This window comes from Rhinopithecus bieti, unplaced genomic scaffold (genome assembly GCF_001698545.2).
Source record: "Rhinopithecus bieti isolate Rb0 unplaced genomic scaffold, ASM169854v2 scaffold_18126, whole genome shotgun sequence".
NCBI classification, from domain to species: Eukaryota; Metazoa; Chordata; class Mammalia; order Primates; family Cercopithecidae; genus Rhinopithecus; species Rhinopithecus bieti.
This window is the reverse complement of record NW_016809277.1, coordinates 246620-390798: the sequence shown is the minus strand read 5'-3', so window position 1 is coordinate 390798 and position 144179 is coordinate 246620. Positions and strand designations below refer to the sequence as shown.

At 37.6% G+C, this 144179-nt stretch overlaps 1 protein-coding gene and 1 long non-coding RNA gene across 2 annotated transcripts in view; both read left to right on the top strand.

Annotated features, from left to right (window-relative positions):
* The window catches only part of TMEM232 (transmembrane protein 232), a 260718-nt gene extending 256699 nt beyond the window's left edge, over window positions 1-4019 (top strand). The window contains 1 exon segment of the mRNA XM_017889055.1: window positions 3388-4019. Within this exon segment, the coding sequence (XP_017744544.1) occupies window positions 3388-3591 (204 nt within the window). The 3' untranslated portion in view covers window positions 3592-4019.
* A 29743-nt stretch (window positions 4020-33762) lies between these two features.
* LOC108540063 (uncharacterized) lies at window positions 33763-90288 on the top strand. The gene is made up of 5 exons (XR_001888574.1): window positions 33763-33972; window positions 36400-36637; window positions 37031-37129; window positions 89595-89781; window positions 90129-90288. It is a non-coding gene; the product is annotated as an uncharacterized LOC108540063 (long non-coding RNA).
* Window positions 90289-144179: the final 53891 nt, after the last annotated feature.

Sequence of the window (144179 nt, the reverse complement as noted above, 5' to 3'; positions counted from 1 at the left end):
GAGGTATTGTTTAGAAAGAACTTGTTATCCTGATACAAAGCTGTTTTAATAGTTATTCTAGTTCTAAATTAATGACCAACTTTTAATCACACTTGAATGAAGGCTGATTTCACTAGTCAAAATTTTCCAAGACTACATTGTAAGTAGTTTTCTCAACTGACATTGATCTCATGGAATTGTACAGCATACTTGAAACTGATATCGCAGAACATTGATGTTTTCATCCAACAGTTAGATGGAAATTCATTACAAATTAATTAATGAGTCACCATACAAAGAATTATTTCATTGAAACAGAAGAGCAATAAGCTAACAATCCTTGTTATTACTATTATTCAAAAAAATATTATGGCATCTTACTTGAATTGGCATTGTTATAATCAATTTATACCAAACCCAAACAAACCCTATTTCAGAGATTTGAATCCAGAAGGTCTTGGTCTCCTTAGACTGATTGGCTGTTGATCTTAACAGATGCCAGAGGGACTCTTGAGAGAGCTGGTTTTACATCTGTTCTGTTGAGTTTAATGAGAATGAATTTGTATGATTCCTGGAAAGGTCCAGGAGTAAACTGTGAAAACATTCGTACAGAAGGAGTTATTTTAGAATGGAACCTTCAACTTCACCTGAAGTTCGGAACCCTATGAGTAACAGTTAACAGGGTGGAGTTTTTGTGATCTTATATTCCTTTCCTGAAAACTGAAAAAAATAGATAGATAATCTATACCTCAGTTTCACACAGGTGACTTGGTGATACTCCAAGAGACAGGGGACTTTACAGGGGTGTCCAAAACCCAAATGACTACCAGTCAAGAAAGGGAACATAAATTTAGTGAAGCCCGGCTAAGGAATACCTATCATATCTAGAGAAATTTCCCACCACTTGGTGCATTCTAAAATGTATGTCATGTATTTGTAAATCCTCCAGTCCTTTCAAGAAGCTTTTAAATGGGATAGCTTTTCAAAAAAAAAGCGTAATAACGCAAATGTTGACAATAATTTTTATAGCATATTTTCAAATTAAGTTTGATCCATGGACCAAAGTTGTGACCTATATTATGTGAATTCAGGTATCATTCTTGTGTTAAAATAAACAATAACAGATGGCAGAAAAATGTTGCGTGTGGTTGGCTGTTTAGATTTCCCCTGTAAGCTAATTCAAACTTACATTTCTCTTTCTAAACCTTTTTATCTTACCGTTGTGGTCTTACATGTGAGTATGAAAATCCTAGAAAATATCGTCCCAATATCCCATTTCCAAATACCTTCCTCCATCTTTGATTTCTTCACTTGTGAAAAAAAAAAAAAAAAAAAAAAAGTCTCTAAAAAACCAGCCAGTCCCTTTTCTCCAAATCTTATCCCTTCAAAAATCTTGTTCCATCAACTATTCACTATCTCCTCTTAAGTCCCTCTTCATCACTCACTCCTAAACCCATCGAGGTTTCAATTTTCTCCCATCCTTCCGTCCAAACTTCTCTCTCATCAAAGCCATCAGTGACATGAGCCTTACCAAACTCTGAACGTCCTTCTAATTTGTAATCATTTTATTGGTTTGTAGCAAGATATAACAATTAAACTGTAAGTTTTAGTAAGGGGACTCTGAAGATCTAACTGTTACTTACAAGAATTTCAACAAATCCTGCTCTTTTCAGCACCATCTTTGTAAAAGAAACCTGGTATCTCCAATTTCTGAGTCATGGTCCTTAAGGCCGCCTCACTGCAGAATTAGGTTTATGTTTTCTCTGCTCTGCTTAGCATATTTCTACCTGTTCACCTTCTTTCTTACTTCACAATTATCTTAATACTTCCAACATGCTATTATCTTTTCTTCTTGTGGATTCATGCCTTTTTTAAAGTAACCCTTTTTATGTCATAGTGGTGATTTGGAAGGGAGCTAAACAAATCTTTAGATATATGGAGAAAGAAAGAAGAGAGAGATGATTAATTAGAATACTGACACCTTTATTCTTAAATTATTTTTAAAATTCTTAATATTTGGCAACAGGCATTTTTCTCACGGTGTTTCTCCTATTTCGCTGATTCTGTCTGCAATATTAGCAAAGACTGTGGGGTGTAGCTCTGGAATCACACTCTAGTTACGCTTTCTGCCAGTCATGGAACATTAGGCAAGTTACTGAACCCGTTTTCATTTTCATTTACTCGTTTATAAAATTGACACAATTTATGTAAAGAGTGATATCATTTAGAAGCCAATTAGGAAAGAAAACAAACCTGTCAGTCATTTTATCAGAGAGAATTTAATGTAAGAAATTATGTTCAAAGGAATAAATGGAAAGGGAGCATAGCAATAACAGAAACAGTAGCTGCAGGAAACTGCTACCACATTTGGAGCCACAGAATCAGAGAGAAGAGGTTTGCGTTGTTAAAATCTAAGGGATGTAGAAGGCACTTCATACAGCCAGACTCGGATCCCTGATGGGGAGACATTGCCCAGTTATTGCTGGTACTTTTGAGGGGGCACAATACAGTTGGTTCTGGGAGTGCAGAAAAAACTGAAAACTGAAACAACTTGTATCTTGCTGAAACCACACTGTCAGGAAGAGAAAGAAAACTGGAAGAATCAGGTGTTTTCTTCCCTCTCATCCTGAAACTCTTTCTCTTGTGTGCTTCCTGTTCTTCAGCATCACAAAGCAGAGAAAACAAGGGTGGGTTTGGAGATGAAAGACATTAGTTAAATAAATGAACATTGTATGGCTTAGAACATTATCAGACCATTCAATAAAAGTTAACTCTCCTTTCTTTTCTNATACTTGTCACTCATTCTTATGGCTCATGCCTTCAGATATACTACTATTTACATGACATCATGGGTTATAAAGTAAAAAACTAAGTGAAAGCAAAAGAAAAAGAAAATATTATCATGGCCAATTAAAATAAATTCTTTAGAGATTTTTTACTGGTCTTCTGCATAGTATGCATTTACCTGACCATTAATTTCATTTTTAACTTCATAGAGAGTAGTATTAGAGTTTTGCCTTTCTGTTTAATTTGTATTTTCTGTATCTTTTCTTTCTCTTTTGCTTTCACCTGGTTCTTCATTTTATAACTCATGCTGTCATATAAATACCAATATTGATGAAGAAAGTAAAACCATTTGGAATACAGAAATATAAAACCTATAATGTCTTCTTTTTAATGATTTTTTTATCTTTAAATATATTGAGGAAATTGTTTTGTGGGATTTACATGCATTCTAATAGGTGATACATATGTTTTGCCAGTGTGGTAGACATAAAATTTTTGAGGAATGTCATGGAAAAAACTAAAGTATAATTGGATATAAGAATCTGCATTTTGAGCAGCTTAATTGATACGCATTTTTTTAATGGAAAATCATATGTGAATGACATTTTCTCTCTGTAACAGTGGCAGGAAGAGCTAAAGATCCGTGAAAAAGAAGATGCAATATGCAAGGCTCAAGAACTTAAAGATAAAAAGTTAGCAGAGAAAAAACACTTTCAAGAAGTTATGAAGAAAAGAGAAGAGAAACTACATAAGCAAACTAAGCCCTATGAGCTTCCGTACAGGAAGGAAGTAATTAGAAAAGAAAATGCCACCTCCCAAAATTGAGGTCTACATGGCAGAAATACATAGCATGAAAAATACCAAGATGACTACATAGTAAGAGAACTTCTTGTCATTAAATTGAGGTATTGTTTAGAAAGAACTTGTTATCCTGATACAAGCTGTTTAATAGTTATTTCTTAGTTCTAAATTAATGACCAACTTTTAATCACACTTGAATGAAGTGATTTCACTAGTCAAAAATTTCCAAGACTACATGTAGTAGTTTTCTCAACTGACATTTATCTCATGATTGTACAGCATACTTGATAACTGATTCGCAGAACATTGATGTTCATCAAACAGTTAGATGGAAATTCATTACAAATTAATTAATGAGTCACCATACAAGAATTATTTCTTGAAAACAGAATGAGCATAAGCTAACAATCCTGTAATTACTATTATTCAAATAAAAATATTATGGCATCTTACTTGATTGGCATTTTATAATCAATTTATACCAAACCAAACAAACCCTATTTCAGAGATTTGAATCCAGAAGGTCTGGTCATCTTAGACTGATTGGCTTGATCTTTAACAGATGCCAGAGGGGACTCTTGAGAGATGCTGGTTTTACTCTGTTCTGTGAGTTTATGAGAATGAATTTGTATGATCCTGGAAGGTCCAGGAGTAACTGTTGAAAACATTCGTACAGATAGGAGTTATTTTAGAAATGGAACTTCACTTCACCTGAAGTTCGGAACCTATGAGTAACAGTAACAGGGTGGAGTTTTTGTGATGTCTTATATTCCTTTCCTGAAAACTGAAAAATATAGATAATAATCATACCTCAGTTTCACACAGGTGACTTGGTGATACTCAAGAGACAGGGACTTTATCAGGGGTGTCAAACCCAAATGACTACCAGGTCAGAAAGGAAACATAAATTAGTGAAGCCGGCTAAGGAATACCTATCCTATCTAGAGAAATTTCCCACCACTTTGGTTGCATTCTAAAATGTATGTCAGTATTGTAAAATCCTCCAGTCTTTCAAGAAGCTTTTAAATGGGATTACTTTTCAAAAAAAAAAGCTAAGTAACCAAATGTTGACAATAATTTTTAATAGCATATTTTCAAATTAAGTTTGATCCATGGACCAAAGTTTGTGACCTATATTATGTGAATTCAGGTATCATTCTTTGTTTAAAATAACAATAACAGATGGCAGAAAAATGTTGCGTGTAGGTTGCTGTTTTGATTTCCTGTATAGCTAATTCAAACTTACATTTCTCTTTCTAAACCTTTTATCTTACCGTTGTGGTCTTACATGGAGATTATGAAAATTCCTAGAAATATCTCCCAATATGCCTTTCCAAATACCTTCCTCCATCTTTGATTTGCTTCACTTGTGAAAAAAAAAAAAAAAAAAAAATCTCCTAGGAAGACCAGCCAGTCCCTTTTCTCCAATCTTATCCGCTTCAAAACATCTTGTTCCATCCACATTCACTTCTCCTCTTAAGTCCCTCTCTCATCACTCACTCCTAAACCACGAGGGTTTCATTTTTTCTCCCCATCCTTCCTTCCCAAACCTTCTCTCTCATCAAAGCCATCAGTGGACATGAGCCTTACCAAACTCTGAACGTCCTTCTAATTCTTGTAATCATTTTATTGGTTTGTAGCAAGATAGCTAACAATTAAACTGTAAGCTTTTAGTAAGGGGACCTCTGAAGATCATTACTGTTACTTACCAAGAATTTCCAACAAATCCTGCTCTTTTCAGCACCATCTTTGTAAAAGAAACCTGGTATCGTCCAATTTCTGAGTCATGGTCCTTAAGGCCGCCTCACTGCAGAAATTAGGTTTATGTTTTTCTCTGCTCTGCTTAGGCATATTTCTACCTGTATCAGCGCTTCTTTCCTTACTTCACAATTATCTTAATACTTCCAACATGCTGATCTATCTTTCCTTCCTTGTGGTTCATGCCTTTTTTAAAGTAACGCCTTTTTATGTCATAGTGGTGGATTTGGAAGGGAGCCTAAACAAATCTTAGATATAGTGGAGAAAGACAAGAAGAGAGGAGATGATTAGATTAGGAATACTGACCACCATTGTATTCTTACAATTATTTTTAAAATTCTTAATATTTTGGGCAAGCAGGCCCATTTTTCTCACGGTGTTTTCTCCTATTTCGCTGATTATGTCTGCAATATTAGGCAAAAGACCTGTGGGTGTGTAGCTCTGAACTCCCAGCACTCTAGTTACGCTTTCTGCCCAGTCATCCGGAACGAGAGGCCAAGTTAGCTGAACGCCGTTTTCATTTCCATTTACTCGTTTATAAAATTGACAGCAATTTTGTGTAAAGAGTGATATCATTTAGAAGCCAAGTTAGGCAAAGAAAAGCAAACCTGCTCCAGTCCATTTTATCAGAGAGAATTTAATGCGTAAGGAAATTATGTTCAAAGGAATAAAGTCCCTGCCGCGCGATGAAAGCAAGCCCGGGCGTCCATGTGGAAAGGGAGCATAGCAATTAAACAGCAAACAGTAAGCCCTGCAGGAAACTGCTACCACCATTTGGGAGGCCCCCCAGCAATCCAGAGAGAAGAGGTTTCGCGTTGTTAAAATCTAAGGGATGTAGAAGGCACCTTCATACAGCCAGACTCGGATCCCTGATGGGTGGAGACATTGACGGCACGTTATTGCTGGTACTTTTGAGGGGGCAGCAATACAGCTTGGTTCTGGAGTGGGCAGAAAAAAACTGAAAATGAACAAGCTTGTATCTTGCTGAACCACACTGTCAGGGAAGAGAAAGAAAACTGGAAGAATCAGGATGTTTTCTTCGCCTCTCATCCTTGAAACTCTTTCTCGCTTGTGAGCTTGCCTGTTCTTCAGCATCACAAGCACGAGACCAAAAAAACAGGGGGTTTGGAGATGAAAGACTTAGTTTAAATAAATGAACATTGTATGGCTCTAGACACCCCATTTATCAGGACGCAATGTCAATAAATTTAACTCTCCCTTGTCTTTTCTTTAACGGCCACCTTTGGCCCTTGTTTCTTGCTTGTCTGTCAAATTTTCCCAAGGACAAAAAAAAAAAAAACAAAAAAAAAGTTTAAAATGAAAGTATCAGCCATTTAACGTTCTCATATATAATGCCTTATGGCTTAAAAATAAATTTTACTATACTTTATTTTCATAACTAATTATTACTTCTTCCAAAAAGTTCATTTAACACAAATTCAATTGGAATTATTTGTAATTTATGTTTAGTATTCACTTTGCTTCAAAACTCACAAAGGATTCTATGAGTCATAGACTGGGTTGGGTACCAGATAAATTATTTCAACTACTCTCTTGTTCAGCTTATGATTTCTCAACCTTAGTTTTTTTCCCATTCTTCCCACTTAGAGTTGATAGGAGAAAAACAGAGAAAGAGAAAGATTCTACATGTCTGTCTACCTTGCATGGCTCTTAGTCATCTTTAAATGCCTCTACTGTTAAAAAGTATTAACATATCTCAGGTATAAATTTCTATCTAAAACTTGTTTCCATCCTGTTTTATCATTTATGCTTATGTTTATTTTGAAATAATAAACTCAAGACTTCCTACATTTATTTGTTATGGGTTTCACAGGTTTTGTTATGGGTTTCATAGGTTTATCATGGGTTTCATAAGTTTCCAAAGGTTTCTCTTAGCAACCACAAAAGCAATTTTTCTTTCTCACCTGCTGCCTCATTGAGAATACTCATAAAACTTTTAAATGTTTAAGTTTCACTAGAGTATTAGAATACTGTAGTAAATTCTGAGTAACACAAACATGAACATAAGCATTTCTCCTGATAGAATTTTTTTTTTTTTTTTTAAAAAGGAAAGCAAATGATTGACAGTGGTTTGTGTGGCACACCAAAGAGACATTTAAGGAAGATAATATCTACAGCAAATAGCTTGACTCAGGCATTGATGAGTGGGTGTTTGGAGAAAGGGAGCACACCGAGGTAACAGATAAAAATAACTCACACCAACAGTTTTAGACACTCTATAATGATGTTTAACAATTATAATTTAAGTAATTGATTCTTTTGTTTCTACCAGTAAAAACCTTCTCTGTAACTGTCTACTAGTTAGTTACTTTCTGAGTGTCTTTTTCATATTGCTTCTAGTTGAGAACAGCAGTTCTATAGTTTCACTGAACTTTGTTTCCAAATTCCAAAGTTAGCTGATTGGGAATTACTTTGGGGTTGCTTTCAAACGTTGTCCAACTGCTCACATACTAAGTTTTCACTTTGTGTCTGCCAGTGACTCTCAATTAAAATCACCATAGGTCTCCTCCAGCTTCTTCACTCCTCTTCACATCTCAGTTTCCTGAAGTAAAATGAATAAGAACACCCCTATTTGTCTTATCTGTGATGAATTGATGACACTCGTCACCTCCTCTGTGGGCTAAATATTTAATACAAAGGAAGGTAGAGTCTTGAAAATCTGTTGTGCCAATGCCTCTGTAGAAAAGACGTGTAGTAACAAATTCAGTCCACACAGTACTTCTCAACCTCAGGTTGGCCACTGGAGACTAGGTATTTGTAAGGCTCCTTGTACTGATTCTAGTTATTTTATTTGACTTGCAGAATGCATTTGGGAACTAAGAGCAAAATGCATTTTAAATTATCATCTTCTATAATATAAATTTATATATTTGTCTAGTTTTACAAATTCTGTTGATGAGTTGGTTACTTTTCTGCTACATGCATTTTTCATGGTGACATAGATTTCAAGGATAATTTGGCTTTAATGTTACTCATGCTCACTTTTTCCTGCAATCATTTTAGCTAAGGGACCTATTTACATAATACCTAGTGCCTTGTTATTTTTTTCCTGTTTCACTGAAAAGCCAAAATAAACAAAAATAAAATATCTTTCCAAACATTTTTTAGTTAGAAGATCCCTGTGATATCCAGCTTTCCAATAACATTTAACAAGCTGACTCTATTTTGGAAAGGAGGTGAATCATCTTTCATAAATTAATGAATAAGGTAAAGGTCAAACATCTCAGAATCACCAGTGCAGATTTTTAATACATAGCCAGACTATTGGCAATCCAGTAATGGTTTCAATATTGCTTCAAAACATGAAGAAATAGAAAATCTGAACAAACCAATCTGTTAATCTCTAGCTCCAGTTTTTTGGTTGGCTTCCCAATCAAAAGCTTCCCAATAAAAAAACAATGACGAGAGGATGCATACAGTAGAATTTCTTCCATAGCATACATTCTCCATCATGATAACTATGTCATGAGACTTATGGCCTCATGGGAAGGCATGTCTTAAGGAAGAAAAGACTCAACCTATTCCAAACAGAGACATTATGGAGGGTAAAAAAAAGTTGGGGCCTGGTGGCTCATGCCTGTAATCCCAGCACTTTGGGAGGCCGAGGTGGGCGGATCACAGGTCAGGAAATCGAGACCATTTGGCTAACATGGTGAAACCCCGTCTCTACTAAAAATACAAAAAAAGTTAGCCAGGTGTGGTGGCAGGTGCCTGTAGTCCCAGCTACTCAGGAGGCTAAGGCGGGAGAATGGCTTGAATCCTGGAGGCTGAGCTTGCAGTAAGTCGAGATCACACCACTGCATTCCAGCCTGGGTGACAGAGCAAGACTCCATCTCAAAAAAAAAAAAAAAAAAAAAGGTGGAGAGATAGATTTAAGGGTGCTTGATGTCCTCACCCTGTACCTCAGGAGAAGAGGTGTGGTCTAGAAACATGTAAATAGATAAGGAGCCTGAATCTGACAGGTTAGTAGCATTAGCTCCTGCAGTACTGAGGAACTAAGTCACTAGGAGAGATAGAGGGATATTGTATGCAAACATTTTCAATGACACATGCAATTGTCAGGATGAGAAGAGAATCGAAGAAGCAAATGATAGGAGACAGGTCTCTGGTATTAGCACATTAAGACCAAATAGACCGAAATTAGATCTACTTCAGTGCACACTATTGAAGAAAGCATACCAGTTTATCCACTCTACAGTTGAGGGCAGGGAGGAGTAAGTGAACATTGGGAAGATTTAAGGACCCAGGCTCCCATCTACTTCCTTACACAGACCAGACAGACCTCTCCCTATAAATCCAAATGCCATATTGGAACAGAGAATGGAAGGGAGAGGAATATAAAAACCAAAACAGCTATCCTAAAGAAAGCAAGTTAATATTTAAAAGATCTCTTGATTTTCTAGCTTTGAATCATTTTAAAACTGAGTTACTGAGTTTCATCTTGGCCTGGCTCCAAGAAAACCAGCAGAGGGAGTCTCATGATGAAGAACTAAATGGTTTTCTAAACCCCCAGAAATTAATTTTCTTTTTATATTTAAAATGTGGTATAAAATTAAATTTGCCTCTTTGCAACATATATATGAACTGGCATTTCACCATATAGATATAGAATTAGAGATACATGTTTTCAACATGTATGCATCAATCTAATATACACAATCACTCATTCAGAAAATATTTGTTCATTGTCTGCTGAGCTCCAAATACTCTTTTAGTCACTGGGGATATATCAATGAATCAATGAACAGGACAGAAAATATAATATTGTACATATTAAAAGTAATGCACTTGTGTGTGTGTAAAACAAGCAAAAAATAACAATATGATATAATCTCAGGTAGAGGAAAGTGAAGAACAAAAATAACAGCAGGAATGACCTTTCTAAGGAATTTTGACAAAGACCAGAATGAAGCAAAGAGTGAGTCATCTGACTTTCAGAGGAAAGAACATTCCCCAAACTCTCAGTAGCAAGTGAAAAATTGATAGGGTAATGAATGATTCATGCTTTTTTCTAAATATTTCTGCTTCTCCCTCCTTTGAGATTCATAGGAGTGTTTTCTAGTTTCTGGCCCCATTGTGTTGTGGTGGGCCATATGCTTATTTCTGGTCAATGATTATGAATGGAAGCTATGTGTGTCACTTCTGGGCTGAAGTATTTACTTGTTGGCTTGGCAATTTACAGTATCTTTTTTCCCTTTAGAATAATAATTCCCTTTAGAACAATAATTTCTGTTCCAAATAGTGAGTCCCTCTTACCCTTGGCTCCCTTAATAAAAATGATGGAACTGAGATGGAAAAACTTTTCTGTTTTAAGTGTTTGAGATTTGAGGAGTTATATATTACTACACATAACCCAACATATCCTGATGGAATGGGAGTGAGTTTAGAATGTTCAAAGAAAGCAAAGAATCCTGCAGAGCTGAAGAAGAGGCCCCAGAGGGATGGAGAGGAGAGGAAATTAGAAAGGTAAGTTTGGTCCAGATTATGCAACAATGGAAGTCACGGTGTGTCAGGGTTCTCTAGAGGTACAGGACTAATAGGATAGAAGTATATATGAAAGGTAGTTTATTAAGGAGTATTGACTCACACGATCACAAGGTGAAGTCCAGCAATAGGCCATCTGCAAGCTAAGGAGCCAGGAAGACAGTCCAATTCTATCAAAACCTCAAAAGCAGGGAAGCCAAATGCAGCCTTCATTCTGTGGCTGAAGGCCTGAGAGCCCCTGGAAAACCACTGGTGTAAGTCCAGGAGTCCAAAAGGTAAAGAACTTGGAGTCCAATGTTCAAGGGCAGCAAGCATCCAGCACGGGAGAAAGATGGAGGCCAGAAGACTCAGCCAGTCTAGTCCTTCCATGTTCCTCTGCCTGCTCTTTTCCTAGCTGCACTGGCAGCTGATTAGATTATGCCCACCCAGACTGAGGGTGGGTCTGCCTTTCCCAGTCCACTGACTCAAATGTTAATCTCCTTTGGCAACATCCTCACATACACACCTAGGAACAATACATTACATCCTTCAATCCAATCAAGTTGACACTCAATATTAAACATCACACATGGATTTCAGGTTAGATTTTTTACTAAGAGTAATTGAAATTATTGCAAGGGGATAATGAAACAAGCAACTTTAGCCTAATGTATAATGCTTTGAAGCTTATGTTTTAAAACTTTTAAAAAAATAATATTTAATATACTGAAAGTTTAGTATGCTTTTCTAAGAACTTAACACATAAAACTGTGATTTTAGGAGATGAAAATATTTAAACTTAATCCAACAACTTGGATAAATTACAATATCAAATAAGAATGGGTCTTAGTATCTTTCCGTTTGAAATATTAGAAATTTATCAAACAAAAACCCCTTAAAACCAAGTCAGGGGTCTTAAAATTTTCTTGGGGAAAGATGGGTTATAAATTAAAATACACATAATTTTATGTTACAGAAAGCTTCTCTTCTTGTCATTGTTATTCTGATAAAAAAAAAAAAAGAGTTTGGCTACTTCTTTGCAACTATTGAGTTAATACAGTTGTCTTGATTTTTTTTTAAGTCACGTATTCGGCATATCAATGGTCATGATTGCTTCAACCCAAGCGAGAAAGGTGGAAATTGAAATAGAGGCATGATGGAGCTCTCAGAATGCCCATGTGCAGGTGTTTCAATGATTTTCATTTACTTTACAGTTGGCATATCAATGGCAAGAAAATTAGGTTTGATTGGATTTGGCAATAGCTTTCCTTTCTGATATTTTCAAGGGATAGGATTGTTCAGGGTTGAATTCCCAATTATCTCCTGCTGTCAGAGGCTGGATAAAACAAAGCCTTCAGCATCAAATGTAATTAGCTCTATTGACTTATGTTTTTAATGTTAAAATTATATTCCTTTTTGCGGAGGATGAACAAATACCACCCTTTCTCACTATACATTAATATCCTTGAAAACTGAGTGGATTTGTTTGGCAACTTATTTCTGTGTGTCTGAGATCAAATCTCTGAAGAGCTCTGAGATCAAAGCACTAAGATGGGACACAGGATGTAACATGAATGTTATTTTGAAAATATGAAACTAATAGATATTGTGCATTTTATTTTTTCCTTCATAAATCATGCTTTTTCATCATAATTTAAATATTACAGTACTCAAATAAAAGAGAGTACACCTATATTCTAGCAGCATTATTCACAATATCCAAATGGTGGAAGCAACCCAAGTGTCCCTCAATGGACGAACGGACAAACAAATGTGATATATACATACAATGGAATATTACTCAGCCTTAAGAAAAAGACATTCTGATACATGCTACAATATGGAATAAACTTAAGGGCACTATTCTAAGTGAAATAGGACTATTATGAAAAGACAAATACTGTATGATTCCACTTATATATCTGTACTAGTCAAATTTATAGAAACAAAAAGGAGAATGGTGGTTTCAGGGGTCAGGGGAGGTACAAATGGAGAACTGTTATTTAATGTCATTTTAGTTTTATATGATGACATTTCTAGAGATTGCTCAATAATGTAAATACACTTGACACTACTGAATTATATCCTTAAAATGGTTAAAATGCTAAATTTATGTTATGTGTATTCTACCACAATTAAAAATAACACATAAGATATATTTTGAAAAGGAAAAGCAGTAACAAATATCCTATCAAAAAGGAGAAAGAAAGGAGATAATCTTTATTGGTAGAAAACTGAAAAAATTACACATCACAAGACATCACACCATTGAACCCCTGGCAAAAAGTGGAAAACAGAAAATAAAATATTAGTATGAAAGAGAGTTTCAATACCTGTATCCTTGTTTCCTTTCTGGGAACATATACTGACATAAACATCCAGGAGGGGTATGGGAAGAGCTGGGAGCATCAGGGAGACCAGAGACAAGCTGTCCCTACAGCAAACTAGAGGAACATGGGCCTCTGGGATAGTTCTACGTCCTTTTTATTCGGCATGGTGCAGGGATATTGTTGCAGCATTTTCAAAGGAAGTAGCTGATTGCATGAGTCCAGGATATTTCTCATCCCTTGTTCAGTATGAGAGAGCCAGGGATGAAGAAGGTCCCACATGCTGAGAGCATTTCAGAAAGGATTCTTAACATAATGTTCTGAGAAACAAATAGTACCTACACACATCATCTTAGAGAAGCAGAACAGCATCATCATAAAAACCGAACATAGGCTCCAAAGTCAGAAGGCCTGGGATTTGATTTCTGTCTTCTCCACATTCAAGCAGTGCAAACTCAAACAAGTTGACCCTCCTCTCTGTACCTCAATTTCACTTCTTGAAATGTGGTAATAATACTATCACCTCACTTTTTTGTTTAAGGATTAAATGAGTTTATACTCATGAAAATCCTATCTCAATACCTGACACACAGTTCTCAATACACATCAGTCATTATTCTTTGCTTTTATTGTTATTGAAAAGGAATATGAGAACTATTAAATATAGATTTCTCAACATTGCCTAAAAAAACTAAGTTGTACAACTTCAGACAGAAAGCCTATAGCTTGTATATACTGATATCCAGTTGAGTGTGGCTTAGGAAAAAAATATTGTATTGATTCTTAGGAGTGAAAAAAGATAAAGGTAAGTGTTTTTGTGTACATTGAGTGTAGCATAAGTAAATTTTGATCCCAGTATAGAGGAGATACTCCTTCAGTATCCTCAGGCTGCATGTCTGAATCTGATATTTGTGGGAAGTGAGAGAAGGATGCAACTAGAGGCCAAAATACCATATGCATGAATATTTAAAACATACATTAAGCTAATAATAAACTGTTAATTAAAATATGTTTCAGCCGTTTTCTTTGAAAACTATACCATCACAATGAATTGGAAGGCCAGACTCAAATTTAGAATTAACACGGAGTTCCATGCTGGAACTTGGTGAGACAGGAAATCTGACCTACCTCCTTTTTCCCACCAGTCTCTGTCCTTCATGAGGCGTAATGCACAAGCATTTTATCAATCTACTCAACCCACGATGAAGCTCTATCTATATTCCTATAAATAGACACTCCCTGCCAACTCCTCAGGCCAACAGATACAGACATCAGCTACGTGGGACTTAAAGCATGGTGGTTGGGGAAGGGGATCCGGCTTTAGTTAGGCATGTTCCCTTAGTACAGTAAACTCTTCGTCTTATAGGGAAGGCCTTGGCCAGAAGACCAGAGCAGGATTTGCTAGCGTTTGGGGCTCAGAGAAAGAGCTCCTCTTGCCTGCTCTATGAGTGACAATGTGCACACAAAAAAAACTCAAAATCTTTCAATTATAGCTAAAGGGCAAAATCATCCAAAGTTAGAGACCATCCCAACCCTGAAAAAAAAAAAAAAAGAATATGTAGCAAGAGCTAAAGATACTAAACAGATGGAAAAACAGGAATGACATAGAAAGTCTTCTCTAAGGGCTTTCTTGAAATCAGGCATTTTGAAAAGAACAAACCTCTTTCAGAAAGAGAAAACTAGCTGTGGCAACAGCAACTCAGACTGTGAATGTACTGACCAGGGATATATCATTCTCCAATGATTCCAAGAATCACATTCATTATATATTTAGCATCTTAAAATTGAGATGTTTCCCACAATTGACAGGGTTTTACAATTACTGTCAGCCAAGTGACAGTTGTGACATGAGTGTCAGGGCCTGTATGTGCATGAACTTGATCATAGCTATTCACAACCAACCTTAATTAACATGAGTTGTGTGCATTGTTGGCTCCATATAAGTTGTGTTGAATTGCTATTTAAAATGTCTCCAAAAAGATTATACTATGAGTTGGCATTGAAAAAAGAGTTTGTGTGCAGAAAGACATAGAAACCAGCAGCAAGACATAAATTGGATATTAATGAAATAAATTTTCATTTTTGGAAGAATACCTGTAACTTCATATTTGTTTGCAAAGTAACAACAAAGTAAATTCTGGAACTTAAAATAAAGATACCCATAAACAGATGAAGCTGTGTAACATGTAGTTACTGAGTTTATTGGTTAGCTACAATAATGTTGCATAACACCATCTCAAAACTCCATGATTTAAAACAACTAATCACCCTGCATGTGTCTCCAGGTAAGCTGGAGTTCAACTGGTCTAGGTAGGAGTTACCTAGATGGCTTGGCTTCTCGTGTCTCTGCTATACATGGCTCTCATTCTCCACCTGTGATGAGTGGACCAGGTGGGCATGTTCTTTTGGTGATGTCTGATAGCAAAAATGTACAAAAAGAATAAGAGAAATACTGTTGTTCATAATAAACTCTAATGACTCCTTGTATTTCAGTGTTCTCAGTTGTCTCCTTTTTTATTCCTGATGTTACTTATCTGGGTCTTCTCTCTCTTTTTTTTTTTCCTAAGTCTAACCAAAAGTTTGTGAATTTTGTTTATCTTTTGATAAACAAAGTTTTGTTTTATCTTTTTATTTTGTTTTGTTTTGTTTTTTGAGACAGAGTCTCACTCTGTCTCCCAGGCTGGAGTGCAGTAGCACGACCTTGGTTCACTGCAACCTTCGTCTCCTGGATTCAAGCAATTTTCCTGTCTCAGCCTCCCTAGTAGCTGGGATTAAAGGCATGCACCACCACACCCAGCCAATTTTTATGTTTTTAGTAAAGACTGGTTTCACCAGATTGGCCAGGCTGATCTCGAATTCCTGACCTCAAGTGATCCACCCACCTTGGCCTGCCAAAGTGCTGGGATTACAGGCGTGAGGCACCACCACCGACCTTGTATTGTTTTTAAAGTCTCAGTTTCATTTATTTCTGCTCTGATCTTTATTATTAATTTCCTTCTACTAATTGGTTTGTTCTTGCTTCTCTACTTCCTTGAGGTATATCATTAGGTTGTTAATTTTGAAATCTTTCTACTTTTTTGATATAGGTGTCTATTTCTATAAACTTCCTTTTTAGTACTGCTTTTGTTATATCCCATAGATTTTGGTGTGTTGTATTTCCATTTACACTTGTTTAAAAAAAATCAAATTTCCCTCTCAATTATTTCATTGGCCCATTGGCCATTCAGAAGCATGTTGTTTAATTTCCAAGGTTGTGTATTTTCCAAGGTCCCTCTTGATTTTTGATGGCTAATTTTATTCCATTGTGGTCAGAGATAATACTTGTTTTATATATATAATATATATATAATTTTTTTTTTTTTTTTTTTTTTTAAATGTGTGCAGGCTTGTTTTGTGGCTTCAGATGTGATCTCTTCTGGAAAATGTTCCATGTGGTGATGAAAAGAAAGTGTATTCTGCAGCAGTTGGATGAAATGTTCTGTAAATGTCAATTAGGCTTATTAGATCTAATGTGTAGTTTAACTCTGCTGTTTCTTTGTTCTTATCTGTCTGGAGGATCTGCCTGTTACTAAGAATGGGCTGTTAAAGTCCTATATTATTACTGTATTGCAGTCTATCTCCCCTTTTAGGTCTATTAATGTTGGCTTTATATATTTGGGATCTTTGGTGTTGAGTGCATAAATATTTATATAATTATGATATTTTCTTGCTAAATTGACCACTTTATCAATATATAGTGAATTTGTCTCTTTATAATCATAGATTTGTAATCTGTTTATATGTGTGATATGAATCTAGTTACTCCTACTCTTTTTTGGTTTCCATTTGCAGGGAATATCTTTTTCTGATCCTTCACTTTTAGTCTACATATGTGGTTTTCTTGAGGCAACAAGTAGTTGGGTCTTGTTTCTTTATCCATTCAGCCATTCTTTGCCTTTTCATTGGAGAACTGAGACATTTACATTCAGTGTTATTATTGATAATTAAGGAGTTATATAAGATATATACTTATTGCTTATACCAATAAGTGTTATATTGATAAGTAATAAGTAACTACTATCATTTTGTTGCTTGTTTTCTGATGGTTTTGAGACTTTTCTCTTCCTCCCTTTCTTATTAGTCTTCCTTTATAGTTACGTTATTATCTCTGATAGTATGTTTTAAATTGTTACTGCTATTGTTAGTGAATCTATTTCAGATTTTTGCACTGTGGTTGCCATGAGGCTTACAAAAAACATTTTAAAGACATAACAAGTTATTTTAAAGAGATGGTAACTTATCTTAGAACACAAAAGAATAGAAATAAACAAAGGCAAAAAATTTACACTTTAACCCCATTTCCACTACATTTTGATTTTCACTTTTCTCAATTTACATTCTTAAAATTACCTATCTCTTAACAGGGTGCTGTAACTATTATTGTTTTTTATATATTTTGTCTTTTGTGCTTAATGCCAGAGTTATGGGTGGATTATACACCATAAATATAGTAACAGGGTATTCCGGGTTTGTTCATGTACTTAATTTTACCAGTGGGTTTATACCTTGAAAAGTATTCTCTTTAGCATTTCTTGCAAGATGAGTCTGGTGGTGCTGAATTCTCTCAGCTTTTGTTTGTCTATGAAGGACTTTATCCATCATATTTCAATAACAGTTTTGCTGGTTACGATGTTCTGGGAGGTTGCAGTTTTTTTTTCTTTGAGCACTACCATATGAATCAGCAATTGGATATTTATTGAAAGGAAGAGAAATCCATATATTAAAGGTATATCTGGACTCTGGTGTTTATTGCAGCACTATTCACAATAGCAAAGATACAGAATCAACCTAAATGTCCATTAACAGATGAATAGATACAGAAAATATTATATATATACACATATATATGTGTGTGTGTGTATATATGTGTGTGTGTGTATGTGTGTGTACCTCAGTCATAGGGAGATGAAAGTTGAATTATGAAAGAAAAATTCAAATATTTCCCATAATTGGCATATCATTTTATAGCTACCTCAGATATGTATGAGAGTTCTATTCAGTCCATATCTTTACCAGTATTTAGATTAATCAGCCATTCGGCTGTCTACTGGTTTGCAATGTTCTAATGAGAAGTCAGTCATAATTCCTATATCAGTTTCTTTGTATATAATGTTTCTGTTTTCCCCCTGTCTGTTTTAAGATTTTCTCTTTCTTTTGGTTTCCAGCAATTGACTATAACATGCCTATGTGTGTTTTTCTTGTTTCTACTTGTAGTTTGTTAAGCTTTTGGATCAATGTATTGATAGTTTTTTGTATAATTTGTAAAAAATAAATTTTGGTTGTTATGTTTAAAATATGTTTTATTTTTTCTTTCTCTTTTTTCCTCATTGAACTCCAAATACAAGCATGCCAAACTTCTTGATAATTCCAAGAAGTTGCAGATGATCTGTTTACTTTTTCCTACCTTTTTTTTTTTAACTGTGTCCTTCAGTTTGATGTTTTGTATTGATGCATCTTTGAGTTCACTGGATCTTTCTTTTACAATTTACTTGAAGACCCAGATTTTTGTTTTCAAATATTATAATTTTAACTTTTAGAATTTTAATCGATTTTTTTAAATTTTGCAACTTCTACTTCTCTCCCACAATAGTTTATCTCTGTATCCATTTTTTCCTGTAAATTAATATATTTTTCATAGTTATGTTTAGTTCTCATCCTCCCTAATCTAATACCTGGAAATTTCTAGCTCAATTTATATTGACTTTTTTTCTTGGTGATGGGACATGTTTACCTGCTTCATCACATATCTTCTAATGTTTTATTGTATTATGAGTATGGCATATAAAATAATATAAAAATTTAATTCATTTTGGTTCTTTGACAGTGAATGCAAGCCACTGCCCCTGTTTGAAAGTTAAGGGAAGGTACTGGCGTGCAGAATCTTTATAATCAAATTGAGCCTGTGCTGCGTCACAGCATTGACTTTAGCTGTGATCAGCCTGCTTCATTTTTTCAGTATCACTAGTCTCTTTTTTATCTTGCTTTATATTCCAAATGAGAGAAAGTTGAAATGCAATTTAAAATATTTTTAGCTCACCTTTGGATTGAATTTTGTCAGGGCTTCAAAATAGAAGCAACACAAGAATATGTTATTTCTTTCTGCTTATCAGCTTCTCTTTCATGGCTGAATTCTTGATAATATTCAGATAGAGAAACTTATTTGACTGAAAAATTTGCTTTTTGCTTGGAATCTTCTGGATTCAAATGTCTCCTGCCATCGCTGTGTCATCTAAAGTTTATCTGTTTTCTTTTTAACCCTGCTGAGTCTCTTCATCAACATCAGGCCTACACCTCCACCCACTCATATCCAGATCAGGAGCTGTTCCCCAGGTAGAGAAGTTGCCGTGGTACTCTAACTAGGAAGCACTTGTTTTTCTCTGGAATTCAGTTCATCAAGGCTTTATTATATCTACAGTTCTTTATTAGCCCCTTAGAAAGTAAGGTTTATTTATCCATTTTGTCAATTTTGTTGTTTTACCACGATTTGAAAAGACTTTTGCCTCTTGTTCATATAAACTGGAAGTGGAAGCCAGATAAATATTCATCATTAAATTTCTGTTCATGTTTTATATTCTTTTCCATGAAAGTTCCCCCAGTTTGGCTAATCTTTAGGGCTCACATATCTAGATCTGCCCTGAATAAACTAAAACGCTTTATTCAGAGCACAGTTTTTAAAACCAAGGAGACAGCAAGATAGACATAAGATAAATATTACATGGGATCTGCATAAAATGTTTTTTTTCTCCATTATCTTTTACTTTTTCCTTGCCCGCTTCCATTCCTTTCTTTTTACACAGGAAAGAGAAACAGAGATGAGGATAAAAGGTCCTAACAACACAGTAGGCTCAGAAAGCAAGGACGAAACTATGTTAGAGGCAAGAAATTTGGATGGACATTAGAGAAAGAAAAATCAATTTTGAAGTACATTTATATTTGACATTATAAGTTAAGCCTCTAGAAAATTTAAATGTCAAAATTAAATTTATACATTAAATTTGCCATATTTCATTTTGAAATATAAAATAGCGAGATGGGAAGAGGGTGCAGGCATCCTATAGGAAGTTTGATATTGAAGAGGAGTGAAGAGAGAAAGGTAAGATTGTAGCAAAGGGGCAAGTTAAGACGGAACTTCATTGAAAAGTCCTAACCCGCACCTACATCACCATATTGATCTTATAACTAATTCTTCTTTGCCTCTCTTATCTCATAGCATGAAGAATTTGCTTAAAGTTATAACCAATGCTGCTCAGCACATTTCTTCATTTCTACACCTTCACTCCTCACATGGCTCCCCACCCCATCCCACACACAACTGAAAATCAATTTACAGGTGTCTTCAGCTCTCCCTGGCGGGTCCAAGTTACATACTGAATATTTTTGGCTTACTGATTTTCAAAGGCTTTTAGATGATATTAACAAATAGGGGTTCATAATGTATATGAAATTCAACTTGATTTTGACTTAATCAGCCCTAATCCCTATGTGTTTCTATTGTGATTCTTCCTTCCAGCATAAGAATTCCCCTGCTTCTAACAAATCTTTGCAGCAGGTCTGCAGCATCACAAGCTTTAGATATCTTCTGATACAATTTTAAAATCTTCTGAGCTATGAATGGTCCCTGGCAACTCTCTGACAAACAATCATTTTAGTTCTGACAATCTATGGATAGCTGAAGCTGCACAGATCAAAAGAAGAATATGGGACATCCTTAGATATCCCAGCAAACTCTAAAGGGGAAATGAATGTTCTATCCTGAGGCACCACAATGGATTAGAAGGTCTTATCTAGCTGAGAGTGATGGTAAATAGAGCCATTCACATTGGGGATATCGCTCAAATATATTTTAACACTTTGATCTATTTCTCTGCCCTATAGTAGTTTACATAGGCTTCCCAATTCTGCTCACAGTCTAAGTGTTTTGTTACTGAAAATTTTCTCTGGAATTGAAATACTAAGACTGAGACTTACCTATTCATATTAGAGCCTTGAAACATTTTGTAGGGAATGTAGTTGACTGCAAATGGCCCTATATCCATGAAAGGCAATCTGTAGAGAAAGTGTCAAAGGCACAAAGTGAGTTGTCTTTTTTTTTTTCATTTCTTCTTTTATTTCTTGTTGTCTTATTTTTGTCTTTGTTTCCTGAAAAACATTGTAGAAATTAAAGACATTAGATTATAGTGAACAGTGTCTGTAGTAGTCATTGGCTGTCTCTTTGGCAACCTTCTCCTTTTCCTTCTGGTCATAGGGATCTGGATTTTCTTTTAGAGAATTACCTCTCCACCACTTTTTGTAGTCTTTATGAAGCTGTCAACCAGGGTACACTGACCTCCCCTAGGGACAAGTGTCATTCACTGTAGGCTCTCTGGACATCTAGACTTAGAGTCTTGAGTCAATGGATGAAAGAATAAGAAAACAGAAACCTTTTTGAGATGTTGCTTGTCATCAGCAGCATGTTGTTAGAACTGTCACTCAACTTCTGCAATCCAATTTCCCTAAGTTATACTTGTTCCCATCCTGCTGAGACTGGTTCTCCCAAGTCCTGTCACTGATTGTGATGCCATCCCCTAGTCTTCTAATAAATTCTCTGTTGGTTAAATTACCCAGGGTCTGTTTGTATTGTTTGCAATCAAAGAAATTCAACTCATAGAAATGCTCCAAGTTAGTCAGATGGTAGATGATTTTTATGAGTAGTTATCCATGCCATAATATACTGTGTTTCTAATAATGTACAAATTTATTTTACATTTTGATAGAAGTCCTGAAAGAGCCATTTCTATAAGTCAATACTTTGTGAGACTGCAGCAAGATGTAAAAGATTTATTCAGGAAACAATCTTAAGCAACAACAGCAATCTTCTTTACAGAAAAAAATGATGGATCAGTAAGGCAGTGCAATTCTAGTGTCCCTAAATTCAGATGGGTTTAGAACTGGGATTGCAAACTGAAATATCTGTAGGAAATGAGCAATGATGCAAACGGATGAGTCATCTGGGATACTTCTCACTTTCATTAAGAATTATAATCCAGCTGATTTTTCTTCTTCAACCTCTTTGGTTTCTCCTTTCGGTTTCCACCTCTGATAGAGACATGTGTCAAAGACATATTGCTCCACTAAGGAAAACACCTGTGCCAGTGCAATGACAGGTAATAACTGAAACTCACCAGTGTTCTCAAAGAAACAATAGAAATCATGAAGATTCAGAGCTGAAGAACATATGCCCTTTAAATGAGGCAACGCTCCTTAGCTCTGGACAATCACCACTTGTCAGAAAGGCAGGCTCAGTATTGCCTATATCTTCTGATGTTTTATAAAGTAGTCAGAAATATTAATGTTTTTACTAAATGTATAATAATCTATTTATTGTATATTGGCAGTTAATTCAATTAAAAATATATTGGGTGAGCCCAGGAAAACAAATGTACATTCTGCTCTTGACCTACATGAGAAGCTGGGCTATGATATTTTATATGGATTTGTGGCATGACAAACACTTATTAAGCACACCACTTCAGCAAAGGAAAATTTACCTTAAAAATCAAACTCTTAAGCCAGAACAAGCTACCACAGTCATGAAATAAATTCCCAGGGGTGGCCTAATGGGATCCTGCAGGACCCAGCAAGTGATGGAGGATAAGTTAGAGAAGGAAAACCCTTGCGTTGCCAGTAGCTCAGGAGGGCGTGTCGATACACTTTGCTTGGCAAGAGAGGCACGTTGTACCCGGCTTGATATGTTGTTACAGTCACCCTGTTATATGTAGAAATTGATTAAAGAAAAGCCATTATTGATACTTGAAACTTATGCAACTTACTCATTTCAGATCTTAAGTGCTCCAAAATAATAATAAAAGAAAGAATGTTGTGTCTGTGTCAAGTTGCCTTTAGGCTATTGTGTTTCACTATATGCATTACCTTAAAAAAAATGAACCACTCTTTGCCACTAAGCATCTTCAAACTTAGAAGAGAATAAGATTGACATTACTGTTCAGATCCATTAATCAAACTACAGTGGCTTTGGACAGGTAGTTTCCAAAATACATCAGCCTCATTTACACCCAAGAGCAACAAAAGACACTGGGTATTTTTTCTGCTGTGATGCAAGGTACAGAGGTACTAGGGCAGAAAGTAGTTTTGATACACATTGCTTTTAGTAAAAGGATTGGAAGTGGAAGGGGAAATGACAAAATACAAAAGTGAAATGACAAAATACATATCTATATTCTAATGATTATAGAGAAGAAAAAAACAATTTTACCTAGGAGCTAGATTAAAATCAATGAAAGAACAAAAGGATACAGCAAGAAATCAACTGGTATGATTACCAGGGATTTCCCTCCTCCTCAAAATAATACCACTTAGTTTTTAGTGTGTCTAAGAAAGTACAAGCTGCTTATTTTTGAAAATCATTGTTCCAATAAATGCCACTATACCGTTTTTATATTTTGTTAATTCTAAGTGATCATTTTCTTGTACCCCAGGCATTCTACATATCTGCATTAACAATGAACATAATTAATTTGGGTTCTGGAAATAAAGGAATTTATAAACTTGACTTTCCCTGCCCACTGAGACACTGAAGCAGTGTAATACACATATTACATCTGATGTATGTCTTATGTGTTTTTAATCTGGATTGATCTTATTTCCCCAAGTTTCTATTATTGGGGTGAAATATGGCATCTCTATGAGAGTAAGTCTGGTTTTTTAATCATATAGAAAAATCACATCTGTTATTTATTTGGGCATATAATTGTAATGTGGCAGGCATTATCTTCACTATGTCATTTAAATTGTATTTCTCACATCAAAGTATCAGTGAAATGACATGTCACTTCTCCTTTTACATTTGAGAAAACTGTGATATGAAGAATTTAAATAATTGGCTCAATATCACATGTTTTATAGGTGAAACAGTCAGAATTTTAAGTCTGCTGGATTCTAAATTGTGCATTTTTCACTTACCTATACCGACCTAAGGCAGAATGAGTAGGACCTGACCTATGAGAAGGGAATTATTCTAAATATAGTAGTTACTGTTTAAACATTTATGGTAGTACAAGGCTAAGGAAAGCAGGCCATAGGCCATGTCATGAGATTTCCACTGTAAAAGCACGTACATGCCAGGAACTTAAGAGCAAGGAGTGCTTTCTCTGTGTGCTTCCATCTCCACCCTGCAATGGGCCCGTCATAGTGGTCTCTTAACAGAAGCAGGCTGGTGAAGATGTCCTATCAAACATCAGCACCATGAAATATGAAGACTTTGGGGAGATTATGATAATAATTCAGTAGTGGTTTTAAAATAGGGGTGGCAATCTGGTAAGGAAGGGCAACTAGGGAACTTGTCTTGGATCTAAACTTGCATAAAGGAACTTGCGTTTACTGTGTGTTGATGTGGAGTCATTTCAAAGCTGATGGAAATCAAGAAGAGCTAAAAAAGTGAGAAGAACCTATCTTCCCACGTCAGTAACCTGAAAAAAGAGCACTGGCTGGGGAGAATCCCAGGACAAGGGTAAGGCGTGACAGCCATGTGATGATTTGGAGATGGTTCTCAGAGGTGTAGTAAGGAGTACAGACTGATTTTAGAAGAAGGATAAAGCAGTTATTGTGAGAAGAAGGACTTTAAAAAAAGAAATCAATCAATAAAAATATCTCAGATATTTGATGCCCTCATTGTCTCCCAAAGGGATTAAGCATATTTTCTCTGGGTTAAAAGTTTTTGTTAAAAAAAAAAGAGCTATTTCACCACAGATTTCAAAAAACTTTGAAGCAGAATTAACAAACAGGAGGAGAGCTCCAAAGGCTCATGCACATTTGCATGCCACCACTGCTCACTGTTACAAGAATCCAGCTCAACTCTTTACACCTTAGGAAGTATCTTTATTCCTCCTGACAGCAGGATTAATGACTATGCTCAGAAGAAAAACCAACTGTCGAAAAAAGTTTACTTCTTGTAGTTGTCCTCCCTTTCTTTGTGCTGTGTAAGCTTTTTTTTTCTAGTTTAGATGGTGTGTCATTCAGGGTTCTTCATGGCAGACCACAGAATCTGCTATTTTGAGCAAAAAGGGATTAATTAAGAGTACATAAGTGGCTCACAGAATATTTGAAGGGCTGAAAAAACAGATTCTAGCTTGAGCCTCCAGAAATATCCCCAAATGTCCACAATGGGTAATGGGCCCCGAAGATGCTGCTACTCCTGCCACACTGGAAACCACTGTAACAACTGCCAACACTAGAACCATGTTGCCCCCTATTTTATTTATTTATTTTTGTTTAGCAAAGCAGATAGCTTATATTCTTCCTATATTATCAAACAACACCATTGGTAATGGCAGCTATTGTTCGCTGGAGAAATGCTATGGAATGAAAAGAAATGTTTGTATTAAGAAATCTGAGGAGAAATTAAAAAGTAATTTTAATATCTTGATTTAATGCAGCCATGTGGCTAGACAGATGTTACCCCTTCAGCATCTGGACATGTTCTGAGACTATTGCATCTTCTTACAACCTTTACAATCTCATTAAGACTATAGCACATAATCAAACTAAACCAAGGTAGCTAGCATGTGGTATCAGAGCTGATGGTTTAAGGGGTGGTCTATGCAGATCTGTGCATGGCAAGAAGTGATAGAGACTATGGTTCTATGGCACCAACCATAGCCTCTGCTCCTATCCTCAAACCTGGAGCACTTGTGGGCATCTACAGAACGCAGGCAATACTTCAATAGACCTCCTGGAGTCTTTGACTCAAGATTAGGAGCCATTGTCCTTTATTCAGTCTACCCAGATGAAACTAACAACCATTTAATACCTTGATTTTTCTCTTGTAGAGGTTTGTTATATACATTAGTAACAGTTCTGACTTCAAATTTTTCCCATCAGTATAAGATTGTGGACCTATTTTTCCTTTTCCACAGATTTGGAAATTATTGTGTAATGCAGAATTTTCTAGGATATACACAGGTAAGAACTATCATGTCCTTGCAATACTGGGTAGATAAAAAGGGAGAGACAATGATACTGGCTAAAGGTAACAGGGTAACTTGAAAATGGCATTAATAAGATGCTTGGAGATAGTTTGTGAATTTTATTTACTGGGTTCTCCATATCCCCTTTTCTGGAAATAATTAAGAGTTGACAGTTCATGGAATTCTACAACCTCTCCTATGGCGAATTGTATTCACCTGGAGTGACAAGTTATTGAGAGAAGAATAGACTATCAATAATGGTTTTATATTTTTAGAACAATAATTTCCTCTTACTCCAGACAGAAGCAACATGCTGTGCAAAATTATACATCATGTAACAGCAGCTGAGAAGTCAACATATATCACTATCAATGCTGCCTCTGTAAGAGCCAAAAAATTACCATATCTAACAATAATTTTTACTTTAACAGAAAGAACAGAGGACACAGAAAGAAACCAACTTATTCTTATAAATGGTTGGTTTAACACATAGTGAACAAATTGATGTGTAAATTGGCTTTGATGAATGATTGTGTTAAATGTGGTTATTTATTATGAGTTCCATTACATAAATTGGTTGCAAAATTATAACAAATGTTCTTTATTAATCTTACCTTCTCCATGGCTAGAGAACGACTCCAGGCAATTATCTTTCATAGACTTCAGCACCATTAGCGCTAATATACTGAGGAGTGCATACAAGTTCTAATAATATACAAAGAATAGAAACATGCTTTTTCTTTGCTCCCTGCATAGGGAGATGATATTTCTTATACAACTTCCTTCATTCTCTATTTAATCCCTCAAGTTATTAGTTTGGGGTATTTTTGCAGTAACAGCTACCATAGGTATAAGAAATATCTTATACATGTTTTTCATGGTATGACATTTAAATTTTAAACAGATGGCATAGATCTAGTCTTGAGGAACTAACAGTTTAATCAAGATGATTCAGGTGCTTTAAGGCCGTATTTGGCTACTTCACAGGAGGTTTAAGCATTTGCTCTAAGGTCCAGTGACAGATTATGCAACTGTCTAAATGTTTTCCTCTTTAGCATGGGATACAAATAACGGGAAGGTAGTGTCTTTCTGAGAAAGGAAAGGAAATATTTCTTCCAAGAATACCCTCATGACCTGACTTTCAGCCAGAATCGGAGATAAAGAGTTGTCTGAGTAGATAACCTATAGCCTCTTCCTAGTTATGAGGGGCCACTTTTTCCAGTTATGAGTTTTCAGCTCTGCTTCTCATCTTCCTCCTCCTATGGACATGATTTTGTCTTTCTAGTTCTCCTTACATCCCTAGCAAGGCAAAACCAAAAGGAAAGAAAATAATTCATTCTGTTAACTATGTAACTCTGGCTAAAGACTCAAGGTGGGATTAAATAATGTAGGTAAGGAAGTGTTTATAAATCATCACTATATAAAAGAATGTAACAAAACAGCACTGCAAATTTGTAGCCTGGGGAAGTCAGTCAGATGATATGGCTGCATTTTTTATTATTGAATATTTATCAAATATCACTGATTTGTGAGTTCCTAAGTTAGGAGCTGGGTGCTGAAGGTACATAAAGGAGGGAGCAAGCCTACTGCACAAGCAATGCTAACCAGAAGCTTGATGCCCCCAAACATACCTCATCTCTATGCCATGTCTTCATCACTGTATAAATGTGTATACAGTTTACAGTTAGTATTTAGTACAGCAACTAAAGAGAATATTCAATGTGACAGTAAATTAAACAAGTTATAACTTTTTTTCTCCCAGGTGAATATGTATATAGGTAATCCAGCATGATATGGTTTGGTTTTGTGTCCCCATCCAAACCTCTCGAATTGTAATCCCCACACGTCGAGGGAGGAACCTGATGGGAGGTGATTGGGCCATTAGGGTGGTTTGCCCCATGCTGTTCTCAAAATAGTGAGGGAGTTCTCAGATGATCCGATGGTTTAAAAGTAGCAGTTTCCCCTGCATTCTCTCTCTCTTCTGCCACCATATAAGATGTGCCCTTGCTTCCCCTTTGCCTTCTGCCACGATTGTAAGTTTCCTGAGGCCTCCACAGCCATGCAGAACTGGGAGTCAGTTAAACCTTTTTTCTTTATAAATTACCCAGTCTCAGGTATTATTTATAGCACTATGAAAATGGACTAATACACAGTGCTTGTATGAGGCTCCTTCTATCTTATATTATCAAGTGTGGCCTCTTTTCCCAAATTTACTTCGTAGTGTAAGATAGTTGCATCAGTTCCAGATCTCTCACCTACATTTGAGTCAGCAGGACAATGAAAAGGGAAGAGAAAAATGTGCGCCCTCCCTTTAAAGACATTTGCGGAAGTTGCACAGACAACTCCCATGTACATATAATTGGCCAGATCTAGTCATAACAGAGGCCAGAAAATGGATTCTTGATTTCAACTTGTCACATGCCCAGCTAAATATTATATATTCTGGGATTTTCAGTTTCTGCTCAGGATGTAGAATGCTATAAAGAGTATCACTCCCATACTTTCAGTAACAACTACAACAGCAGCATCAGCAAAAACACAAAACAATCTGAAAATTTGTTTTCTTGGACCCAGCAGAGAACTGATGAGTACCAACTAACATGAAATCTAAGGAAAGTGAGGCACATCAAATAAGAGTTGAGACATGAGCCCTTGTTTAACTGGGATAGACACTGTTTATCACAGGTAAGAAGAATCAAGCTTCATTTTTAAATTAATTGCTAAAGGTCAACTGTGGGCTGAAAAGAGAATATAGAAACCCTGAAAGGCACAAAGACAGAAAAATTCACTCATCAGAGACTTTTCTGTTCACACAGAAGATCAGTAAAATCCTGAAAATGTGTCCCTTATGATGCAGGCCTGGGGCAGTGGGGCCACTGAGGAGAAAGCACAGATTACTCTCCCCTGTCTCTTCTATGAAACAAAGGCCTTAAACTTCTAGAAAGAGGGCAACAAAATCTGATGCTCTTAGTGCATTAATGAAAATGCAATGGGAGGGGAACAACAGCAACAATACGACTCTATGCCCCTGAGGGAGGAATAGAAAAACTTGTTGGTCTCAGACCTACAGTTGGGAGTGAGACAAGATCACTTAGAAACACCTAACCCACAAGACTCAGAAAAACAATGCCAATGGAACACTGAGACTTAAGCAAAACAACAGAGAATACCCCAAACTCCCCCGACCCACTTCTTCCCTCACCAGTCTGAAAGCTTTGAGTAACAGTGGCCTACTGCTTGAAGGGAAACAAGAGCATGCAGAGAGACCCTATTGGAGTCATAGTGGGCCTTTTGGGAAGGCGGAAAATTGAGGGTGGAACAGACACTTCCTCTTTCAGAAAAAGCTCTCTAGCAAACCAGCACATATGATGAGTAGAGGGTAACACTGGATGATTTAGAAATTATACAAACACATGGAAATTAAACAATATGCTCCCGAATGACCAGTGGGTCAATGAAGACATAAAATAGGAAATGAAAAAATTTTCTTGAAACAAACAGTTGTGATCCAACAGACCCAAACCTATGGGTTACAGTCAAGGCAGTACTAACAGTAAAGTTTATAACTATAAGTGCCTACATAAACTGTTGATGGAAATATAAATTAGTACAACCACTATGGAGAACAGCTTGGAAGTTCCTCAAAAAACTAAAAATAGAATTACCATATGAGGATCTAGCAATTCTATTGGTAGGTATATAACCAAAGGAAAGGAAATCAGTATATCGATGAGAAATCTGCACTCTCATGTTTACTGCAGCACTATTCACAATAGCCAAAATTTAGAAGAAACCTAAGTGGTCAACAACAGATGATTTGATAAAGGAAACTTGGTGCATATACACAGTGGAGTAGCATATAGACATAAAAAAGAATGGGATCTTGATATTTGCAACTGCACAGATGGAATTGGAGATTATTATATTAAGTGAAATAAGCTAGGCACAGAAAGACAAAACTTCACATGTTCTCATTTATTTGTGGAGGCTACAAGTTAAAAGAATTGAACTTACGGAGATAGAGAATAGAATGATGATTACAAAAGGCTGGGCAGGTTTTGGGTGGGGAGGGAGGTGGCAATAAAGATGGTTAATGAGCGCAAAAATAAATTTAAATATAATTAATAGATCTAGTATTTCATAGCACCACATGGTGGACAACAGTCAGCAATAATTTCTTTCCTTTTTTTTTTTTTTTTTTTTTTTTTTTGGAGGGATGGGGAGTTTCACTCTTATCACCCCCCCGGCCCTGGGAGTGCCAATGGCGTGATTTCAGCTCACTGCAACCTCTGCCTCCCAGGCTTAAGTGCATCTTCTGTCTCAGCCATCCCCAAGTAGGGGCGCCGGATTACAGCGCTGCCTACCCTTCCATGGCCCTGGCTAATTTTTGTATTTCTTAGCTTAGAGATGGGGTTTCACCATGTTGGCGAGGCTGGTCTGAAACTCCTGACCTCAGGTGATCTGCCTGCCTCAGCCTCTCAAAATGCTAGGATTATAGTCGTCAGCCACTGCACCCAGCCTATTTTACATTTTAAAATAACCTAAGAGTATAATTGGATTGTTTGTAAGACAAAGAAAGAATAAATGGTTGAGGTTATGGATTTAAAACTTGGATTGGATAAAAGGCAAGTTTCAATTATACGCTATCTATAGTTAGTCAACTTTAATTATAAAACATAGGCTAAAATAAAAAAGATGGAAAAGGATATACTATGCAGATACTAAGCAAAAGAAAGCTAAAGTAGTTATATTAATATCAGCAGAGAAAGGAATATTATGCAGGATAGAGAGGTATATTACATGATGATGAAGAGGTCAATTCTTCAAGGATAATTTAATGTTTATGCACCTAACAGCAAAATTACAAAATACATAAAATCTGATAAAACTAAAGTTAAAAGAAAAATCTAAAATTATTGTTGGATACATCAACACTTTTCTCTCAGCATTCGATAGAACAAGTAGACAGAAAATCTGTAAAGATGCGGAATACTTGAACAATACTATCAGCTAACTTCACCTAATTGACATTTCTAGAACATTCTACTCAATTACAGCAGAATACACAAGTATGCATGCCTATTCTCCCAAAATATTATATTCTGTACTGTAAAACAAACATCAATACATTTAAAATAATTAAAATTATTCAAAGTGTTCTGACACTGTAACATAATTAAATTAGTAGTCAATGAGAGAGAACTATATAGAAAATCACCAAATTCATGAAAATTAAGTGACTTACTGTCAAATATTAGGTATTGCATTATTATTGTCAGAAAGAAAATGAGATATTGTGGGACAACAAGCAGTCTCTCCTAGATATAGACATATAAATAGAGTGTTACGCTGACCAAGGGACTCCATGTTAGGTCATTGAAATGTTTAAATTGTTCTTACTGACTGACTGTTCATGTTTCTTGAAATTCATATTTTGAATCCTTAACCCACAAGATGGTGGTATTTGGAGGTAGAAGCTTTGGGAGATAGGTTTATATGAGGTCATGAAGTAGTGCCCTCATGATGTCATTAATATCCTTACAAGAAGATTAAGCGAGTCCAGAGGTCATTCTCTCTCCATCATGTGAGGACACAGTGAAAATGCAGCTGTCTGCAGCTAGTAAGAGGGCCCTACACAGGAATGTAATTGTCAGGCACCTTGATCTTGGACTTCTCAGTCTCCATAACTGTGAGAAATAAATCTCCATTGTTTAAACCAGCCAGTCTAGGATATTTTGTTAAAACAGCCTGAATTGACTAAGAAATCAGTGCATATTACCAAATTGAAGGGAGTCACCAGCTCAATTTTTTTCCTTCTACCAAATCATTTTTATCCATTTACCAAGATGCTGGATTTCTTAGCCTTGCCTTGCTCCTTTTGCTCATTGGCTCCTTTTACCATGGTTTTGACTCCTGGGTCTATTTATTCGCTCCTCTCCTTCCTCCCATACCCCCTTGTGCTCTTTTGGCAGGCAGGGGACTGGGAGAGCAATTAAGGCACCAAATTGACAAAATTGTTAGCAACCCCAACTAAGTTAATAATGCCACCTGGAAAGAATAGCCTCTGCTACCTTTCAGTATCAGAAATAATAAAACTTCTGCAATAGCAACACCATTAGAATAGTCTAGAATAGTAGAAATAACTGGTAGAACATACAAATAAATGTGAGCTGTTCTCTATTTCTCTAGTTAGGTAACAATGCATATGCCATATGATGCATATGTAGGAGACATAATGTAAGGACCAAGCTCAGTTTATCAGTAAGCCTACAGACTCTGCATGTTTCTTATCCATTCACTAAGTGCCTTGCTATTTGATTTATTAGTCTACCCCTGTCCAAACAGCTGTATAGTCCAGCTCAGTAATTTTCATTCTCTTGTTACAACTGGAGTACTATTTGTTCACTTTTATCTTGACTTGATCTCTAAATGTCTTGATGGTCAAGACATGTTCTTCCTCTGAATGAAACAATCTAATTTAATTATACTGAATCAATAGATTCTATTTTTATTAAGAAAATACAATATGAACAATATTCTTAAATATGCTTTAGTACATAATTATAACTTTCCATCCCAAAACCTTTAACTAACTTCATTCTTGTTACTTAACCTATGATCTAAGCTTACTTCAGTATGCTATATTTCCTGTCCAATTAATATTGCCTATTTTTTATATTATTTGAGTAATATCATTTTCTGTTACATGATAAATTCTATAAGGATGTGGAAAATTGCTTGTTTTTGCTCATCTTCTCCTCAGTTCTTGACACATTAGCTCAATAAATATTTATTGCATGAGGGAATAAATGAATTAATGAATGCAGGATATAGAAAAGTCCCACCGAGGTTTCTCTCTCTCTCTCTCTCTCTCTCTCTCTCTCTCTCTCTCTCTCTCACACACACACACACACACACACACACACACACAACACACACACACACACACACACACACATATTCAAATGGGAGCTTCAGACTGCTTTGCTAATAGACATGTACCAGCATTTCTCTAGCAGTGTTAGACACAGTTATCTCATCTTATTCATCAGATATGCCATGCTTATTAGCCTCAGGACATACTTACAAGCGATGCAGCAAACAGGCCATCCCTGCCATGATAGTTTATTGCAAAAGAGAGGGAATAAAATAAAGCAAGCAGCTAGTGCTACACATATACAAACTAATAAACAAACAAAAGGTCTAAACCACTGTGACATCATTGTGACAGCAGTGTCTTGAAGAAACCCCACTGGTTCTAACTCCTGTCAGAGGCAATGAATGCCTAGAGTGTGTGTATTATAATGGAACTGGGAGGAAATGGTGCCACTTCTTTGAAACTTGTTAACATGCAAATGACAGATGAATCTTCCCAAAGGTGAGCACTGTCAGCACACATTCTCTGCTTTAATCAGCAACATGGCTTTTTGTGCTATCATGCTATAATCAACACACTTCCATTTTTACTAAAATATCAAATGATCAAAACCATGTATTTTAAAAGGAATTCAGAGTTGTGAGGCCAACAGAGTAGGTGAATTTTTTCATGATATACAAAGCAGGTTCTGATTTCCAATGTATTCTTATTTTGGCTTTTCTATGACTTACAGGTAAGGCACTTACAAGAGAATATTTCAATTACTCTCTTGGCCACTCCTCATCACCCATCATACGATCGTATCTACTTCATCATTTTCCTTAGTGCCCATAAAAAGACATGCTGAAGGTGTAAAGGGAATGTAAGAGAGAGCAATAGCCTCTGATGTGTTGGACTCAGCTCAGATTTTCCCATGCAAAAGATCTGATTTTCAGCTGGACTGCAACACCATGCCAAGGTTGGTCCATCTCCAGAGAGTGGTGATAAAGGCTCACTTTATATAGTGTAAGAAATGGCAGATTGTGACTTGTCCTCCAAATCTTTTCACTGGCAGGGAGTAGAGAAAATAGTTTTGGCCAAGTATCTGACCATTCTCTTCTGTGAGGTGCGACTCCTGCAGTGAGATTGTATCAGTTATACCTTATAATTCCCATTCTTCTCTTCTGATGTTTGACAGAGAAATAACAGTCATGGAATGTGGGAGAGGGCAGTAGCTAGGAAAGTGAGGGAAAGATGGTGGTTTAGACATAAAAAGCTCAATTGGTTATGGGTGTAGTGAGAGAGGATATAGCCACATTTTATTGCCTGGTATACCCCAAAGTCAGGAGATAAAATTCTGCAGAAGTCAGTCCTTCTCTCTCACAGGATGATCTGTTCTCTGACAGATACACATGTGTGCCAGAATTGTCAGTGTTTTGGGGGAAGATAGTCGTGTCATCACAGAGGACTCCTATTCTGCACATGATCTAGGCAGACCTGACTTCTTGCTCTTCATGTTTGTTGACATTTTATTAAGAATTTCACTGCAGCAAAGAAATAAATGAATCTGAGTTCTGAGCAGTGACAGCCAATGGCCCATTTATTTCTAGTGTCTGTGTTTTCCCAAGCTCCACTGGAAACATGATAATCTTCATACCTGTCTGGCATCTAGAAAAGAGCTTAATTCTTGCTCAATTTACAGTATGTTCAGTCCTTTGAAAGGCTTATTCTAATTCAAGGTCATGAAATACTTTTGTGTGCAATTGATGGTGAATTTTTATGTCAGCCGAGATTTATGTCAGAATCCAATGCAATTGTTAAAACAAACAACTTTACTTTGATTTCGACACCAATTTTGCACCCAGGGTTCTCAAGTGTCTTGAATCTGTTTCAAAAGACAATTTTCTCAAATTCTTTATCCTCTTGTCATGAATGTATGAGTTCTTTGCTCAGTCACACACTAATTTGGTTTTTGCCAGTGTTAGGAAAAGTATACAACCCCAATCTATCTGTTCATATCTCAGCCTCCTAAGTTTCTTAAAAGTTTTGTTTAATGTTTCCAATGGTAAATATTCTCTCTGCTTAGAGACAACTTCTTTCTTTTCTTTCCTCTTTTTGGTTTTGTTTGTTTGTTTGCTTGAGATGGAGTCTCACTCTGTTATCCAGGCTGAAGTGCAGTGGTGTGATCTCGGCTCACTGCAGCCTCTGCCTCCCAGGTTCAAGAGATTTTCCTGCCTCAGCCTCCCAAGTAGCAGTGATAACAGGCATACACCAACATGACCGGCTAATTTTGTATTTTTAGTAGAGACGGGGTTTCACCATGTTGGCCAGGCTGGTCTTGAACTCCTAACTTCAGGTGATCCACCTGCCTCGGCTTCCCAAAGTGCTGGGATTACAGGCATGAGCCACTGCACTCGGCCTCAAGACAATTTCTTCTCCACTATTTTTCTCTCCTCCAACACAGTTAATCTTGCACCACCCTCTAACTAACTCACATGAAAGTACCCAGGCTAAATGACTGTCATCCTTAAAATACCTTGCTCATCTTTCCTGCATCAGTAGTTTTCTGCCTCTGCCTGCCCGCACCCAGATTCTCCATGTACTGCTTTACCTATCACTGCTTAAGAGTCTTGGGTTCTATTTATTTTTATTTTCCTTGAACAATACTGCTATTTATATGGCCTTCAACCCTTTTGTACGAGATCCTCCTTCTATAGGATTAGGGCCAGGCAGGGAAATAAAGAAGCTTCCTGGATTGGAAGATGTGATTGAAAGTTGTAGCAACTCTTGCCCATATGCATAGTGCATGAAGCAAGTGATATAGGAGTTAAAAATAAATTACTTAGGCAGATAGTGAGGGTACAAAAGTCCTTGGTAAGGTTTTCCTTTTAATAAAAAGCAACCCCAAAATCATTTTCTTTTCTAACAAAAAGCAGCCTGTAAAATTGAGCTTCAGACACAGACAAGCAAGCTGGAAGCTTGCACAGGCGAATGCCAGCAGTTGTGCCAATAGGAATATACTACCTGGGACTAGATAAGTTCAAAATGGTGGCTCAGTCTTTTCTTTTTTGCCAGCCAGGAGTACAGTAAGGAGCAGACAAGACGGTGCTGGCAAAGTGGAAAGCCCACTTGTATAACAAGATTAGGGTGGGGCGACCAGCCTTCCCAGCACATTCTATAAATGTCACAACTGGTCGGACCAACCTGTGGGACCTATGTAAATCAGACACAGCCTCCAGAAGCCTGGCTATAAAATCTGCTGCAGTCTGCCACATTTCCCTTCTCAGACTCCTCTCTCTTACACATGCACAAGAGCTGCTCTCCTCTCTCCTTTCTTCTACCTATTACACTTTCTGCTCCTTAACTAACCCGCATGTGTTCATGTCTTCAATCCTCTTGGCACTAGATGCTGAGCTCTGGGTATTACCCCAGACAGTGATGCCACTTCACAAGGACACAGATGTTAAAGCCCTTCTCAGAGAATGTTCCAAGAGTAAAGCCGGTGATGGACAGCCAAACATTAATCAGCAAAAAGGAGTTTGACCTATAGAGCCAAGGAGAAGTTGGACAAAGAACATGAAAAGGACAAGATGCAAATCCAATCCAATGAATGGGAGCTCAATGAGAATCTTCAAAGGACCACAGTATGCTGTACAATTTTTTATAAATATCAAAAGGGTATTTTCATTGATTGATTTTATGGATTTTATAAATATGTTTCATTGGTTAATGGGAGCTATCCATAAAACGAATAATGATCATATTTAATCTATTCTTTCCACTTCAATTGAATGTTAGATAAATAAAATCACCATTGATTGGTGAGTTTAAGCAGGATCTGTAAACATTTTCAAAAGAAAAGAAAAGAGAGTCATAGTTTATTTTTTTCAGAAGCCTACAATGAAGCCTATGGACATATGGGAATCAGAAAACATAACTAAATAAAATTTTCTCTATGATATCTAATCTCTCCTTTACAATTCTCTCTCTCTGAACTTCCCTTTGAATGTGATTGTGATTGGATTTGCTGTTTACAGCTTCTGTGTTCTACAGACCTGAAGATCTGGGAGCAAAACGGAAAGTACCAGACAACTGAGAGGACAGAGAAAGTGCTATAATAAAGTACAAAGTGAGAGGTAACTACTGAAAATTTGGAGAATAGCTGAAATTTTGCACCCAGTGGTTCTTTGCCAAACTTTTCTTACAGGCTTCTTTGGTCACCCTAAAAGTCAGGGTAGGGCAGGCTTATTGCTTCTCATGGTATAGGTGGGCCAAATTCAGGCCTCTGCATAGAGCAGGGACCTTTTCACACAATTTTGAAGGTCTGTCTAATGAGTCATCAAATGCTTTGCTGAATTCCAAACCACTCTCATTTGGGGTTAGGGAAAACACTAGCCCTTTTTCAGAAGAGCAGAACCAAATTGGTTTGTCCTCTGGCAGCTATTAAGATCTGTGAAGTGACCTACCAGGCAACACTGGAAGGGACTCCCTCTCACCTGCTCTCTCCCAGGGAGGTGCTGGGATCACAGAAGACTTCTGGCTGAGTGCACACTTGATCCCCAGCCCTGAACAGGGACTGTGCCAGATGTCATTTCCTTCTATACAGGGACCTATTCATTTAAGCAGCAGCCACGAAATCTAGTTTTTTAAAATACTATTTTCATATCCAATATTGAATATCTACTTTAATTAAAATGGATATTTATTTAAATTATTTAAGGAAGGTAGCTCTTTGATCATGAGTGCTCATTTATGAAGACTGAAGACAGCAGAACTCGGCCTCCTCAAGTCCTAATTAAAAATGACAGCCTGAATTAGCATGTAACTACTTGCTATGTTTGTCACATCACTAGTAAAAGTAGTTTTGATGTTCTTATTTTTTCTTACTTGAGATCTCTCCCTCACAAGCAAAGCCTTAGTCCATTTGGGCTGCTGTAACAAAATACCATAAACTGGGAGGCTTATAAAAAAGAGAAATTTATTTCTCAGTAGTGAAACTAGGAACTCTAAGATTGAGTTGCCAGCAGATTGAATGTCTGGCACTAGCCTACCTCCTAGTTCACAAAATCATAGGAATCAGTAAACAAGCTCCCCTACGTCTGTTTTATAATGGCACTAATACCATACCTGAGGGCTCTGCCCTCATGACCTAATCACACTTCTGATGGTCTCACCAGTTGACAAAAAGAATCAAACGCTCTAAAATATTTGAAGAGATTTTACCCTGAGCCAAATATGAGTGACCAAATGGCCTGTGACACAGCCCTCAAGAGATCCTGAGAACATGTGCCCAAAGTGGTCAGGGCACAGCCTAGTATTATACATTTTAGGGAGATATGACCTATCAATTAAATGCTTGTAAGATTTACATTGATTTGATGTGAAAGGGCAAGAGAATTCAAAGCAGGGGGCTTCCAGGTAATAGGCAGATATAAAAATCTTCTGATTGGCAATTGGTTGAAAGACTTATTATCAATAGAAAGGAATTATGGGTTATGATATGGGTTGTAGAGACCTAGGTTTTATCACGCAGATGAAACCTCCAAGTAGCCGGCTTCAGAGACAATAGATTATAAATGTTCCCTATCAGACTTAAGATCTGTGTTGATGTTAATGCTGGTTGGCTTTTCCTAAATTCCAAAAGGGAGGAGGGTGAAATGAGGCATGTCTGCCCCACCCCCTTCCATTATGGCCTGAAGAGGTTTTCTAGGTTAACTTTGAAATGCCCTTGACTGAGAGGAGTCGTCCATTCAGATGGTTGGGGGGCGTGCCTTAGAATTTTAGTTTTAGTTTACACACCCTTTAATACTATCATATTGGGGATTAGGTTTTAACATATGAATTTTGGGGGGACAGAAACATTCAGGTCATAATACTTCCCCTTCCTCAAAAATGGTGGTAGACTGTGTTGCAGTATGGTGGATTCCTGAGGTTTATGAATAGAGATAATTATCTGGAAACAATGAAGGAACCCTCCAGAGTTTCCCAAGCATTATTAGCTTTCTCATCCTAATGTTTGCTCAAGGACTGATTATTTGATATTTGATGTCACTCCCTGATTTCTAAAATAGGTGAATTGCTCTTGGTAACTAGGCATCATTGAAATTTGTAACTTCATTTCAAATGAACCAGTGTCTGCGGAGTTTAAAAAGGGTACAAATAGATGAGACTGGTTCATGTTGTTAAGACTTTTAATTCCCCCCCTTACAATCGTATCAAAGAAATGAGGTATCCCATGGCAGGATGTAACCTCGCTAGGGCTGTGATTTGACAAAAAGATAAGAATTATAAGAAGAAGGATCTCTCTATAAGCACCTGAAATAGTGTCCCATGGGAAGCTAAAGTTCCTGATATAATAGTCATGTACAAAAGACTCAGGGGACAAAAACGTGTCTTTGTTTATTTGTTTGTTTTTGTGTAGCCCTTGATTTTTTGCCTCCAGGTATCAACAATTTTTTTTTTCCTATCAGTTGATTCAGCTACCCAGTCTTATTTCTTCTCTTCTTCCAGTAATGGGCTTTACTCTCTGGCCACAGAGATAGGACCATGAACCATGTTAAAGTAGCATGGACAAAACAGTTAAGACAGGATATGTTATCAGAGTAGGCAAGTGGGGTTATTCCCTGGGACTGTTGTAAATTGTAGTTGCCAAGAAACTCCTAATTTCTCTCTAATTGGGTAGCTAAAAAGAAGTGAGCCAAAAGTAGCAGAAATTCATGTTCCTTCTGCTTAGAGGAGCTGAAGATTTTAAAAAGCCACAATGCCCAAAATATAATTATATCTGAGGCCTTAGTTCCTCATAGGCCAGCTTTCCCATGCTCTTTTTATACTTCTATTAGATAAGACAATACAATTATCTTTTCTTTAAGCAAATGTAGTTTTCTTTTTTTCAGTTGCAACCCAAGAATCCTGACTAAACAATGACCTTAAATATAAAGGCATCTCACTGTCTTGCTGCATTGCATTTGAAATAGGCTTTATTTTCTCTAGCAATTAGTTCAGAATGGTATATTGCTACAGTGTAACATCTTGGCATTATTTTCTTTCTTCGCATTCTTTCTGGCTGCTTCCAGAAATGATGTTTGAGCTTGTTTAGGGAGGGCCTGGGTTTTAAGCATCCAGTGAGAAAGAAAACCTCTTCATTCATGGACAGACACTGTCAATGCCTTTCCCATATCCCTCTCACCCTACTGTTTGGGTGTGCTTCAACCTTCTTCTAACTGACAATATCTGCGTCCCTGTGCCCAAAAATTTCCTCAAGAAGTGCAGAGAACCACTTTTCTCATGTTCACAGTGGGCTGGAAATGTAAGAGAATTAATATCCTCAGGAGGAAGCCTCTATCAGTGGTGATCACCAGTTGTATAAAGTACCCCCATTTTCCTCATCTCTTTTTTTTTTTTTTTTTTTTTTTTTTTTTTTTTTTTTGGCAGAGGGTGATGGAGTCTTACTCTGTCTCCCAGGCTGGAGTGCAGTGGCACGATCTCAGCTCACTGCAACCTCCGCCTCCCAGGTTCAAGCGATTCTCTTGCCTCAGCCTCCTGAGTAGCCGGGACTACAGGTGCGTGCCACCACGCCTGGCTAATTTTTGTATTTTTAGTAGAGATGAGGTTTCACCATGTTAGCCAGGCTTGTCTTGAACTCCTGACCTCAGGTGATCCACCTGTCTTGGCCTCCAAAAGTGCTGGGATTACAGGTGTGAACCACCACGCCTGGCCTCCTCATCTCTTAAGTAGTATAACTTGGAAAAACAGTTTTGGCTTTTCTCAGTGTTTCCCCATAATATTGATCTCCAGTTGCCCACTCTGGTAGATGAATTACTAATACACTTTTATTGTTTGCTTTTCCTTCCATGTGTCCTTTCCCTGCTTTCAACCAATGTTTCTTTTCTACACCTCCTAAGTAAGCAACTTGGACTTAGGCCCTGGTCTTAGAGTCTGTTTTGGGGAGAATCCAACTGAAGGTAAAACTTTAGAAACTAGTAATAAAGTATTTTTTGTACAGAGAATGTGGTTTGAAATTCCCAGGAGAGGGATCTTGTATTAGTTGATTTTCACACTGTTTTAAAGGCATACCCAAGACTGGGTAATTTATAAAGAAAAGGGGTTTAACTGACTTGCAGTTCTGCATGGCTTGGGCAGTCTCAGGAAATTTACAGTAATGACAGAAGAGGAAAAGGCACATCTTACATGGTGGCAGGTGAGAGAGAGTGAAAAGCCCAGGGGAAGCTTCCATTTGTAAAACCATCAGATCTCCTGAGAACTCCCTCACTATCACAAGAATAGCATGAGGGAAACCACCCACATGATACAATCACCTCCCACCAAGTCTCCCCATCAACATCTGGGATTACAATTCAAGATGAGATTTGAGTGGGGACACAAAGCATAACCATATCAGATTTGAAACTTGTTACTCTGAAGTCAACAAAGTTTCAGAAGGTAAATGATAAGAAACAGTTATGTAAGAAAAATAAGCCCTTACTTTGACAGTCAAATGATTCTTGACAAGAGTGTTAAGACAATTCAGTGGAGAAAAATAGTCAACAAATGATGCTGAGTCAACTAGATATCTCCACGCCCCACAAAAAAGAAATAAAAAAAGAAAATTGGACTTCTTCATTGTATTAACTAAAAATAACTGAAAATGAATCATAGACCCAAATGTAAGAGCTAAAATTGTAAAACTCTTATAGGAAAACATAAATATACATTTTTTTTAACATTGGATTAGACAATAATTTATTAGATATAATACCAAAAGTGCAAACTACAAAAAAAAAAAAAAAGTAGACAAATGGACTTCATCAAGAAAAAAGAAACAATCAACTTTTGTACTTCCTAGGACACAATCAAAAAAGTGAAAATACAACCTGGACAATGTGATACTTTGGTATAAATCTTTGGTATAAATCTGATAATATATGTATGAGACCTACATGAGAAAAACTACAAAACTCTGTTAAAAGAATCCAAGAAGAACTGAATAATTGAAGAGATATGCCATGTTCATGAATGTCAATATTGTCAAGATGTCAGTTCTTCCCAACCTGATCTACAGATTTAATATAATTCCAACCCAAATTTCAGAAAGTTATTTTGTGGATATTAACAAATGTATTCTAAAGTTTATATGAAGAAGCTAAACAATATTGAAGGGAAAAAAGGAACAAAGTTGGAGGACTTACACTACCGTATTTTAAGATTTACTATAAAGCTACAGTATTCAAAACAATATGCTATTGGTGAAAAAATAGACAAATCAATGGAACAAAATAGAGGGCCCAAAAATAGACCCAAGTAAATATAGTCAGCTGATATTTGACGAAGGAACAGAGACAATACTGTGAAAAAAAAATAGTAATTTCAACAAATGGTTATCCACATGCAAAAAAAAAAAAATTCTAGACACAAAGCTTCACAAAAACTAACTGCAAATGGACCACAGACTGAAATATAAAATGGAAAACTAAAAAATTCCTAGAAGATAACATAGGAGAAAATCTAGATGGCCTTGGGTTTGACAGTGACATTTTTAGATGCAACACTAAAGGCACAATCTATGACAGAAGGAAGTGATAAACCGAAGTTCGTTAAAATTTAAAACTTCAGTTCTGTGACACTATCAAGAGAATGAAGACAAACCACAGACTGGGAGAAAATATTTACAAAAGACATATTTGAAAAGGGCTATTATTCAATATATAAAAGAACTCATTAAACTCAATAGTAAAAAAAAAAAAAAAAAAAAACAATTCAAAAATGGGCCAATTACCTTAAGGGAAATCCCACCAAAGAAGATATACAGATGGCAAATAAACATGAAAAAATGTTCCATATCACATGTCATCAGAGAAATGTTAATTAAAACAACAATAATATACTACTACACGCCTATTAGAATGGCCAAAATCCAGAACACTGACACCAAGGGAAGGATGTGGAGCATTTGAACTCTTATTCATTGCTTGAGAGAATGCAAAATGGTATAGCTACTTGGGAAGACAGTTTGACAGTTTGTTACAAAACTAAACATGCTCTTTCCATACAATCCATGAATTGTACCACTTTGTGTTTACTCAGATGATTTGAAAACATCTCCACACAAAAACCTGCACATAGATGTTTATTCATAACCACCAAAACTTGGAAAAAACAAGGTATCGTTCAACAGGCAGATGGATAAATAAACTGGTACATCCCGACAATGAAATATTATTAGCACTAAAAAGAAATGAGCTATCAGCCAGAAAAGACATAAAGAAAACTTAGCATATTACTTGCTAAGTGAAAGAAACCCATTGGAAAAGGCAAAAGTATGGGACCAGTAAACAAAGCAATGTTTCCTGGAGTTAGTGTGAAAGGAAGGATGAATAGGCAGAGAGCAGAGGATTCTTAGGGCAGTAAAATTAGTCTACAAGATACTAATGGCGGATACATGTCATTATACATTTGGCCAAATCTGTAGAATATACAACACCAAGAGTGAACTCCAGTGTAAACTATGGGCTTTGGGTGATTATAATATATTAATGGAGGTTCATCCATTATAAAAGATGTACTACTTTGGTGAAGGATGTTGATAACAGGAGAGGCTATGCAAGGGTGGAAGCGATAGTATACATATGGGAATTATCTGTATCTTCTGCTCAATTTTACTGTGAATCTAAAACTGTTCAAAAAATTATCTTTCTTTGAGAAACAAAAAGATAACCTACACAATGGGAGAAAATATTTACAAATTGTATAGCTGAGGGACTTGTATTCAGAGTATACAAAGAAGTTTTAAAACTTAGAAAGGACAAATAACCAATTTTAAATCTTGCACAGTAGTTGAATAATTATTTCTCTAAAGAAGGCATACAAATGGCCAATAAACACATAAAAAGACTAGCATCACTAGTCTTTAGGGCTATGCAAATCAAAACCATGAGATAACTCTTCATACCCACTAGGATAGCCATAACCAAAACAATGGGCAATAACAAACACTGGTGAGGATGTGGAGAAATTGGAACCCTCATACATTGTTAATGGAAATCTAAAATGGTGTAGCTGTTTTAGAAAATTGTTTGACATTTCCTTATATGATTGGCTGTGTAAATACATATAGTTACCATATGACCAGCAATCACCTCTAGGTATACACTCAAGAGAACTGTAAACATATGTCCATGCAAAATCTTGTATACAAATGTTAACAGCACCATACAGCATGACAGCCAGAAGTGGAAACAATCAAAATGTGTGTTAATTAATGAATGTCTAAACGAAACGTGGCATATAAATTATCATTTGATCTTATAAAAGGAATTAAATACTGAAACATGTTGATATGGAAATATACTACAGGAAAGAAGCTAGATACAAAAGGTTCATATAACATGATTCTGTTTATAATTAAATGTCCAGAATTGTGTCAGAAGGTAGATCGGTGGATTCCAGGGTCTGTAGAGAAAGGCAAATGGGGAAAGACTGCTAATGAATTCAGAGTTTCTTTGAGAGGTAATGAAAATTTTAAATACTGGTGATGGTTGCAAAACTCTGTAAATATACTAATAACTACTGAATTGAAGATTTTAAAATGGTAAATTTTATGGTATGTGAATTCTATCTCAATAAAGCTGTTATTCAAAACAATGTTGGCAAATGGGTATAAACTTATAGTTAGACAGGAGAAATGAGTTCTCATGTTTGACAGCCAACTAAGTGACTATTGTTAGCAACAGCGTATTGTATATTTCAAAGTAGCTAGAAGAGAGGACTTGAAATGTTGTCAACACATAGAAATAATAAATACTTGAGGTGATGGACACCCCCAAATACTCTGACTTGATCATTATACATTCTATGAATCACATGTACCCCGTGTTATATAAAATATTATGTATCAATACAATAAAATAAAAAAAAAACAGACGTACTATAGGTTTTACAAATCCCAAAAGCGAAAGTCAGGAGGGAAGAATGTTCTAAAATTTATTTGCTTATTTCTTATTTATTTTTAAAATTCCAAGTCACTGGATAAAAAAAAATTTGTTCAGATAGAGCTCTGAGAATTCTAAAACAAATGGTTTAGATAAATAATTGACTGCTGATGCAATTTTTTTCCTGCAGATAGGCTACATGAATGAATTAAATTTCTTGGAGAAATGGCAAGGTAATTCTGAGAGAAAAAAGGATCTTAGCTCTGAAATCAGTCTGTATACCTAGAATCTGGTCTAGCTAAACCTCAATTCAAATTCCTTCACTGCCATTCAGTGGTTATAAGCAAGTCAGTTGGCTTCTATAAAATGCAATTCCCTAATTTATTCAGTGATAATAATTATATCCATTTGCAGATTTGTTTTGCCACAAATGCTGAATGAACACTACTATGTGCAGGACATAGTTGTGACAATAGGGCCACACTAGTGAGGTAGAAGACAAACTCTCTCCCCTTACAGAGCTTACATTCCGGGAAGGAAGGAAGGCAATAAGTAAACAAACTAGACAATTTCAGTCTATGAAAAGTGAAACAAGGGAAAATAACAGGAATAGGTGGTCATGAGTGATGGTGAGGTGAGAGATGATTTTAGACCAGGTGGTCCAGAAATGCCCTTTGAAAAGATGCTGTGTGAGCAAAGGACAAAAAGGCAGGGGACCAGCTATGCATAAATATTCAGAAAAATTTCTATGCTAAGAGAACTGGAAGTACCGAGGCCATGAGGGGAAGGAGGGAAAGAGATGGAAAAAGAGGGCTAGAGGCATTTTCAAGAAAGATCAGCCTGGCCAGAGTATCGTGAGGGAAACTTTTTGGATAAAATTGAAGGTAGGCACAAGCCACATGGGCCCAGGACTAAGATCCATGATGAGGAGAAATGGGATCATATATGGAGAAACTTCAGTCTCTCTGTTTAGAAAATGGTACATATGGTTAGCATGGCACAATAAAGCCACTGTCCAATAGCTTGATTTCCCTTAAGGGAGGCAGCAGGGAGTGCCATATGGCTGTGACATCCTTCTGCACATTGACAATCAGGGATGATCTAATTGCTCTAGCTAGTAGGCCAGTGACCCATTTTCTTCCTCTCCACTCTCTGTGTATTCCTCTAAGAATGTGGACTCCATCAAAGGAGGACAGGTCTCTTAGGGGAGAAACATGTAGAAAATGCTCTGGCTTTCCTGCTAGCAGCTCCATTAGTGGATATACCCCATGACACATTGTGCAAAATGAGTGCTTTCTCTTTTTCAATTAAAAGTGATCAGCATGACTAATACTAAAGGGGCCTGCTGCTTTAAATCTACTGAGGATTAGCATTTGGGCCATGGGAGACTCTGAAACACAACCACAGAGGCTCTCACAGAGTTGCTCTAGATACTACAGGAAAAGCCCAGCCTAAAGAAATAGGATGCAGGGAGCCCTCCTAAGTAGCCAATCCACTTCTGTATCTTTGCATGTTTTTACTTCTGGCTGTGATGGTGGGCTTCTTTCACCTGGAAAACAAGTTATCCCCAAGACCCCTATAAATCCAAAAAGGAAGCTTCTTCCTTTTATGCTTACTATAATGGCTCAGACCTTAGGAGAGGGGACAGTAAAATATGTTTATATGTATCAGATTAAAATCTCCCTTTTATTTTCTTACGTCCAACCTATTAGAAGAAGTTTGCCTTTCCAGCTACTAGCCACACCTCTCCAAGGGAAGATTAACTCACTCATTTCTTGCTTTTGCTGAGGTCATGAGTTGGGAGGGACAGCTATTATGCTACTTTGTCATCTCTTTTAATTGAACTTTCCATGGACTGCAAGAAAACAGAAACAAATTCACATATTATTGTGTGTATTTGGGGAAAATGGTGGTTAGGAATTGGGAGGAGGTAAAGAGGAAGAGGGTATATTAGTTTGATCCATAACGGTGCAAAGAAATGCATGGCACTAGGCTTGGGAAATCCTAATTCCATTAAAAGATGAATCTGGGACTACAGCCAATATAGACACCTTATGAAATTGTGTCTTAATCATATGAATTAATACCCCCAAAAGGTATACATGGCAATAGTTTCTAAAAAAGTACACTTTTCTTATAATCTTTGGTTTTGTGCAGTAACTATGTTTCATCATAGCTTACCATCATTACTGTAACAGACTGAATTTCTAATATGACTTAAAAATGCAATTTCAGTCATCATATTTTATTCTATGGTATTAACTGTATATAGAAAAGTTGCTGGTGTAGGAGAATTTTTTAATTATGCAAAGATGGAAGTATTCAATGAAAGGGCTATTTTTAAGTTATACCCTTAGGTAAATGAAGATAGATATAGTCTACACGAATGTTTTCCAAGCCAGTTTCAGCCTCCTGTTCTATAGAATCAACCATAAGACACAAGTTCAAACTTTGCCGTCACAAATGATTAATGGGTCCAGTTCTCTCCAAACTGAATGTGGTCCATGGCATGGCCCGTGAGCACACAATAGTAAGTCAGCTTCTAGGCTCTATTCAAATTATTAGAAACATCTCAGCTGATCTTCTGCCATATCCTCAAAGTGACCTTTCTTGTGACTCACATTTGAAACAGCTTATGAAAACCATTCCATATGTCAAACTTCATTTCATTCAATTTTCTCCTAGTTGAAAATTGACACTAAAGATGTTTTGTCTTTCAGAGCACTTTCCTTTGGGAGCCAAAGGCCTGATGATGTATAATCCTTCCTGAAGGTTTTATGGCAGAGCTTCACAAAGCAAACATTTTTTCTCCTTATTTTATATCACCCTGACAAACAGAAATGTTGAGCCACTTAATTACAGAGCCTGCCTGACACATCCAGAGAGTCAAATATTCTGGCGGCATCTAGCTGAAGGGGAAAAATGCACTGAATTCCCAGAGTTACTTGTCAAAAAAATGACACCAAGGAAAATAGCAAATAATCTGGTGGGCCTGACAGTGGATGCTACGGTGTTCTAGAGCAGTCCCTGAGGCTCTGTGTCAGCAGCATTAGCCCTGCAGCCTTGCATCCCAGGACGGTGATACTTTGTTTAAGCTTCAGGCTGAGCAGCCAGAAAATGATCGGCATAGGTCAGAGGAACAAAAGTCAAGCCACAGGCCCACATGTCATGAGCTGCTCTGTGCTTCACAGAAACTTCTAGATCTAAAACTTGCACTCTTAACTCCCAAACTTATTCACAAAAAGAATCTGTGCAGATGCGCAGATGCAACTGAGTATTCCTCCCTTAAAATTCTAAGGGGCGACAGACAATCCCCATGACCATGCACGAGCACACTAAGATATTATATCCTGTCATATTTCTAAGCTCCAACACATAATCAAAATGTGTCAGATTGCCTTTATGTAATGCCATTTTCTCCCTTCAGAATTGTTAATTCATGTGATAATTTCTAGTTAATTTCACAGTAAACAACTAAACAAAGGTATGCACGTCACTCTCTTGAACAGTTTTTGTCTGTATGCTTTAATGTTTTCTCTCTTTTTACTTCTTCTGTCAATCATATAGTAAAAAGGGGGTAGGGAAGTACATCCAATATGATTCAGGCACTACTCTAAGCCCTGGGACTGAACAGTGGAATTAATAGACGAGGTCACTGTCTTAAAGGAAATTACATTCAGGTTGAAGGTTACTATCTTTTTACATATTTATTTTCTGTGTAAAATAAATAAATATGATAAAAAATAAATGTGTAAAAGCATAAATAAAATTATTTGGGGGTTGTAAATGCTCTAAATAAAATAGTTTACAGAATGATATAGAGTGGTTTTAGTGGTGAAACTCTCTGAAAGTGACCAGGGAACTTAAATTTGAAGTAATGATTTTTGAGACATAAAAGATGAAAGTGATGAAAGGAGGCAGCTACAAAATATTTGGGTAAAGAGTGTTGCTGGCAAAAAGGAATAGAGTATACAAATGCCCTAAGACAGAAATGAGGGTAGATACACCTTATGAAATCAAGGTCAGTGTGACCAGAAAGTAATGACTGATTTGTATAATGAATAGAGGAGACAATGGGGTAGGTTTTCCCAGGTCAGATCATAAAGGCATTGTAGGCATATATTTTGAAAAGGAATAATTCAAATTGTCTTTATTTAAAACAACATAATCCTCCTGCATGTAGGCTATTCTAAAGAATTCACACACACACACACACACACACACACACACACACACACCCCTTACTAGAGTTCATAACAAAATCGAAGTAGCCAGATACAAAATCAATACATATTACATTCCTAGGAATGTAATCCAAAAGAAACATCCAAAAGTTCAATCAAGAAAATTATATTCAAAATAACATCAAAATGAATAAAGTGCTTAGGAAAATTTCCAACAAAAAAGAATTGGAGTGTAATTAGTTCACCAGTTGTGGAAGACATGTTTGTGGTTGGGCCGATTCTCTCAAGGATCTAGAATAGAAATACCGTTTGACCCAGCCATCCCATTACTGGGTATATACCCAAAGGATTATAATCATGCTGCTATAAAGACACTGCACACGTAATGTTTTATTGCGGCAGCTATGCACAAATAGCAAAGACTTGGAATCAACCCAAATATCCATCAAGACAGACTGGATTAAAAAAGTGGCACATACACAATAATGGGAATACATGTATGCCATAAAAAAAGATGAGTTCATGTCTTTGTAGGGACCAGTGTTGCAGGCTGGAAACCATCATCTCAGTAAAATCGCAAGAATAGAAACCAAACACCGCATGTTCTCCTCATAGGGGGAATGAAACAATGAGATCACTTGGACAACAGGAAGGGGAACATCACACCCAGTGCCTATTGGGGGAGGGGTAGGGGAGAGAGCATAGCATAGGAGATATATCGTATGTAAATGAAAGTTGATGGTGGCAGCACACCACATGGCACAGTATACATATGTAACAAACGCTGCACGTTGTGCACATGTACCGCTAGAACTTAAAGAGTATAATAATAAAATAAAGAAATGATAATTAAACAAACAAAAAACCCTCATCTCATACAAAACACAAAATGAACTCAAATGGATAATAGATCTACGTGAAAGAGCTAAAACTATATACATTCTAGAATAAAATAAATTGTTGTGAAATTTCTAAAGATATCAAACAAATATCTTTTAGTTAGGACACCAAAAGAACAATTCATAAAAGAAAATATTGAGTAATTGGACATTATCAAAAAAGTTTTAAAGCATAGCCTCTGAAAAACACACCATTAAGCAAATGAAGAGACAAGCCACAAAATGGAAAAAAAAATCTGCAGATTATATATCTATTAAATGTTTTGTCTTGTATAAACATATAAAGAACTCTTAAAACTCAAAAACTTTTAAAAGCAATTTTAAAATGGGCAACATTTACATATAAATGGACAATAAGTACTTAAAAAAATCTCATTAGACATTAGAGAAATAAAAATTAAAACCATAAGACAAAACTAGAAACTCACTAAAATGGCCTAAAACAGAAAGACAGACAGTCAAAAGTGTTAGGGAGCATGTGGAGAAACTGGAAGACATGTTTTGCTGAGAGAAGTGCAAACTGGTACAGTCACTTTAGAAAACAGTTTGGCAGTTTCTGAAATTGAAACATATACTAACCATGTAACCCAGAAAATTTGCTCCTAGGTATTTACCCAAAAGAAATGGAAACATATGTCTACACAAAGATGTGTTCACAAATGTTTATAGAAGTATTTTTTATAACTCAAAAGTAGAAACAATCTAAATACCTGTGTAGTGATGAATGAATAAACAAAATGTAGTACATATAAATGATGGATTACTCTTCAGTAAAAGACCAAATTTCTAATACATGCAATAGCATGGATGTATCTCAGAAACTATATGCTAAATAAAAGAGCCTATAAATAAGAAACTACATATCATACTTTTCCACTTACATACAATTTCTAAAAAAAATTTTAATGCCAATCTGTAGAGACAAAAAGCTAATTGTCTGGGACTTAGAAGCAAGGGTGGAGACTCACTGAAAATATGCATGAAGGAACTTTCTTTTTAGAGTGATGAAAATGTTCCAAAATAGAATTGTGGCTATAATTATACAATAGTATACATTTACTAAAAATTATCTAATTGTACATTTACAATGGAGAAATTTTGTGATAGTTAAATTATATTCCTATAATGCTGTTTTTAAAATCACAATGATCTCATTGCCTATAGTTAAATTAAAACCTACATGTTAATTATTAATTAAGTTATTTTCACCAATGTTTTTAGTTTCATTTGCCAAGGTTAAATCCTAATTAAACATTTTATCCCTACTCACTATGATATTATGTCCCTGATCTATATGATTTCACCTTAAGTGTCCTTTTTTAAGTACCAATTATCCAAAGATAATGAAAAGTTTTATATGGATATTACTTCATAGTATGCTATATCAGTTAGACATAGTTTAAAATAGAAGATAAGACCCAATTTACAGTGGTATAAAAGCAGGTGAGTTGTTTGTTTTACACAACAGCAAGTATGGATGTAGGTGACCATTGGTAGGTTTAGTGACTCAGTATAAAACAAGACGGTTGCCTCAGATTCAGGCATCATGTGAGTGTTTAAAACAGCAATGAAAACCGAGAAGGAAGTATGAGAAAGAAAGAAAACTTTCCCAGATAACTCCACTAAACTTCTGGTGGCATCTCTGTTAATTAGATAAGTAACTTGACCACTTCTGGCTATGGAGGAAGCTAAGGAAGAAGCAGTTTTTCAGGCTATAATAAAGGCAGAAATAGAGAAGATTCAGGATATGGTGTCAGCCTTGTCAACAGTGATTGCTACTTGTACTGATAGTGTCATTTGGGAAATGTCAGAATATAACCTAATTGGATGAAGATAAGCTCCTAGGTTATAGGATGCTATTGGTAATCCATGAAAGAAATGAAATGGGAACAAAAATACATTGGACCTCACTTTTTATTGTCTCTGCCTCAAGAAATATGATTGCATGAGGAAACCAATCCTATAATGTTAATCTAACAGTCTAATTTTATGTGTGAGGAACTTGCAGTTCAAAAAGATTACCTAGTTTGCCCAAAGCTATTCAGCAAGAAACTGGCAGAGCATGAAGCCCTACCCAGAGGTCTTGAATCCCAGTTCCATCCTTTTACTGTTAGACTATTATAACTGGTTCCTTGTTTTTCTGATTGTTCTTATTTCGGCTTTACTACTAGATCATGAGGGAATAGTTTATATTTCTACTTTTTTCAATTCCCTCAATTGTATCCATAGTTTTAAGCACATAGACCTTCAGAAATGTTTAGCTGAGTCATCATATGATAAAGGTAACAAGCATCTTCGATCATTCAATGAAATGTATGGGGAAAAGTATCATTATAATGTTCAACTTTTATATGAAAATTTTCTACGAACTGCTGATGGTGTTTACTGAGAAAAGTCAACTCCTGAGACATCCACTTCAAAGACTTTGCTCACTAGTGTTCCTGGAATGGGTTTATTTACAAGTACATTTTTTGTTTGACATAACCTTCCAGAGGATTTTTGAGATCCTTAGAAGTCTTCTGTTAATTGCAGTTGTAGTTTTCCTTTAGGAAGTCATTTGCAGAACGTTTTCTATATTGGATCTAACTTTCTTTTCTGATTCATTGAAGCCTGAAGTTCAAAGCAAAGAAGCCACTCTGTGTGCAATGAATAAGAGAATCAACCAAGCAAGTTAGAGCACATAAAATAACATACTTTTGTCTTTTCAGTCCCTGTGGTCTGGTTATGGCCATGCCATCTAGCCCCTGTAACTGACAGCTGTTTCAGTCATGTGACAAAACATTGGCCTTGGAATTTTGGATGAAGGAAGCAATGAAAGCCAAGGCCCTTAAGCCTGACTATAAAGAATGATTATATCTGAGAGAATCTGGGAGCAATGCTTGTATTTTCAGAGAAGACTTTTAAAAGTAAGCAAGTCTATCATCAGCAATTTAATAAGATAGAGAGAAAGCAGGTGGATAAGACAAAGCTAAAGAATTTCTATGTCAACCCAGTTCATTTGAAACGTTGTATGTCAAATGGTTTTCTTTACCTTTGTTTCAGAACTCAGACACTCACAATACCTGTCAATGAAATACTTCTTAACAGTAGCAACAATTGCATATAAATTTCATGAAATAGTAACTTAAACCTCATAAGAAATGGGAACAATTTAATAGGCGTAAGTTCTGAAACACTTGAGAGACATCAATATCCCACACCAATCTCTACTCCATCATGCAATGGGCTCTATTTCTGCAAAGCATCAGCAAGCTGTAATTATATAATAACAACATCAACATTAGACCTGTCACTACTGTATTAAAGATAAAAATATACAGAAAGAAAATCAGTCTTACAGAAACAGAAGACAAATTAGTACCTCTAAATAACAGTCCATGTTTCTACTTGAATACTACCCTAATCACCAGAATTATCTATTGTACTGAGGAAACTATATAACCAATATAGTCCCACTAGCTGAGCATATTCTTAAAGAAGCACTAGACTTAAATGAAAAGATGTGGCCAGGCCCAGTGGCTCACGCCTGTCATTCCAGCACTTTGGGAGGCCAAGGTGGGTGAATCACGAAGTCAGGAGATCAAGACCATCCTGGCTAACATGGTGAAACCCTGTTTCTACTAAAAATACAAAAATGTTCTGGGTGTGGTGGTGCATGCCTGCAATCCCAGCTACTTGGGAGGTTGAGGCAGGAGAAACACTTGAACTAGGGAGTTAGAGGTTACGGTGAGCCGAGATCACGCCACAGCACTCCAGCCTGGCAACAGAGTGAGACTCCATCTAAAAAAAAAAAAAAAAAAAAAAAAAAAAAAAAAAAAAAAAAAAAAAACTAAAGAAAAGATGTAATTACACCGATATGACACGGAAGATTTCTGAAGGCCAAGACTGGGGCTGCCTTAATTTGGAAGTAATTAAATCATTCTTAAACTTTTTGTTTTCCATGTTACATACATGATTCACTGACAGAACCTTTAATCATTACTAATAGGGATCAATTAAGTAACGAAGTTTGGACTCCCAGCAGGCACTCTTTAGTTTTCAGGGAATACTAAAAGCCATTGTATTGTTTTTTTCCTTGGCTCAGAGAATTATTTCAAGACTCGTTTCTTACCTCCCACTGAACACTTCCTGGTCAGCACACAGGATTCATATTAGGTGGCACTATACATTGTAGGCTTTTTATTGTGAACTACCCTTCCCCTTCTTACTGTGTTTCTTGTGGACATAAAATACCAGATTTATGTTGTCTACTTTATGTATTATTTATAAACTTTACTGGATATTCTCACTAGGGTTTCCTTCAGTTTTCATACTCCTTAAACTTGAAACAATAGTAAAACATCTAGTGTTTGATTTATCTGGAATTTCTCTCCATTCCTCTGATAACAACTTTTCCATTCTTATGGGGAACATTCCTTCCCCATTTTCTGTGGTCATAATGGAAAGTTCAGGTTAAATCTCTCTCCTGTCTTTACCAAAAACATCATGGGACAGTGACTGGCACAATAGCAAAATTATAATATTTTATATGTGGTATTAGAAAGGAAATCTATCTTTTCTACTGGCTCACGAACTGTAAGTGTTTCTAGAGCTGTGCCAGCTTAACTATACCAATTTTTTTATATTACTAAGTGTTGAGGAGATATGGAGCAATTAGAACTTTCATTTTTTATTAGTGGTAACACAGTATAAATATTTTTGAAAATAACTTAGTAGTGATAGGGAAAGGAGTCTGGGAAATTCTGGGCAGAAGTGGGGTTGGTTTCCAGCAAGGACCCCACCCTTAAGCCAAAAAGCCTGATACCATGGTGGAAAGTGAGAACTTATATCCCTGTTTTCCTGCTCAAATGCTGTCTTTTCTAAAACCACTCACGGCCCACCCCACCCTCATCATGTGCCCACAAAAGCCCTAGGCTGAGGCAGCAGAGAGAGCAGAAGCAGCTGGATGTTAGAAACTATGGTTGGACATCAGAGAGAAGCAGCTTGACTTCAGAGGGACAGCTTGATGCCGTAGCTTCAGAGAGGAGTCTGGCTGGGGATGGCCAGCAGAAGATTACTTTCCCATTCCATCCCCTTTTCAGCTCCCCCTTCCACTGAGAGCCACTTTCATTGGCAAAAAAATCTCCAGCATTTACCATCTTCAATTTGTTCGTGCAACCTCATTCCTTCTGGATGGCAGACAAGAACTTAGATGCAGGTGCAAAAGGCTGTCACAATGACCCTCCACTGAGCTACTAACACTTAAGCTGTCCAGAGATGGCAAAGTTAAAAGTGCACTGTAACACTCCTTCTGGGGGTTCAGAAGTCATGGGCACTGCTGTCACCCAGATGCTGTCATGGGGTCCAAATGGAGTTTTCTCCTGCTGGTGCCCAAAAGTGCTCATCCCAGCTCTTATACTTACTCACCTACATGCTCCCCCTCCCACGAGGCATGAAGAACACTGGGTCTGAGTGAGTGGAATTCGTACCTGCTGGCCCCAAAGCAGCTGATTAGTTCTAGCGCCCCTGCATTCCAGTTCCCACCAGCAAAGGGGTCAAGGAAATATCTTGCTTCAGTAGTTTCTTAAAAAGTTAAACATGTTGCCACCATATGACCGAAACGTTCTACTCCTGGGCCAACAAAATAAAATCATATGTGCTTACAAAACAAACCTTCATAAGAATTTTATTTCTAATAGCCAAAAACTGGAAACAACCCAAATGTTCATAAAATTGAAATGGACAAACAAATTGTGGTATATTTATTCGAGTCAATACCTCTGAGTAATAAGAAAGAACTATTAATACACACAACATGGATGAATCTGAAATAATTATGCTAAGCAAAAGAATTCAGACATAATAGATAGTGTGTGATGACACTTTCATACAATTCTAAAAAATGCAAGCTAATCTGTATGGTTGCTTTGGGGAGCCACAAGGGGCAGCAAGGAAGAAATACAAATGAGCACAAGGAATCTTTTAAGGGTAATAAATATGTATATATATATATATACACACACACACCTCAAAATTTATTAAATTATATAATTTAAATATATGCAGCTTCTTATGTCAATTATATTCCTATGCAACTGTTAGAGAAAGAATATAAAATAGACACAATGTTATTTTAAACTAAAAAAGTTACTCCCAGCAGACTTTCACCAAATATCTAAAAGGTATATTAACATCTCAGAAAAAAAGACTGAGATGCAAAGTGCTGCCTAACACTACAGAAGCCAAAAATACCAGTTTAGTTCTCATGATTCCTGCCATCTGAGGCATGGGGTGCTGCCTCCTGGAACTTTCAATGTGGATATGGTGACATAAAAAACTAGCAACAGGCCAGGCATGGTGGCTCACGCCTGTAATCCCAGCACTTTTGGAGGCCAAGCCGGGTGGATCACCTGAGGTCAGGAGTTTGAGATCAGCCTGGTCAGCATGGTGAAACCCCATCTCTACTAAAAAAATAAAAAATTAGCTGGGCATGGTGGCACACACCTGTAATCCAGCTACTAGGGAGGCTGAGGCAAGAGAATCACTTGAACCCAGGAGGCAGAGGTTGCATTGAGCCAAGATCGCACCACTGCACTCTAGCCTGCATGACATAGCAAGAGTTTGTCTCAACAACAACAACAACAACAACAACAACAAAAAACCACACACACACACACAAACAAAAGACAAGGGACAGCCCAGAAGCAGCAGAGACAGAAACAGTAGCATCAGGAAAGCAGTGGCAGCTCTGTATGAGGAGGCGTCAGCACAGCAGTAGTATTACTGTCTGCTACTCCTGCAGCAGTGGGGCCAATGTGGGTACAGGGGCCAAGCAACAGGGACAGTGCAGGTGGTGGCATTCCAACTAGATTCCTCCTAGGTGTGATCTCAGCAGTAATACACATCGCCTGCCTTGCCTCAGCTTTTCATTTTCCAGGTCTTTCCTTCTATTCCAAGAACTATTCATTATCCTTCCAAAATGGTCTTTCTTCTTACGTTAGAAAGGTTAGGGATTAAAATATAAATATAAAGGTCTGAGTAATACACATACTGATTGACTCTTCAACTATATTTTATATATTCTGTACTTTACAAATGAAGAGCCAAGCTTTGCTCACAATGAAAATCACACAATGATGGAGAAACATGCCTATAGATAGATGTAAACATAATCAGATAAAAGAGGCAGATAAAAGCAGAGTATGCTAATTACCCTGATTTGACCACTATCATTATATGTATATCAAAATATCACCATAAATTTGTACACCATAAATATATACAATTATTATGTGTTAATTAAAATATTAAAATAAATTTAAAATATTAAAAAAAATTTTAACAAAGCATAAAACAAGGTATAAAAGGAAAAAAAAGTAGAGTTGTATCCCACTTTCAAATGGGAAGAAAAAGAACTGGAGTTCTGAATCCTTCCTCCAGAGTGGCAGAAATTCCAGATAACATATCTTAAAACCAGTGTAGCAGGGACAAAAGCACTGAATATTGTGATTAAAGTCTCCTTTGGGGAAGCTGGGTTTCAAGTTGACTAGTTTAATCTCTCCTGGGCTGAAGGAATGTAGGAAGCAAGGAGTGCACACATGTGGGAACAGCCAAGCAGGGTGACTCTATAAGTGTTCCAAGGTCTTTAAGAACCCAGGCTCCTTTATGTTCCCTCTCTAACAAGTGAAGATTTTAGTAGGCATTTTATTACGTGCTGTAAACATTAAATAATTTATTTCATATGGAAGAACAATAAGAGTCACAGTGACATCTCCAAGACACCAAGCAATGACATTTATTTTGGCAGCACCTATTGATTCTACTCCTCAGTGTGTGAGCTAGCTGCAGGTGAGCAACTTTTTGTTTCCAAGACAAATAGAAAATTTGCACTTATACATGCAGGCTTTTAGACCACTAAGTTAAATACTTTAAGTACATGAGGAAATGGTGGGCTTAGGGCCTTAGAGAAGTCTATAGACATGGGTCAAACGTCACATTAGCTAAGATGTTAAACACTTTTTGAGGAAAATCTTTTCACCTCCATGGGTGAAAATATACGCTAAATCCATTCTTTTTACCTTCCAAGCCTGGATTAGTGGTAACAAGTTAACCTGATGTCACTCTTGCATACTAAAATCAATTTACCACAAAGAAGTGAAAGTGATCTTTTAGAAATGTATATCAGATTGTGTCACTTCCCTATTTATAACATTCAAATGTCTTTGCAATACTTGTAGAATAAAATCACATTTCCTTATCAGGGTTTATAATGTCCAAGCCTGTTTAACCCCTGCTTAACCCCCCATCTCAGCCCTCACCAGTCCTCCCTGAGCTAACTCTGCTCCTGTCACACTGGGCTTCTTTCTGTTCCTTGATTATACTAAGCTTTCATAAGAAAGCCTTTGCACATGCTGTTCCCTCTGACTGGAACAGTCTTTCTCATATCCTTAAGTAGCTGATTTCTACTTATAAGTCAGTATTTAGTGGAAATATTTGTCCCCAGAGAAGCCTTTCCTGACCACCAGTGTAAAGTGTCCTCTATCACATGACTGCTTTACTGCCATCATAGCACCTATTACTGTCTGAGACTGATTTTTTCATCTGCTTGCTTGTTTGTTGCCTATCGCTCCCACTAGAATTAAGCTCTTTGAGGATATGGATCCTGTCTGTTTTAAACTATTACTGCATCTCCAGTGTCTACAACAGTGCCTAGAATATAGGAGGTATTCACTAATTATGTATTTTATGTCTTAAATATGTGAGAAGCAGAAAATGAACCCATTACCTGAAACTCCCAAAACTCCTGAAAGTCCACTTGATGTAGAAGTTACTTGAAAGTTTACTTTATATTGAAATAGTATTTACTTATTGGCAACCTCCTATTGTTCGGGAGAACTTATCAATGGTACTTTTTAAAGCATGGTAAGGAAGACTTTTTTTTTTTTTTTTTTGAAACAGAGTCTCACTCTCTCACCCAGGCTGGAGTGCAGTGGTGCGATCTCAGCTCACTGCAAGCTCCACCTCCCGGGTTCACACAGTTCTCAGCCTCCCGAGTAGCTGGGACTACAGGCACCCACCACCAGGCCCGGCTAATTTTTCGTATTTTTAGTAGAGATGGGGAGGAAGACTTTATTCGGGACCATCATGATAGAAATAGGGACTACTGCAATGGGGTCTTACAGTGGGGGAGACAGATAGGGCTCAACTCCAAATACAGGATGGGGAAAGTGGGAATTTATAGCCAAGGAGCAGTGTAGGGGTCAGTGGATGGAAAATTATGAAGAGGAAACTTCAAGGGTAAGGGAGATGCTGGCTAAACTGACCTCACAGGATTCTTGCTGAAGACAGGCCAGGGTAATTGGTCATCAACTGAGGGCTAGTACAGGATGAGGACCTGATCAGCTATCAGGGGAGATAACACATTGAGGATGGAGGAGGGGGGTTCTTGCTAAACCACTAAACTAACTAAGCAGGGTTCTTGCTAAAACTGGATTTTTCAAGAAAGTACACAGATGGGGCTAGGGGGAAGATTCAAAAGCCTGGCAAAAGTTTGGTCAAGCAAAGAATCTTTGTCATCAAGGAGAAAATAATTCTTTGTATCTAATTTTTGTACTCCCTTGAATCCCTTTGCTCCTGAGCCCCAGTGGCAAACCACTAATGACACTCCTTAACAGATTATACAAAATTAAGTGTTTCAATGCACAGCATAAGGCCAATCTACTACTTTTCATCCAGTGCAAGTGTTGGCTTATCATCATTAACTATCAGAGCTGAAAAACATATTAGGTATATAATTGAAATGTAAAATTACAACCACAAAAAATAATGGCTAATACTTACTGAGTATATTTTAAGTTTCAGTCACAGTGCTTTACATGTATCACCATATTTAATTCTCATAACAACTCCACAAGTTAGGTTCTAACATTATGCTCAATTTACAAATGAGAAAACCATTTAAGTAACTTGTCCCCAGCCACATAGATAGTGAGGACTGAAACATGGTTGGCTGACATAGTCAGAGCCCTCAATCTGCAAAATCACCCTTCCATGTACAACACGTATCAGTATTCAATCTAAGCATTCATTTTCTGAACCAGTATGAGATGTCCCATCTTTTAACAGCACAGCACTTTAGGCACGGCTTGCTAACAGAGTGGCATTGGGACCCAGAGAAAACCTTAGCCATTCTAGTATTAGAGATCATCTGCTACAACCTTCTTCTCAGTGTAGATATAAAAAATAAATGTCCAACTAAGATAAGTAATTTCTCTGTGGTCATGAAGCAGCAGGACAGGAGCCTAATGAGATGCTCTATTATTTACCAATCATCATAAATGGCTATCAGGCTATTGTAAACAGCAGAGAGCAACTGTTCAAGTGTTTTAATTTTGTGGTCATAAACAATCTCACTGATAGAGTTTGGATACTTGTCCTCACCCAAATCTCATGTTGAATTGTAATCCCCAGTGCTGGAGGTAGTGCCTGGTGGGAGGTGTTTGGATTACAGAGGCAGATCCATCATCGCTTGGCACTGCCTTTGTGATAGTGAGTTCCCTTGAGATCTGGCTATTTAAAAGTGTGTGGCACCTCTCCCCACCACCCACCCTTGCTCCTGCTTTTACCATGTGATGTGCCTGTCCCCCTTTCGCCTTCCACCATGATTGTAAGCTTCCTGGGGCCTCCTCAGAAGCCTGGAAGATGTCAGCACCATGCTTCCTATAAAACCTGCAGAACCATGAGCCAATTAAACCTCTTTTTTTTTTTATACAAATTACACAGTCTTGCATATTTCTTTATAGCAATGCAAGAACAACCTAATACACTCACCTAATGTGAAATGATAACTACGATATAGCTAGTAGGGTACATCTTTACACTAAGGAGGCCTAACATCTTCCGAGCCACTGTTTCTAAATACAGCCTACCTCAGATATCTCCGTTTCAAATGACTTTTTCTTGTTTTGATTAGTGCTGGGGAAAATAGTACCACTGAGTAAGTACACAAATATTTACTGAACACTACATGCCCAGCACCCTACTAGGTGGTAGATGAAAGCAGGTGAGATGAAAATTGGTCCCTGGTCTCCTGCAAGGCAAAGCAGGATGGTTTTCTCCTGCCAAGCAGAGAAGATAAATGCAGTGAACAGGAAGTGGAGATAATATCCTTCCAGGAACAGGTAATGGCTTTCAGACTCGTAGGCAGCTGTGCATAAGCTTTCCAGATGAATTGTTTAAAAACTACTTAGAGTGTATCTTCTTTTCCTCATTTGTTCCTTTATGTGCAATTCTCCTATTACCTTTGGAAATCATTAAGAGAAAAGAGCAAATCAAAATGGGCAGGCTCTGTTTGAGCTCATACTGAGTCAGCAAGATGGGCATAAATGCATTTGGGGTGGAGCACTAGCAGGGCGGAGGGCACTGCTTGCTTTTTTCCCCTCACATCATCTAGTGCAGCCCACTATTGCCTGCCAAAGCCCTAGGATGTGACCCCTGATGGATTCTAGGAATCTGCTTTGCAACATTTGCTGATTCTACACTGGCAAAAGAGAATTGAATATCTGCTAAATCTCTAGAGAACTGCTAAGGCTCTTCTGCTAACCTGGTGCTTTATCTTCAAAAGTAACTGTAGGGGAAAATCTTGGCCTAATTTACTGAAACCATAATAAATATTTATTGCATAAATGCATAGGTCAGTTGTGCCTTCCTAGGTATCACTATTAAACCAAGGAGCCAATATAGTGTGTCTACGTAGAAAGCTCTAAATCCTGAAAAGCTTTCTTGCAAACAATCTCTTTTGTAGCAAGTGGCCACATAGCCTTAGAGGACCAGCTTAATGTAAGTTCCCACTACAATGGTTTCCTTATTCCCTTATAACAGAAGGGAGTAAAATGAAGCCTGAAAAAAACTTACAATTATCTGACTCCAATGAAAACAAGAAAAAGCCCAGACTGCCTTATTAAAAAAAAAAAAAAAAAACTGAGTGGACTCATTATCCATATTTATAGCAAGTTGCCAAGTTTGACAAAATAGCTCTTTGCCTTATCTCTGCCAAGGCATCTAACCCACAGCAGCATGAGTCACAAGGCAGGCAGGAGAACAAAGCTGATCATCAATCCTTTGTAATTTGGAAAAACAGAACTCCAAGTACAGAGTACTTATGGTTCTTAAACTGGGAGCCTTCTGTTGGTTGCCATGACTACTCGGTGTCTTCTTGAGCCTGAGAGGTCCTCCTCATTCATTCAACAATCATTTCCTGAACACCTACTATGTACCAGGCACTGCATTAGATGACAGTGATACAGAAGTGAATAAGGTGTGGCATTTGCCCTTGAGGAGCTCAAATTCTGGTAAAGACGAGGCCCTCAAAACAAGTAACTACAATGCATTATGAAAAGTATAGTGATAGAAATATGCTCTTTTAACACAAGATGCTTTGGGAATGTAGATTAAAAAGCTGCTAACTCTGCAGGCTGAGCATATCTGTTTCTACATATGGTGAAAGGATTTAGAATCTTTCATAAGAAAAAATTCTGCATCAAAATTGTTAATATAATTAATAACAATAAAGGGTTATTGGAATTTTTTTTAATTTGTACTTGTATCTAAGCACTGTGATAATAGCTGAATTCTCACATTTTGCCAATGAGGAAATGGAGGCTCCAAATTTAATAAGCCTTTAATATAAAAATTGTCTTTGCTTTGAGTTTCTACAGGGGAACTCAAACCATTCAAACTTTGAAGATATACAAAGGAATTAGTTTCTGCCATCATCATGGTAAAGGACGCCTGAGAAACAGAGGAGAAGAACAAAGTACAGGAGTTTACAGTTGCCAACTCAGAGTGCATAAAGAGTCTGAGGATGGGATCAAGGATTTCCATTAGCTCTAACTCCAGCCATTCCGTGGCTATTGAACAATTTCTGGCACTTACATCTATCCCAGCTACTTCTCCCAGATCCAGTCTCAAAAGAAGAAGAGAAGGCAGAAATGGAAGAAGAAGTGGGGGAAGTGCCCAGATTCTACCACCTGTAATGATCTGACTTCTCAAGGAGCCAAGAGACAGCATCCCTGGTTCCTCTTCCCAGCAAAATCAGTCATTTCATCAGTGGTCAATTACAGAACTGGTTCTGTGGTACTTGGATCATAAGTCCAGGAGTCAGATGTGGTTGCTAAATAAGCAAAGGTATCTTGATTGGCTACACATTGCCTAAGGCACAATATGTCAGTCAGTTAAGGACGGTATGTTTAAGGAACTGCTAGAAAAGAAAAACTGAGATTTCCTGTCATGTCATCCTCTCCAGACTTGTATTCTTTTGGAGGCATCTTCCACTATCACCTAGGTCTTTTGCCCTTTTGATATTGTAATATCTTTTCCATGAGGATATGCATTACGTAGTCTAAATCTTCAGTCATATGTTAAATAAATAATTTTTAAAATCCCATACAGATAGCATCAAACAAGGTGTTGCTAGGAGCAGTATTCAAGTGGTGGATTCAGAATAGCCCTTGTAATTAGAAGCCTGTTCTGCCATTATCCAGCTCTGTGACCTTGACAGTTGCCTTAACTCCACTGCTCCTTAATATTCTCAACTGTGAAATGTGGAATTTGGACTATACAAGTTTATAGGCTACCTGCACATTGGTAATGTAAAAGAATTCCCTAAGCCTTAGTCCTAGACATTTAGGGGTAAGTTTCAAGATTCTATATTTTTTAAGGTCCCACAAGAGGTGGGATGTACAGTTATTTTGAAAAACCATGACATTCCTTCTAGCTCTGTCAAACAATGATTTGATGAGGTGAAGAGCCATGAAAAGCACTTGGAAAGAAAACCTCACATTTTCAAAGTGTTAAGCAAAACTGTCTTTATTTAATAACGAATAATTCCCTGATAAGCTGCAGGGGCAACAGCTAGATTTTTTCACTTTAAATTCACTTTAAATAAGATCTTAATAGCTAAAATATTACCATTTCAGTAACCACCAAAACAAAAGGCAAATCCAGCAATTGAGAACAAGGCAATTAAGTTTGGGCTTATGATGAAGACGGAGTTTTATAAAGTCAAAGGCGTTCCCAACCAATGAAGCAGGTGCATTGATCAGCAAGCATAGTTAAGAAAGAAAACAAATTCTTTGAAAATAATTTGGAAATAAATTTGGAATCCATATCCAAACAATGCTCTTGGGCTGACATTTCAAAATGTATTTGCTCTTTATTCTAATCCCTTTGGTACTGTTATCAAAGTGAAGGCATGACATATGGAACCAAAAATATTCAGTGAGATGAAGGAGTAGTCAGATGCACACAGTTGGAAGAGTCCCAGAGATTACAATCTGGCTTACCTTATACATCCAATCTCAGTTCCCTAAAGGCTCATAAGAGCTGTCATTTTTAGAGAGTCTGTGTTAAAACTGCACTGGATAACTTTCTGCAATCCTCAAAGGAACTGTAAGGAAACCAATGCCCAGAGAGATTAGCTATTTTACACAAGGTCTCCTAGTTGATAACAGATGAAACCAGGATTCAAACTCAGTTGTGTCACTTCCTGTTGCTTCTGAAATTGATGCCCTTCTGATCATTCTTCTAACACACTTTCAAACAAAGCCCTGCTGATGTGCAAGTACACAGGGAAATGTTAGCATGCTTAGTATTTTCTAGTGTGTTTCTGTAGTATACACATTGTATTACTCCATTCTCATGCTGCTATGAAGAAATACCCAAGAATGGGTAATTTATAAAGAAAAGAGGTTTAATTGACTCACAGTTCTGCATGGCTGGGAAGTCCTCAGGAAACTCACAATCATGGCAGAAGGTGAAGGGGAAGAAAGACACCTTCTTTACAGGGTGACAGGAAGGAGAAGTCCTGAGCAAAGGGGGAGAAGACCCTTATAAAACCATCAGATCTCATGAGAACTCACTATCAAGAGAACAGCATGGGGTAACTGCCTCCATGATTCAATTACCTCCCACTGGGTCCCTCTTATGACACATGAGGATTATGGGAACTAGAAACTATAAGATGAGATTTGGGTGGGGAGATAGCCAAACCATATCATTCCACCCCTGGCCTATCCCAAATCTCATGTTCTCATATTTCAATACACAATCATGCCTTTCCAACCATCCCCCAGAGTCTTATTTTGTTCTACCATTAACCCAAGTACAAAGTCTTATTTGAAACAAGGCAAGTCCCTTCCTCCTATGAGACTGTAAAATCCAAAGCAAGTTAGTTACTTCCAAGGAACAATGAGGGTATAGGCATTGGGTAAATATACCTGTTCCAAATGGAAGAAATTGGCCAAAACAAAGGGGCTGCAGATCCCACGCAAGTCTAAGTCTGAAATTCAGCAGGGCAGTCAAATCTTAAAGCTCCAAAATTATCTCCTTTGACTCCATGTCTCACATCAAGGTCATGATGATGTAAGAGGTGGGCTCCCACAGCTTTTGGCAGTTCCACCTCTGTGGCTTTGTAGGGTATGACCCCCTCCTGACTGCTTTCATGGGTTGGCATAGTGTATCTGCCACTTTTCCAGGCATACAGTGCAAGCTGTCAGTGGATCTACCATTCTGGAGTCTGGAGGACAGTGGCCCTCTTCTCTCAGATCTACTAGGCAGTAACTAGTGGGGATTCTGTGTGGAGGCTGCCACCCCACATTTCCCTTCTGCACTGCCCTAGTAGAGGTTCTCCATGAGGACCCCGCCCCTGCAGCAAACTTCTGCCTGAAGATCTAGGCATTTCCATACAACCTCTGGAATCTAAGTGGAGGAGGTTCCCAAACCTCAATTCTTGACTTCTGTGCACCCTCAGGCTCAATACCATGTTCCAAGACTTGGGGCTTGCATCCTCTGAGGCCACAGCCCATGCTATACCTTGGCCCCTTTTAGTCATGACTGGAGTAGCTAGGACACAAGGCACCAAGTCCCTAGGCTACACAGAGCAGTGGGGCCCTGGGCCCAGCCCACAAAACCATCCTTACCTCCTAGGCCTCCTGGCCTGTGATGGGAGGGCTTGCCACTAAGATCTGTGACATGTCCTGGAGACATTTTCCCCACTGTCTTGGCAATTAACATTTGGCTCCTCATTACTTATGCAAATTTCTGCAGCCAGCTTGAATTTCTCCCCAGAAAATAGGATTTCCTTTTTAATCACATGGTCAGGCCACAATTTTTCCAAATTTCTATGCTCTGCCACCTCTTGAACTCTTTGCTGCTTAGAAATTTCTTCTGACCGATAGCCTAAATCATCTTTCTCAAGTTCAAAGTTCCACAGATCTCTAGGGCAGGGGCAAAATGCCACCAGTCTTGTTGCTAAAGCATAGCAAGGGTGACCTTTGCTCCAGTTCTCATGAGTTTCTCACCTCCATCTAAGACCACCTCAGCCTGGGCTTCATTGTCCATATCACTATCAGTATTTTGGTCAAAACCATTTAACAAGTCTGTAGGAACTTCCAAACTTTCCCACGTCTCTGTCTTCTTCTGAGCCCTTCAAACTGTTCCAACCTCAGCCTCTACCCAGTTTCAAAGTTGCTTCCATGTTTCCGGGTACTTTTATAACAGCACCCCTCTCTCTGTGGTACCAATGTATTGTATTAGTCTGTTCTCATGCTGCTATGAAAAAATACCCAAGACTGGGTAATTTACAAAAAAAAGAGATTTAACTGACCCACAGTTTCACATGGCTGGGAAAGCCTCAGGAAACTTACAATCATGGCAGAAGGTGAAGGGGAAGAAATCCATCTTCTTCACAGGGTGGTAGGAAGAAAAAGTGCCAAGCAAGGGGGAGAAACCCCTTATAAAACCATCAGATCTCATGAGAACTCACTCGCTATCACAAGAACAGCATGGGGTAACCTCCCTCATGATTCATTTACCTCCTACGGAGTCCCTCCCAGGACACGTGGGGATTATGGGAACTACACTTCAAGATGAGATTTGGGTGGAAACACAACCAAATCATATAACAGATGGAATTTCTATGAAGCAATTTAACACCAATAAGGGACTATTATTGAAGGGATGTTTTTCCTGTTATTTTATTATCCTTTTTTAAATTATTGTTGTGGTTACTTGTTTTCTCTGATGACTAATACAGCTCCCATTGTATCTGATTGCTACTTCCTTATGAGACACTCACCAATGCTGGAAAATCAGTTAAGAATGTAATATTTTGTTAAAACTGTATCTTCTCTGCATAATTTTAGTCTGTTTATAATGTATTGTTCTTACATAGTTGACCAATCAAAATTATGTGCAATAAGCTATTTCTGTATGAGATGATCTTTGTATTCTGAAACCACAAGTAACTTTAATGAATTATTTTACATCTAGATGTAAGCCTATCATATACTGATGGATGGTATAGGCTGGGGCATACAATGGCTTAAAACAGAAAGATGTTTTGAGAAGATAGACTGAACAGATGACTTTTGTCTTTATGTCAGCAGCTTCTTTTCAAGGAAGGAAAACAGACCATGTAAATGGATCATTGATTCCACACAATATGAATCAAAAGCAGAAACATGCAGTGATTTAACATGGTATCAGCCAATCAAGAGTGAATATAGAATCAACCATTGAAACCTGGGCCTCACTGCCAGAGCATCTGAGCTGACTGTACATTTCTTTACCCCAGCAGATGGATCCTGGCTCTGCTGGAGCTATCCCCCAAGTGCCCTCCCCTGCATTTCTATTCTCCACTCCTCACCTCATTCATCCCATTCTCAGAAGAGAGCAGCCTAGGTGGTTAACATTAGAACCAGAGGGTCCTATACAGGAGGATCTAAAGCTGGTTGCAGATATATTGAAGGCATGTGGCTTCTTATCCCAGGGAATGCAATATCTCCAGGGACGATGCCTGCTGCCTTGCACGAGGACCTCACTCAGCGTGCCTGGTACCCCTTCTAAGAGCAGGAGTGGAAGGTGGAAGCTCCCAAGGGAGCTTAGCTTTGCCTGCCTCAGAAACCTAAGCCTTTCCCAGAAAGTGCAGCTCTGCCACCACCTGTGACTCTTGGAGTCACCAGTGGAAGCAGAAGCAGACTGTCTTTTCCCGGGGAAAGCTGTGAGAGATGCAGCCTAGAGAAGCCCACACCCTCCAGTCTCTGATGCCAGCTCCTTTTGTTTCCATGAAACTACTTAATGAGATTCTCCATGCATAAAATTAATTTTTGCCCTTTTCTATCAGCTTTTACCACTAAAGGATTTACGTACAATTCTGTCAGATTTTATTTATACGTGCAATAAAGGGGACCCAGATCATAATGAAGGCTTTTATGGGCAATGATGGGAGATACAAAGGGAAGCTGAGAGTGGGCAGCCATCCAGGCTCCCTTGGATGCCAAGATACATTATGCAGGAGATACCCCCTGCAGAAATGCACTAGGCCCTCCCTAATCAGGGCTGTACCTCAAGTCAGATCCTAATTTGTTTCTGGGGGAGAGGGGGAGGAACAGGGCTATTAATAAACAGCACAAATAATTAGGCTTTATGGGAATTTGGTTGTTTTCTTACATACTAGATTTGCTCTCAATCCTTTCTCAAATGTATCCTGCTCAACCGCCCCGCAGCCAGTGGCTTACTGCATTGATTGCCCACTGGGAAGCTTTCTTGAGCTGGAATGGGAGCAGGGCTGGACAACATGCTTGTTTGTAATAACAGCTCTTGTTCACTGAGAATCCCCTAAGGCCAGGCTCTGAGCCAGGCACTGTGCTGACATGATTTCATCGAATCTTCAAAACAGCTGGTAGCATAGCTATTGTCAGTCCCACTTTAAAGATAAGGAAACTAAGGATCAGAGAGGTTTCATAGCTGCTTGAGGTCACATACCAGTCCTTGCAGAATTAAGCACCCCACTTCTTTATGTAAATGGAAATTTGTTCCCTTCTCTCCACAAAATTCTAAGTCATCAGCTGTTGTCTAGACTAGAAAGGACAGTAGTGTGGTATTTAGAACAAACATCAGACTGGGTACAGGACTTGGCTCCTATTCCTCCTCCGATTTTTATTGCTGAATGCTGTGTGACCTTGAGCAAATCACTTCACCTCTCTGACTCATATTCTTCTGTCAAAAAATGAGAGTATGAATTCAAGGAGTCTGTTCAGTTCTGGCATTTTTATTCTGGAACATTCTCTTCACATAGTTAACACAAGAGTGTGTGTAAAGTGCATATGTTAGCTCACAGACAGAAACTGCACTCATTTTTCAGAGCTAAAATACTTGGAGCTATGCCACTGCACAGAGAACACTGGGACAGTCTTTGGATTCCCAAAGCTATAACTGACTGCCAAGCTGTGGGGGAACATCAGAGACATTTTTCTTGCTCACCCTCCTCTTGCCAACAGGAGAGATTAAGAATCACAAAGACAACCAAAATGAAAGTTGCATGAGATGGCTGAGGGCTAACAACTGAAGATGAAGGGCTCAGTGGTACAGGTTAGCCTTTTCCATGATGGGCACTTTTCTGTGGAGTTCCAGACACTATATGGGGACTTCATTTTCAGGAATACTACACTCTATTGGCATCTTACATTTTCAACAAGAAAAAATTTCACTGGTCATTTGAGTCACAGGAAGGAACTTTTAAGACACAGTATGTTTGTCCCCTACCATGGGTTCTATGTCTTTTTATGCTGCAAGAGAATGACCACAGCCTCAATCACTTGTCATTCAACAAATACTTAGATCCTACTGTGCTCTAAGCTCCTTGCTAGGTTTCCAGGATGAAAAGAAAATAAAGTGTTGAAAAGTTCTGAAAGCGTTCAAAGTCTGGTGGCAAAAATAAATAATTTCATACAATGCAAGATGAGGACTATGGTAAAGATGGTGTTGTGGGTGTTTGGAGGATGGTCACCTTGCTGAATAGGAGTAGACCATGGATAAAGGCATTCACCTGAGTTAAGGCAGGAAGGCATGATTAATTCCAAGAAGAGTAGGTGTTTGAGCTGATTTTTGCAAGGTGAGTGGAAATTAGTCAGACGAGTGAGAGGACAGTGTTCCAACAGAAAGGTAGATCACTCTACTCTGATCGTGCCATGGCTATGAGGTAAAATGTTGCTTAAACAGAGGATCAGGGCCTTCTTCACTCAGAGAGGTTTTCAGACATTACCGTGTGGAATGTTTAGGTCCCTAGTATATGTAGCCCTCCCCTTTCTTCCTTTCTTCCTTTCTTCCTTTCTTCCTTTCTTCCTTTCTTCCTTTCTTCCTTTCTTCCTTTCCTTCTTTCCTTCTTTCCTTCTTTCCTTCTTTCCTTCTTTCCTTCTTTCCTTCTTTCCTTCTTTCCTTCTTTCCTTCTTTCTTTCTTTCTTTCTTTCTTTCTTTCTTTTTTTTTTTTTTCTAAGATGGAGTTTCACTCTATGGTGCGATCTCAGCTCACCGCAACATCCTCCTCCCGGGTTCAAGAGATTATCCTGCCTCAGCCTCCTGAGCAGCTTCTGACCTTGTGATCTGCCCACCTTGGCCTCCCAAAGTGCTAGGATTACAGGTGTGAGCCACCACGCCTTTCTAAATGCAGCTCTTCTCTCTTTCCTTCTAGGAAACATAATTATGGAGTATCTTCCTAATGGCTGTGAAAACTCTTCAATGGGAAAAGAACTGGACATGTTATATATCTTTTTTTTTTTTTTGAGACAGAGTTTCACTCTTGTTGCCCAGGATGGAGTGCAGTGGCGAGATCTCAGCTTCTTGCCACCTTGCCTTCTGGTTTCAAACTATTCTCCTGCCTCAGCCTCCCAAGTAGCTGGGATTACAGGCACCTGCCCCCACGCCCATTATATATCTTTCTAAAAGATGGAGAGGAAAAAAGAATGGGAGGAACCAAAGAAACTGGAATCCAGTGAAGCCCCAGCCTCCCACCCCCTCCCCAATGCTCCACGGAGTGAGGTTCCAGCCAAGGACTGATTCTCAAAAGAAAGACTCGGGAGAAAGCAGAGAAGAAACTTAACAAGGCAGTAACCTTCCCCTAAGCAACTCTTAGCCCAGACATTAAATCAGCAGCAGAAAAAGAAAGGTGAAGAAGTATAGAAAAAGGCATCTTTGCTTTCTTTAATTGTTAAGAAAGAAATAAAAAGAAAGAAAATAGGTTGCCATGAACTAACAACTAGACCTGAGTACAACCAAGAATGAGATGTATTCTCTACGTATCATGGCAATGGGAAGAAGATACTAAGCATGACTTAGAGCATCACACTGCCCATCCTGTGCCAGATGAGAGATGCCACTTAAGGTGAGGGAGATGGGAAAAAAGTGCATACCTTTCCTTTTTAAGTTCTTGCTCAGCCACAAAATGTGAACTTGGCAGATAGGGTAAGGGACAGAGGTGCTGTAAGTGTCCAGATGAATACTCAAGGCCATAACACTAGAAGAAGTCTTCCATAGCACCATCGAAAAATAGCATCTTCATTTTCCCCTCCATGAACTATCCTATTTCAACAGTAGAAATAGCAGTAAGGAGATGAGGTGAGAGTTATGCAAAAGAGACACACTTGATAGAAATAAGAATGACAAAACATTGAGCAATTTCTTGTGATTTACATGCAGAGAAAAAATGTTTTCATGGAAAAAAGCCAGATGAGGACCTCCTGGGAAGTATTGTGAGCTTTTCGTTTGCACCCTCATTATTACTTTAATAGTTTTTCCTGATTACTGAAATGATGGAAGTCCTTTGTATAATATTTAGAAAGTACATAAAAGCACAGAAAAGGAAATAAAAATGAACATTTCTACCTTAAATAATTTTAACTCTTAACAGATCAAATATTTTAAAGGGAAAAAGAGAAGAAGAGATGGCAAAAGCTATGAGTACTTTGATTTCTAAATTAGGTGGCAAATAATTGAATACCATAAGCATCATCTCTACAAATGAATACATATTAGATTACATAAATTCTTTTCAGAGACTTCATCACCAAAAGTAAAAATAATTGAGACAGGGCATTTAGGCATGGTAGTCATTTACATCAAAATGTCTGCTTAATACCACGAAATATTATACTCAGCAGAGCTCCCTGCTCCATCCCATCCATGATCCTCATTCGCTCCTTATTTCATCCATTGTTTTTTCCCTTTTGGCCAGTCCTATGCTGATGAAAGTGACACCAGTGACTTGTTGAGGCGCAGAATAGGGCAAATGTCAAGGAGAGAATGAAATTAAAAGCCAAAAGTGGTTTTTAGAACAGATCAAAATGTTTTATTAAGATTTTCCTCTGCAACCCCCTTTTACTTGTAGACATGAGGCCTGAACTGGGCAAGTACGTCTCTCTATTGGGTGTCAATAGGACAGGTTCTTTGTTGTTGACATCTACCCTCACCTCTTACACTCAAGCTGCGGATACTGCAGTCCTTGGCTAAAGTGGGCTTCTTCCCTCCCCCCGATTAATGGTTCTCACCTGGTAGCACAGATTTTGCACCTATGCCTGCCTGTGGTACAGGCAGCCCCTCACCCTGCCCACTCATAGGTTAGCAACTGGAGCAGGTTAAGCCTAGGCTGGGCCCTGCATTGCCCATGGAAAGCACAGGGAGCAATATTGCCACTGGTCCCATTATCCCCCACTGGCTATACAAAGGCCTAACCAGTTCAACCCCCATCAGATTCCATGTTCTCAGAGGGTTTTCTGGTATCAGTGTTATTATTGTCCCATGAATGACTGAGAAACCATAGTGATTTCGGAAATCCTAAAGAGAGGTCAGTACAGTTGTTCTTAGGAAAGAGCCCTGCTTTCAATCACCCTACCATCCAAGGAATATTGTCTGTAGTAAGGTTTCACTGGTAGGAAGCTTGTAAGGGAAACCCCAAAATGAAGATATCATAGAAAGATTACCAAGAATTTCAGGGGATTCTCTTTTCAAAGGGCACCTTTTTTTTTTTACAAATTACTAGGTAAATGCATCAGCTTATGGCATAGGGATATCAGAGCAATATTTTTTCCATTTCTAGACAAAGTGGGAGGAAGAAAATTAATTGCTTATCTATTCAATATTGACAAAGGGATCTGGCTAAAAGATACATAAATTCTCAAGATGTTTTTGTGATGCTATAACAGAGTATCATGAACTGGGTAATTTATAAAGAAAAACATTCATTTCTCAAAGTTTATGCAGGCTGGAAAACTCAGTATCTAAGTCCTAGCATCTTGTACGGGCCTTCTTGATGCATCATAACATGGCAGAATGGCAAAGAGGATTAGAGAGAGCAAGAAGGGGCTGAACTTGTCTTTTTGTTTGTTTGTTTGTTTTTGTTGTTGTTGTTGTTGTTTGTTTGTTTTGTTTTGAGATGGAGTCTCTCTCTGTCACCCAGGCTGAAGTTCAGTAGTGCAATCTTGGCTGACTGCAACCTTTGCCTCCTGGGTTCAAACAATTCTCCTGCCTCAGCTTCCCAAATAGCTGGGATTACAGGCCCACCATCATGCCCAACTAATTTTTGTATTTTTAGTAGAGATGTTGGCCCTGCTGGTCTCAAACTCCTGACATCCAGCTATCTGCCTACCTCTGCCTCCCAAAGTGCTGGGATGACAGGTGTGAGCCACCATGCCCAGATTCTAAGTGATTTTTTTTGGTACTTTTACTCATTTAATCCCCATAACAAACCTAGGAGCCATGTAATATTATTATCACCATTTTAGAGATGAGGAAATTGAGGCTGATAAAGGTTAATTTGCCCCCATCCCGCAGGTAAAACAGGAGGAGGCAACCTGGAATGTCTGCTCATAGAACCCATGTCCTTGTTAGTACGCAGCTGAAATAAGCTCTTTCTGCACATTAGGAAGGATCATTAATTCCTAGGTTAATATCCGTGTTGTATCTCAAGGACTGGACCCACTTCTCAATCACGAGATTTAACTCTGAAAGCCATGGTGGGGGAGCATCCAGGCCTGCATGTGGAGACAAGAAGACATGATTCTATGCTTGATGCTGGGAATAAATGTGACCAAAAATGGCTCTGACTCAGAACTCTGCTTGTCAAGAAATGAGTCTGAACTGATTGGTCAGCCAACAGATAATATGCTGAAGGAGAAAGCAAGTTTATTTGGGAAGAAGCTTTCTTCCAAGACATTGCTGGGGATTTGCAATCAGCAGAGTGATTTCAAAAAATGAGCCAGCCCATATAGTCATGCTTTATTTGAGCATCCAACCCAAACAGGGTATTATCTTGCTCACTTCTTTGAAATCACCAACAATTCTTAAGGAATTAAATAATTTTCCAAAAGTTTTTGTCTGTGGTGCTGAGTTTTCTAATTCAGAGCCTAACTCAAAATTTTCCAAGAAAATCCAGATAATGAATGGTTGAGTATTTGGGCTGATAGATAGAATTAGTATTTTCTATAAGAAAACTAATTTTCTTGTTTTTTCCATATATTGGGGGCAGTCTTCTGCTATTACTTTCTGCTTTATAGAAAACATCCCACTGCAGCTGCAGTCTTGATTTTTTTTTTCTCTCATTTTTTATTTTGGAACCCTAAGAGATCATCAGTCTACCTGTTTTGTTTTCAGTAAAATGCAAATAGTATATATATTTAAAATAACATAATAAATAATGTATTGCTTATACAGTAAATTATTTATTTACTCCAGGCATACATAGTTAGAATTTGAATATAAATATTTTATAGTCTGTGCCACTGCTAATGAAAAAAAATTAAATCAGCCTGATGGCAGCTCTGGATTATACTGTACCTACATGCCACATCATCAGCAACCTGCAAACAATCACACACCAGCACACACTTCCACAGTTATCTGCAGGATTTTCTAAAACATTCAGTCTTTGAAATCTTTTTCAGTCTCCTTTCCTCTATATACTGCCTTCCAGCTCTCACCCTTTCCTCTTAACCTGCCTTTCTGTAGTCTAGTCCTTTGATTAGTCCTTTGTCAATCAACATGTATTTATTGAGCACTGATTACATATAATGCTTGCTAGGAACTGTGAATAAATATTGGAGGAATATTGACTGTCGGCCTTTCTAGAAGAGTTTGTACTTGGCTAAGTTACATATATTAGTATACTCCACAAACCCCCCAAAATAAATAAATAAATAATGAAGATTTTAATAATCAGAACACCAACGATTGTTAGAAATATTTTTGAAAAGTGATGGCATTTGAACAAACTACATTTGGCTACTGTGAGATTTTGTAAAACCGAAATTAAAATATATATGGGAAAGAATCTGTGTGACCTTTGGCACTTCTTCTGAACTTTGAAACTGCTCCAGTAACTTTAGTGAACTCACCATCCAACAGCAACTGACATTATCATGCTCAAAAAGTAGATTAGAGAAATTTGTAATGATTGAAGAACCAGGAGTAGAATATCTTCATATAAAATATTTTTAGTATTTAGACTGCAAAGCACAGGGCAGAAGCAGAAAAAAATTGAAATCACATAAAACCACAAAATTAGGGATAAATTAAATATAAGCTTATGTTCCAAATCTTCGATATATTTGAACAGCTTTTGAGGGCTTTTTTAAAATTTTTTTATATTTTATTTTTTGAAACATGGGCAAGGTAAATGTCTTTTCTTATAAAATCCATAGACATAATTCCCTTAGCAGTTTCTACATTCCAGGTCTTAGGCATTCATTGTTTAATATAATATTCACAATACCCTTGCAAGGTAACTGCTACTAGTATCATTTTAAAGTTGAGAAAGTTGAGACTCAGAGCTTTATAATTACCCCAAAGGGTAGAAGGCCCTTAAGTGACAAACTCCAAGTAGCCCAAAGTCCTGAACTATTTTCATTCTTGTACATTGCCTCTCAGATGTAGTGTGACATCACTTAATGGGAGGTAAACATTAAGATATCAATACCACTATCCCCCGCCACAAAACAAGGAAGTATATTCAGGAGAAATTAAGAAGTGAAACAGGTTTTTGGTAGTTGTTCCTTTGAAAGCCACCATGACTAATAGTGTTTGTACCCAAGTTTAAAAAGTATGTTTTGTAACAAATATGTCTTCATCACTATTTTCAAAAGAGTTTTGTGACCAGTATGAAAGACAGACATTTTACCAGAATAATTTCCAAGAGTAAATGAGACCATAAGTGATAAGAAAGGCCAGTAGGGAGGAGAAGGCCCAGTGACAAAGGAATTGGTGGCCAAGGGTTCGAGTCCAAATCGCATAATTTACAGGAATGAGAGACAAGAGAGGCATTTGTTGTTTTTGCTGGTGGTTTTCCAAAGAGCTGAGTTTGGCTTTATTGATCTTTCCAATTGCATGGCTCTTTTAACTTTACAAACTTCTATTTTTATGCATATTATTTTCTTACTTCTCTGTGTGAGTTTATTTTGCTGTCCTTTTTCTAACCAAGCATTTGGAAGTTGTTGAGCCTTACTCTATAGTCCAGTACATGGTTAATTCTTATAAAAGTTTCACCTGTTGTTGAGAACAGTGAGGCCTCTGTCATTGTTGGTTGGGATGTCCCTGTATGTCTGTTATCTTGAGGTTGCTAGTTGTCCTGTTAAAACCTCTATATTCTTAGAATAGATTTATTTTTTCTGCTTGATCTATCAGTCAGGGTGAGAGATATGTTAAAAATCTCTGAATTAAATTATGGACTTGTCTAATTCTTCTTGTAGTTCTGACACTTCGGGGTTTAAAAAATATGAAGGTGCATTAAGAAGTGCATAAAAATTTTAGATTGTTATATGTTCTCAGTTAATTAAACCTTTTATCATTAGGAAGTGTCACTCTATCTCTACTAATGAGTTTTTTATTGCATTCTATGTGGTTCAAAATTAGTATGACTACCCAAACTACTCTTTATTCATATTTTTAGATTATACCCAGCTATTTTAGATATTTTTAGTGGGAAACATATTCCAGTTATTTATCCCACAGTGTTGCAAGTTCAGAATGCTGTGATTTTATTTATTTTACTATAATGTGTTTTTTTAGTAGTTTTATTAATGTTTTCTGATAGTGTTTTCTTGCTACCAAACAGTAGAAACATCTTAAACTACCTTCTTATATTTAGAATAATACGTTCAAAATTTCTAAGTCATAAATCATTCATGCCAAAATAAAAATAAAATTTTGAGCCAATAAAGAGATTCAGCCAAAAAAGGAATCAAACAAGTGAGCTGAACTCCCCAGAGAAGAGTATTTGCTGTCTACAATCACTCTTTTTGCTTTCCTATTCTGGCACCATAAGGACAGACCCTTGCCAAATAGGTCTCCATTCCACCAAGGATTAGGACTCAGCCTGGCACTACCAGGACTTTGCAGCAAAGAGAGCTTGAATCCTCATATCCCATCTCCCTTTCATTTAATGTAATTACATCCCTTAGGCATTCCATATTTACTTTGTTTCCTACATGAGACGGTAAACAACAGCAGCCTCACTAGGATACTGAAGAAACTGAAAAAACTTACAAGGTTTCTGGAAATAATAAACAAGGAGGCCAGGTACGGTGGCTCTTGCCTGTAATCCCAGAACTTTGGGAGGCTGAGATAGATGGACTACTTGAGGTCAGGAGTTTGAGACCAGCCTAGCCAGTATGGTGAAACCACATCTCTATGAAAATACAAAATATAAAAATAAAAATTAGCCAGGCGTGGTGGTGCACACTTGTAATCCCAGCTACTTGGGAGGCTGAGGCCAGAGGATCACTTGAACCCAGGAAGCAGAGGTTGCTGTGAGCCGAGATGACAGATCAAGACTCCGTAGCATGCCTTCAAGTCCACGTTCTAACTTAATGTTTACCAGATATGCAAGGATGTACACACACACACACACACACACACACACACACATATATATATATATATATATATATATATTTCTTGAAGTACATGCCCTCACATAGACACTTGTGTGTGGGCATGCAGGCCCACACATACAGGTGTATCCATGCATACCACCAAACTATAGCAAACATTGTAAATGTAAATTCCAAATTGGAGGGTGATACAATTGCTTGTTATCATTGACTCATTAAGAATAAAAAGTAAAATGCCATCGAGCTCTGCATTGATTTATAATGGGCTTTGAATAGGACCAGTTTTCCTTGCAACTAATCTAATCTACATTTTACTGGGTAGTAAGAGTCTGCTTGTAACTATGTTAATTAAATTAATTTAAATACTGTTACCTATTTCATCTAGAAAGAATTAACCTGATCTGAAAGGAAAGTAACTGCCTGCTACCTTCTATAGGCCCAGAGGAAAGAAAATAGATTTTAGGCTCACCATTTACAAGGGAATAATCCTCACCTGCATCAAGTTTAGGATAGCTTATTTCCAAACCAAGGAATTCTTCAAGCAGTCTCCTCTTTTTTTTTTTTTCTTTTGAGATGGAGTCTCACCCTGTTGCCAGGCTGGAGTGCAGTGGCACGACCTTGGGCCACTACAACCCCCACTTCCTGGCTCAAGCAATTCTCCTACTTCAGTCTCCCGAGTATCTGGGATTACACGCACCAGCTGCTATGCCCAGCTAATTTTTGTAGTTTTAGTAGAGACAGGGTTTCACCATGTTGGCCAGGATAGTCTCCATCTCCTGACCTCATGATCTGCCTGCCTCGGCCTCCCAAAGTGCTGGGATTATAGGCGTGAGCCACCACGCCCAGCCAGCAGTCTCTTAATTAATGGGCCCTGTGTATCCCGATTGCAGACAATTATCCCAGTGGGTAGAGACTGAAAACTTATCCACAGAGAAAAAAGGAAAAGGATGTTGCCAACCTGGAGAAGTTCTGATTATAAAAATGATCTAGATTAAAGCAAATTCTGAATGAAAATTCTTGGGTTTCAGCAATGAGATAGACTTCTGAATAAACCACTTACTAGTGAACTCAAACCTGGAACGTTCCCAGGTACAAATGTTCATCAAACTTAAAGCAAGTTATATACTTAAAATGAAATATTCCAAGTTAGAGTTATGTGGAGTTGAAAATTTATTTCCTCATTAAAATAAAGTTATAGGAGTATATTCCTGAACAAGCTTTTACCACCAGCTTTATGAAAATTACCATTAACATTATATTTTACAAACTCTAAATAGTACACCTGAAGATGAAGATTTCTAATGTGCATGTAAATCAAAATTGTAGAAAAATTCAGTAGCTATTTACATTAAATTTAATTTAACAGAATATAGTGTACCATGAAAAGTTATCATCTTCATTCTTCACAGTTTTTATTTTATTTTTACCACCTCCACTCAGAAACCATTAGAGTCCTTAATACAGATAGATGATGGAATCCATAGTGGAAGTTTTTGTAGTCAACTTAAGAAGATAGATGGCCACATTGAGTTATTTCAAAAACTGTTTTAGGATTGCCTGTTCTTTATTCTGGCTTATTTTTCTCATTGTACATTTACATATAGCAAGCATAAAGATCAGAGATAAAGTTATTGGTAATTTTGCTGCTTTGGAAACAAAATCTTTATGCTTTTTTCAGTTGCCATTTCATCCTCATTAACAGTGGTGATTTCTACCTTAATGAATGATAATATATATCTGTCTTTAAATATATGACGCAGACTATAGTTTCACAAAATTGTTTTTTTGAAGAAAGATTACAGTCAGAGGATTCCACTCATGCAGACAAATCAAGTCTGTCTGTTCTTTACAATTGTACTCTGGGTTTTATAATAAGTGGCTGCAAATTCACAAGAGCTCTATTGAATTTTTTAGTCATTTTAATAGGATGTATTACTATGAAGAAATGATATCTTTTCATTAAAATACATGAAAGATATATAAATTATATATTTTTATTATTTACAACAGTAGTTCTTTAGAAGACATGACATCATGTAACCAAAAACATTGTGCTAAAAGGTGGGAGACCTTCGTTTGATTTCCAAGCCTGAGTCATGTAAAATTATGACCATAAATCTTAGTATTTCCTATCCCTAGCTTTCTTATCTTTGAAGTGAGGAATGGAATTGGATATTGTATAAGGTCCTCTCCAGTTCTATAATACTGTGATTCTGTCCCACTTATTTAAATAATGTTTCTTTTATTGATGGTAAAATACTTGCATAATTCCCTCTCTGCAGCGAATTTGAAAAGTCAGTTTCCCCTTTGCAAAACATCATGTTCTTTCCTTCTCTTGGCATACCTCCTGCTTCTCGGCTGCTGAGACTTGTGTTTTCTTCCCTATGGTAATGGTCTCTGCCCTGTCTTAAACCCCATGGGAGCCCATGAGTAGGATAGTTAACAGAAAGAGGACTTAGATAGTGCCGGGGACTGGCCACTGGGCTAGGCTGCAGAGGGGAGTTGGCTTCATGCCTCCCCAGTCTAGGTGTTGTGAGGTAAGGATCGTGTACAGTAAAAAGAGCACTCAATACACATCAAAAGACTAGAAGTTCAAATACTGGCTCTGTCCCTTGCTAGCTTATGTGAGCTGGAGAAGTCTGTTTAACCCTTATGAATCACAATTTCTTCTTTGTAAAATAAGGGTGATTGTGAGAATTAATAAGATAATGTGAAAGTTCCTGTAACAGTGTTACACTATGGTGGCCGTCAAACGTGAGTTGAATTTGGATCAGACACTAGCATTATTGATTGAGCAGTGGAACCAAGAGCATTGCTGATAGGCAAGAACTGTGTGCATATGTTGAATTCCTATACTTTAGTTGCTACCCACAAGTGATGTTAGAGTTCACAGGAATTTGCAACAAGAGTCCCATAAAACAAAATCTATTTCCCAGGGAGACTCAAACAAAACCTGATCCCCTCCTTGCGATTTGTTGACAGAGGATGCAATAAACATTAGCTAAGCAATCACCTTGTTTAAAGTCATCTGCTATACCTAAGTCACCTGCTTGTATTTGTAAATGTGTAAGGATTTTTCAGTTTGGAGTCTGTGATGGAGAGGAACCATGCTTCTAACACAGATTTTTTTTTTAAAAATGTGCTAATAGATTGGCCTCTCCCTTAGAGAATAAGTACTGATTAGCATCTATCAAAGCCAGTAGAGCTCTGGACAAGAGCCAAACAAATGTGGCTGTGGCCGAGGATTGGTGTATGTCAATATCAGCATGATCTTCTGGTCAGAAATCAATAAATGTAAATTCCAAATTAGAGTTTTGAGCTTAAATCTGACAATCCTATGCCTCTGTATTTTTTTTTTTCATTTTTTTTTTTCTCATGTCTTAAGGGACACAGCCATAAAACAGATGGTACAGCAGCATGGACAATTGGCTGAGTACTTGCTCTTTAAATAGAAAAAGTTTTTTTCCTACATAAAGAGGGTATAGGTGAGGTGAAGCAGAGCTGGGGACTTGGAAGCTGAAGAGTGTTATATTCCTTTCTTGTGGCTGCTGTTACTAATTACCTCTAACTTGGTGGCTTAAAAGAACACAATTTTATTATCTTACATTCTGGAGATCATAAGCCCAACATGTGTCTCACTGGGATAAAATCAAGTTTTGGCGCCACTGGTTCCTTTTAGAGTCTCTAGGGGAGAATCCATTTCCTTGCTTTTTTTCCCCCAGTTTTTAGAGAGCCCCCATATTCCTTGGTTCGTGGCCCTCTTCTATTTTCAAAGCCAGCAATGAACATTCAAATCTTTCTCATATCACATGACTCTGACACTAACATTTCTGCTTTTCTCTTTCATTTATAAGTACTCTTGTGATTTCATTGTGTCCTGGATAATGTATTATTTTAGAGTCACCTGATTAGCAAACGTAATTCCATCTACAACGTTAATTTCCCCTTCCCATGCAACATAACATAGTTGCATATTCTGGGGATTAGGACAGGCACATCTTGGTGGAGGTGGTGGGGTGGGAACGTTATTTTGTCTACCTCAAGTGTGTCATGTTGATGGATACAAAGCCAGGAGGGTCACTGCACAGGGTCAGAGGCCTCTTAAATATGCAGAAGTTTCTGGAAAGTCACCAGATTAAAAATATCCATAAAGCAGGAAGCTGAATAACAAAAAATAGTAGAGTGTAAACAGCCAGCTAGAATTGTAAGGCAGTTACTCGTTGGAAAGAAGGCAGTAATTCATTTCTAATAGCTCATATCCTTCAACACAATAATTTCACTTTAGAAATCCAGTCTAAATGTGATGGAAGTAAAGATTTGTGAGGATATTCAGGATGGCACTATTGGAAATAAACAAGATATCCAACAATAGGAGATTGTTTAAACTCAACTTGGCACCATCCACATGAGTGCATATTATACAGCTATGAAGTGTCATTTTTGAAGAAGAAATATTATTCTCAGCTCTGATTAAATCCACTGTAACGCTTCCCTACATTTTTTGTTATTGTTGTTGTTGTTGTTCTCCCCTGGCATGACCTAGTATTCATTAGCTTGGGGGAAAATATGAGTAACTAGTAACTAAGCCAGTCTCTGTGGTAAATGATAGAATATACTAGTAAACTTCCTGACCAATTTTTATGGACCTCATAAATACACACAAAAACCAGACAGTACATAGGTAACCACAAGTATGCTGAATTTTTTCAACGACATAGTGTGAGATACTTGAGGAGCAAACAGGACAGAAATTTGTCTACCTGGGAGCCTTCCAAAAATAGAGGTCCCAACTGCTGGCCTAAACCCTGCTAGCTTATCCCTATCAGGGGCTAAATCACCACCAGGGACAGTTGATATCTTGGCAGCATTTGGTGCTTTAGAATCCAAAAATGTCCTAGGAAATCATTTTTCTCTACTTTATTCCTCATTTCATTTTATGACCTCCCAATTTTTTCTTTTAATTTTTTTTACCTGCATTCAATAAATGTTATCTTGTAATGTACATAGCTTACAGACTACTATAAAACCTTTCTGAAACAAGATGGAATAAATCAATTAAAATTTGAAAACATAAGGACCACATTCATCAAATTAATGTGTCCTTGACAAAGGGACTGCAAGACCATCAGCACAAGACTCTCAACAACTTGCTCTTAGTGCTTTACCCTTTGCTTCTAGTCCCTGATTAAGAAGGGCAGCCAGTTAGTTCTCTTGGAGTGTGGAATTTTGCCCTAGTAATCTTCCCTAGCCCCTTGGCTTTTCCATGAATTTGCCTCTACAAACCAAGAACAAAATTCCAACTCCCCACAACTGACAGAATGGACTCCCTACTTGGCCAAGGGGACCCAAACAAACCAAAAAAACTAGTTCAGGTCATCACCACAGGAAGGGAGCAGGGGTTACATATGGCTCTTTATACCCTCCTCTTTTTGGAGTTCAGGAAACCCAACTGGCCAGCATTAACAGTAAAATAGAAATCCCAAGACTGACAGAACAGACTCTGTAGCAATAAGTTACCAACTTCAACCTGATTTGGGTACAACATCACAGGACAGATAACAGACCCTAAAAGGAAATAAAAGTATTTTACCCCCAAAATATATTATTTGATGTATTTTGAAATGTCCCTGAAAAACTGTCTCTTATGGGGGAAATTTGCATTCTGTAGAGAATCACCTTCCCTTACTAGGTCTCTCTAGAGTCTTACACATCTATTCCCTCTGAAGCTGGCTACCTGGAGGCTTCATCTACGTGACAAGAACCTTGGCTTTCACAGCACCTCCTTCCAACCTTACCTTCACTCAAGCTAATTTCAGCTCTTCAGGCAGAACTTAACTCTTTTGACCAATTGCCAATCAGGAAATCTTTAAATCTACCTATGACCTGGAAGACACCCCCCCACCGACCCCCCACCCACCCAGCTTTGAGACATTGTTTCTTTCCAGGCTGCTTCTTTCTTTCAGTGTATACCTTACATGTATTAATTTATGTCTTTGCCTGTACCTTCTGTTTTCCTAAAATGTATAAATCAAGCTGTAGCCCAACCACCTTGGGCACATGTTCTCAGAACCTCCCGAGGCTGTGTCATTGGTCATGGTCCTTAACCATGGTGCAATAAACTTCTAAATTGATTGAGACCTGTCTCAGATACTTTTTTGGTTTATACCTCTAAAAAGGAATGACAAATGTAGACCTAGCTTCATCTTTTGCAGAATGACAGAGGTTAGAGTTACTATCTTTTCTTACATACTTCAGATAGTCTTCAGATGTCACAGTGCTTGCCACAACTCAAGCTCTTAATAAATGGCAGCTTGTTTTTCTTCATTTTGTTTTGGCAGGAAGAGGAAAACTTTCGTTAGATTAGTGGGTGAAATGGTTTTCATAGACACCAGCAACTACAGCAGCTGCAGAATCCTAGGGTTTGTTTTGACAATGAAGCCACCTTTGCGAAAAAACATAACTGAGGAAATTATGACAGTGAAAGAAATCAGACCTAACCAACCCGATCTTGCTTCTAACCTCTAAGCTGTCTTTGTTCATTCATGGGTGTAGGCCTAACTAGCCTTGGGAAGGAATTTAGTTTATTGTTTAAACTCTGAAACAAAATTGATAAATAGCCTTTTCCTAGAAAAAAAAAAAAAAACCCTCTTGACTGTGGACCAGCCTGCCTTTGTAGGACTAACAAATTAGCTACAAGATTAGAAATTACTGTGTGGAGGCCATGAAGCCTCTGGCTGCAAGAGTTTCAACTTCCCCAAATTGCTCCTGGGAATAACATCACTGTTGCAAAACCTAAGATCAGTGCTTGAGATATTTTGCAGACCCTGCATTCTGATGCAGCAGATGACACCACTCAGACCTATAATGTGGCTCAACCAGTCCTGTGATCCCATCCAGGAACAGAAGTCAGCAAGAACTCACTTCGACCCACTATGATTCCATCTCCAACCCAATCAATCAGCACTCCCTACTTCCCAAGCCCCAGACAAATTATCATTAAAAACTCCAATCCTCAAATGCCCCAGGAGACTGATTTGAGTAATAAAACTCCAGTCTCCCACACTGCCAGTTCTGCAATGAATTATTCTTTCACCATTGCAATTCACCTGTCTTGGTAAATCAGCTCTGTCTAGGCAGCGGGCAAGGTAAACCCACTGGGCAGTTACAACAAGATCTATAGATTCCATTGTTATTTACCATCTCATATGGGGGCTCTCTTGAATCATGCCAACCTCTAATGTCTCTTACTCTACTTTACTGTATGTGAAAAACTAATGAAACAAAAAAATGCATACCATATAAAATTTAGTTAAGAAGGAGAAATAGGAAGCATATGAATCCCAATTTTTATCAGGGGCATCTCTGACTAAATTAACTCATGGGAAAGTTTTCTTGCATTGTCTCCTTGCCTTGTATAATGATCCAGACCAAAATGTCAACTCTTCAGATTTTAGCCAAAATATTCATTCACACACACACACACACACACACACACACACACAGACACACACACAGAGAGAGAGAGAGAGAGAGAGAGAGAGAGAGAGAGAGAGAAGTAGGAAAATGTCACATGATGCAGATCATTTCTGGAGAAATTCAGGATATTTTGGTGTGATCCTAAAAGCAATACAAAAATCATTGAAATATTTACTTAGGATTATATCTGATATGCATTTTGAAAAGATAACTCTCTATGTATGTGTGATACATGTGGGGATCTACTTTGTGGGAGCAAAAATGAGACAGCACAGGAAGCTAATTATAGTCCTGGTAGACTATAATGGTGGTTTAGACAAATGTGGGGATGGTAATAGAAATGGAGAGAAATGGTCAAGCATAATATTTAAGGCAACATTGGCAGAGGTTGATTATGAATTAGAGATAAGATGGGATGACTGCCAAGTTTCTGGCTTGGTAACTATTTAAGATTGCGTGTAAATGTATTCCTTGATGGGTTTATTAAGGAGCCCAGGGGAAATAAGGCTTTATAATTAATGGAATCCACCATTCTTGAAGCAGAGTAGGAATTCTAAATAAGTTTTGTTGTTGCTGTTACATAAACACATTAAATCCCAATTATTCTGCGTGTATATATATTTATGTGTGTGTATATATACATATACACATATACACTGGCTGACTGCAAGGCTGTGTTTATTTATGGAAGCTCTAAAAGAGAATTCATTTCCTTCCCTTTTCCAGGTTCTACAAGCCACTTGCATTTCTTAGCTCATGTCCTCCCTCTTCCATCTGCAAAGCCAGTAACATCACATCTCTCTGACCCTTCTATTGTCACAACTCTCTTTGACCTAACCAGAAAGGTTTCTGATTTTTAAGGACTCATGTGATTAGTTTGGGCCCGCCCACATAATCCAGGTCAAGGTCCATTGCCTTACCCACATCTGCAGTGTCCCTTTTGCCATGTAAAGTATCATATTCAGACTAGGGAGATTGGGATGTGGACATCTTTGGGGGATGATTCGTCTCCCTACCACATCTTCAAAGGTATAAACCCTTTTTAATAATGTATTTATTGACCTAACTGCTTCTCAGTTGCTCTATAATTATTTAATACAGGACTTGTAAAGTACATGTAAAGTAAATAGCACTGCATGAAATGAGGAAAGGTTTCCTCCAATTTTAACTGCCCAACTCCTAATATTTAGTGGATATCTGTATTTTTTCTTCCCAATGTATGAATTAATTTAGATCTTTGTCCTCCGAGAATGGCTCTTTTATACTAACCATGTCAGACTACTTAAACATGTGAATTTGACTGCTTTGGATAATTTCCATGTAAAATTTTTCTGAATTAAAAGTATCATCATATAATGCAAGAAACTGCCAAGTGTGAAAAGACTCAGTTGTCAGAGAGTCTGACATCCAAATCTCCAGCCCCTAAAAGAGAGCTTTGCATGCAAAAATAATAAATGAATATAAATAAAAATATCTATATTTTAACTGGTATATTTCGAATGGAAGCTGGTAACTTGAGGGAGTTGTCGACATTTGTCTGAGGGAAGGTTGATGGAGGCTACAAAGGCTTTCAGCAAAGGGTCTTTCCTGTGTAATGTTTGATAAATGGGCTCAAATGAACCTTTCAGAGGTGGAGAGCTGGACTATTAAAAACCACCTCCACCCGTAGGATCTATTTTCAATTCGACTGCAATAATTTTATCAGCATGCCAATGGGTACAGGTTCTGCCAGAGTCAATCTTTTTGCTATATCTTTCTGTCATAGGGCAGATTTCCCTTTAATTGGACCCCAAATTGGCAAGCACCCCTCTTTTCCAAGCTTGCTGACATTTTTCAATATGAATTTAACAACAAGAACAACAAAAACTTCCCCTCACCCCCTCATTATTCCATTTGTAAAATGGTGTAACCATTTCTGGTTTCCTAACATAATCTGCTCTGTCTTAAAGCCAGACTCTTAATGAGGCATCTGGCTCAGTCTCCCCCACAGTCAGAGTATGAGGAAAGCTTGCTGACAAGCTAGTACATGAATTTGATGGTTAATTCTTTCAGGAAAGCTTAGCAGCGCAGTAAGGAGAATCATCTGCCCCATTAATGAATAAAGCCAAGAAGGTCAGATTTGTAGCCCCTGAATAATATTAGAGCCATTTCCAGTTGAGTGTGCTCCTCATGGTTGTGTCTTATCTAATTTCCTTGAAAATCCATGATTTACAATGTCAACGGTGGCACCTTGTTCCTCTGCCTTCTTCTCAAAATGACTCCCCCTGAAACAGTTGCTTCCAGCAGCCCAAGAAGCAGAGCCTTATGAAATATTAAGAAATGGGAAGAACTGAAAGAGTACCAGGCAAACAACTTCCTCCTTTATCTCGTGTTTTACCACACCAGACATTGGTTTGATTCTGACTCAGGCTTTGGTATATAAGTTTTAATTAAAGGCAGATGACTACTTTCCTAATATGCCAGCCCAACTAGGCGGAATAAAAATAAAACGATGAAATATAGTAGGTTATGTGCAAAGTTCTATCTTCAAGTCAAAAAATAAATGTTGTATGTACAAGTTTCTATGCTCCTCCAATATCTCCTTCTATTCAGCCTGCTCTTCTTGCAGCTTTCCACATGCCTGAGCCTAAAATTTAGGAGTCATCCATTTTGCCTCTCTTTATGCTATTTCCCACATCTAATTAATCAGCAAGTCCTTTTGTCTATACTTAAAAATAGATCCCAAAGTATATTCATCCTGTTTATTAAAACAATAAGGAATGGGAATCATTTAGAAGCACAGTCATGCCTTTCTTCTTTAGGTCAGGGCTGACTGTAACAAAAGCTGTTACTCCTTGAGAGCAACGGGAACTTAAAAAAAAAATCCTCTAAGTAATAGAGATCAGATTATATTTATCCAGTAGAAGCAAGTTAGACACGATTATCTAAATTAGTGGCATACTCCGAGTGGGAACCAGCATAACTTGACCCACAGAAAGGTATGGAACACGGAGTTGCTAGGAGCGAAATATATGGTATTCAATAAGTATTATTTAATTCGTATATTCAAAAGAAAAGTGGAAGATTAGAAAGTTGAAGGCAGTCACCTCAATGAAAAATCATGATCCCTTGCTCAGATTCTTGAAGTTAGCCCATTTTTGGACCCAGAATTCATTGTCTAAAGAAGAGGACCAGTCTGCAGTAAGGACAATGCAATACCATATACCAATGATTACAATTCACTCAATCCTCTGCCAAAGGAACCAAATGGAGAGGAAAAAGTCATGTAAGACTTATTCATGGATGGGATGGTTGAATACGTTGATATAAGTCAAAAATGAATTGCAGCTAGACGATAGTCCTACTCAGGTATGGTGTTGAAAGACAATAGTGAGAGGAAATTTCAACAGACAAAACTTCAAGTAGTGAACTTGGTCATTTACATTCTATAGGTAGAATGTAAAGAGAAGTAGCCTGATATAATAATATATAAAATGTACCAAAATGAAGAGTAGCTTAGTTTTTTAATCTGGGGGCTGGATGTAGGAAGAGAAGATTAAAAGACTGTGACAAGGAAATCTCAAAAGAATCATGTGAATACAGTAACAGAAACATGCAGAATGGTGAAGATCTTCAGATTGCATATTAATGGCCACCAGAATTTATCTTACTATGAAAGATACCCACCAACTAATTTGACATGGTGGTTTAGCCAGTTGATTTTAACCTGCTTAATCAATCAATTTCAATCTGCGATTAACATTCATGCAGTCACTGTGGTGGCAGGAGTGGAGGCTATGCATAGGACTCTCACTCACAAATCCATTCTACTTTCTGCCACTGCCAAATGTCCAACCTGCCAGAAAAAAATACCAATGCTGAGTCCCTGATATGGTACTGTTCCATGAGGAGCCTAATTAGCCCTTAATATTGGCAGGTTTGTTATACTGAAGCTTTTTCATTCTGGTGGAATTGTTGAAAGGGTCAGCATTTTATCTTGAGCAAAATTGACATATGTTCTTGGTATGTATTCCCAGAGAGTCTTATCTGTTTAGCTTATCAGAGTATTTACAGAGTTTTAATTCACTGAAGCAGGATGTTTTACAACATGCATCTACCTAAAGATCCTGCTTTATAGAAATAGGTATGTGGCAATGGGCATATGGCTATAGAAGCCACTAATTCTATCACATATAACAGCCCTTGGAAACCAGCAACATGACAGAGAAATCAAATGGCCTGTAGAAGGCACAGCTGAGGTTCCATCTTTCTTATGATGCTCTGTGCTACTCACCCACCAGAACAGAGTATATGCTCTAAATAAACAACCACTGGAAAGCGCTATGTCCTCAAATGTGAAACAAAGAGATAAAAGCAGTGGCCCTGCTTACTTTTATCCCCAGTGACCTACTTGGATAATTTGGGGTTTTTCTTTTCACAATTCTAGGCTTCATGTCTAAGAGGTACTGGTTCCTAAGAGGAAATACTTTTACCAGTGGATGTAGAAAGAATCATGTTAAATTTTAAGCTATGTCTGCCACTCTACTGCCTCAGGTTCTTCGTACCAAGAGACAAATAAGCAAGGAAGAAGTAACATCCTTTCTGGCATAATTTACCCTAATTATAAGGAAAAGGTAGGTTTGTTCTTTCAAAGTGGAGGTAAGAAATAGCACCTGGGAATTCAGGTGATTCACTGGGGCATATCTTGCTACTCCTCTGCACAATTTAAACAATAAATAGAAAACTGCAGCAAACAAAGCCTGAAAAAAGTAAGGGGAGTAGGGTCTCCAAACCTTCAGTGATGAGTGTTTGAGTCACCTTATCAAATAATTCACCTAGGCCAACAGGGGGGCTAACTGAGGGTGGGGAGGATCTAAATTGAGTAATACAAGAGAAAGGAAAGAGAATCCATTGCTGTTCTGAGATGAACTTTAGTGGCAAGAGGCTGTGGTTCATGCCACTAAATTTTTTATTTCTGCAGGAAGGAAAACCAACCAGAACCCTGGACAAGCTTTTCCCTGATGGAAGAGAAGTTTTATATGAAGCAATGGATCTTAGGAGCACAATAAATGGACTTCACAGACTGCCGTCGGGTGCCACCGAGATCCCCTGAGATGCTCCTTCCCCTGCTGCCAGGGGTATTGCCAGTCAAGGGCTCAGAGGTTAAAAATTGACCTCAGCAAAAGCTGTCAACATCATGCAAGTTTATATCTCCTCTCTGGGAGCAGTTTCATCAATGATTTATTAGTTATAATAAATCATTATAAAGGTCCAATCCCCATGCTTCAATTTGGGACAATTTGAAAGCCATCAGAGCTCCAGAGCTCCCTGTGTAACAGGTTGAGACTGTTGTGCCTGCATTGCACTTCACCACCTCCTTGGCCTCACTCTGCTTTCCTCAGGACCTCACTGATGTTCTCCCTGGGAGTACTCCAAACTGAATTATTTGCAAGTGGAACTCTGTGTTGAGGTCTGTTTTCCAGGGCAGCTACACTAAGACAAATACTAATAATCGTTAGTTGCTACACACTCAGAAAGGAGAGGTGACGAAAGCACAGGGTCTGTACTTATAAGACCATACCTTGGGCAGTGTTGTGGGTCCATGTTTTAAAAGTGTCTGACAAATTCAAACCCACAAGCTGGTGAAGTATCTATAAAAAGCATCAAATGAGGAAGCATCAGTCAGGAGCTTGGATTTTTAAACAAAGTACATTAGATTTAGGTTGATTGTGATAGCTGTCTTTAGATCGCTGAAAAACTAACATATGGGAGGTAGATTGGGAATTTGTCTTACATTACCCATCATATAGATCTAAGATCAATGAGTAAAAATTACAGAGTGGATTTCAACTCAGAATGAAAAGAAACATAATGCCTGATAATTAAAAATTTCAACAATTGAATGAGTTGCTTTGAAAGAGAATGAGTTCCCTGTTATTGAAGGTATTTGTCTTAGTCCATTCAGGCTGCTATAGCAAAAATATCACAAACTGGGTAGCTTATAAATAATAGAAATGTATTCATTACAGTTTTGGAGGCTAGGAAATCCGAGAGCAAGGTGCTAGCAGATTTGGTGTCTGGTAAAGGCCTGCTTTCTGGTTCATCAGTGATGTCTTCTAGCTGTGCCCTCACATGTGGAAGGGGAAGGGCAGCTCTCTGGGGTCTTTTAGGAGGGCACTAATCCCATTCATGAGGGTTCTGCCTTCATGACTTAATTACCTCCCAAAAGCCTTACCTTGGGGATTAGGATTTCAATATAGGAATTTGAGGATGAGGGGACACAAACATTGATACCATAGCAGTATATAAGGAGAAGCTGCATAATCATTTTTGTGGACATTGTTAGTATAGTTTTGGGGTCATAAATTAAATGAATTATGAGGTGTGTGTTAGTTCTCTATTACTCTATAGCAAACTGTCACAAAAGTAGCAGCTTAAAACAATACATATTTATCTCACTGTTTCCATGGGTCAGGAGTCTGGAAGTATATTGTCTGCACCTCACAAGTTTGAATCAAGGAGTAAACTAGGTCTGAGGTTTCCTCTTAATGCCTGGGACCCTCTTCCATGCTCATTCTGGTTGGTTGCAACGTGCACAGTTTCTTGGAACTCTTGAATTGAATTCTTTGTTGTTTTGCTGGTTGTTGGACAGGGGACTCTCTAAGATACTAGAGGCTACTCCTTGTTTCTTGCCACATACCACCCCCCTCTGCCCCCTGCTTTGGTTCTCTATATTCTTACACTCAAATCTTTCTCCAGGAAGGGGCCATGAGCTTTTAAGGGCTAACTTTATTAGGTCAGTACAAATCAGATAAGTCAACTGATTTGTGATGTAATCATAGGAGTGATATTCCATCATATTCACAGTTTCTACCCATATTTAACGGAAGACAATTATACAAGGCATGTGTACTAGGAGTCAGGAATCTTGGGTCCAGGCCCATCTCAGAATTCTGCCTGCCATATTGTGCTTTCCACATATACATCTCCAGAATTCAAGTCACCATGATCATTCATGGATGATCACTAAATTAAAGATCTCATAGGATGACAAAGTGTACTTCCTGGTCTGATTTTTAACATGACATCAGTCTCAGTTCTGAGATAATAAGAACATCTTCAGGTTAGTGATGCCTCAGAGGTTCCTGGTGAGGTTGGAGTAGGATATGAGTGTTTAGAGCAATGCCTGTAGCACTCTAGCCTTCCCCAGGTATCTCAGAAACATCATGGATATAGAGATGATTTGGAATCCCCAGAATTTCTGAGGCCCAGAAAGAATAGTTGCTAAACACCCAGAACAGTGTGTGGCACTAGAAGATTTCTGGAAATAGACTGCAATTTGTCAGGGTTAAGCCATGAAGAGGTTCAATTCCCCTCCTTCTGTTCTTTGTCTCAATTTTCAGCTTTTCATCTGGAGACTAAAGGGTTAGAATTTTGTGCAGAATTATGACAGTAGCTCAACTGAGACCCCTCACTAAAGAGAGAAAGGATGGAATTACTGGATAGAAATGTAGAGATAGAAAGCCATACACACTAAGGATCTGGCTACAAATGCATCCGGGCCCTGAAGGAGTGATACAGAGATGATTATCTGTCACCCACAATAAGCCAGCTTAATCTGCTCTCATTGTATGTGTCTACTGCTTCCTGTGACTGTGCCCCTCCAAATCAGACTGAAAAGAACTCATTTGGCTTCATCAAGGTGTGAAACTAGGAGAAATCCTGGCTCTCCTGACATTTTGGCTTCCAGTTCCTGTATCACTGGCCCTGAGAGAGCTGAGCCAAGCAAATAGATCTTTATCTTTGTTCAGTGAGTTGCTTATCTCATCCTTGAGCAGGAACCAAGCAACCTTTTTAAACAAGGGTGTGATGTTGGACAGACCCTAAACAATGAGTCTTGCTTTGTATAGAAATTTTAAAGAAATGGATACTCTATATAAAATTATATAACAAGATGAATACTGTTCTAAACTAATAGTCAAGCAGAATCAAAGCGTGCTATTTTTTGTTGGATAAGCAGTTAATATATTTGAGCTAAGGCTTTTGATTTTACCTCTAAACTTACATCCACATAATTTGAAATAGACTCCACCTTCACTTATTTTTTATTATGTGGGCATGTATGTTTGTGTGTATTAGTCTGCATATATGTCATTGTTCTGATAAAAAAAAAAATCCTTATAGAAAATGCAGGAAAAATAGAAGCTATTTATATTTTCTCCAATCAGAGATTACCACTACAAATGCTTTGAATTATATCCATTGCATGTTTGATATATTTTATTTGTATCATGCATGCTGTTTGGTAGACTAATTTTTTATATAAAATATATCATGCATGAGGTTGAGAGACAGCAGGTTAAATTCTCAAAACCTTGAGCATCTGCTCTTGTTATTACTGTTAGGCTTTAACTTTAAGCCTCTTTGTATAACCCCACCTCCAGTGAATTTCACTATATTTGATAGGCGTCAAGGGACTATGTCAGTCCCTCTAATTTAGGATTAGACTAATAGACTTCATTGTTTCCTATCTCCTAACTTCTATACTCATGTACTTTCAAAAGACATGTAGAAGAACAAGAATTCCTAAGAGCGGAGTAAAGAAATTAAAGGGGCCGGGGCGCGGTGGCTCAAGCCTGTTTAATCCCAGCCACTTTTGGGAAGCCGAGGTGGGCGGATCACAAGGTCAGGAGATCGAGACCCATCCTGGCTAAACCACGGTGAAAACCCCGTTTCTCTAGCTAAAAAATACAAAAACTATCCGTGGTTGAGGTGGCGGAGGCGACCTGTAGTCCCAGCTACCTCGGGAGGCTGAGGCAGGAGAATGGCCGTGAAACCCCCTGGGGAGGTGGAGCTTGCAGTGAGCTGGAGATGCCGGCACTGGCTCCAACCCACGTTTGGGGCGGACAGGAGCTGGAGATCTTCCGTCTCAAAAAAAAAAAAAAAAAAAAAAAAAGAGAAAAAGAAATCTTAAAGGACTCCTTCTTTGTAAATGTCAGAATTATTATCTTTTCTTTCTCCATAACAAAACTCCACCCTCTAGCACAATGGCCAATGACCTAGTAATGTCCTCCTCCCATGTGAAAACTTCTTTTTATAAAGATAGAAAATAATCTTCGCAACCCCTTCCTCATGCACAGGGATCAGTACATGCCATTTTTGCTAGCATTTTTTTCAATCAATTACATCTTTGAAGACTATTTTTTATGGTTGTAGAGTGTCCCATACACTCCACATAGTTGGATGTACCATATTTCCACTATATTGGAGTATTAACTGTTCCCATTTTTTCCTTATATGTAAGACTATATTAAATGTCCATGTACATTACTCTCTAAAAATGTTTTCCCAACATTTCAAATGTCTGTTTACCAAAAGAGAAAGAGAAATGAATCAATGCATACCACTTCAAAAACCATTCACAAAGGAAGACACCAAGAGAATAAGAAACGAACTAAAAATCAATTAGAAAATAAATAACAAAATAGCAATAGTAACTTCTTGCCTATCATTAATTACTTTAAGTGTAAATGAATTAAATTCTTCAATCAAAAGGCACAGAGTGGCTGCATGGATGAAGAAAAACAAGATCCAACCATATGCTGCCTACCTGAGACACAATTTAGCCTTAAGGACATATATAGGCTGATAGTGAAGGACAGATAAAAGATATTACATGAAAATGCTAATCAAGCAAGAGCAGAAATAGCTATAGTTATATCAGACAAAATAGACTTTCAATCAAAATGTAGCACAAAAGCCAGAAAGGTCACTATTTATTGATAAAGGGGTTAGTTGATGAAAAGGATATGTGTCCAATATTGGAACACCTAAATATAGAAAGCAAATAATAACAAAATTAAGAAAAAATAGACAGCAATACAATAATAGTAGGGAAATTCAATACCCCACTTTCAACAATGGATAGATCATGCAGATAGAAATAAATAATGAAACAACAGATTTGAATAATACTATAGAACAAATGGAACTAACAGATATATATAGAAATTACCTCCAACGAAGCAAAATACAGTGTTTTGTTTTTTTTTTTTTTCTCAAATGCATACAAAACAGTCTCCAGGATAAGTCATATGCTAGGCCACAAACAAGTCTCAGTAAATTTAAGATGATTGAAATAATCTCAAGTAGCTTTTCAGACCACAATGGTATAAAACTAGAAATTAATAACAAGATGGATTTTGGAAAATTTACAAATGCATGCAAACTGAACACATCTTGAAAAACCAATTGATCAAAGAATAAATATGAAGGGAAATCAAAAAGTATCTTGAGGCAAATAAAATAGAAATACAACATACAACAGCATACGGTATGCAAAAAGAAGTAGCTCTAAGATGGAAGTTTATAATGATAAATGCCTACATTAAGAAAAAAAATTCTCAAATAAACAACTTCACACTCTAAGGAATTAGAAAAAGAACAGAGTAAGTCCAGTGTTAGCTGAAGGAAGGAAGCAGTAGAGAATAGGGCAGTTTGACTACATCAAACTACCAAGCTTCTTCGCAGCAAATGAAACAAACAAAATTAAAAGAAAATATGGAATGGGAGAAAATATTTGTAAACCATATATCTGATAAGGGGTAAATATTCAAGATATGTAAGAAACATAACTTACATATCACACAACTCAGCAAAAACCAAATAATCTGATTAGAAAACGAGCAAAGGACCTGCAAATATTTTTTTTTCAAAAAGGCATGCAAATGTCCAACAGATACGTGAAAAGGTGCTGAACATTACTAATCATCAGGGAAGAGCAAATCAAAACCACAATAAGCTATCACCTCACACTGGTTAGGATATCTATTACCAAAAAGACAAGAGATGACAAGTGCTGGCAAGGATGTGGGGAATCCTTTATCCACTTTTGGTCAAAGTGTAAATTGGTATAGTCATTATGAAAAACAATGTGAAGGTTTCCTCAAAAAATTAAAAATGTAAAGAAACGATTATACAATCCAGCAATCACACATTTGGGTTTATATCCAAAGACAGCAAAATCAATATCACACATACACATACACGCAAAAAATCTGGGCTGGGCATGATGGCTCATTCCTGTAATCCCAGCACTTTGGGAGGTTGAGGCAGAAAGATCATTTGAGGCCAGGAGTTTGAGACCAACCAGGCAACGTAGCCAGACACTATCTTTACAAAAAACAAACAAAACAAAAAATTAGCTGGGTATCGTGGTATGCACCGATAGTCCCAGCTGCTCATAAGGCTGAGGTGGGAGAATTGCTTGAGCCCAGAAGATCAAAACTGCAGTGAGGCAAGTTCATACCTGGGTGATGGAGCAATACTTCATCTCACTTAAAAATAACATTAAATTAAATGTTTAAAATAAAATAAAATCTCTGCACTCCATGTTCACTGCAGCATTATGCACAATAGCTAAAATACGGAAACAACCTAATTGTTCAGTGAAAGGTAAATGGATAAAGAAAATATGGCATATGTAGAGTTGATTCCTGAGCAATGCAGGGGTTGGGGTACCCAACCTCCTGTGCAGTCAAAAATCCACGTATAACTTCTGACTGGTGAAAAACTTAATTACTAAAAGCGTACTGTTGACCTACTGATAACATAAACAATTAAAACTTATTTTATGTGTTACATGTATTATGTACTGGATTTTTACAATACAGTAAGCTAGAGCAAAGAAAATATTATTAAAATAACCACAAGGAAGAGAAAATACGTTTACTATTCACCAAGTGAAAGTTGATCATCATAAAGGTCTTCAATGTCACTGTCTTCAAGCTGAGTGGGCTGAGGAGGACGAGGAAGAGAGGAGTTGGTCTTGCTGTTTCACAGATGGCAGAGGCAGAAGAAAATCAACATATAACTGTACCCACGCTGTTCAAACCTATATTGGATAGAAAATTCACATATAAGTACCCATGCTGTTCAAACCTGTATTGATCAACGGCCTTGATATGTATGTGTGTGCGTGTGTGTGTGTGTGTGTGTGTTCATATACACACAGACAATGATATTCAGCTAAAGAAAAGAAGAAAAGTCTGCCATTTAGAACAACATAAAAGAACCTGGAAGAAATATGCTTAGTGAAATACATCAGACACAGAAAAACAAATGCTATATGATCTCACTTATGTGTGGGATCTAAAACTGTCAAATGCACACAAGAAAGTAGAGTGGAGGTTGCCAGGGACTAGAGTGTAAGGTAAATGGGAAGATGCTGGGAAGAGGGTACAAAGTTTTAGTTACTAGCTCTGGAGATCTAATGTGCAGCATGGTGACTATAGTTAATATAATATTTACTTGAAATTTGATAGGAATGCATATATTAAGTATCCTCAACATACACACACACATGCACACTGATGACTGTGGGTGGTGATGTGTAATTTAATTTCGTTATGGTAATCATTATACAATGTGCACATATATCAAATCATATTGCACACTTTGAATATACACTTTTTTTATTTGTTATTTAAATATTTTAAAATTTAAAAAAGATGTATTCCAAATTTTAAAGAGTAAATACAAAATGGATTGCATGAACTCAAAGAATAAAGTTTTCTAGCATCAGGGATAGCAAAAGGGCAGCACAGTGGTGGAAAGATTTGGGAGGAATCTAGAAAGTAGAGACAGCAGAACTTTCAAGAAGAAAGTTCTGGCTTGTAGACTTCCCAAGGGAGCCTTTCTATGGACAATTCTCATCACTGCAAGACAGGTTGCTGTTTAGCCCTCCTTTCATCTCACTCCTCAGGCTTAATTTATCTGGGAAAACCATCAAACTGTATTCAAGTTACAGTGTAAATGTCATGCTAGGGAATAACTTTGGAACTAGATTTGACTGTGTCTTAAATAGTTAGGTAAATCATACCTCCATCGCACTGCTGGTGTCAAAGCAGTTACTGGGATGGGAGAGCAGAGGAAGAGATAGTTTTATAAGTAGATATAGCATATATATAGAGAGAGACACACACACACACACACACACACTTATCTATACACGTGTATGTATACACTCAAGTGTTCATTACTACTATTAAGCTTCATTATAACAGTCTCCACAGACATGGAATTTCCTTAAAATAAGCATTCCTTGCTATCTCATTCCTTCCTCTACTTTCTCAATCTTACACCCACAGTGTTATATGCTCCTATCTAAAAATACAGTAGCACATGTTTATATAAAAATACCGTGTCATGAAGATAACAAGAGAGGGCTCCCTTGAAAAGCAGGGTAGTAATAAGAGAACTGAGCTGAAAATTGGGAGCTTTGGTTTCTAATTTTGATTCTGCCTGTGATAATGCCTGAAGATGGAACCAAGTCAAACAATCTCTCTAAATTTTGATTTCTTCATTTATAAATAAGTAGTTTGGGCAACATGCTATCTAAACTCCTTTTAATGCTACTGTTGTATGTGTCTGATGACAGCTGATGGTGAAGGCTCTTTGCAACAGTATGGTTCATAAATTCTTGCCTTATATTTCCTACTTTATGAAGTTCTTTCTCAAAATTTTTGAATTAAAACATCACTTATTGGGGATATCCACAAGTAGCCATGGAGGGGAAATGCATTAAAAACAAGCTAACATATTCATTTCTACTTCCTGAGAGAACAACTTAAATTTTAAGTTGAAAGAATCTTTTTTTATTTAAATGAAAGCAAATACATCTCACGAAGATGCCTTCAACTATGAAAGGATTGAGGAACACCACTGCAACAACAACAAAAAAAACTTGCCTCAGAGAAAAATACCTTTTGTAGTTATAAATTTATTAAAACCCAGTGGTTCTTAACGAGAAACAATTCTACCTTCAGGCGACATTTGACAATGTCTGGAGACGTTTTCATTGCCCACTGAATCTATTGACATTTAGTGGGTAGAGGCTGGAGATGCTGCTAAGCATCCCACAATGCACAGGACAGCCCCCTACAACAAAGAATTTCCCTGCCCAAAATTCCAATAGTGCTGAGGTTGAGACACCCAGATATAACCCTCTCAAGTTCACTAACCACATTATATCAAGCTTGAAATACCCAAGTTGACACTGAGACCAGGAGCCTCACCAGAAAATGTTCATTTTAGATTTGCGTAGAGAGAAACCATCCTCTCAGATAAAATTCCGTAAAAGAGTTTGGCAAAAAAAAAAAACTGATTAGTTTTGTGCATGCAGGCATTTATTCTTCTATTCTGAGTTAAAATCCCGCAAACTCAGCTATTTTGTGTTTCACATATTGCTATTTCGTATCTTGATTTCTAAAGATTCTTTTTCAGTCGGTAGCAAAATACCTAATATTAGTTATAGTTATATTGAGAAATATGAAAATCCAAAAAGCTAGTCAGATTCTTAGGCATTCCTGCACACTATCATATCAGAAGATATTAGTGGAGAGTCATGCTATGGTTTCAAGTTCCCCCTCTTCAAACTAGTTATGTTCTCTGTATCTGGTAGATTTTTGTGATGGGCTTCAGCCTTCTATTTATCTCAAATAATCACTAGCAACTGACACTTATGATGAAGAAATTGATTATTCAACAAAGGAGGAGTTTGTACAATTTTCTGAAATGAATACTGAAGACTGTATTGACCAAAGATCAAATTTCTAATATTACTCATTCCTACTTTCAAATCTAGTATCCTTTGTTTACAATGTGGGGATTTACTTGCAAAGATGACCACTATTAATTTGTTGCCTTTTTATACAGGCATGCAACTCTCCTTTCAAGTGGAGTTTATTCCTTCCTTCACCCTCTTGCGTATGGGCTGGCCTAGGATTGCTTTGACCGTTAAATTCAGTGGAAATGCTATTGTGCCAGTTTGGGGCCTAGACTTTAACAACGCTAGTAGTTTCTGCTTTCTTCCTCTTGGAACCCAGCCCCTGTGCAACCACATGGAAAAGTCCATAGGAAGAAGAATCAAGGTCTGTAGACAGCAGCCCCAAGTGAGCTACCAGCTGGCAGCCATCAACAATTTGTTTGCCACTGAGTAAGTGAGCTTAGACATGGATCTGTCAGCCTCATTTGCACCATCCCAGGTGACACCATAGAGAATAGAGACAAACTGACCACACCTATTCCTGCCCAATTTACAATTTCCATTGTTCGAAAAATTGAAATGGCCAAATTACAATCTCTAGAGTGAATAATTGTTTGTATTTTAAATCATTAAGTTTTGGGGTAGGTTTTATGCAGCAATAGACTACCAAAACATACATCAAAGTCTGAATTAAAATGTGACTCCTATTAACAGCTTCTTAACATCATATGAAGAATACTCAATTTCTATTAATTGCAAATGTCTCATGACATTTCTTATAAATTAGATTCCTTGGGAGCTTTGAGATGTTCAGATATGCAAACGATGCCAACTGAATAATCTGTTGATAACTACAGAGATCTCACTGCAAAGTTTATATAGTTTTCATTATGTTTTTATGACGACAATGTTCTACACCCAGCTTTCTGTGGTGGTATAGGCAAAACAAGGACATAGTACTATGTGTATTTGGAAGTTTTTTTTTTTTTTTTTTGAGACCGGGTTTCACTCTTGTTGCCACGGCTGGAGTGCAATGGCACGATCTCAGCTCACTGCAACCACTGCCTCCCGGATGCAAGCGATTCTCCTGCCTCAGCCTCCCCAGTAGCTGGGACTACAGGCATGCACCCCCATACCTGGCTAATTTTTTTGTATTTTTTAGTTGAGACGGGGTTTCGCCATGTTGGCCAGGTTGGTCTTGAACGCCTGATCTCAGGTGATCCATCCACCTCGGCCTCCCAATTTGCTGGGATTACAGGCGTAAGCCACCTCGTCCAGTGTTTTTTTGTTGTTCGTTTTGTTTGTCTGTTTTAACAACAGGGTCTTCCTCTGTCACCCAGGCTGAAGTATAGTGGTGCAATCATCGCTCACTGAAGTCTATACCTCCCGAGCTCAAGGGGTCCACTTGTCTCAGCCTCCCAAAGTGCTGGGATTACAGGCATGAGCCAGCACACCCAGCTGAGATTTCCTGATCTTTTACATGGCAGTTACTACCATAATATTGACTCCCTCCGCTCAGCAAAGTAATGACTCTGAACCTGTATCCTGTAAAGAAGCACAGTCAGAAAAAGTTGATGTGGGGCTGTAATGCAAAGTCACTTGAGTTTGTCTTTGTAAGTAGTCATTATTGCTACTTTCTGCTGACTTTTTATTTTGCCCTCACCGCCCCTGAGTCAGTAAGTATTTAATCAGATGTTTTCACATATCAATCTACACTTCATATTTTAAGTACAACTTGCAGAGTCTATTTTAGGGTGAAAGCACAAAAATTGAAATGTCTCTTCTTGTTTTATAAGAACACCCAGAACATTAATAACATTTGTAAATTCTAGTTGGTTGTTCTGATGTTCTTTAAACTATGATTCAAACTGATAAAGGATTTTTGTATCAGAAACTACAATCAATTCTGATGATTACATGTTTTGCTCATTTTTATCAAATGCAATACCAAGTCTAGATGCCAGAGGTCATGGACTATAATAACATGTACCTAAACTTACACACTTTAGAAAAGATAAAACACTGTATGAAAATATTTGGAGTAGACAATATACATCTATAAATAGCATTTATTTTTTGAATCACTATATATTGAATATGGAAGTCATAGGTAAAATTTAAAAATAAGTAACATATCAGGAAAATGCATCCTTTTCACTAACTGCAGTAACTGGAGCCACCAACGTGTAGAGTAGCAAGCATTTCTGTTGATTTCTCTGTGGCCCCTAAATAACCTGGTAGATACTTGAACAGATGAAAACAGAAAGTTTCAATTTTACCCAGTTAAAGGAAGGCATTCACAGTGAATGTAACTAGATTTTTGTTTCAGAGACAAGAACTTGATGATTCATAAAGCTTTGTGAAGTGTGGTTATGACAAGATATAAAGTAGTTTGAAAGAAACTTGTGACTTCTAAAAGCAGCTGAGAGAAAGGTCAGTAGAATGGTCCATTGGAGTAAGTTGTCCAAAGAGCCTGAAAACTTCTACTGAATCAATCAACTAGAATGGGGAATTGAAATGAAACAGGTTATTTGAGGGCACCACATTCCAAATGACCCAATCTCATTCTGCTTATATTTGCTTAACTATGCCTTTCATTGATTAGTTAAGTGTATATAAGTGTATACCACTACTACCATATGTTTAATTCATAAATTGGGTATCTTCTCAAAATTACCTTTGGAAATAATTGTAATATATGTTATAAGTAAGTGTAATAAACATTGTTTTTTATATTGTAGTAAGCACATTTAACATGAGATCTACTCTTTTAACAATTTTTAAAGTCTAAAATATTCTCTAGTATAGGCTAATTGCCTTTATTTTTATTCAGTTTTCTCACATCATTGTAACCAGAAGATAATAAAAGTTCTATGGAATCAAAATAGCACCTCTTCTATCATTAAATTTATTATGCTTATGCAACCATCTGGGATGAGGCTGTGAACACAACTGGTGCTCATCAGATGTGTGAGGACTGTGATGTCAATGAGAAAAGCGTTTAGTGCTTCACTTGGCAAATGAACAAATACTATTGGAGGTGACAGAGTGTGAAGTCTAGGAGCATAGGTTCTGACCTGGGTGTAAGCCCCAGCTCTGTCATTTTAGAAGCTACTGCCCTGGTGCAACTTCACTTCCCTGAGCTATTGTATCCTTATCTACGAAACAGATGTCAATGAGGTAAATTTATAGGTTTGTTTTGATGATTCAATGAGAAGACACAAGTGTGAAGAATGTTAACATATAAATATTTAGAGCCCCTTCCCTTCCCTTACCTACCAGGGAAAAATGTGTAAGTAAAAACAGGTTTTCTGTGATAACAAACAACCTCCAGCATCTTCAGCTAAGCTGTCTGCAGACAACTCTCTGAGGAGCTGTCCTCCACTGTTGGCCCAGCATTTTCTGCTCTTTGGATCTCATGGTACCACTATATCAACACATGCTTTCACAACATGCTAGCAGGAGAACAGAATGCTAGAGAATCAAGCACCCATGGTTGATATTTCCACCCAGAATTAATACATGCTTCTTTTGTTTTCACTGTATTGGTCACAGTAGTCATATGGCCACACCTAAGTTCAGGAGCTGGGCAGTGTAATATTCTATGTGTGTGGAAATAGAGGAGAAACATATATTAGTAAACATTAGTAATGCCCACCACAGTGAATTTTTGACTTTGTCTTGGCCTCTGTGTTTATTCAAGGTAATACATGAAGATAAAAACTAGGGAGTGAGTTGAAATTAAATTGGAAATAACAGACAAAAGGGATGATGTGGCTGAAGTTATAACAGAGTTCTGAGGACTTTCATGTAGAGAGAGAAAAACTTCAGAGATAATTCGGGGGCAGGTGCTCAAGTGGAAAGACATTAGAAGGAGAGTGAGGAGCAGGATTCTGAGAATTTTTACTGTGTTTTATGACCATGACTTCTGTTTTGAATATTTGAGGAAATACTTTATTTAAATTATGTTCCAACTGTTTTGAACACTGGATTGATGTTTCTATGAATATATTGTCAAGCTGAGCCTGTGGTTTGTATGTTTATACATATAATGTTTTAGCATGATACCTGTCACAAATAAATTGTTCAATAAATGATATCAGTTGGGAATTCTCTTTGATTCAAGAAATTTTAAAATTGGCTTAAAGGAAAAGTTACTTTTTCTTGTATAAGTAGATATCTATTTTTAAGTAACTACTATTGGTTAAACATCTCACTGATGTCAAAATCTTTGCCTATGCTGGAGGAAAATATAAAAATCTGTGACTATGACAATTATGAAGAACAATTTAATTTTTATTGATGCATAAGAGATATACATAGCTTCAGGGTATATGTGATAATCTAATACATTAATATAATTCATAAAGGTCAAATGAGTATACTGGGAATATCCATCACCTTAAATATTTGTCTTTTCTCTATGCTAGAACCATTCAAGTTCTTCTCCTCCAGCAAATTTGAAATGTACAATAAATTATTTTAAACTATAATCCCCCTACTGTTCTCTCTAATACCAGGTCTTATTTCTCTATCAGTTGTATACTCGTATCCAATTATCAAATTCTCTTCATCCCCCCTGCTGCCACCCCCTGCCTTTCCAAGTCTCTGGCAACCACTAAGCTATTCTTCGTCCTCATGAGGTCCACCTTTTTAGCTCCCACATATGACTAAGAATCTGTGATATTTGTCTTTTTTTTTTCTTTTTGAGACAGAGTCTCTCTCTGTCACTCAGGGTGGAGTGCAGTGGTGCTATCTCAGCTCACTGCAGCTTCCACCTCGCAAGCTTAAATAATCCTCCCATTTTTCAGCCTCTTGAGTAGCTGGGACTACAGGTGCATGCCATCACGCCTGGCTAATTTTTGTATATTTTTGTAGAGATGGGGTTTTGCCGTGTTGCTGAGGCAGGTCTCTGACTTCTGGGCAAAAGAAACCCACCTACCTTGGCCTAATGAAATGCTGGGATTATAGGCTACTTGGTTTGTTTCATTTAACATAATGACTCATGTTCCATCAGTGTTGCTGTAGATAACAGGATTTAACTATTTTTCATGGCTGAATAATATTCCATTGTGTATATATATATCACATTTTCTTTATCCATTCATCTGTTGATATGCACTTAGGGTGATTCCACATTTTGTTCATTAAGAAAAATGCCACAATAAACATGGTAGTTGTGATGGTTAATACTGAGTGTCAACTTGATTGAATTGATAGATGCAAAGTATTGATCCTGGGTGTGTCTGTGAGGGTATTACCAAAGGAGATTAACATTTGAGTCAGTGGGCTGGGAAAGGCAGATCCACTGTTAATCTAGGTGGGCACAATCTAATCAGCTGCCAGCATGGCAGGAATATAAGCAGGCAGAAAAATGTGAAAAGAGAGACTGGTCTAGCTTCCCAGCTTACATCTTTCCCCTGTGCTAGATGCTTCGTGCCCTCGAATATCAGACTCCAGGTTCTTCAGTTTTGAAACTCAGACTGGCTCTTCTTGCTCCTCAGCATGAAGACAGACTACTGTGGGACTTTGTGATCATGTGAATTAATACTTTATAAACTCTCCTTTATATATATACATATTCTATTAGTTCTGTCCCTCTAGTAAACCCTGACTAATACAGATTTTGGTACCAGAAATGGTTCTAGAGGAACAGAATATTAAAGATGAAGTTCTTTTGTTGGTTTCGGGGTTTCTGGAGTTGGCTGCTTAATATGACTAGACCCAAAAATGCGAAGGACTCTGATTCTAACAGTATGGAGAACATTGATGGTCTTTGGCATGAACTGTTTAGAGAGTTACACAAAATAAATGCATTTGACACTCCTGATTCACCTCTCATGAGAGACAAGGAGTTTAGTGACTCTATACATGATGCCTTTGACCATATGCAGAGAACCAAGGAATATAATGAAGCTGGTTGGTTGCTCCTAAGTTTGATGGACAAAGTGATGAAAGAAAATGATAAACTCAGGAATTCTATCTTCTGGCTTCAGAAGCAGATACTGAGCCTCAAATCTGCCAAGATTGCCCTGAGTCAGCATCTTATCTCCTGTAGAGAAAGAGCAAAAATTCTGAAAATTCAGACACAAGCTCTTATCATGAGAGTGGCTGGCCTGCAATGAAAGGTGCATGCACAGCCTCACCAGGTGTCTACTGTTAAAGTGAGGGCATTGATTGGAAAAGAATGGGACCCTGCAACTTGGAATGGGGATGTATTCAAGCACCCTGATGAAGCTGGGAACACTGAGCTTGTAAACTCTGGTGAACCTTTTTCACCAGAAGAAACAGCTTCCCCATCCCCAGCAGTGGCAACATTCCCTCACTTACCCATGCTGCCATCAGCCTTTCCACCTTTGTCTGAGGAGATAAATCCTGCGCTGCCTGAGGCAGCAGTAATGGCCTTCCCTCAGGCAGTTGCCAGGCAAACTAATGTTGATTCCCCTCAGGAGCCACCCCAGCACCCCTGTTTACTTCCAGACCTATAACTACACTGATGTCCTGGTGGGCCCCTAGAGGGGAGATTGAGAGTGTGATCCATGAGGAGGTGCACTGCACTCAAAACAACTGCCTGAGTTTTCTAATTTATATAAACAGAAATCTGAAGAACAAGCATCAGAATGGATATTAAGGGTGTGGGATAATGATGGAAGGAACATAGGGATGAATTAGGCTGAATTTATTGATTTGGGACCACTNGAGATAAATCCTGCGCTGCCTGAGGCAGCAGTAATGGCCTTCCCTCAGGCAGTTGCCAGGCAAACTAATGTTGATTCCCCTCAGGAGCCACCCCAGCACCCCTGTTTACTTCCAGACCTATAACTACACTGATGTCCTGGTGGGCCCCTAGAGGGGAGATTGAGAGTGTGATCCATGAGGAGGTGCACTGCACTCAAAAACAACTGCCTGAGTTTTCTAATTTATATAAACAGAAATCTGAAGAACAAGCATCAGAATGGATATTAAGGGTGTGGGATAATGATGGAAGGAACATAGGGATGAATTAGGCTGAATTTATTGATTTGGGACCACTAAGTAGGGATTCTGCATTTAATGTAGCAGCTCAGAGAGCTAAAAAAAAAAAAAAAAAAAAAAAAAAAAAAAAAAAAAAAAAAAAGTTCTAATAGTTTATTTGCTTGGTTAGCTGAAATATGGATTAAAAGATGGATTGAAAGATGGATAGTAGAAGAAGGTAGTCATTAATACCAGCTATGACCACATGATCAACTGCAGAAACAAAGACTGTAATTGTCATATTTCCTCCTTTTGTTAAAAACGTGTTTGTGCGTGTATATGCTTGTACTAAGAAAATAACTTCATTTTATTTCCTTTCTCCTTTATCATGTGACATAAGATTTATTGACTTCACATCAGCCTTTAAGTATTGTTAACTGTATGTAATAGTATTTGGGTTGAGGATTGGTATGTTTCCGGTTGTACAAAGGATAGTTGTATTATGTTAGATGCAATTATGACCTTATTGTCTTTATTTGAAGATTATGTATAATCTCAGAAGATGTATAAGGGTTCATGTTGACAAGGGATAGACCTGCAATGGTTAATAGTGAGTGTCAACTTGATTGGATTGATGGATACAAAGTATTGATCCTGGGTGCGTCTGTGAGGGTGTTGTCAGACATTTAACATTTGAGCCAGTGGTCTGGGAAAGGCAGACACACCCTTAATCTGGATGGGCACAATCTAATCAGCTGCCAGCATGGCTAGAATATAAGCAAGCAGAAAAATGTGAAAAGAGAGACTGGCCTAGCCTTGCAGCCTACATCTTTCTCCCATACTGGATGCTTCCTGCCCTCGAACATTGGACTCCAGGTTCTTCAGTTTTGAAACTCAGACTGGCTCTCCTTGCTGCTCAGCCTGCAGATGGCCTATTGTGGGACCTTGTGATTATGTGAGTTAATACTTAATAAACTCCCATATATATATGGAATATATATATGGAATATATATATGGAATATATATAGATATATATATATATGGAATATATATATGGAATATATATATGGAATATATATAGATATATATATATGTTCCATTAGTTCTGTTCCTCTAGAGAATGCTAATACAAGAGTGCAAATGTCTTTTGATATATTATTTTCCTTTTTGCGGGGTATATACCCAACAGTAAGATTTATGGATCATATGATAATTCTATTTGTAGTTTTTTGAGGTAGTTGTATATTGTTCTCCATAGTAATTGTACTAATTTACATTTCCACAATAGTGTATGAGGGTTCGACTTTCTCTGGATCCTTGCCAGCATCTGCTATTGCCTGTCTTTTTGATAAAAGTCACTTTGTGGTCAGATAATATCACATTGTGATTCTTATTTGCATTTCTCTGGTGATTAGTGATGTTGAGCATTTTAAAATATTAATGTTGGTCATTGGATGTCTTTTTGTGGAAAAATACCTATTCAGTTCTTTTGCTCATTTTTAAATTGGATTATTTGGGGTTTTGCTATTGGATTGTTTGGGCTCCTTGTATATTCTGATTATTAGTCCCTTGTCAGATAGGTTAGTTTGCAAACATTTTCTCCCATTCTGAGTTTTTTTTTTTTTTTTTTTTTTTTTCACTTTGTTGGTTGTTTCCTTTGCTATGCAGAAACTTTTAGCTTGATGTAATCCCATGCATCTATTTTGCTTTGGTTTCATGTTTTTTTTTTTTTTTTTTCTTGAGACGGAATCTTGCTCTTGCTCTGTCACCAGGCTGGAGTACAGTGGCATGATCTTGGCTCACTACAACCTCTGCCTCCTGGGTTCAAGTGATTCCTTTGCCTCAGTCTCCTGAGTAGCTGGGACTACAGGCATGTGCCACCATGCCTGGCTAATTTTTTATATTTTAGTAGAGATGGGGTTTCACCATGCTGGCCAGGATATTCTTGATCTCCTCACCTCATGATCCACCTGCCTTAGACTCCCAAAGTGCTGGGTGTTTATTTATTTATTTATTTATTTTATGAGGTCTTATTCAAGAAATCTTGGTCCAGACCAATGTCCTGGAGCATTTCCCCAAAGTTTTCTTCTAGTAATTTCATAGCTTTAGGTATTTGATTTAAATCTTTAGTCCATTTTGATTTGATGTTTTTGTATAGTGAGAGATATGAGTCTATTTTCATTCTTATGCATATGGTCATCCAGTTTTCTCAACACTATTTATTTAAGAGATTGTCCTTTCCCCATTTCATGATCTTGGTGCCTTTGTCACAAAGATTAGTTGGCTGTAAATGCATGTTTATATCTGAGTTCTCTACTCTGTTCCAAGGGTCTCTGTTTCTGTTTTTATGCCAGTACCATGCTAATCAATCTGTTTACTCTAGATTTGTAGTAAATTTTACAGTAGGTACAGTAGGTAGTGTAATGCCTCTAGTTTAGTTCTCTGATTAGGATTGCTTAAGTTATTGGGCTCTTACTGGAATCTGTATAAATTTTAGAATTATTTTCCTATTTCTGCGAAGAATGTCATTGATAGGAATTGCATTGAATCTGTAAATTGCTTTTGCTAGAAGTATCATTCTTCCAATTCATTAATATGGAATGTATTTATTTTGATGTCCTCTTCAATTACTTTCGTCAGTGTTTTATAGTTTTCCTTGTATAGATGTTTTACTTCTTAGGTTAAATTGAGTCCTAATTAATCTATATTCATTGTAGCTGTTGTAAATGGATTGCTTTCTCGATGTCTTTTTCAGATTGTTCACTGTTGCCATATATAAATGCTCCTGAGTTTTGCACGTTGATTTTGTATTACTGCAACTTTACCAAATTCATTTATAAGCTCTAACAGTTTTTTGCCAGTTTTTAAAAATTTATTTCTAAGTACAAGATTATGTCATCTGAGAATAAGAATAATTTGACTTCTTTCTTTCAGTTTGAAAACCCACTATTTCTTTCTCTTGCCTACTTGTTCTGACAAGAACTTCTGATTATATTGAATAAAAGCATTGAAAGTGGGCATCTCTGTTTTGTTCCAGATTTTAGAGGAAATGTCTTCAATTTTTCCCCATTCAGTACAATGCTATCTGTGGGTTTGTCATATATAGTCCATTATTTTGAAGTATCTTGCTTCTATTCCGTTTGATGAGGGTTTTTAATCATAAAGGGATGTTGAATTTTATCCAATGCTTTTTTGGCATCTATTGAAGTATTCATGTTTTTTGTTCTTGGTTCTGTTAATGTCATGTATCAGTTTTATCTATTTGTATATGTTGAACCATCCTTGCATCCCTAGGATGAATCCTGCTTGATCATGGTGAATAATCATTGTATTGCATTGTGGAATTTGATTTGCTAGTATTTTGTTGAGGATTTTTGCCTCTATGTTCATCAGTGATATTGGCTACTAGTTTTCTTTTTTCACTGTGTCTTTGTTCAGGTTTGGTTTCCGGGTAATGCCAGTCTTGTACAATGAGTTTGTAAGTATTCCCCCTCTTCTACATTTTTGAAGAGTTTAAGGATTGAGAATTGGCATTAATTCTTTTTTACACATTTGGTAGAAGTCAGCAGTAGCAGTGAAGCCATCAGATCCTGGGCTTTTTGTTAGCTTTTGATGGGAGACTTTTTATTACAGCTTTTATCTCATTACTCATTATTGATTTATTGGGGTTTTAGATTTCTTCATGTTTCAATCTTGGTAGGTTATATGTGTCCAGGAATTTACTCATATATTCTAAGTTTTCCAATTTTTTGGCAAATAGCTGTTCATAATATTTTTTAATGATTTAGTGTATTTCTATGGTCTCAGTTGTTATTTGTCCCTCTGATGTTATTTATCTGAGTCTTTTCTCTTTCTTTTCTCAATCTAGCTAAAGGTTCATTGATTTTTTTATCTTTTTGAAAATCAAATTTTGTTCCATCGATCTTCTGTACTTTAAAAAGATCTCAATTTTATTGATTTCTGCTCTGATCTTTATTATTTCTTTCCTTCTTCTAATTTTGGGTTCAGTTTATTCTTGCTTTTGTGGTTTATTGAAGTGCATCATTAGGTTTATTTCTTGAAGTCTTTCTACTATTTTGATACTCATGTTTATTGCTACAAAATTCCTTCTTAGTACTAGAATCTATAGATTTGGATATGTTGTATTTTCATTTTCACTTGTTTCAATAAATTTTTAAAATTTTGTTAATTTATTCATTGATCTATTGGTAATTAATGAGCGTGTTTAATTTCCATGTGTTTATGATATTTCTGAGGTTCTCTTGTTATTGATCTGTAGTTTTATTCCATTCTGGTCAGAAAAGGTACTTGATATAATTTCTATATTTTTGAATTTCTTCAGACTTGTTTTATGGACTAAGATACCTTTTCTGAAGAATGTTCCATGAGCTGAAGAAAAGAATGTGTATTCTGCAGTAGCTGGGAGAAATGTTCTGAAATGTCAGTTAGGTCTATAGATGTATTGTATAGTTTAGCTCTGACATTTCTTTATTATTTTCTATCTGGATGATCTGTCCATTACTAAGAGTGTGGTGTTAAAGTCCCCTACTATCTCATACTGAAGTCTGCCTTTCCCCTCAGACTTTTTAATGTTTGTTTTTTATACTTGGATGCTTCAATTTTTAGTCTGTAAATACTTATGATTGTTTTGTCTTCTTACTGAATTGACCCCTTTGTTACTATATAGTGAAATTCTTTGTCTCTTTGTACCATTTTAGATTTGTAGTCTATTTTATCTTGTATTAGTATAGCCACTCCTACTCTTTTTTGATTTCCAGTTACATGGAATATCTTTTTCCAATCCTTCACTTTCATTCTGTGTGTCCAGGTAAAGTGGGTATCTTATAGGAAGCATATGGATGGGTCTTATTTATTTATCCATTCAGCCACTGTATGCCTTTTAATTGGAAAATTGAGTCCATTTATATAAAGTGTTATTACTGATAAATAAAAACTTAACTACTGCCATTTCTCTGCTTGTTTCCTGGTTGTTTTGTAACTTATCTCTTCCTTTCTCCTTTCTTATCCTCTTCCTTCATGGCTAAGTGAGTTTCTCTGGAAGTATGTTTTAATCTATTGCATTTTATCTTTAGCAAAACTGTTACAGGTTTCTGCATGTGGTTACCATGAGGCTTGCCAAAACAATCTTATAGATATAATGTTATTTTAAAGAGATGACAACTTAAGTCAAAAATAAAAGAGTAGAAACAAAGGGAAAATGACAAAAAAGTCTACACTTTAACTCCATCTCTCCCACATTTTACTTTTATATTCAACTTACATATTTTTATATTACCTATCTCTTTTTTTTTTTTTTTTTTTTTGAGACGGGGTCCCCCTCTGTCACCCAGGCTGGAGTGCAGTGGCCGGTTCTCAGCTCACTGCAAGCTCCGCCTCCCGGGTTCACGCCATTCTCCTGCCTCAGCCTCCCGAGTAGCTGGGACTACAGGCGCCCGCCACCTCGCCTGGCTAGTTTTTTGTATTTTTCAGTAGAGACGGGGTTTCACCATGTGAGCCAGGATGATCTCGATCTCCTGACCTCGTGATCCGCCCATCTCGGCCTCCCAAAATGCTGGGATTACAGGCTTGAGCCACCGCACCGGCCTATATTACCTATCTCTTAATAGGTTGTTGTAGCTATTATTGTTTTGATAGATTTATCTTTGGGGCTAGAGTTATGAGTGTATTGCACACCAGAATTACAATATTAGAGTATTGTGGGTTTGTCCAGTTACTTAATTTTACCAGTGGGTTTTATAACTTTAAATGTTCTGTATGTTTTTTGTTTATTATTTTATTTTTGCACATTGGTGTCATATTAGTCCATTTTCACAATGCTATAATGAACTACCTGAGACTGGGTAATTTATAAAGAAAATAGGTTTAATTGACTCAGTTCCATATGGCTGGGGAGACCATGGGAAACTTGCAATCATGGCAGAAGGCCAAGATATGTCTTACATATGGTGGCAGGACATGGAAGAGTAGGGAAGTACCACACGTTTAAACCTTCAGATCTTGTGAGAACTCACTATCATGAGGACAGCATGGGGGAACCAGCTCCATTATCCAATCACCTCCCACTAGGTTCCTCCCTCAACAAGGTAAGTGGGGATTACATTTTGACATGAATTTTTTTTTTTTTTTTTTTTTTTTTTTGAGACAGAGCTTCTCTCTTGTTGCCCAGGCTGGAGAGCAATGGCACGATCAGCTCACTGCAACCTCCGCCTCCCGGGTTCAAGCAATTCTCCTGCCTCAGCCTCTTGAGTAGCTGGGATTACAAGTGCCTACCACTACACCCAGCTAATTTTTGTATTTTTCATAGAGGTGGGGTTTTGCTATGTTGGCCAGGCCGGTCTCGAGCTCCTGACTTCAGGTGATCTGCCCACCTTGGCTTCCCAAAGTGCTGGGATTACAGGCATAAGCCACTGCGCGTGGCCTCAACATGAAATTTGAGTGGGGATACACAGCCAAACCATATCAGGTGTTTTACTCTTTCAGCTTAAAGAACTCTGGATAGTATTTCTTGTAAGACAGGTCTGATGGTGGTGAATTCTCTCAGCTTTTGTTTGCCTGGGAAAGACTTTATCTCTCCTTCATATTTGAAGGATAACTTTTCTGGGTACAATATTCTTGAATGATAGTAGTTTTGTTTCAGCACTTCAAAAATGTCATTTCACTTTCCCCTTGCCTGTATGGCTTCCTTTGAGAAGTCTGTTGCCAGACTAATTGGAACTCCTTTTCATTATCTGCTTCTTTTCTCATGCTGTTTTTAGGATTCTCTCTTGTCTTGAACCTTTGAGAACATGATTATTACATACCTTGGGATTGTCTTGTTTGGAAATCTGTTTGGTGTTCTCTGACTTTCCTGTACCTGAATATTTCATCTTTCTCAAGTTGAAAACTTTTTTGTTATTATTTATTGAAATAAACTTTCTACCCCTACCTCTTAAATCAATTCCCTCTTGACCATCAATAATTCTTCGATTTAATTCTTTGAGGTAATTTTCTATATCTTGTAGGAGGTCTTCATTCACTTTTACTTTTTTTCTCTCTCTCTTGACTGTATTTTCAAGTAGCCTGTTTTCAATTTTACTGATTCTTTTCTCGGCTTGATTCCTTCTGCTGATGAGAGCCTCTAGTGAATTTTTTAGTTGAGCAAATGTGTTTCTCAGTTCCAAGGATTTCTGTTTGATTTTTAAAATTATTTTAGTATCTTTGTTTAGTTTCTCTGATAAATTTCTGAACTGCTTTTATGTGTTATTTTGGAGATCACTGAATTTCCTTAAAACTACTACTTTGAATTCATGGTTAGAGAGCTCACACATAGCCATATCAATAGGGTCAGTTATTGGGTTTTTGCTTTGCCCATTTGGAGAGATTATGGTTTCCTGTTTGCTGTTGTTTCTTGTGCATATTGTCTATGTCTTTGTATTAAAGGATTTATTCTAGTCTTCTCTGTCTACCTTGTTTTGCTTTTTATTGGATATGTTTTTCATAGAGATCTCCTTATCTCTTGGTCATTGCCCCACCTCCAGCCAGATCCTTAAGTCCAGGTTTGCTTTGCTTCTGGTAAATGATTTGAACATTAACCTTTCCGAATGGGGAAGGATTGTAAATAGCATGTACCAGCAGTGTTAAAAGGCTGGTGAGGGGGTTGCTCCTGGGGACCTATGAAACAAACTTCCTACAGTATGGTGCTGCTAAACAGCCACTCTGATTTGGTATCTCCTTTGGCTGAGTTACAAAGCAGAGTTTCCAGGATTGGGGATGGTAGTTTTGCCTCCCCACTTTTTCTCTGCCTGTTTTCAGGGATATTTATCCTTTCTGGTACCTGAGATGTTTCCTATGGATTAAGGCAAGGACAAATATTCTGCCTGGGAATTCAAGAAGGTGACAAAGTTGTTGTCTACCTTGATGTCACTTTTTTCAGGGTGAGAGCAGTGAATTGGGGCAAAATTCTCTGTACACCTGGTACTGGGCAGAATGGGAAGGAGGGGTGTGTCATGGATGTGGAAGTTTGGTTCTCATACAATCATCTCTATGTTTTCTCACTTCTCTGTGGCCCTAGGAATTGTCTTATGTTTATGTTTGAGTTTGGGGATATTTCAAATAATAATCTCAGCACTGTATATTTGTTTTTTGTTTTCTGGGATTATTGATGGGGGGGATCCAGCTTGCTTCTATGTTGCCATTTTGGAACTGGAAGTCCCCTCATTTTTAATTGCTCTAGAATGACAGAAAACCCTTAGGAGAGAGAGGGAAGAGAAAGATGGCAGAGTAGAAAGCTCCACCAATCACCCCCACACCACCACAAGGACACAAAGTTAACAGCTATCTACATAGAAAAAAAAAAAAAAAAAAAAAAAAAAAAAACTTCTAAAAAACCAAAAAAAAGGGGAGCCCCAAAAAAAAAACTTCGTAAGTACCAAAAATCAGGTGAGCACTCATAAAAACAGTTCTGAATCACCAATGCCACCCCTTTCCAACACCCAGCAGCGGCAGCATGGTGCAGAGTGTCTCTGGGCCCTGAGGGAGAGAGAACACAGCAATTGTGTGGCACTGAACTCTGTGCTGTCCAGTTAGGGCAGAATGAAAACCCAGACCAAACTCAGTTGATGCCTACCCACAGAAGGAGCATTTAAACCAGCCCCAGCCATAGGGGAATCACCTATCCCAGTGGTCGAAACATGAGTGCCTGCAAATCTTGCTACTGAGGTCTACAGTATTCTGAATCTCCAAGTAAACTCGAAAGGCAGTCTAGGCCATAAGGACTGTAACACTTAGGTGAGTCCTAGGGCTGAACTAGGCCCAGAGACAGTGGACTGAGGTGGCATGCAACATACTGAGAAACCTACTGGGGCAGCCAAGGGAGTACTGGTATCACCCCTCGCCTAACCCCAGGCTGCACAGCTTGTGGCTCCAAATCTTCCACTTGAGGACAGGAGAGAGAAGAGTGAGGAGGACTTTGTCTTGCATCTAGGATACCAGTTCAGCCACAGCAGAATAGGGCACCAGTCAAAGTCATCAGGTCCTTGTTCCAGGCTCTGGATCCCAGACAACACTTCTAGATACACATTGGGCCAGAAGGGAACCTGCTGCCTTGAAAGAAAGGACCCATTCCTGGCTGCATGCCTTGCCTGATAACTGAAAAGCCTTTGGGCCCTGAAAAACCAGCAACAATAACCAGGTACTACATCAAAGGCCTTGAGTGAGCCTCTGAAACGTTCTGGCTTCAGGTGAGACTCAGCACATTACCAGCTATGGTGGCAACAGAAGGAAATGTCTGCTTGAGAAAAGCAGAGGGAACAGTAAAGGAGACATTATCTTGTAACTAGGTACCAGCACAACCTCAGGGGGCTAGAGTATCAGGAGGAATCTTGGGGTCCCTGATTCCAGGACTTGACTCTTGAATGGCATTTCTGGACCTGCCCTGGGCCAGAGGGGAGTCCATTGCCCTGAAATGTGAGTCCTGGACCAGGCAGTGTTCATGAAAAGCTAACTTAGGAGACTTTGGGTCTCAAGGAAAAAGTGGCAGTAGTCTGGCCATACTCTTTGGGCCTAGGGTGGCGGCGGCTATGGGGTGAGGCTTCTCTGACATTAGAAAGGGGAAGGAAGAGTGGACAAACACTGCATCTTGTGGTTTGAGTGCTAGCTTAGCCACAAGACAATAGAACGCCAGGTAAACTTCTAAGGTTTTTGACAACTCCCTAACTCTGGGACGGTGCTTCAGGACCCACCCATGACCTGGGGACCTCACTGCCCTGAAGGGAAGGGCACAAGACTGGCTGGCTTTGCCACCTGCTGAATGTAAAGCCCAGGACCTTGAGTGAACATAGGCAGTAGCCAGGAACACAGGCAGTAGCCAGGAACTGGTCTTGGGGGAGATCCAGTTCTGTACTGGTTTCAGGTCTGACCTAACTCAGTCATAGTGATGATGGCCACAGGGGTGCTTGTGTCACTCCACCCCCAGCTTTAGATGCCTCTGAATGGAGAGAGAGAGAGAGAGACTCTATATGTTTGGGGGAAAGTAAGGGAAGAGAAAAAGAATCTCTGCCTGGTAATCCAGAGAATTCTCCTGGATCTTGTCCGAGACTATCAAGGCAGGACCTCTGCAAGAACCACAATGTTGCTGGGCTTGGGGTGCTCCTAAAACAGGTACAGCTTAGATCACAACATTTAAGTCCTTTTGAATATCTAAAAAGCCTCCCTGCAAAAAGCAGCTAAATATAAGCCCAGACAGTGAAGACTATAATAAACACCTAACCCCTCAATGCCCAGATACTGAAGAATATCTGCTAGCATCAACACCATCCAGGAAAATATAACCTTACCAAACGAACTAAAGAAGGCACCAGGGACCAATCTTGGAGAAACAGAGATACATGACTTTTCAGAGAGAGAATTCAAAATAGCTGTGTTAAGGAAATTCGAAGAAACTCAAGATAACGTAGAGAAAGAATTTATAATTCTATCATATAAATTTAACAAAAAGACTGAAATAATTAAAAAGAATCAAGCAGAAATTCTGGAGCTGAAAAGTGCAACAGGTATACAGAAGAATGTATCAGAGTCCTTTAATAGCAGAATTGATCAAATAGAAGAAAGAATTAGTGAGTTTGAAGACAGGCTGATATTGAAAATACACAGTCAGAGAAGACAAAAAAAAAAAAAGAATAAAAAACAATAAAGCTTGTCTACGGCATCTAGAAATTTATCTCAAAAGGGTAAATTTAAGAGTTATTCACCTTCAAGAGGAGGTAGAGAAAGAGATGGGGTAGAAAGGTTATTCAAAGGGATAATAACAAAAAACTTCCCAAACCTAGAGAAACATATCAATATCTAACTACAAGGAGATTACAGAACATCAAGCAGATTTAATCCAAAGAAGACTACCTTGAGGTGTTTGATAATCAAATTCCCAAAGGTCAAAGATTAAAAAAATAAGGATCCCAAAAACAGCAACAGAAAATAAACAAATAACATACAATGGAGGTCACAGAATACACATTTTTTCCTCGGAAAGGATCATTCTCAAGGATAGACTATATTTAGGTCACAAAACAAATCTTAAAACATTCAAAAAATTGAAATAATATTAAGCATTTTCTCTGATCACAATTGAATACAACTAGAAATTAATGAGAAGAATTGTGGAAACTATACAAATACACAGAAATTAAACAATATATTCCTCAATGATCAGTGGGTCAATAAAAAAATTAAGAAGGAAATTGAAAAATTTTTGAAACAAATGATAATGGAAAGACAACATACCAAAACCAAAGAGATACAGCAAAAGCAGTACTAACAGGGAAGTTTATAGTTATAACTGCCTACATCAAAAAAGAGGAAATTTTTTAAGTAAACAATCTAATAATGCACTTTACAGAACTAGAAAAGCAAGACAAAACCAAACCCAAAATAAATAGAAGAAAAGAAATAATAAAGATCAGAGTAGAAATAAATGAAATGAAAAAAATACAAAAGATCAATGAAATAAAAGTTGTTTTGTAAAAGTTAAACAAAATGACAGCCTTTAGCCAGACTAAGGGGAAAAAAATGACTATCCAAATAAATAAAACCAGAAATGAAAAATGAGACATTAAAACTGATAATGCAGAAATTCAAAGGATCATTAGTGGCTACTGTGTGCAACTATATGCCAATAAATTGGAAACTCTAGAAGAAATGAACAAATTCCAAGATACATACAGCCTACCAAAATTGAACAAGGAAGAAATTCAAATCCTAAACAGACAAATAGCAAGTAACAAGATAAAGGCTGCAATCAAAAGTCTCCCAGAAAAGAAAAGCTTGAGACCTGATGGTTTCACTGCTGAATTCTACCAAAATTTTAAAGAAGAATTAATACCAATCCTACTCAAACTATTCAAAAATATAGAGGAGGAGGGACTACTTCTAAACTCATTCTATAAGGTCAGTATTACCTTGAAACCAAAACCAGACAAAGACACATTGCAAAAAGGAAACTATAGTCCAGTATCTCTGATGAACATTGATGCAAAAATCCTCAACAAAATACTAGCAAACAAAATACAACAGCACATTAAAAGTGTCATACATCATGACTAAGTGGAATTCATCCTGGGGAGGCAAGGATGTTTCAATATACATAAATCAATCAATGTGTACATTATGTGAATAGAATGAAGGATAAAAATTATATGGTAAAATGATAAAACCATTTCAAGTGATGCTGAAAAAACATTTGATAAAATTCAACATCCCTTTATGTTAAAAATCCTTAAAAAATTAGAGATAGAGGAAACATACTTCAATGTAATAACAGCCATATATGACAAATCCACAGCTAATATTATATGGAAGGAGGATAAACTGAAAGTCTTTCCTCTAAGACCTTGAACATGACAAGGGTACCCAATTTCACCACTGTTATTAAACATAGTACTGGGAGTTCAAGCTAGAGCAATCAGACAAGAGAAAGATATAAAGAGCATCCAAACTGGAAAGGAAGAAGTCAAATTACTCTTGTTGACAAATGATATGATACTATATTTGGAAAAACTTAAAGAGTCCAGAGAAAAACTATTAGAACTGATAAACAAATTTAGTAAAGTTGCAGGATACAAACTCAACATACCAAAATACATATGCCAACAGTGAACAATCAGAAAAAAACAATAAAAAAGTAATCCCATTTACAATAGCCAATTTATAATTGTATAATGGCTATTGCAAGCCAAATAATCCCATTTCTAATAGTTCAAGATCTTACACATAAAATTTAAAAACTAAGAATTATCTCAATCAAGGAAGTGAAAGACCTCTATAATGAAAATTATAAAACACCAATAAAAGAAATTGAAGAGGACACTAAAAAAAATTTTACAAATCCTCTGTTTGTGGATTGGAAGAATCACTACCCAAAGCAATCTACAGATTCAATGTAATCCTAATCAAATACCAATGAAATTATTCACAGAATTAGAAAAAAAACTAAAATTTATATTAAACCACTAAAGACCCAGAATAGCTAAATCTATTCTCAGCAAAAAGAACAAAATCACAGTAACCACATTACCTAACTTCAAATTGTACTATAGGATTATAGTAACCAAAACAGCATGGTACTACCATAAAAACAGACATATAGATTAATGGAAGAGAATAGAGAACTCAGAAACAATTGCATACATCTACAGCAAATCCATTTTCCACAAGGATGCCCAGAACATATATTTGAGCAAGAACAACCTCCTCAATAAATGATGCTGGGAAAACTGGATATCCACATGTAGAAGAATGAATCTAGACTCTTATCTCTCATCACATACAATAATCAAATCAAAATAGGTTAAAGACTTAAATCTAAGACCCCAAACTATAAAAATACTAAAAGAAAACATTGTGGAAACTCTCCAGGGCATCAGAGTGTGCAAGGATTTCTTGAGTAATACCCAACAGGCATAGACAATCAATGCAAAAATGGAAAAATAAGATCACATCAATTTAAAAAGTGTCTGCACAGCAAAGGAAACAATCAACAAAGTAAAAAGAACCCAGAATGGGAACGAATATTTGCAAACTATCCATATGATGAGAGATTAATAACCAGCATATGTAAGGAGCTGAAAACCAGGAAAATACTCTAATTCCTATTAAAAATGGGCAAAAAATCTGAATAGACATTTCTCAAAAGAAGATGTACAATTAGCGAGCAGGCATATGAAAAGGTGTTCAACATAATTGATCATCAGAGAAATGCAAGTTAAACTGCAATGAGACATCATCTCACCCCAGTTAAAATGGCTTATATTTAAAAGACAGGCAATAACAAATGCTGGCAAGGCTATGGAGAAAAGCAAATTCTCATCACTGTTGGTGGGAATGTAAATTAGTACAACCACCATGGAAAACAGTTTGAAGTTTCCTCGACAAATTAAAAATAGAGCTACCATATGATCCAGCAATCCCACAGGTGGGCCTATACCCAAAAGAAAAGAAATCAGTATTTCAAAGAGATATTTGCACTCCCATGTTTGTTGCAGTGCTATTTACAATAGTTAAGATTTAGAAGCAACCTAAGTGTCCATCAACAGATGAATAGATAGAGAAAATATGGTACATATACACAATGGAGTACTATTCAGCCATAAAAAGAAATGAGATCTAATCATTTGCAACAGCATGGATGGAATTGGAGATCATTATGTTAAGTGAAACAAGCCAGGCACAGAAAAACAAGCACTGCATGTTCTCACTTATTTGTTGTATCTTAAAATCTAAACACTTGAACTCGTGGACATAGAGAATAGAAGGATGGTTATCAGAGGCTGGGAAGGGTAGCAAGGGGCTGGTTAAGTAGGTGGGGATGGCTAACAGGTACAAAAAATGGTTAGAAAGAATGAATAAGACCTCCTATTTGATAGTACAATCGGGTGACTACAGTCAATAATAACTCAACTGTACATCTTAAAATAACTTAAAGAGTGTAATCAGATTATTTGTAACTCAAAGGATAGATGCTTGAGGGGTAGCTACCCCATTCCCCATGATGTGTGTATTTCATATTACATGCCTATATCAAAGTATCGCATATACTCCATAAATATATACCTACTGTGTACCCACAGAAGTTTAAAAAATAAAAAAGGAAAAAATTGTAAATAAATAAGCAAACTCTTGGAAAAATCATAAAGATTTATGCTCAGTCCAGAGCATAAAAAAATGGAGAGAAAAAAGATAAAAGAGTAACGATATAAGGAAAAATAAAATTACCTGGCTCCTTCCCACTTTCTGTGGTATATTTCATACTTATAACCCCCAATGAATCATGCCTTGCAGTATTATAACCCTTATGACATCGCCTCCCACCTTGACCCTATACCTGACTATAAGGGTTATTTGCTGTTTAGGACATCAGCAAATGTGATGCAAGCAGAAGCATGTTACGTGCTTGGGAATTAGGGCTTACTCTCTTAGAATACTGACACTACCATGTAAAGCAACTCTGACTGGGGATACATAAGCAGCCAAGAGCCAGGGACCAACCATCAGATATGTGAGTAAGACCATCTTAGGTCATTGGCTCCAATCAAGCCACCAGATGATTGCTGTCTACACACAATCAACAGAAAATCATTTAGCTGAGGCCAGCCCAAATTGCAGAATTGTTACCAAACATGGTTGCTGTTTCCAGATATTGATTGTGCATAATACATAATAATAGATAACTAAAACATCTATCCAACTTTACCTTCTATGATTTTCCCTTTCCTCACTTCATCTTTGACTAAGGTTTTCTTGCTCTTCATTGAACATGACAGCACATTTTTGTTTTAAGTTCTGTAATTGGGGGTTATCTCTATCTGGGAAGCCTGGATCCTTACATGATTCACTTTTTGCATTCAATAGTAATCAAAGGCCACCTATTGAAGGAAGCCTTAACACCACATCTAATATACTCCCATATGCTTTCTCTCCATTTTTTTTTCACTTCATTTTTCTTGAGAACTTATTTTGAAAACATAGGATGTATTCCTTGGATTTCTCAGTCATTTTATGTCTCCTCCACTGAAAGTTCCAAGAGGAAAAAGACTATTTCTGTCTTGATCACTCTACCTGTCTATGGCTAGAATGCTTCTGGCATATGATAGGCATCTCAGTGATGTCTTTTAAATTAATTAATTAATAAATAAAACATAATTTAGTAAGAAGAGATTTTGGCAGAACCAGAAGGAATGAGAAGTTCATATTCGGAGCAAAGACTAGAAGAGTTCTTAATTGGGAAATACACTTCTAATAATTTTTATGTAAGTGCAGTCAAATTTTTTTATTGCCTTCCATTTTGTCTTTTGATTTTTTTATTTGACATATTGGTTTTTTAACCTGTTGCTCAGTGCAGAGCCTTTAGAGTGAATTTATAATACTTTATTTAATTCTAGTGGAATATTTAGCTGCTTGGTTGCTATGATTTACAGATAACTTTCTTTTTTTTTTTTTCTTTTTTGAGATAGAGTCTCACTCTGTCACTCAGGCTGGAGTGCAGTGGTATGATCTTGGCTCACTGCAACCTAAGCCTCCCGGGTTCAAACAATTCTCTGCCTCAGCCTCCCGAGTAGCTGGGATTACAGGCACCTGCCACCATGCCTGGCTAATTTTTGTATTTTTAGTAGAGACATAGTTTCACCAGCTTGGCCAGGCTGGTCTTGAACTCCTGACCTCGTGATCCACCCGCCTCGGCCTCCCAAAGTGCTGGGATTACAGGCGTGAGCCACCGTGCCTGGCCCAGATAAAATTCTTAAAAGGTAAAACTACTATTTTAAATCAGTTTTTCTTCATGTAGTTATAAATATTCTTTCTGATAAGATTCTTTACTACCAGTATTTTATGGATTCTTAAATTTACAATTTCTAATTAATTACAAAATTATACTATACTTGTGTTGAAAAAACTTAATTCTCCACACTTTTAACTTAGGCTTTCTCAATAAACATCTTTCATAGTAAAATATAATAACTCATTATTTCCATATATGACAGTTACATATGCAAAAACCTTTACTCTCTGGAAAGAAATAAAATAGTAATCTTCGAGAATCTATTATACACATCAAACCACTTGTGGATTCACAATTGTTTAACTTGAATGTGAACAACAGTCTAACAGTGTTTTGCCTGGATTTTAAGGCCTAATAAGGTATAGCAGAAAACATTAAGGGAAAGGAATTTGGGGGTCTTCTTAAGACAAGCAGATGGCAATTCCTGTCTGCTCTGTCCCAAGCCCTTTAAATTGTTAATGTCCATTAACACAAATTTATCCTCTATACTCATAAATGACCATCCAAGGTCATTGACACTGTCACTTGTATTTAACTAAGCTGCCTTTTGTTCACACTTTCTAATTTACTTATTCTTTTATCTTTAGTGGCTCTGTGCATATTGATACCCATCTCCTGTTGCCCTGGTGCCTCTAACAGTCTTCTGCCTTGACTGGTAGCTAGCAGTCTCTCTCTCTCTCTCTCTCTCTCTCTCTCTCTCTCTCTCTCTCTCTCTCACACACACACACACACACACACACATTCTCTCTCTGACACATACACACACATCATTTTGATGCTTCCCTTACTTATACAGGCACTAGGATTGTAACCAAAAGGAAGCCCCATCTTTGATTTTAATTTCTTGGAACCCACAGCCATCAGGGTAATTGTGCCCATTTTTTTTCCAGTGGGATACAGTAGATTACAACAGAGAGATGTGGTTATTGGGCTGATAGGGAGAAAGGAGACCATGAAGTCCTTAAAAACAAAAACTGGAGAAACTTAAACATCTATGTGTGTGTGTGATATACACACATATATTTATTTGCATATGTAATATGTATATGTGTACATACATACATTGATCCATATATGCTGCACAAATAAATATGAGTTGAATTTTATTTTAGATTTTTGTGTCTTTTCTCACAATTCTACCTTGTCTTTATAAATCATAGCCCCTTGGAACCACTCAGTATAGGGTCAAATAAATCTGTACAACATTCATGGTGACCAGTATAAATGATGTACATATGAATGTTGTGGCAAATACGGTGACTTTTTTCTCGAAACAGAGCAGTAGTTACAAGTGAGCTGAAGTTAATGTCATCCCAACTGACTTATTTGTCAAAGACAACATATTTTGGGTAATTTGGTCCACATGAGAGCTCCTCTGAAGACCTGAAGTTCTGTTTTCAATCTCACCGGCATGCTTTTTATGGGTGTTGACTGATTTATACATAGCATTTAGCATAAGATACAAACACTAGAAAATATACCAGGAAAAAGATCATATGATATGAGCTCAGTCCAATTATTGGTTCACGAACCTGTAGGCAAGTTGCACTCTGTCATTCCCACAAAATTGAATCTCAGCTTGAGTAAATGAGTTTTATGCTTTTACAATACCATTTAGGGATGTGACAGAAATGTTACAAGATCCATGTTTAAGGGCATGGACTTTTAAATTCAATAGAAAAAAAAGGAAGCATTTTTAGGAAGAGATAAGAAGAAATATTTGACATGCTAACAAAGTAGGAAGTAATATTTCTCTTCTAAAGTATACAGCTATGGAAAGAATAAAAGAAGGTAATAGAATATGTAATCTTTTTAAGAAATATTTCCAACAGAAGCAGTTAAATATGAACAAATATTTGATATTCAGAAATTCAGTTATCTTGAACTGAATAAAGCAAACATCATTGTGACTTGTCATGGTTTTATTCTAAGTGGACAAAGGACAACATGAACTATACTATAGACCCTTCAATACATGATTACATATTTTATTAAAAATCAATTCAGGTACCTTTACCATTTACTCACTTTCCTCCCGCAATAGCCCCCATACACACACTCAGCTCTCTTGTTTTCCTAACCTTTCCCCATTTCTTGCTTTCTTTCACCTTTCTTCAATGCTATATAATTTGTAAAGTCACTTTCCTTCTTACTCTGAATTTGATCACCTTTGTAGAAATAATAACAACTACCACTTATGGAACATTTACCAAGTGCTAGGAATTTTTCATAGAGTGGCCCTTTTGATATTTACTGCAACATCATGAGGTGAACGCTTTATTACACTCATTTTACAGATAAGGAAATTAAGGGTTAGAAGGATTAAATAACTTGCCTAAAGCAGTACAGCTACTAAGTTGCAGAATCGGGATTTGAACCCATCTCTGTCAAATTCCAAAGCCCCTGGTCTTTACTACTATGCTTTAAAGACTACCCTCTTGCTATATTATGGCATCAAATTAAATCAAACTGAGATGCATTCACTAAGCACGTATTAAGTGCAAGATGCCATTCTAGCATCAGAAGCAAAAGTGGCACAAGCAAGAAAAATTGCCTGTGTCCATCAAGGTCTAGTCAGGAGATAGAAAAAATATGAGCTACATTAACAGGAAAAATGTTACATACAGAATGCACAGAACAATTAACTAGCTATGACAGTTCTCCCTTACACGTGGGGAATACATTTTAAGATCCCTAGTAGATTCCCAAAACCACAGAGAGTACCAAACACTACATATACTATGTTTTCCCCTATATGTAAATACCTATGATAAAGTTTAATTTATAAATTAGACACAGTAAGATATTGATAACAATAATAAAATGGAATAATTATAATATACTGTAATAAAATTTATGTGAATGTTGTCTCTCTAAATATCTTATTGTACTGTACTCACCCTTTTTTGATGATGTGAGATAATACAATTCCTAAATGATGAGATAAAGTGAAGGTGAATGATGTAGGCACTGTGATATAACATTAGGCTACTATTAACCTCTGACAATATACCAGAAGATGAATCAGCTGCTTCAGGTGATTCTGGATCATCAATGAGACACGGTAATGGTAATGGTTGGAAGTCAGGAGCAGATGATATCAGTGACCAATGGACAAGTAGGATATACAGCACTGATATGCTTGACAAACAGATGATTCATATTCTGGATGGGACAAAGCACAAGATTTCATTATGTTATTCAGAATGGCACACAACCTAAAACTTATGAATTGTTTCTGGAATTTTCCATTTAATATCTTAGGAACATGACTGACTATAGGTAACTGAAACCATGGAAAGCAAAAGCACAGAAAGGGGAAACTACTGTATTAAAAAACTGAAAAGGCATCAAAGAGATGCTTGACTATCACAAAGGTAGTAGGACATAGCTTTTATCCCTGGGATTGAAAAATTAGAGGGAAAAGGGTGGAATTTCAAAAATTTAAAATCTTGGAGGTAGGAACCACCGATCTGAAACTCAGACATTTAAGGAAGGGTCAGCCTGCAGGTACTAGTGTCTCTCAGCTCAGCAGAAGAGATGTATGTGGTTAGTGATCAGATCTATGATAAGGGCTGGCTGGCTGGCTGATGCTGGATTCTGAGAGGGCAAACTGCTGTTTGTTTTTTAAGTGGAAAGACTACAAACTCAAATTAAGTGATCCTACTACAATTTCCTGGCACATTTGGGAGGCAGAAGTGTTGTTAGGGTAACACTGACAAAAACAGGAAGACAATCAAAAGGTAAGTGCCTCTTCTTTGTTTTCTAGCCTTCCATCTCCTTCTAGTTTCCCTATGGACAGAACCTAAAAGAAAATCAGACATGTGGCTATAGCGTCTCAACCCTAGCATCACAAAGCAGAGCACAAAATCAGGGGTTTGAAGATCTCAGCTTAAAAGAGTAGCAGGCTTAATCCATTTAGACATTACCACTCCAAAAGGGAGAAATAGGCAAGAAAAGAGAACTAACTTGTCTCAACTAAGTTCCAAATCCAACAGAGAAAAAAAAAGTCAAGTCTCGAAACTAGAGAATAATCTCCTTTGGCTGCATGTCATACTTCCTTGATACACTGGAGTGAGGATTGGGCCCCAAGTCCTCAGACAACCCAGCCTCCCATGGCTTTGCTAAGCTCAGCACACATGTTAGCTTTCTTGGGTTGGAGCCACATGTCTGCATCTTCCCAAGCTGGAGTAGCTTGCTGGTAGCTCTACAGTTCTGAAGTCTCATGAGTGGTCCTACTCCCACTCTGTGGCTTCACCAGACATTATTCTAGTGGAAACTCTGTGCTGGCTCTGCCTTATGGTAGGTTTCCGCCTGGGCTCCCAGGCTATCTGACACATCCTTTGAAATCTAAGTGGAGAAAAGCATATTCCCACAACTCTTGCATTTTGTACCCCTAATACTCTATTCACCACAATATAGGCTTTGCTTTAGCCTACTCCTCCAAATTGTTCTAGCATTTACTCCTTGTTAATTCTGAAGCTGCTTTATCATTTTCAGGTTTTTTTTTTTTTTAATGGCAACAGTCCTACTTCTTGATACCAATTTTCTTAGTCCATTTTCTGCTGCCATAACAGATGACCGCAGACTGGGTAATTTGTTTAAAAAAAGGGAGAGAGATTTATTTGATTTATGGCTCTGGAGGCTGGGAATTTCAAGAACATGGTGTTGACATCTGGTAAGGGCCTTCTTACTGTGTTTTAACATGGCAGAAGGGCAAGAGGGCATGCAAGACAGAGAGAGAAATGGGGTCCAACTTATTCTTTCATCAGGATCCTACACCCATCATAACTAAACCATTCTTCAGTAATACCATTAATCTATTCATCAGTGTAAAGTCCTCATAACCTAACCACCTTTTTAAAAGGCCCCATGAATGGTATTCCCTAGCGTTTCTTCTAGGGTTTTTATGGTAATTAGATCTAACATTTAAGTCTTTCTAATCCTCTTAAATTAATTTCGTATAAGGGCTAAGGGCAAAGGATCCAGTTTCAACTTTCTATTTTATGGCTAGCCAATTTTTCCAGCACCATTTATTAAATATGGAATCCTTTCCCCATTTCTTCTGTTTTTCTCAGTTTGTCAAAAGATCAGATGGGCTGCCTAGATGTGTGGCTATTATTTCTGACCGGCGCTCTGTTCTGTTCCACTGCGTCTAATCTCTGTTTTCGCGTTACAGTACCATGCTGTTTTGCGTTTACTGCTAGCTTGCCTAGCATAGTTTGAAGGGTCTCAGGTAGCATGATGCCTCCAGCTTTGTTCTTTGGCTTATGGCATTGTCTGCGGCAATGCGTGCTCTTTTTGGTTCCATTATGAACTTTAAGCCCGTTTTTTCCAATCTCTGTGAAGAAACTCATTTTGTTAGGCTTGATGGGGATGGCATTGAATCTATAGAATAACCTTGGGCCAGTTATGGCCCATTTTTCACGATATTGATTCTTCCTACCATGAGCATGGTATGTTTCTTCCAATTTGTTTGTGTCCTCTTCTATTTCACTGAGCCCGCTGGTTTGTAGTCTCTCCTTGAAGAGGTCCTTTAACATCCCTGTGCTAGTTTGGATTCCGAGGCTATTTTATTCTACTTTGATAGCAATTGTGAATGGAAGTTCATTTCATGATTTTGGCTCTCTGCTTTGTCTGTTACTGGTGCTATAAGACATGCTTGTGATTTTGCACATAGAATTGCTATTCTGCAGACTTTGTGAAGGTTGCTTATCAGCTTAAGGAGATTTTGGGCTGGAGATGATGGTTTTTTTCTAAAAGTATACAATCATGTCATCTGCAAACAGGACAATTTTTACCTTTTCTTTTCCAACTGAATACCCTTTATTTTTTTCTTGCCCTCTGATTGCCCCTAGCCAAGAACTTCCCAAAACTATGCTTGAATAGGAGTGGTGAGAGAGGGTCATCCCTGGTCTTGTTGCCAGTTCTTTCAAAGCGCGAATGCTTCCAGTTTTTGCCCATTCAGTTATGATATTGGCTGTGGGTTTGTCCTAAATAGCTCTTATTATTTTGAATACGTGCCATCCATACCGAATTTATGGAGAGTTTTTAGCATGAAGGGCTGTTGAATTTTGTCAAAGGCCCCTTTCTGCATCATATTGAGATAATCATGGTGGTTTTGTCTTTGGTTCCGTTTATATGCTGGATTACATTTATTGATTGTGTATGTTTGAACCAGCCTTGCATCCCAGGGGATGAAGCCCCCTTGATCATGGTGGATAAGCTTTTGATGTGCTGCTGTGATTCGGTTTGCCAGTCTTTTTGAGGATTTTTGATCGATATTCATCAGAAGATATGGTCTAAAATTCTTTTTTTTTGTTATACCATTCAGGACATAGGCATGGGCAAAGACTTCATGTCTAAAACACCCAATGCAATGGCAACAAAAGCCCAAAATTGACCAAATGGGATCTAATTAAACTAAAGAGCTTTGCACAGCAAAAGAAACTACCATCCAGCAGTGAACAGGGCAACGGTACCACAATGGAGAAATTTTTGCAACTCCTACTCATCTGACAAAGGCTAATAATCCAGAAACCTACAAAGAACTCAAACAAATTACAAGAAAAAAAACAAACAACCCCATCAAAAGGGGCCAAAGGATTATGAACAGACATTTCTCAAAAGAAGGACCATGCATACAGCCAACAGGACACATGAAAAAAATGCTCAGCATCACTGGCCATCAGAGAAATGCAATCAAAACCCACAATTTGAGATACACATTCTCACACCAGTAGAATGGCATCATTCAAAGGGTCAGGGCAAACAACAGGTGCTGGAGAGGGATGTGGAGAAATAGGACACTTTTTACACTGTTGGTGGGATTTTAAACTAGCTTCAACCATTATGGAAGACAGTATTGGCGAATTCTGCAAGGATCTAGAACTAGAAGGACCATATGACCCAGCCATCCCATTACTGCATATATACCAAAGGGATTATTAAATCATGCTGCTATAAAACACACATGGCACCACGTATGCCATTGCGGCACTATTCACCAATAGCAAAGACTTGGAATCAACCCAAATGTCCCATCAGTGACAGACTGGATTAAAGGAAATGTGGCCATATACACCATGGAATACTATGCCAGCCATAAAAAAGGGATGAGTTTGTGTCCTTTGTAGGGACATGGATACAGCTTGAAAACCATCATTCTCAGTAAACTATCACAAGAACAGAAAACCAAACACCGCATGTTCTCACTCATAGGTAGGTGGGGAACTGAACAATGAGATCAGTTGGACTCGGGAAGGGAACATCACACACCGGGGGCCTATTATGGGGAGGGGAGGGGGGAAGGGATTGCATTGGGAGTTATACCTGATGTAAATACGAGTTGATGTTGATGGGTGCTGACGAGTTGATGGGTACAGCACACCAACAAACCTGCACGTTATGCATATGTATGCTAGAACTTAAAGTATAATAATAAAAAAGAAAAAATAAATAAAAAATAATAAAAGGCCCCACCTCTTAATAATGTCATAATGGCAATTCAGTTTCCAACACATAAACTTTTGGGGGATGCATCCAAGCCATAAGTAGTTTATTTATTAGCTCACCCTTCTGGCTTAAAATTTAGTAGAATGACTTATGCAAACTATTAAAAGAAGTATCACATAATCTCCAGAAAACAGAAAATATATGGGAGGGTATGATTGCATCCTGTAAACTCTATTATATAGGAAATATTAACTATATTACCTTTAAATAAATTTAAATCTGACATTGAGTTTGATTACAGTCATTATTGTGGCTTCTTCCTCCCTTAGGGTTTTGCAAACATCATTTTCTGTGCTACAGCAGCCAGAAGGTTTGCACTGGTTACTCCTGAGTAGCTCATTTCCACCTCCTGCTTCAGTGACACCAATATCATTCCTTCAAAGAACTTAGGCCCATGCAAAAGGCAAGAAAAAAGACTTTAGGTGGTGTATTAGTCTGTTTCACCCTGCTGATAACGACATACCTGAGACTGGATAATTTATAAATAAAAAGAGGTTTAATGGACTCACATTTCTATGTAGCTGGGGAAGCCTCACAATCATGGTGAAAGGCAAAAGGCACATCTAATATGGTGGCAGGCAAGAGAGAATGAGAGCCAAGCAAAAGGGGAAACCCCTTATAAAGCAATCAGATCTCGTGAGACTTATTCACTACCATGAGAACAGTATTTAAGAAACAGCCCCATGATTCAATTATCTCCCACAACATGTGGGAATTGTGGTAACTACAGTTCAAGACTTGGGTGGGGACACAGCCAAACCATATCAGGTGGCTTTGCTTTTGGCCCTACAAAAACACCTTGAAGCATGAAAAAAATAAGGAGCTGTCTACCTGCTAGAAAAAAAAGTGGGAAAAACAAACAAAAATTAATATTTTAATATACTCTCCTGCCACACAAAACAATGACTATGGGTTTAGAACAATTTAAGAATATTCAAAGACACGTAGGTGAAAAAAAATGGCAAATTTTTCAATATAGCATATATCAGATCATACCTACAGCAAGCTGTCTTGAGTCTATCAGCCTCTGAGGGATAGGCATTGAATCTAGAATGTTCTTCCTGCTATGCCAGGAGCAAAGAACCTATGAGAGAACTTCCTTCATGATATGAGTTCAGTTGATGTGATTCACCTGTTAAATTGTAAATTTTATTGAGAGAAGAAAAAACAGTCCCCTTTTGTTTTAATCCTCATTATTATTTTCAAGAAGTATGAATTAAGAGTTGCATTCCCAAACTACAGTATTATTGGTGTCCCTGAAAATATTCCCAATTATCTGCTGTTTTTCTCAAAGCAGAACAAAGGCAACCTAAAACTCAACTTAATTTCCAGTGCTAGATTCAAGGTCCTTGGAGACAATGAGTGTACTATTTGATTTATATATTAAGTGTTGTTTGCCGGCATGATTCATGCTCTTGAGATTCTGGGTACATTGTAGAGTTTGTGCCAGGGTTAGAGTGTCACCTCAAGAGAGCCTCTGTTTTGGAAGGGCCTTGGGAAAGGAGATTTATGTTCTGCAAAACAGTGCCAAGGATACCTATTACTGGCAGGTGTGAGGACTTCTAGTGCTGCTGTAAACAACGAGAAATCACTTTCTGAGGGACTTCCTGTGGCTTCGTGTCTCTGACATTGCTGCCTCAGTGTTAAATGAGATGTTAAAGCATCTATGCTTTCGGTTTGGTGTCCGCCAGAGATGTGTTTTAGTAACCGTTGCATCCCGAAGATAACTGGAAATAATAATAATAAAAAAGACTCCACCATAGTGCTGGGAAACGGGCCCATACATCACTATCAGAAGCAAAACCGCAGTTTGGATGCTTTAGGCCTCTTTTAGCACATCACAAACAAGTGATAGATCACAGACAAACGTGGTTGTTCTTTTCTACCTGGTTTTTATATTTTGAACCTTCTCCCACAAAGGGCATGACAAATCCCAGTGAGAAAGAAGAGTACACACCATATCTCTGTGAATTTTGTCACTCACTGTGTTTTCAACACTATTTCATCTATCACACATTACTTTAAGAGAGACCGAAAAAATGGGCACACATAAAAAGATATGCTTGGGAAAATAATTTTCTTTAGTTATCCCAGCATGACAGAGAACTTAACCATTCAAAGTACCAGACTAGTGCCTTGACGTTTGTGTGAAGTTCAAAAGAAAATTAATGGAGCTGCAAGACTTCTCAATTTTGCAAAGAAATTTTATTCAGTCTTTTTGATAGCAAGCAAATGCATGATGATAAGCAATTCCTGAATCTTCCCTTCACATCCTTTTTTCCAATAAAAGAGTAGTGCTCCTTGAAATAAGGTTTCTCCCTCCTATCATTCCTCAGTGGCTCCCAGGAAAAAATAGTAAATTCAAGTGTGTGCCCATGAATCACTAAGATTTTTTTCAACCTCTCTGAGGCAAGGAGATTTATGTGATGAAACCAATAACTTTTTGCCACCTGTCTTACCGTGTACATTGTCTGTACAATAAGATATGTCTTCCTCTCTTCCTCAGTGTTTAGCTAGCCTCTAAAGGTCACAAAAGCTAAATCCAAAAATAATGACATTTAGTAACATCTCTATTGCTGAGAGACCACTACTAGTCAACTATAATGCAATGCATTCATTAATGCAGAGTAGCATTTCTCTTAGTATTTATTATGCTTCTGTGCATAAATTCAAGTCAGTTTATGTTTGTGCTCAAGACTAAGCTATACTGAACTTAAAAAAAGTGAAGGTGTTAATCATCATCATTATTATCATAGGATAGATTGGACTTTACTGTTGTTTTAGCTTTTACAAAATTTTACAAAAAATTTGAGAAGAAATTGCCCAATAGATGACTTTGTTTTAATCCCAAGAGCCAACCCCTATGTGTAGACAAAAAATATTTATACCCATGAGAAGTGGATATTGCCTTACATAAAACTCTAAATTGAATTCCCAATAGTGCTGTTAGTCTAGGTGCTCATTAATCTGTAGGAGCTCAGAAATCCTTAGAACTGAAAATCTGTTTTGGCCATCCCACTGGTTTTAGGAATAACTTAAGAACAGTGTTGGAGTCCACTCCCAAAGCATTAAGAACAAAATGGGGAGGTTTCTTTCTTGACATTGTTATTTTTCCCTCATTCTGAAACCAGCAATTTTTCTTGTTCTGTTTGCAACCCAGCCTCTCTAGAGAGACTGAACCCTGGTAGCTAAGTTCTCATGAAGCCTAAAATTAACTGTAATCACCTTTGTATAGTATATTATTTAAAATCCCATAATGGCAGAATGCAAACAGAAAACCTTCTTCTCTCCTTCCCTCGTAAGACCATAAACCAAGTAAAGCTTATTCCCCATTTCCCTTTCCAGTGGGGACTCTTTAATAATAAAATGAAAAGATTTCAGCCCTCCTTAGATGCAGTAGCTCCCAGGCCTACCTAATTTAATAGCACTGTAAAGCTCTACTAGTTGCACTCCACAGATAACACATTAAAGTGTAGCTCTGGGTGAGAAATAACCTGACATCAAAGCCTCTCAAGAAAAACACATTCATTAGACATGAAAACAACAAGAGAGAAAAGCTCGTTTTCCCTCAAAGGAAGCGTGAAGTGTCAAGATTCTGAGGTCACACTAAATCCTAGAAAGCCATGAACAACCTTGTATCTTTGATAAAGCTGCTTTGGTGTGAAGCGGTTGAGTACTTAAGGTATTATGTTACATTTAACCCAAATCGCAGGTTATGGTCTCCACTGACTGTTCCTGCTAAAGTTCCAACCCATCAAGTCCCCTGAGGAGAAATGAAAATGATGTTATCTGCTAATGATGTGACTTTCAATCCTGACAGGAGGAAATAGCTAATGCAACAAACCTTCCTTTCACAAAAGGAATCCATTTACATAACTCCGAGCTTCTGAAGACACAAAGTGAGATGAAGGAATTTTGAATTTAAAATTTCCTCAACTTGCTGTCAAGAAAGGAGCTGGAAGGGAAGCCAAGGATCTTAGTTTTCATTCCTGTTTATACCTCTGGTTTATTAAAACATCCATGAGCAACCAATTCACTTTGCTTCTCTTGATTTCACATTTATTAAATCTTAAAACACATGAGGCTCTGGTGTTCCCAAGTCATTCGATCCCTCCAGAAAGTCCATAAAGCCCCATTCTGACCATCATTAAAGCCTCTAAATAGTAAGTAGATAACTCAGATATGACACTGGTGTTTGTGGTTTAGCTAAGCTGGAACTACACTTCTCGAATCTCCCTTCTCTGTGTGGTTCATGTTAGGATTGGCCACAGGGGACATCTGCGTAGGCTTAGAAGGTTTGGATGTAGCAGGAGCCGTTATCCCCAGAAGGAGCCTCTAAAGCTCTTACGCACTGCTGCTGATATGATGACCCACCTTGTTGAATTACTCAGGGGAAAGTTGGGCCTGCAGCCCTTTGACTCCCACAAAATCTCTTTCAGGCTCATATGCAGCTCTACAGCAAAAGGCCTCAGATCCTCCAGCAGATCTTCCCCGTCATCAAGGCTAGATGTAGGGAGAGGCTAACGTGGGTTCCAGTTTGTCCTTGTGAATTCCATTTGTCTCTGCAGGTTTCTGTGTCCCTGGCCTACATCCAGGTCTTCCCCATTGCCTTTCCTGTGACCACAGTGATTACAGTTGCAGCAGCTCCAGTTGCAGAAGCAAGAGCTTTTCTTAGACTTCTTTCCCTTTGTGGTCCCTAATTAGTTTCTCTGATCATCCAATCATCCCTTCCAGGCTTACGCTTCCCCAGGTCTCTTACAGTATTATAACACCTAATCTCTGTAACAAATCATTAATTTCAGGTCTTTTATTTCCTGATCAAAACCATCTCACACTTTTGTGAGTCAGGAGTTTGGGAAGAACTCAGCAGGGCATTTCTCCTGTCCTCAACTGTTGACTGGGTCACTAGGTGGTCCCCAGCTGGCAGCTGGACTATCTTGAGAATCGAAAGCAGCTTTAGCCATATCCATGATACCTCGGCAGGGCATCTGAAAGCTGGCCTCTACTCAACCCCTCTACTTCTCACGTAGTCTGTTCCACAGAATATTTGAACTTGTAACAAGGAGATTTATGGTTCCAAAAGAGCAAGAAACTGCCCAGTCATCTTAAAGACTAGCCTAGAAAGAGTATAACACCATTTCCACTGTATCCCCTTGGTCAAAGCAGTCACAAACCAACCCAGATGAAAGGGACAGGAAAGAGACACAACCTCTCAATGGGAAGAATATCAAAGCATTTTCAACCATTTCTTATTCTACCACAAAACTATACCGGCCTCATTTAGTGTTATAATTAATTTGGTTAGAATTCTGTCCTTTCCTCATATTTCCTCCTCACCACTTTCACTGTGAGGTGAGGTTTTTGTTTACTTATCTACTCATTTACAGTTATTTCGTGTGATACCAGGGAGAGCCAAATTCTTTCCTTTGGTCTCTTCTGCTCCCCAAATGAAACTATAAGCTCTTTCGGAACAGCATTGGTCTCTCCTATCCCTATCTTCCATTCGTCAGTGTCCCCAAATCTGTAGCCTCTGGGAAGTTCAGAAATAGGAAATCTAGTCTACGGGAGGCTTAAAAGTCCCAGCTGCTGAGGAACTAGAAGTGAAGTGTAGTGTAGTGCTTTACATGTAGTAAATGTCCTCTGGTGGCAACTGACTGACAGAGATGAAGTCAGTAGCCCCTCTCATTCCATCAGTCTCAGGCTCCTTTTACAGAAACCAAGAGTGTGGAAACAGATGGTTTTCTCACTCACTATTTAAGTAATGTCTACCAAGAACCTAAGTTTAAAAGCAATGAATAAGATTTTTAAAAAGTTTGATTTTGAAATAATTCTAGTCTTATGTATAGGTTTCAAAAAATATACCCAAGAGCTCCTGTGTACCCTTCACCCAGCTTCTGCAAATAACATTTTATTTAACTATAATAAAATGATCAAAACAAGGAAGTTGTATTTGATATAATACTATTAACTAAACCATAGAGCTTATTAAGATTTCACAAATTTTTACATAATCTTTCTTTTAATTAAGAGTTTATGAAATATCATCACATGTATACATTCATGTAACTACCACCACAATGAGAAAGTAGGACAGAAATTTGTTTACCCCACAGAAATTTCCTCCTGCTAACGCTTTATGGTCACACCCTCCCCCACCGCTATCAAAGACAGCCCAGGAAGCAATAGTACAATGGGAAGCAGATAATAGCAGTCAACAGGTCCATCTAGAAGAGGGAAGAGTGAGAAATACGCCACAGACATTAATCTGTAGCAATGAAGTAACTATCAGGACAAGCCTTCTGAGGTCCTCTCTCTGACAGTAGAACAAGTTCTTTAATTAAATCCTGATTCTGCTATTTGGTAATGTCACAGGAAACAAGAAGCAGACTGTATCACAGAGATTAATAGCAGGGGGATTGCTAGAGAATGTTCTTGTGAACAACATCTGTGAAGAGAAGCCAAAAAACCAGGACAAAGAAGATGGAGAAGTAGATCAGTGATACGGTCTTAGTGCAAGTTTCAGCTAACCCATGGAGAGTTCCAAACATAAAGATGGAATGTGCCTTTAGTACTATCCTGAGGTGGACTGACAAAACTGGTTCTTTTTGTCCCACAGTGAACAGTCACTAGATCTGAGAGGGCAGCATGACGTTGGAGAAGGCAGCTAATGCCTGTCAGAGATCAGCACACCTAGTACTGGGGGTAGCACGTTCTAGAATTAGGAATGGAGGTCCAAATGGAGCACCCCAGCATCCCTCTCAAGACAGGTGTTGTCTTTTAGATTCTGGGTTGCTGGACATGAAGACTCTTTAAAACTAACGTATGACACAGTGCAACACCCAGATATTGTAGGCTTTGAGCTGGATAGGGTAACCATTTTAGACTTATGAGAAGAGTGGTCTATATGTGGGCACGAAGTGCAAAAGTGTATTTGGAAACCAGTGGGGTAGACTTTGTCAAGGACAGGTAGCTGTCCACCAAATTGCATGCCCTCACTTCATGGACACAGAGTTATTTCTGGAAATTGGCTTTCCAGGCCTGGACTGCATTTCTGACTCTGCCCTCTTTCAGCAGTGATATGTCCCCATCCAAATCTCATCTTGAATTGTATCTCTCACAATTCATACACGTCTTGGGAGGAACCTGGTGGGAGGTGATTGAATTATGGGAGGGCAGGTCTTTCCATCACTGTTTTGGTGATAGTGAATGAATGAGTCTCTTGAGATCTGATGGTTTGAAAAACGGGAGTTTCCCTGCCCAATCTCCCTCTTTGCCTGCTGCCATCGATGTGAGACATGACTTGCTCCTCCTTGCCTTCTGCCATGATTGTGAGGCATCTCCAGCCATGTGGAACTATAAGTCCATTAAAGCTCTTTCTTTAGTAAATTGTCCAGTCTCGGGTATGTCTTTATCAGCAGTGTGAAAACAGACTATTATAAGCAGTTAAGATGGCCCAGTGTCCAAATGCTGTCCACTGGGATAAAATAGAAGCGGTGAACACAATGTGCACCTGAGACCTATTATGCCTCCAAAAGTGTCCTCCACACTCTTTTCCCTTAGGCAGGATGCAAAGGATTCAATACCTGAGGGCAACTTTGGAAACTATGTGTCAAAGATAACAGAATCTCACTGAGCATGGGTCCCAGGAAATGCATGAAGGAGTGTCTTTTTCCATCCTAATCACCTGCCAAATATTGTCGTGTGAGCAGGAAATGAATTTGAGGCCTTATACTACTTTAGTGTTTTTTGATTTGAGCAGCTATCACTACATGATCTAATACAGCCCACATATTCACATGCACACACAAATAGTTAAAAATGTAATTTTAAAAAGATATTATTCATAGTAGCCACAATAATATAATATTTCTTGGTGGAAATCCAACAAAATTTACAAGTTCTTAATGGGGAAAATTACTAAAATTTATTAGAAGATATTAATGAAAGCCTAAATGAGAGAGATAAAGAAGCACAGAGTGGAGTGGGAATGGGGAAAGAACGGAGGTTTATGTCCATGTAAAGGAAGATTCAATAATGTAAAGATGTCACTTTTCCTAAAATTATGATAAAGATTAAGTGCAAGCCCTATCAGTTGTCAACAAGGTATTTTATTAAACTTAACAAGTTTATTTTAAATGGACATAGAATAAAAAATGGTCCAAAATAACTGAGACACTCCAGAAAAAGAATAAGGTGGGGAAACTCTCCTTTCTAGATATCGTAAGTTTTTAAAAAATTATTAGGATTAAGATAACATGGTATTAGCACAGATATAGATAAAACCAGTGCACCAGAATACAGAGTCCTGAAATAGATCCATGCATATATTGAAACATGATGCATGATGAATCAGGGTGGAATGGATAGACAATATGATAAATGGAACTGGGGAAAGAATTTGTCATCCAAAATTAGATTTGACTTGAAGGGGAAAAGCAAAGCTTTTTAAAACTTTTAGAAGATATATAAGATATTATCTATATGAGAGAAGGTTGGGAATTAGTTTTTTAAAGAAAGCACAGGAGCCATGAAATCAATGACTGACTGAATACATTAGAATTATGAACTTTTATTTATCAAAAAAACCCACAAAGTAAAAATGGAATCTTCAAAATTTGATAAGAACATAAGAAAAAGCCAAACTGCCAGAAAAATGATCAAAACATATAAGCGAAGGTGGGTCAATAGAAATGTACATATGCTGCTGATTAAAGTTTTAAAAAAACAAAAGATAATTTGGTATTACCTTATAAATTTAAATTTAGCATCATACACATGAAAACTAGGAAATACACATCATAATGTTCATGCTTCTAATAGTTAAAAGCTTTCAATAGTGAAAAACTGGGGGGAAAATCCTTAACTGTCTGTAGGCAGAGAATGGATGAATTGTGGTGTATCATACAATGATATGCCAGTCTGAAGTGAAAATAAATGTGCTGTAGCTATAGGCCTCAATATGGATGCGTCTCAGATACAAAATGTTGAGTAGAAAGCAAGATTTAGAAGAATACATAAATATCTTATAATTTACATAAATTTCAAAGCATTCTTTTTAAAATATATATTTAAATGTATTACAGCCATTCCTCAGTATCCCCAAGGTATTGGTTCCAGGACATTACCCCCCATACCAAAATCCACAGATACTGAAGTTCCTGTATAAATTATCTCTACATTATTTATAATACTTCAAATACAAGGCAAATGCTATGTAAGTAATGGTTTTATATTTTTATTCTTGCATTGTTATTTTATTATTTTAAAATGTATATTTTGATCTACAGTTGGTTGAATTTGTAGATGCAGGACCTACGGATACAGAGGGCTGACGATAAAACTGTAACAAAAAGCAAGTCAATACTAAACATGAAAACCTGAATAGCAGTTAGCCCCCCAAGGCATATAGGAGGGACACCTAACTCATTCCGGGAAGCTAAGGGTGAAAACTTGACCAGGAAAGAATTCCTGAAGAACATGACAGCTGAAGTGAGTTTATAAGAAATAAGATGTGTATAAGCAAAGGGTGGGGCGGGAAAAGGAGAGGAGGGAGAAGAAACAGCAAGGAGGTAAGAGAGATGTAAGAGAACATTCAGAATAGTCCTGGGAGTTACACCTGGCTGTAGTGAGAGATGAGTGCAGCAGTTTGCTGGTAAACATGTAATGACTGAGTCTTCAGGGAGGAAAGTGTGTGTACACACAATATAAATGTATATATAGGCATGTAATACATAAAAACATATAATTATAAATTTTACTGACATGAATGATGTGTAGCTCATTGACACGGTTTGGATCTGTGTGCATGCCCAAATCACATGTAGAATTGTAATCCCCAGTGCTGGAGGTGTGGCCTGGTGGTAGGTGATTGGATCATGGAGGTGGTTTCTAATGGTTTAGCACCATCCCCTTCATGCTGACTTGTGATAGAGTTCTCACAAGATCTGGTTGTTTAAAAGTGTGGCACCTCCTCCAATTCTCTCTTCCTCCAGCTGCAGTCGTGTAAAATGTACCTGTTTTCCCTTTGCCTTCTGCCATGATTGAAAGTTTCCTGAGGCTTCCCCAGTCATGCTTCCTGTTGGTGGCAGATCCATGAACCAATTAAACCTCTTTTCTTTGTAAATTACCCTGTCTCAGATATTTCTTTATACCAGTGCAACAGTAGATTGATACACCTGTTATTTACAAATATTAATGAAATATACATTACGCTTTATTGTAAGTCCTATATAGCCAACTAATTCTCTAAAAAAAAAAAAAAAGCTTTTGCTTTTTACCAAACACTTCTATCTTTGATCAAGCTATAGTTTCAAATCAACTATGATTTGACAATTGGTGTGACATCTGAATCCACTAACTTTTCCTAATAATTTATTGTCATTACATCTGTTTCTTATAATAAACTTTTTTTTTCTTTGAGATGGAGTCTCGCTCTGTAAACAGCCCAGGCTGGAGGGCAGTGGCGCCATCTTGGCTCACTGCAAGCTCCACCTCCCAAATTCACGCCATTCTCCTGCCTCAGCCGCAGAAGTAGCTGGGACTCCAGGCGCCCGACACCAAGCCCGGCTTATTTTTTTATTTATTTATTTATTTATTTTTTTGCATTTTTAGTAAAGACATGGTTTCACCGTGTTAGCCAGGATGGTCTCGATCTCCTGACCTCAAGATCCGCCCGCCTCGGCCTCCCAAAATGCTGGGATTACAGGCGTGAGCCACCGTACCCGGCTCAACAAATCTATTTTTTAAACAGTTTTATTGAAGGGTAATTTGTATACAAATAGCTGCACATATCTAATGTACAATTTGATGAATTTGGACATAGGCAAACACTTATGATAACATCTTCACAATCAAAGTAAAAGACGATATCCAACACCTCTCAAAGTTTCCTTGGGTATTTTGTTTTTGGTTCCGGTTTTGGTTTTGTTTGTGTTTGTGTTTTGGTGTTGGTTTCAGGAGTTTTTGTGGTAAGAATACTTAATATGAGATGTGCCCTGTTTAAGTGTACAATATTGCATTGTTAACAATAACCATTATGCTGTACAGCAGATCTCTAGAACTTACTCATCTTGTGTAACTAAAACTTTATACCCTTTGAACAACTACCCATTTCCCACCTCCCCAGTCTCCTGTCAACCACTATTATATTCTCTACTTCTGTGAGTTTGACTGTTATATAGATCCCTCATACAGGTAGACTAATGCAGTATTTGTCCTTCTCTAACTGGATTATTTCACTTAGAAAAATATCCTTCAGGTTCATCCATGTTATCACACATAGCAGGATTTTATTCTCCTTTAGGGCTTAATCATATTCCATTGAATGGATGTGTCACATTTTCTTAATCCATTTATCTGTTAATAGACACGTAAGTTGTTTTCATATCTTGGCTATTGTGAATAATGCTGCAATGAACATGAGAGTACAGATTATTCTTTAAGATCCTGATTTCAATTCTTTGGATATATTCCCAGAAGTGGGATTGCTGGGTCATTTTGTAGTTCTATTTGTAATGTTTTGAAGAATCTGTATGATCTAGTTTTAAATTATTTCTCACCCTAATATAAATTATGTTCATTAACTCAAAACCTCCTTCAGCTTCTGCACTACCACACTGCAGAACTCCATGCTTTCCTCAATTATGTGAAAACTTTGCTGAATCAGATAATAGTTTGACAACTGAAGGAATTTTTAAGTTTAGTGCTATCTAGTACTATGCTATGTAATGCAATGTGCTATACTACGTAATGTAATGTAATGTAATGTACTATGTAATGGCTATAGATATTTAAATTTAATCTGAATTATCATTATTTTCCCAATCACTTTCTTAAATTCAGACAATCAACAAAACAATAAATCAAGCCCTGATTTGTAGCATTTGCCTATTGCCAGAGTGTGCATACTCCCACCATGACTGATTTCAAGCTAGCAACGTAAAGCCAATGAATGCAAATTTGGGGAGGGTAGTACAGTAGCATGCTGTTATGTAGGATTTCCTCCACACAGACACATCAGATATAGCCTCAAGAGCATAGTTAAGAAAAAGTATAGTAAAATAATTAAAAAGTAATGCATTTTCAATATTTGTCTTGTCTTTAATTTTAAAATAGCAAGTGATTTTAAATAGTAGGTTTTAAATAGTAGATGTATAAATTTTTAATAATGGCTGTGTTTAAAACTGGCTTTCAAAATTCCTGGAAATTTGACAGTTGGCTTTTGTGAACTGGCGCTGGTCCTCTCCAGCCCTCCACTTGGTGGATGGGCTGAGTGACAGCAAATGGGCTGGAAAGAAGCAGACACAGGATACATGTGGCAGGGCTTGATGGTGCCACCTGGGAAAACAGATGTACCACAGTTTCCTTGCATTTGGATGTGGCCTTTTGCACCAAGTTTTGACAAATGGAATAGAAGTAGAAGTGATGCACACTACTTTGAGGCTTGACCAGGGACCTCACACACCCACTTCTCTTCCACATGAGATCAGACCTCTCTTTCTCCATTTGCCATCAGAATGAGAAGACAGAGAAGACATTCCCAGAAGACAGGGACATGAAAAGCAGGAACCTGACTCCTTAATAATTGTGTAGAACAGAATCCCCTCCACCCACGGACTGGTTTACATACTGGCCAGAACAAGTCTGAGAGGAACAAGACAAAAATTTCACTCTATTAAGTTACTGAGATTTCCAGGCTCATCTGTGATAGCACCTGCTGTGTTTTTATCTCAACAAATACAAAATCAACTCAGGGTTTTATTTTGCTGTGCAGTAGGATTCTCACCTGTGTTTTGTATCTGTCTTCTATCTTTCCTTCAGGCTTAAGCTACAATTTGGATTCTGGATTAAAGGCCTGGGGCAAGAAAATTGAATCCTGAAAAGACCCCCAGAGAGAGGGAATTATATTGGAAAGGAAAATCTAGCTGTGTATGATAGCGTCCTATGAGAAACAGCCTTCAAGCTTGGGAGTATAAAATTCTTTAGAGCCATCAGAGAAGTAAGTGGGATATCACAGATACTTCAGGAAGGGAAGCATGTCCTCCAAAAACAACAAATCAAATTTGTATATTTGAACAGTAATGCTAAAGAAAGTGGCAAGTAAAATGTAATAGTCTGTTCTCACACTGCTATTAGCCAGGCATGATGGCAGTGCCTGTAATCCTGGCTACTCGGGAGGCTGAGGCAGGCGAATTGCTTGAACCTGGGAGATGGAGGTTGCAGTGAACCAAGATCACGTAACTGCACTCCAGCCTGGGCAATAGAGCCAGGCTCTGTCTCAGAAAAAAAAAAAATAAGAAAAGAAAAGAAAAGAAAAAAGAAGAAGAAGAAAGAAGAAAGAAAAAGAAAGAAGAAGAAGAAGAAGGAGAAGGAGAAGGAGAAATACCTAGGAAAGGATAATTTATAAAGGAAAGAGGTTTAGTTGACTCACAGTTCCACATTGCTTGGGAGGCCTCAGGAAACTTTCAATCATGGCAGAATGCAAAGCCATCAATTCTCATGAGACTCACTATCATAACAGCATGGGAGAAATTGCCCCTATGATCCAATTGCCTACACCTGGTCCCACCCTTGCCACCTAGGAATTATGGGGATTAAATTCAAGATGAGATGTTGGGTGGGGACACAGACAAACCATGTCAAAGGACCAGGATGGAGAAATTAATTTTTAGAAAATCAGGCCTCCCCAAGAATA